The sequence below is a fragment of the Protomyctophum parallelum genome, assembly GCF_964188405.1.
Source record: "Protomyctophum parallelum genome assembly, chromosome: 1".
NCBI lineage: Eukaryota > Metazoa > Chordata > Actinopteri > Myctophiformes > Myctophidae > Protomyctophum > Protomyctophum parallelum.
This window is the reverse complement of record NC_139697.1, coordinates 42,188,665-42,332,843: the sequence shown is the minus strand read 5'-3', so window position 1 is coordinate 42,332,843 and position 144,179 is coordinate 42,188,665. Positions and strand designations below refer to the sequence as shown.

The 144,179-nt window shown below is 40.3% G+C and overlaps 3 protein-coding genes across 6 annotated transcripts in view; 2 read left to right on the top strand and 1 right to left on the bottom strand.

The window, feature by feature from the left end:
* The window catches only part of syt11a (synaptotagmin XIa), a 20,022-nt gene extending 10,445 nt beyond the window's left edge, over positions 1-9,577 (top strand). Inside the window, exons 6-8 of the mRNA XM_083788459.1 lie at positions 1,030-1,257; positions 4,473-4,593; positions 6,719-9,577. Coding sequence (XP_083644585.1) covers positions 1,030-1,257; positions 4,473-4,593; positions 6,719-7,029 — 660 coding nt within the window. The 3' untranslated portion in view covers positions 7,030-9,577. The remainder of the gene's footprint in view (positions 1-1,029; positions 1,258-4,472; positions 4,594-6,718) is intronic.
* A 6,260-nt stretch (positions 9,578-15,837) lies between these two features.
* rit1 (Ras-like without CAAX 1) lies at positions 15,838-32,060 on the top strand. 3 transcript variants are annotated; one of them, XR_014569132.1, is made up of 7 exons: positions 15,838-15,990; positions 23,984-24,074; positions 26,382-26,438; positions 27,510-27,583; positions 29,918-30,109; positions 30,421-31,657; positions 31,701-32,060. XR_014569132.1 is itself a non-coding variant. In XM_083762977.1 (6 exons), exons 2-6 carry the CDS (start codon positions 23,993-23,995, stop codon positions 30,649-30,651), a joined length of 636 nt encoding a protein of 211 aa, XP_083619103.1. In that variant the 5' UTR covers positions 15,838-15,990; positions 23,984-23,992; the 3' UTR covers positions 30,652-32,060. The 3 variants fall into 3 exon arrangements, 2 of the variants coding, with proteins under 2 accessions (XP_083619103.1, XP_083619104.1); XM_083762977.1 differs by having other exon boundaries at positions 30,421-32,060; XM_083762978.1 differs by lacking the exon at positions 23,984-24,074 and having other exon boundaries at positions 30,421-32,060.
* A 13,416-nt stretch (positions 32,061-45,476) lies between these two features.
* LOC310875887 (death-associated protein kinase 2-like) lies at positions 45,477-81,135 on the bottom strand. 2 transcript variants are annotated; one of them, XM_083789313.1, is made up of 12 exons: positions 81,031-81,135; positions 69,500-69,665; positions 67,571-67,792; positions 65,091-65,229; positions 63,801-63,930; positions 60,433-60,481; positions 59,495-59,521; positions 58,338-58,490; positions 55,113-55,158; positions 53,252-53,341; positions 50,992-51,072; positions 45,477-46,524 (listed from the first exon to the last, which is right to left on the bottom strand). In XM_083789313.1, the coding sequence occupies exons 2-12, from the start codon at positions 69,559-69,561 to the stop codon at positions 46,444-46,446; spliced, it is 1,080 nt and encodes a 359-aa protein (XP_083645439.1). In that variant the 5' UTR covers positions 69,562-69,665; positions 81,031-81,135; the 3' UTR covers positions 45,477-46,443. The 2 variants fall into 2 exon arrangements, with proteins under 2 accessions (XP_083645439.1, XP_083645440.1); XM_083789314.1 differs by lacking the exon at positions 45,477-46,524 and adding an exon at positions 49,753-49,847.
* Between the last annotated feature and the right edge of the window lie 63,044 nt (positions 81,136-144,179).

Below are 144,179 nucleotides of genomic sequence, written 5' to 3'. Positions count from 1 at the left end.
TTTTCAGAAATGTCACATGCACTGGAGTGACATTTTGAGCACATGTGTCTCTCTGAAGAAGTCAAGACGGAGCGAGAAGAATATTTTTTATTTAGGCACACCCAATTCTACGAAGATAAGGTTGAAAATGGGTGCAGTGCTCCTTAAGACTTAAGACCACTTAAGCCCTATTTTTTTTTAAATAGCCGATTTACAGGCTCAGAAGGCGTTGCTGTTTTCATGATTTCTTAAAATGTGTCATTAATGATTAATTAATTCGTTCATTCATCCTACTGTATATTAAAGTTGCCTAATGGGTGGGTGAGTTTTCACCTACAAGGCTACAACCCTTGGGGCTGCTATCAAATGCACAGAATATGGAGATCAACATGCACTGATGTCAGACACAACATAAATCTCAAGCTTTAGAATGCAAGATCCAAGGGCCAGTAAAGCCGCTGAGAACAGGCAAGACCGGGCTTTGACTTTGACCTCTTTAATAAACATTATCAAACGGATAAAACGCAAAACAAATGATTGTGAAAAGCAAATGACACTGAGGGAATAACCTAGCAGCGACATGCCCAAAGTAGAGGTGTGCATTGACGCTGCCCTCAGGTAACGATTCTATTCGATTCACACTTTTCTATATTTGCACAACACGGCAAAAGTTTCATCAGTCAATACAAGCAGTCAGATACTGAACAACATATGTTATTTATAATTATATTATATATAATTAAGGCTGTCCCCGAACATTCATGTTCATGTTGTGTTTACATGTTACATGTTTAGATGTTATTAATAATCAGGGGGGCATTTCAGTTGTAAGCAAGCTACTTTGACACTTTCCTGCCGAAGTTCGAGTCCTAAAAACAGGGCTAGGGTACAGCCTTATATATAATATTATTATAATTATATATTATATTTAGGCTTTGATTATTGATTATGTGACGTTGCTGGATGGATGCAGAACCGCGCATGGCCGCATCGCGATACATTGCTGAATGGATTCTTTTTGACTAACTCATGTGTGTCCTTCATCTTCAGACCCGCGTGCTGAGGAAGACGCTGGAGCCGGTGTTCGACGAGACGTTCACCTTCTACGGCGTGGCGTACAGCTCGCTGTCCGAGCTCACGCTGCACTTCCTGGTGCTCAGCTTCGACCGCTTCGCCCGCGACGACGTCATCGGCGAGGTGGCCGTGCCGCTGGCCGGCGTGGACCCCAGCACGGGGCGCGTCCACATCAGCCAGCAGATCACCAAGAGACACATCCAGGTACAACAACACACACACTCACGTCTGTCACAGCGTGGGCCGAGGACATGAATCACTTATAGGAGTGGTCCACCCCAGAAGATCAATTATCAATTACACACCCAATGAAGCCTTGAATTCATGGAGGTCTTTCAGTTTTTGTCACATTCCGAAGCCAATAATTTGATGCTTGGTGGAGTCTCCTGCTGACCGATGACCCCGCTTAGGATGAGGTGACAAGAACCCCAACTTCATGGGGTGTGTAATTGACAGAAAATACTACTACTCAAACCCCTTATGGTTGACCATAGTCCTCAGGGCTCTATAGAGCGTCGCAGTCCCACCCCCTTTCAGAACGACGAGTGGCCCAGGAAATGAATCCCAATGCATTTTGCCCATAGGTTTTTCTTAAAGTATTTATTTAAAGACGGTTACGCCGCGGACAAAGCCAACTCGGATCGTGACAAATCATGACAATGAACACTATGTTTTGGGCCGATCAAATAATTTATAAGAAGAAAAACTAAACAAATAGTGTTGTCTCCTGCCTTTATTTTCTTCTTTCTAATGATTTGATCGGCCCAAAACATTGTGTTCATTGTCATGATTTGTCACGATCCGATTTGGCTTTGTCCGCGGCGTAACCGTCTTTCGATAAATACTTTAAGAAAAGCCTATGGGCAAAATGCATTGGGATTCATTTCCTGGGCCACTCGTCGTTCTGAAAGGGGGTGGGACTGCGACGCTCTGTAGTGTATTTTAAGTTTCCTGTTATTGTGGGGTAGGCTTGTGTTCCAATGTGTTCCAACAACAAACACATTCTAAGAAGAAGGATGACGAATCAGACTATATTTGTGGAACGCTGACAGTTTTTATGACCCTTTTGTTGCTGGGGTTTTTTCATCACTTTTCAAATGGATTTGGATATGAGTCACATACAGCATTTGCATGTGTGCGGACTGCGGAGTGCAGACATATACATGGCACGCACATGCACATGCACACACACACACACACACACACACACACACACACACACACACACACACACACACACACACACACACACACACACACACACACACACACACACACACACACACACATTTCTCGCCTGCATTGTGAGGTTCAGTGAGAGCTCTGCTTCAAAGTGTTTCTATGGAGACAACAGGGAGCTGAGGAGGAATGACAGCTCTTTAAGGATGAGAGAGAGACAGACAGACAGACAGACAGACAGACAGACAGACAGACAGACAGACAGACAGACAGACAGACAGACAGACAGACAGACTTGTTTTTTTATCATTATTTACACTTGAGAATGTACAGGAGACTGGCGTCTTCAACTTAACTCATTATTAAAGCATCTGTTGTCATTTTGTTCAATGGTTGCTTCTGGGGGTTCCTGGAACAACATAATTTTGAGATGGCAGTCTGCTGCCAAATATAATTGCCTATAATTGTGGGGGTCCTTGACATGAAAAGGTTTGAGCAGCACTGATATGGCAACATACGTTTTTGCAGAAAACCGTTCAAATCAGCCTCAGGTCTTAATTGGTTAAAGAACAACTTGACACTTAATCCACCTGTGGTAGACTTGGTGCTCAACAGCACAACACACTTTGTTTCCTAGTTTGTAAATGACGTATCACTGTGGTTCCCATGCATGCACCACTTAACCCTTTTCTGACCTGAGATCAGATTCATACGAGGTTTCCACTGGACACACACTGGTCTGATTAACCCATTCTGACCTGAGATCTGATTCTAAAAAATGTCAGTCGTTCTTCGATTTTTCAAAAAATAGCAGATCTACAAGCTCGTATCGCGCCACTCGGTGGCGCGATATGAGCTTGTAGATCTGCTATTTTTAAATAGCTAAAGCAGGGGTATTCAACTGGCGGACCGCGGTCCGCGACCGGACCGCGGACCACCTCTTTGCGGACCACCCAAAAAAAAAAAAAAAAAAAAAAAAAAAACATTTTTTTTTTCTTTTTTTTTTTTTAAGTTAATAATATAAATAACATCAGATGGTACATTTCTCATGTGAAATTGCTGCAAAGGCCCCCAAAATGTCCCCCAAGGGCCCCCAAAATGTCCCCCAAGGGCCCCCAAAATCCAAATCACACTGCGCGCGCGCGTGTGATTTGGATTTGGAGTTCCACTCCGGGCCTGCACTCTGCACCCCATTATTGGTTGGTTGGAAGGGGATCTGATTTGTATAAGCTTGGCTTGACCATACTAAATGGGCATAGAGCCCCGCTCTCCGATGGACGCCGCGCATGGGACCGGACCTCGGTCTTATTCAAAAAAATATTTGTGGACCTTCATCATTTCTAGTTGAGGACCCCTGAGCTAAAGCATAACATGCTGACACCAAAATGGATGCCCGTTCAGAATGTGTTAATACACATAACAAATGTATACAGAATGGTGGACATTTGTTATGATTAGCTATGATTTTGTGCAACGTGTCTAAAGTTCCTCGCTACATCAACACACACCAAGCATCACACTCCCCACCCTGTGATTTGGAAACCCATAAAGCATCATTTATACTCTGTGTGTACCATCCTCTGTGAGCCAGGACTTTTTCTTTTTTTGCTCACTGACATTATTTGGATTGTCTTCCTGGCGGTGAGACACTTGGCTCATACCTACTGACATTTATAGCACCTCATACCGACCCACCATTGTCTACACGGTCTGTGTGTCCTAGGAGGCCTGTGGACACTTCATAAACCGGCCTACACATGGGCTTTTTAGGGGTACAAATGTTTAAAAAAAATTACCATATTATAATGAGCATTAGTGAGGACCAAGTATATGAAGATAGGTTGACACTGGGAGAAAAATATTGAAATAACCACTTTGTGTGTATTTGGGGGATTACTCGCACGTGCACAAGCCAGCTTGTCTATCACAGTAAGTTAGGCTTAAGTGGAGCATGGAAGAACCGATGTAGCCTATTATTCAGGGCCATTTTATAACGATAAGAAATGATTCAGGGCCATCTCCAGTATAGATATCCTGTGTAATAGCAGTCATCCTGCCCTTTATATGGTAGGTTGTAAATATTACACTGTTTACTGTTTTGTTTGAATAGTGAAGCTCATCAAAACGCATCGCGTCACTTTTCAATACTAGTTTCGCGTTTTTTGTTACAAAATTGGTGTGTGTGTGTGTGTGTGTGTGTGTGTGTGTGTGTGTGTGTGTGCGTGTGCGTGCGTGCGCAGTGTGTCAGTCGAGGGGAGCTGCTGGTGTCGGTGTCCTACCAGCCTGTCACTCAGAGGCTCAATGTGATGGTGATGAAGGCCAAACACCTGCCCAACATGGACATCTCTGGACTCTGTGGGAGTGAGTCACACACACACACACACACACACACACACACACACACACACACACACACACACACACACACACACACACACACACACACACACACACATCCAGGGCCGTTCAATAATTCATTGATGATGATTTACAAATAACCTGTGACAAGTTGTGAGCTTGTGGATTGTCTGTTTTTTCGGTGTGTGACACATCTAAGTAGAAATCTGGTGTAGCTCAGGTCGTAACCCCTACAAGCACAACCTGACCTCTGAACTACTAATCCTAATGTTGACCCCAATCTGAATCTTTTCCTAATTGTAAACCTCTCTAAGAATCATGTTTAACCATAACATAATAGCCTACTTCACCACAGTGCATCGGGTAGGCCGTCTATATGAACACAAATATCCTTGTTCGGGGAAGGACGGAAAGTAGCCTAGGGCGGAGGCACTATGTCCTCACTGGCAGTTGAGCCAGTATAGAGGGTATGCGCATGCTTAAAGTGAATGGCACATTGAGTGGCAAAGCAACATGCAAAGTGAGTTTAACATTGTTTAAAGTCGTTTAATGCAATCAGATAGGACTTTTCTGTTTGGATGCATGGGCTGTCAAGGCCAGAAAGTAGTTTTTGCCACTCAGTAGGCATTCCTGCATAACTTCCGGGTTTGGTGATGATGTCACGCGCATACCCTCTATAGAGAGCATTGGCAACACAGAAATGTGTGGGGAGGAATTAATTGGCATAATAAGTAAATTGGGAGAAAAAATTAGTAAATGTATTTAGCTACTCTAAGTTAAACATTTTATGGTCAACGTCCTAGTCATGATTTCAAGATTTTCATGAATGTACCATAAAACTCTAAGAGCAGTTTGGTTTCCTGCAGAGGGTTGTATTAGTTAAAGCTATAACCTAGCTACACGTTATCTGCAGGTTTTACAGTCTTTGTCTCCCTCTCCTGAAGAAGAGAAGTCATTGCAATAATGTCCAAGCTACAATATAGATCACAGCATCTATGTGCCATGATCTGCTTAGCCTCGGTACCAGGCTTTCATTTCTGTTGGTGCAAAAATTGAAAGCCTGGAGGAACGCATTGGCCGCTCTGGTCTAAAGTTGGGAGTCAACCCTTCCGGTTGTGCGTCGCTCCAAATGATGTGACTGCACTAGGGGGGAGAGGAGGGGCCGGGGGTGACGGACAGATCGATGAGATCCAATCAGGGCGTGCGCAAATCTGAGCCGCGACCCGCCCCTCTAGACCAGAAACCTAACACGTTAGCTCAGGCTATGATCTGCTCAACTTAATTGACATTAGCAACAACATTAGCAAATCATTTTGTTTTATACTTGTAATGAATAAAAGGTTATTTTAAGCAATCTGTATGGTAAAGTATGTTATTGCAATGTAACTAGTACATGTGCAGTGGTTGGAGGTGGTCTGTCTACTCTTCCATTGAGACATTTAGGTTAAGTAATAAGACCTGGAACTTAAGACACGCAAAATACAGCTCTTAGACTCCTGGTTGATTGACATTAGAGTCATGTCCAGGGGGTTGTACTTCACAGAAACAGGATATAGGCTCCTGCCCTATAATCATGGGCCACATGGCTCGGGAAACAAGAAGGCTCTGAAAATGCATGCAGCATTGAGTCCAAATGACCGGAGGAGTAGTTCACCCCAGAAATGACTTGTTTTCTATCAATTACACACCCCTGCATGCAAGCCTTGAATTCATGAAGATTATTTTGTCTTTGTCGCATTCCAAAGCCAATAATTAGATGACCGGGTAGGAGACTCAAAGAGTGACCCGGTAGGAGACTCAAAGAGTGACCCGGTAGGAGACTCAAAGATTGACCCGGTAGGAGACTCAAAGAGTGACCCGGTAGGAGACTCAAAGAGTGACCTGGTAGGAGATTCAAAGAGTGACCCGGTCATCAAATTATTGACTCAGGAATGCAACAAAGACAAAACAATCTCGATGAATTCAAGGCTTCATGGGGTGTGCAATTGATAGAAAATAAGTAATTTCTTCGGGTGAACTACTCAGATGGGTGGGCCGCAAACGCTTTCGAGATTTCCAGGCGGGCCCTGATCCTCGAGAGGCCGGGAATCCCGCTGCTCTAACGCATGCTCTCCACCTCTCCCCGCAGACCCATATGTGAAGGTGAACGTCTACTACGGCCGCAAGCGCATCGCCAAGAAGAAGACGCACGTGAAGAAGTGCACGCTCAACCCCGTGTTCAACGAGTCCTTCATCTACGAGGTGCCCGCCGAGCTGCTGGCCGACATCTCCGTGGAGTTCCTGGTGGTCGACTTCGACCGGACCACCAAGAACGAGGTCATGGGCCGCCTGGTGCTGGGCGGCCAGAGCCCCATGCCCTCGGGCGTCACCCACTGGCGGGAGGTGTGCGACAACCCGCGGCGGCAGATCGCCAAGTGGCACAACATGGACGAATATTGAGGAGGCCCGGCGGGGTCCAGAGAGGATACGCCACAAGCCTCAAAGTTGTCTAATCTGATTGAGTGTTTGTCTAACTCTGGGAGGGCGCAAACGGAACCAAGCGGACCCTTGTGGCCAGGGGTGTCATTTGTGATCCCACTGGATGGCAATTGTCACCCCCAAGTATTTGAATTTAACCTAAAATTCATTTATTTTGTGGACATTAAGTGCATCTCAATCCGCACCTGTCCATCTGCTGTATATGTGACGTGTGATAATAGACATGTTTTCTTGTCTGCAACCATACATTCATGGACCACTATCAACCTGGGGAAAAAAACTTTTTAAAACATTTATTCTTTTCTAAAGTACTTTTTCCCTGAAATGACGCCTCTGCCACATGGGGCAATTTGGTTCTCTTTGCACCCTCTTGGAATTATACACCATACCATGTTGGAAGGAACCCCCATGCGGAATGCACAGATCAACCTTAGCATCAAAGTCCAGGAAATCATCCCAAATATACAAACCATTCCCAAACTCAAACAAACAAGACGAGACTTTCTGAAATTAATGACTAGCGACTGACTACCAGTATAACCATTTAAAACATGAGTATTAACATGCAATTTTATATTACGTAATGTAGACACGGTATCCACGGGTAATTCCCGCCCTTTACAGTTGCACATTCACAGGCTGTTTAGACAACGGCAACAATCCACACACCTGTAATATCATACATACTATATATTGCATGATTAAACCATTGAAGGATAAAAGAAAAGAAAAGAAGAAGAAGAAAAAAACACTTTGAGAACACTATGGTACCATAAAATATGACATGTGCTACTCTTATCTCTTTGTATTTTCGATTTTGAGGGAAACGGTACTTAAGAAATGGTTCACCCTCGTCCTATAGGGGGCGCTGCAGGCCGAGACCAAAGGGACATATTCACGCCAGTCACATATGCTACACCCCGGACACATAAATGTGCACTCCAGGAGCATATACGCCCCAGGCACAGAATTAATGATATTTAGCTCCATAGGATCGGAGCTTAGCACACAGTGACACCAGAAGAATAAGCAGGGGCTATAAGTTCTCAATTTGACCTATGTAGTACAAAAAGATAACATTTATATTGACATATATATTGACATATTCCAAGGTGGGAATACTAATATATTTAGAAATTGAACATAATTTAGTACTTGACACTCATATGTTGTCGACAACGCTCACATCTAGTATTGTTGATAAGAAACATATTTCTGCCCCTGAATTTAATTAAGAAACCTTTGACTGCAATGTTGGGATGAAAAGCTGCTTTCTGTTTTCAATTCATTTCACATTGTATGAATCAATATTGAGCAACTGCGTCGCCTATTTCTCATCTGAAATGTTATCGCAAACTCTTCTGATAACAACACAGACGTCATATAGGCAGTGTGAGGACTGGGGGTGAAACTGTGTGGTTGTGTAAGTGCCTGGAGGGTGCCATGTGCCTGTGTTCTCCAGGTTTGTAGCCTCCTCCTTCCTGTCATCATGCGTTCAAGATGTTGGTTTGTTAGAAAATTTGGGGGCGGCAGGCAGCATGCCTGTTTTTGACAAGCGCTGTAAAGTTCAGCACGGGGTGCTTGTCAAAGCGATGCCAGCTTCCTGTGCCGAGTGGGTGTCCAGTCTAATTTTAGCAACTTGTCTGTTGCCTCAAAGACTATAGTACTATAAAGGAAACTACACTCTAAAGTTGAATTACATTTCAGATTTGTTGTCTGATTTGGTGGAATTTAACCCTGCGTTAACACTCGTGTGCCGGCGTGCGCACCGGAGAATGATGTGGAGAACACAACATGCTTTGTGAGCTTGTAGATCGGCTATTATAGTATACTATAGAGCGGGTTCCTTTGGGAACTGGCCTACTTGGAACGATGCAAGTTGGAAATGAATGCCCCACCCAGTTATTATGTCTGTGTCCCTATTATGCCCATATATGGAGTTCTTTGTCAGGCATGCACGAATATGGAGTCTATGCAGCTGTCAGAACATATTGTGATGTCAGAACAGGCCAGCTCCATATATGGAGATCTAGGGGTGATCAGGTGTGGTCAATTGGCTAATTTGGGGCCTGGGCAGGGGCCTTGTCCAGAGCCTGGGCAGAGGCTTCAGTGCTGGTTCTGGACAAAAGGCCAGGCCTGTGGTGGTGTGGAACGTGTGTGTCAAATTTTAATTCGGTGGGGCAAACGGTTCTCGAGTTACGTGGATTACAGACGTACATACATACTGTGCACACGTACAGAGATGGTGCATTTATAGATACTGTAGAATATATAAACCAGGCTTTATGACTCGGAAGGAATAACATAGTATATGTTGAATTTCAGGATGATGGAATCGATCTGGGTCATGGAAAAAAAGAACAACAAAGTATTGTGCTACTGAGGCTGACAGCAATCAGTCTCACTATCAATGGAGTTCAGAACTGGCTCTGGAACAATAGATTTGGTGTGTGGAGAACTGGAGATAGAGCTTTTTATTGTCTGGAGCTGAGCTGAAGCAAGCTCTCCCTCCTAACATGGATTTTATTGGACATCCAGAGTGTTAACTGAACAAAGTGTTTATTTGTTTTAGCATTACATCTTATATACAATTTACATAAAAACTAAAATTAAATGGTAAGTAAGAACGGTTAGTGATACATTTATAGGGTGCCTTTATCCCAGAAGGCTTTACGGTGTCTATTCGATTCACCCATTCTATTCACACATTGAAGGCATGCACCAACCTGCTCATTGGGAGCAGTTCAGTGTTGCTCAAGGACACTCCAGGGGAGCCACTGGTGATCAAACTGGCAACCTTCCGATTGAGCCACAGCTCCTCTTTGGCTTAGGTTCCTCAATAATAATAATAAATAAATTTTTTACGATTTTTCAAAAATAGCAGATCCACAAGTTCATAGCGCGCCACTCATTGGCACGCTATGAGCTTGTAGATCTGCTATTTTTCAATAGCTAAAGTATACCATAATGCTTAGTTAAAACACCAAAAGGGGTTCCCGCCCAAAGTGGGTTAAATTGAGAATCCGGATTTTGCTCTGTAGGGACAAAGGATTTGGTAGTAGCACCTATATACGATATAACCTCATTGTATTCATCTTAAATCTGAACACATTATCTTACATCATCATCCAGAATGGTGGTCCCTTATTGGCCAAGGGTTCCCACCGACATACATATGCCGATTTGCTCAGACACATATGACGTAAATTCTCCATTCATTGTCAATGGCATTTTTAATGTTTGTTCAGACAACACAAACATTAAAGCTGTATATAGAAGGGGCTAGAGCCCTTCAACAAAATAAAAAGGGCCTAATCACCCTAATGCATATCAAACTGGGGGTCCTTGAAATTCTAACATTTGAGAATCACTGATCTCTGATGATGTCACCTCAATCAATTCCTTTCCCTGAATTGGTTTTGCTTGCTGTTTTGACATTTCACCGGTCTAATATTTGCACCCGACTCAGTGTGTGGGTGTCAGGTTTTAGACAGTTATAGGAACCTGTGTCTGTTATGAGGACTCTGGTGCCCTTATTGCTTTGCCCAAAGCCCTTCACCTTCAACTTGTCCTTGACCCCCGACTCTGGCTTGGTCAGCAGCGAAGGTAACCAATAAAACCAATTAAAAAAAATAATAAAAAGGCTTAGTGGGCACACTGTTAGGTATTTTATTGTATTTTCTTTGCTGTAACTTACTGGTAACACTGTTGCCAGTAAGTAACTGTAATTATCAGTTTACGGTACCCTTACTGTTAGAAACAGCTTTACTCTGAATTTGACGGTAACCGTGAGTTACCGTGAGTGTGCTTTGTTTCAGTATAGCTGCATTACTGTAAATGTGCTTTTATAACAAGTGGTTCTCAAAGTGAACCTCTCAGAGTTACCTCTGTAACTCTGAGAGTGCACAAATGGAATGAAATGGAGGTTACATTTGGTTGCATTTATGCACTCTCGTGAGTTAGGATTTTACAGCATGGGGGCCCAAAATTAGAAAATCGTATGAAATGGGGTTGGGTCCATTTGGCCCGATACATATAAAACCGGGGGTCCTTGAAATGAAGAGGTTTGAGAACCACTGGTTTATTAGTATAATGCTGTAATTATGTTTCACGGTGCAGCCGCATGCACCATTTCACCTTCAGCCGTCACTCGTAACGCTGTCAAACTTGTTTTCACTTGCCAACAACAAGGCCATAAAAGTGACGTTTTGGTTTGGACTGTACACACTGTTAAGTCATTGAAGATCCACATCTCGCTTTGTCTGCGTATGAGCTGCCCAGCTTCATGGATGCATGCCTGTGTTTGAGGTACAAACAGACCCTTGACTCCACTTTTCAAGTGAAGTTAAAAAACAAAGACAAAAAAAAAAGGTTCTAGCTATAAACCACGCTAATAATCAGCGTTCCGTGTCCGAGCTATCACAAAACAATCATGTCAGGTATGCATAATATGATGTGAATAAGAAGCTTTGGTGTGCATTTCATGTACTTGACTTCATGAACCTTATAGCGGCCCTCTTCTGGGGGGCCAACGTTCGACAAGAATAGCGGACCTGTAAGATAGTCCTTGGAATGAAAAAGGTTGAAAATTGCTGGTATATAGGGGAACAGGAGGGGCCTAGTATAGAGCTGAGGGGTTCTCTAGTCAACAAAGTATATGTACTATAGGGTTTAAGTGGTTAAGGGGTGAAGTGCATAAGTATTCTTTATCATTATAAATAACTGTGCTTCACGTTCATGTATGCTGCACTTAATAGGAGTGGCTTTATTTATGCAAAAAAAAGAAGGAAAATGAAAGAAATTTCTGATTCTTTTGGTGAAGTCTGCTGCTGTTGATTTGTGCAATGTTTATTTTTTATTTGGGCAAATATTACACAGAATTTAGAGATGCATATTCCCATGAGCTGTTGAGAAGTTAATTTGACTTGTAGATGTAAAAAATGTTTTTCCAACTTTCTGCTGTCTTCAATTTCAACTCAAATATTTAAATAGCCCAATGATCGTAGATGAGAACTTCATAACTTTCTTTGGTATGGAGTTTCATTACCGCTGATGTTTTTGAACATGACAAAAACATCAGTCTTGCAATGGAATAAAGGCTAAGCGTTAACATTTATTACAACCTGTGCTGGTCTTTTGAGTCTTTCCTTTTTTCACCTTGAATGAATTAAAGTCTTAAGCCTGCCAGGTCAAGTGTCAAGTCAATTAAAAGAAAAAAGGACCAACCAATGTTTTACCATGTTTTACCCAAACCTATTAGAAATAATCAGAATCCTCTTTATTGTCTACTCTAGTAATGAAACGGGTGAATTTTTTTGTGGGTGTGCTCCACCATTTTGTAATTTCTGTGAGAAGAGAGAGGCTAAAGATTAAGGTATGAGCAGGAGAGGAAAAATAATCATCTAATACGTTTTCTGCTGATCATTTTCCAAAGCATACATTTCTTCATATTTTTACTTCCTTGCCTTACTGTGCACAATAACTTTGCTGATAGGTAAAGTGGTTTGCATGAGGTGTAAACACCAGCAGAACTGCAGGTTCTCCACCGCACCAAACCGCACCATGCTCAAAATCTTATGGTCATAGTGGAAAGGCCCTAATACAGACACATGCACAAACTGAAAACACGTCTCCCAACCTCCTGCCTTGGGCCTGGTGGAGATGTAAGCAAAGACAGATGATTTGAAGTATTTTGGTGCAGGTCCCGGTTCAAGTCCTGAGCCTGTCATAGCAAGACTCTCTGACAGACATGTGGACTCAAGTCCAAGAGTCTTGTCTATACAGCTCTGGCCTGCTGTCTGTCTACTGTCAGCACAGTGCATTTGGCTACTTTCACCATATTCATCAGTGGAACCGCGGTCATGGTCAGACTAAATGCAATGCTTTTACAATGCTAAGTGCTTGTGAGGGTGGGAGGTCCAGTTCAAATACAAATCGCGGCCTGGAAAGTTTGGGAAACCTTGCTCTAAAGGTCTAGGACTCTAGGTCATCCTCAAACACGCTCTAACAACTGGATTATTGTGTAAATTAATTGTGTCTTTAATCCACTGTATCAATTAGTTGTGTGGTAACAATGCTTTAACGAAACATGCAAAGCATTAAGGAACAATTATCTCAGCTTGTAGAGCTATTTCATCAGAGCAGGCTCCAAGCATGCATGCTGCCTTTTGAAACAGCTTCATAGTTATTGTTGTTTGAATCAGACAGATCAAGACACAAAGGTGGGGAGTGTCTGTCTGATTGAAACAACAACTCTGTCTGTCTGTCTGTCTGTCTGTCTGTCTGTCTGTCTGTCTGTCTGTCTGTCTGTCTGTCTGTCTGTAGCCTGCATAGGCTATAGTAATATAGGCTAAATTCATAGTGAATCAGCAAAATAAAATAAAGAATACATTTCACACTGCTTTACATTCCACTATACTAGGCTACTCTTATCTCCCCCCTCTCTAGGGCATACACGTGCACACAACACATGCACGCACGCACGCGCACACACACACACACACACACACACACACACACACACACACACACACACACACACACACACACACACACACACACACACACTCAGCGTTTTGCAAGGGGAAAATATGCGCAGAGAAGTGAGCTGTCACAAGATCAGTAGCCCTGCACTCTGTTAAACTCTTCTGAGAGTGTACACATTATATGGTACCAGACAGTGTTGGGCAAGTTACTTTGAAAGCGTAGCTTGTAAAGCTACAAGTAGCTCACCATGGCAGTAGCTTGATCAAGCTACATAGCTACCCCTGGAGAGATGTAGCTTGTAAAGCTACAGCTACATGGAAAAAGTAGCTCAAAGTAGCTCAGCTACTTTTTATTTTTCAGCGTTAAATTGAGAATGTACATGCGGGAGACCCCTCCTCCCCTCTGGGAGACCCCTCCTCCCCTCTGGGAGACCCCTCCTCCCCTCTTTGAGACCCCTCCTCCCCTCTGGGAGACCCCCCCACCCTGCTCCCCTCTGGGAGACCCCTCCTCACCCTGCTCCCCTCTGGGAGACCCACCCACCCTGCTCCCCTCTGGGAGACCCCTCCTCACCCTGCTCCCCTCTGGGAGACCCCTCCCACCCTGCTCCCCTCTGGGAGACCCCTCCTCACCCTGCTCCCCTCTGGGAGACCCCTCCCACCCTGCTCCCCTCTGGGAGACCCCTCCTCACCCTGCTCCCCTCTGGGAGACCCCTCCCACCCTGCTCCCCTCTGGGAGACCCCTCCTCACCCTGCTCCCCTATGGGAGACCCACCCACCCTGCTCCCCTCTGGGAGACCCCTCCTCACCCTGCTCCCCTCTGGGAGACCCCTCCCACCCTGCTCCCCTCTGGGAGACCCCTCCTCACCCTGCTCCCCTATGGGAGACCCACCCACCCTGCTCCCCTCTGGGAGACCCCTCCTCACCCTGCTCCCCTCTGGGAGACCCCTCCTCACCCTGCTCCCCTCTGGGAGACCCACCCACCCTGCTCCCCTCTGGGAGACCCCTCCTCACCCTGCTCCCCTCTGGGAGACCCACCCACCCTGCTCCCCTCTGGGAGACCCACCCACCCTGCTCCCCTCTGGGAGACCCCTCCTCACCCTGCTCCCCTCTGGGAGACCCCTCCTCACCCTGCTCCCCTCTGGGAGACCCCTCCTCACCCTGCTCCCCTCTGGGAGACCCCCCCACCCTGCTCCCCTCTGGGAGACCCCTCCTCCCCCTGCTCCCCTCTGGGAGACCCCTCCTCCCCTCTAGGAGACCCCTGCTCCCCCCTGGGAGACCCCTCCCACCCTGTGATACCAGGGCCAATCAGAGGCCAATTAGAGGCAGCTGTCAAGTGCTGATATGCCCTCAAAGCAATCAGAAAAAGGAACAGTCCTTGATTTTTCAAAGGGGGTTCTAGTACAAGAATTAACACAGCAACCAATGGTCAAAATTAATATATTTCTTTCATGTTATTGCCCAAAATTGTAGCTTGTAACTTGAGTAGCTAAGCTACAAAAAATGACCCAAAAGGTAGCTGAGCTACTTGACGAGGTACACAAATATGAATGTAGCTAAAATACCACAAGCTACAGCAAAATGTAGCTCAGCTACGTAGCTCAGCTACATGTAGCTTAATACTCCCCAACACTGGTACCAGATGCATCCGTACGGGTGCAAATTGTGTACTGTGCAGCCTACATTCTCAGTGGTGGGCAGCTCTACTTACTGTAACAGTATCAGCCTATAAGTAAATGTACTTAACTGAATTTACTTATTATACTTTGCCAGTAAGTACTTTTATTATATTTATTTTGTACAAGCTCATATAGATTTCACGTATTCACTACATTTCAAATATTGTCTATATTTACTCTTAACTGGGACATAAATGTAGTCTACAAAAGTCTTACAGCCTTATTTCAAGGAGTGAAATGGCATATAGATCTACAAGTTCTGCTATTTTCACTATTTTTGAACATTTCTGAAAATGTCTGATTTGTTATTATTAATTATATTTAAAAACAATTCAATACACCAAAACATTAATAAAGGAAAATGTACCTCATAATTTGCACTTTTTAATTATTGAGTATCTAGTGCTTTCCCGGATCTATCTAACATAAGTACTTCTTTGTCCACCATTCCGACTTAGAGTATTTTTAGTTTTTGACAGTTGCCAAGAAGAGTAGCTTTAACATAACGGGCGGAGGGACCCTGCGTGGGGCCTGCGGGGCTGGTCCCTCCTGTCCTGTGCATGCACATACTGCTGCTGTACTACTTGCACTGTCTGTGTGTGTGTGTGCGTGCGTGCGTGTGTGTACATGTTGTGTTTATAGTGTTTATGGATGTTTTTGTCTCGTAGAACAGACTCCATGCAGCGATCAGAGGCACAGAAAGGCCAGAGGACCGTGTACAGTGCAGTGCAGATATGAGGCGATACATTTAGCGACCGGAGGTGAGTGAACGTGTTTATTCAGCAACTTTGTGTCGTTTTGTAGTGTCACTGTCTGACTGCAAGGCCATGCGTTTCTATTGCTATGGGAGCTATTTCGTGCTATCGAGCTAAAACATTATGAATGATCAGCTCTCCAAATGAAGCAGACATGAGCGTTATTGTTGAATTAACTGTAGCAGTGCTAAACCGCGATGGCGGGTCGGGTTTTTTTTTGCAGTGCCTCCACTGGTTTTACTGGGAGCTGTAATAAAGAAAGTGGGGGAAAGGTTGAGTTCATGTTCTCTTCAACTCTCTTTGACCGTCCGTGTCGAACAGTGTGGTGGCAGAAAGTAATCTGTTGTTATTTTTTACTTAAGTAATATTTGCAATAGCCTACCACCATATCAAGTACTTTGTCAAAGGTAAAAGGTCTTTATAGCTGTGTTCAAAATGTTGCTTGAGTGAAAAGTGCAACATATAATTGCCATCAACATATACTTGAAGTACAAAAGTAAATATACTCACATTTCTTTTAAGTATACTTCTCTACAGTAAGCCAATTACTATTTAAATGTCATGGACATCACCTTGGAGATTTAAATCTCCAAAGTGACTAACTAAAGTTGTCAAATAATTGCAGTGGAGTAGTAGCCTACTGAAAAATAAATATTTGAATCTGTGATGTAGTGGAGTAGAGTAAGTAGAAAGTACTGTATCATAAAATAGAAATACTCAAGGATTTTACTTCACTTAAGTACTTCACTTATGTTATGTACTGTGCTTAATGTACTGTATTGTTACTTATTACTTTACACCACTTTTTGACAACTGAGATACATTTGGAATACAAATAAGTGTGATTATTCTTGGGTGTGTTCGTCTGCCAGGCAGCAAGAAGGGCTACTGTTTGTTGTGGTGGTTAATATCAAGTGTTTAAAAAGGGAAAATCTTACGAATAAATCCAAAGCAATTTTATCCCCCTACCTCCCCCAAACTGCTGAAATTAAACTGCTTGGGTGAGTGTCCAAAAGTGTGAGTGTGTGTGAGAGAGAGAGAGAGAAAGAAAGAGAGACACTGCCGTATACTATGTACTCTGTAGTACTGTATTGTAAATTAATATGCATTTGGCTTTGGCTGCAAAGTGCAAACCCTCCATCTGAAAAGATATAGTGCCAGGAACCCACATACAATATTTGTGCTGTTAAAATGTAGGCGTATATTTATATGTTTGTAGATCTTGTAGATCTGCTTTTTTCCCCTAATAAATACAGTAGCTGATGCATATAGGGTTAAAGTGGTTCAACTGATTGTGATGCTGTATTGACTCATTTTGACTCCTGGCACCTTGAGAGCCATTGGCCTATATTATGATGCTGTAGTTGCTGTTTAAGGCTTGGATGGAGGGTGGGCATAGGGCCTAGTGTGGGCTTCAAGCACCCCCCTGCCCCACCAAAAAAACACCATCATACCAAGAAGGTATGTCTGATGGTAGGGTTGCTGGGTATGGGATATGATTATGGACCTGTCATCATAATGGTCATGTTTTCTATCTATGTCCTCATCACTAAATCGGGAATCCGCTTGGAATTCCGACAACGTGGCTTTTTTGTAATGGGGCGAGTCGGAATACTAATCAGAGCTACTACCTGGATTTTCAATGCCTTGTACTTAATGATACTATGTTGATTCTTGATTGAAACAGAAACAAGAGTTTTATAGACACATGATTTGGTTAATTATTTGTTTATGTTGTTGATTAAGTTTATCATACAAGTGGATAACTTAATCGATGTAGGCCTACTACAGTGTAAACAACCTCCATTTTGAATAGAGTGAATCACATTCTTTGAGTTTTCGCTGTAAGATAATTAGATGTTAGATGCTAGATTAGATGCTTAGATGTTAGTTTCTCCATTTGTAACTGAGCGTACGGATGGAACCAAACAGACGGGTCTCAGAGTTGAATTCAACCATCCAGTGGGGTTATGCTGTCTGTGTACTAGACTGTTGGCCACTGTGTTGCCCTATGAAATCACATGATTGCCTGTCAAGCCAATATGAGTCAGTTCCTCTTTTGTGTGTGTGTGTGTGTGTGTGTGTGCTCATTTGATAAGTCATTTGATGGTAGACCGATGTGACCAGGCACATACACGCACAGCAACTCATTACAGACTGGAAAAGGGACTTTTACTTAGTAACTAGTTACTAGGTAATAACATTACTGTGATATTATGACATTCCTCGGTAACTAGCCCATTTAGACCGGAACAGTTTTCTGCAAAACTTGTCACTGTTCACTAAGGGAATTATTTCACAGACTCATAGTAGATAAAACATGAAATGACACAGATTCTTTCCCTGATTCAAAGTATAAAGTAGGTCACAACAGGTCGTAAAACGGGCTAGTAGTGTAACTTATTACAATTGCCAAAACTGTAATATTACATTTATTAATCCAAGCAATTTACTGTCATGTTTGTTACAATGAATAGTCGTGTACTGAGTGTATATATTAAGTACCGTAAGTATCTAATAATAATATAAGTACATTTACTTAAGTAGGCTACTGTAACTTAAGTACAATTGTGAGTTATTTGTACTTGAGTAATTCAAATTTCCAATACTTTTCCTTCTACTACACAACATCTCAGAGGGAAATATTGTACTCCCTGTATCTACAACCTGGCAACGTGTTGTGATGTGATGCATTGTTTGCTTGTAGATCTGTTCTTTTATAGCATGTGCCCTCTCTCAAAGCTGCTATTATTATTACCGGTATTATGATTATTATTATTATAAAAAGTAATTTCATATGACTGGTAATGCAACCAGTTACTCTTGATCACAAGTAATGCAACAACTTGCAAAGGACTAATAAGTAATTTAGTAACATTCCTGGTTAACAACGCACAGGACCCTTCAAAGGTTATTTTTCGCGACCCAACTCAACGTAGATGCAGATGAAATAAGTCTGCTGAGAACATGGGTATATGTGTCCATTCTGTCTGCAAAGTCAGAGGTCAAGTGTCTTGCTCAGGGACACATTGCCGCAGAGGCCTGGAATCAAACCTGGGACCTTCTATTTCAATGCTATTGAGTTGAGTGAAAAAGATACATATGCTACATTAAAAATGTAAAAAATGTCCACATAGCTACCTTCTTAAAATAATAATCTGAAGTCCTATTTTTTGAGTGGTGCAACCACTCCCTTACAGAGCTATGTGTGTGGCTGGCTGGGTAGCTGGGTAGTTGGCTGGGTATGAGCACGAAAATAACATGGTTGTTTTTCACCACCTGTGCCCAACCTAACACACAAACACAGACGCACATATTAACTGTATGTATGATGATTTCGGGTGTGCCAGTACAGTACAGTTACTGTACACTACAGTACAGTAGAGGGACCCCCACACGGTAACTCTGTAATTTCTCAACCGTTTCGGACGTGGGGCGGCTTGCCGGAATCGGCCAGGGCACCTGGGCATGTTTATGGGGGTCTGGATGTTCCGGGGACCCCCAGAGACCCCCACATTTCTCTACCGTTTCGGACGTGGGGCGGCTCGCCAGAACCGGGCCGGCACCCTGGCTGTGGTCCTGTGGGTCTGGAACTTCCGGGGACCCCACATGGAGTTGCACCACTCACTTCACACGGGTGTGATTTTTCAAGTTCTTTCTAAAAGGATAAAAAGCATTATGAAAAAGACTCCAGCCATTGTTTTAAGAAGGTGCCGATTATGCGGTGGAGAACATGGCTGTTTGTAGAGTCCATTCTGCCGTGAGGTGCAAAAGCCCACTCAGCAGCAGTGTTGCCATGTCCGCTTATAAGAAGTGTTGCTCATTTGGGCTTGTTTCTAATCTTAACTTCTTAAGTGTAGTTACTTTAATACTGTTTTTTCACACTTTGGGCTTGTTTCTAAAGTAACTTTGTTTATTTGGGCTTGTTATAAATGTTATAATGTTGTTTAAACCAGTGGTCCTGAAACATTTTCATTTCAATGACCCACAAATTAATATGTAATTGTCCACAGACAGTTATGACAAGATTGTTTTTCAAAATAGCAGATATACAAGCTCACAAAGCGTGGCGATGCGACATATTCACATTGTAAGCTCATACTGTTATATAGGTGTAAAGTGCTCATGTTTTCATAGACGTGGTTGCTTATTTCTCTGGCGGCACAGTGAGGCCTGCACGCATGAGGTCTTTGAGCCAAGAATGTAGGTTAGGCCGCCGTGTCGTGTCGTGTCACGGTTAAAGATTATGGCTCAGGAGGAATGAATGAATGCACTGAATGACTGAAGTGGACGTTACGCATGTGTTTTTCTGTGGACGGGATTTGAAGCAGCACAGCCCTAATGCAGACGCATACAGTTATTACAGTAGTAATTCTCCACCTTTATGCAATGCATCATCAGACCTTTTATCATCTCTGGGACGCCAATCTGTGGCTCTGTGCTGTAGATTAATTTAACTCTGAGAGCTTACCAATGGAACCAAATGGACCATTGTTTCCATTCTCTCAGAGTTACAAATGAGATATTAACACCTAGGTTCTCTCTCGTAGCTAAAACTCAAATTATGACAAATAAACTAAGAACATAAGTTACATTGGACTAATAGAGGATATGATAGATACTATGGGTATAATAGAGACTATTATAGAGAGGGTATAATAGAGACTATAGAGAGGGTATAATGGAGACTATAGAGAGGGTATAATGGAGACTATGCGCATGCATAAAGCCAGTGGCAAAGTGAGTTTAACGTTGTTTAGCGTCTTTTAATGCAATCGGATGTATGGGCTGTCCCTATTAACCTAACCCAGAGTTAGGCCCCTGTTGGCCCTTGTACCTGATGTGGACAACGCCTGGCATACAAGCTTCAAGCTTGCTTCCGTTCCAGAAATATGAATAGCACGTTTTTGTTTGTCATGCGAGTTGATGTCACACTGTGTGTGTGTGTGTGTGTGTGTGTGTGTGTGTGTGTGTGTGTGTGTGTGTGTGTGTGTGTGTGTGTGTGTGTGTGTGTGTGTGTGTGTGTGTGTGTGTGTGTGTGTGTGTGTGTGTGTGTGTGTGTGTGTGTGTGTGTGTGTGTGTGTGTGTGTGTGTGTGTGTGTGCGCGCGCGCGCAATACAAGCCCTTTTAATGTGCGCTAACGCCTTCAGCCAACTTGCCTGCCACACCGCAAGCAGTTGGAACGACATCTTGTGATTGCATGACGTTTTGGCTGCAATTAAATTATTTCAGTCAAAAGATGTGTTGTTCCATGGAGATGAATATAGTTTATGAAACACTGGGAATTTGTTTAGGCTACTGAAAGGAAATGCTTTTGCTGTTTTCTGTCGTATGATATTTTAAACTTAAATACTTCACCCGCCCCCCCCCCCCCCCAATAAAAATATGTTTTGTCCTATCAATTACTCTACGTGAACTTCACTCATAAACCCTTGAATTCAGGGAGATTTGTTTTTTGTTAATGTTGCATTCCTGAAACAATAATAGGATATTTGACGAATTGGAGACCGTTTTAACAACAGCAAAACCATATTTAAAACATTCTCTTTGAACCTGAGCCATCATCAGCAGGCTCGGTGAGAGTTGTCTTATATAGTTATATAGTTTTATGTTGTTCTCAAGTCTGTGAGCTTGTAACTCTGGAATAATAGATTTAGATTTAATACAAAGTTTTAGGAACTACTGATGTAGAAGGCATTTGTAGAATCGTGTGTTATTTGGAATGATGTCTTTGTTTTGTAGACCAACCCTTACCACGTTCCTAGTTCGACAGACTGGGAATTGACTGTCAGGCTTTAGCGCCCATGTGGTACAACCCATAACTAGGGCTGTCACAAATTATGACATACTTGTCGATTAATGTCTCAAATAATTGCAATTAAGGATTTTATTGTGTTTCTGACATTGAACATTATGAATAAAAAATACATTTCTCTTTGGCTTTTAGGCTTTGTAAACAAAACTTGCATGGGGCAGATAATGATAAATTACATATTACCGTAGTCAAGTGTATATTTAAATAAAAACATGAATAAATGAAATGGCTGATCTACAAGCTCAAAACAAGTCGCGGCAGTGCGGCACGCTTTGGGCTTGTAGATCTGCTATTTCCAGTATTTTTTAAACAAGGAAGTAATTATGATGATGCCCATGATATGTTTTTTATTCAAATAAGTGTAAATGGCTCTATGTTCTGATAACAATCATTGCTTATAGAGTGTTTATTCAGTCTCTCTAGTGCTCTAGTTCCAGGTCACCAATTTCATCCAATCAGGAGAGAGTACCATTCGTCAGCTTAATTTGTATAGTGCTCCACTTCCTATTTTGTCTTCTCATTTATTTATTTAATCACTTCCAATTTCACTTGTTTATCACTTGTATGATACTTGTATCCTGTATGAGTTCTTCCTCTTGATTGGCATAAATTGATATCCTGACCTGAAATTGTATTTCCTGTTTACTGAAGGGACAGGGAGACTACCGTTACTGACTGAACTGAACAAAGAGACCACTATTCAATCTCTGAAGGCTCTATAGAGTCTGGAACTACACCTCCCTAAATATATAGAGTCTGGAACTACACCTCCTGAAGGCTCTAGTCTATAGAGTCTGGAACTACACCTCCCTAAATATATAGAGTCTGGAACTACACCTCCCTAAATATATAGAGTCTGGAACTACACCTCCCTAAATATATAGAGTCTGGAACTACACCTCCCTAAATATATAGAGTCTGGAACTACACCTCCTGAAGGCTCTAGTCTATAGAGTCTGGAACTACACCTCCCTAAATATATAGAGTCTGGAACTACACCTCCCTAAATATATAGAGTCTGGAACTACACCTCCCTAAATATATAGAGTCTGGAACTACACCTCCTGAAGGCTCTAGTCTATAGAGTCTGGAACTACACCTCCCTAAATATATAGAGTCTGGAACTACACCTCCTGAAGGCTCTAGTCTATAGAGTCTGGAACTACACCTCCCCAGATATATAGAGTCTGGAACTACACCTCCTGAAGGCTCTATAGAGTCTGGAACTACACCTACCCAAATATATAGAGTCTGGAACTACACCTCCCTAAATATATAGAGTCTGGAACTACACCTCCCTAAATATATATAGAGTCAGGAACTACACCTCCTGAAGGCTCTATAGAGTCTGGAACTACACCTACCCAAATATATAGAGTCTGGAACTACACCTCCCCAAATCTTTACCTTTTCTTTTTTTAACCCATTTTGACCTGAGATCAGATTCTAAAAATGTCTTCTACATCCTGACAGTTTTCTGAAAAAGCTATGTTTCTATGTCAGTCGTTCTTAAAGCTATGTTTCTATGTCAGTCGTTCTTAAAGCTATGTTTCTATGTCAGTCGTTCTTAAAGCTATGTTTCTATGTCAGTCGTTCTTAAAGCTATGTTTCTATGTCAGTCGTTCTTAAAGCTATGTTTCTATGTCAGTCGTTCTTCCATTTTTCAAAAATAGCAGACCTACAAGCTCGTAGAACGCCACTCGGGTTCCCGCCCAAAATGGGTTAATTTCTATTTCTGCTAAGCAGACAAGCTATATATGTTTTGATGATTTCGATTTATATTAGGATATATTTGTGCGACTGTAAAGACGGAAGGAGGCGTCACATCTTCTTTATATTTTACTCATTATGAGAGCTTCCGCGTCCCAGAATGTATGACCGGAAGCATTTGAAAAACAATTGTGGGAGGCAACACTCTGGCCATGCGAGACAGCGCAACAACTCAGGAATGGAACCAAATGGATCCGTAAGGGTCTGCACACATTTTGTATCTGAGTTACAAATGGAGATATTGGTGTGTGTGTGTGTGTGTGTGTGTGTGTGTGTGTGTGTGTGTGTGTGTGTGTGTGTGTGTGTGTGTGTGTGTGTGTGTGTGTGTGTGTGTGTGTGTGTGTGTGTGTGTGTGTGTGTGTGTGTGTGTGTGTGTGTGTGTGTGTGTGTGTGTGTGTGTGTTTCCTCATCCAGGCTGAATGAATGGAGACTTCGGGGGGCTCTGGCGGGCTCTCCCGTGAATACAAGCTGGTCATGCTGGGTGAAGGAGGGGTGGGGAAGAGTGGTAAGTTTACCCATGAGCATCCCGTTCAATCACTAAACCTAACAACCCTAAGGGTAGGGATGGGCAATTAACCCAAAAACCCACAGGTTTACACTCCTTGTACTATTCAGAGATGCTGAAAGGTCTGCGCCCGACGCATATTATGAAGAAAGGACACATTCAACTCACAAACAGTACTGTATCCTATGCAGGCCTATGTAAGGCTATCCAACGTTGAAGCTGCCACCACCTACTGGCGAAAAGAGGAACTGCAGCACTTTCATAGAGATGGACTGTACAGTATGATGATACGTTTGGGGTCCGGGGGCTTAACTTCCACTCGCTGGAGCCATTGAGTTATAATTATACTTCCGGCAGTCTTCTGGGGGCTTCAAAACGCCACTGAGCAACTTCATCGAAATGAATAGCTTGGGGGCGGGGCTAGCGCTCCGGTTCGGTCTCTATCCTCCTATGTTAACAAATTCCATGTTAAAAAAACATTCCACGGACACTGCCATTTTGCATGGAATCTTACTTTATTCTACATTATGAAGGAACAAAAAAGTTGAGCTGACCTGATTGTGTGGGTCACACGTTTTAGTAGAACAACCGGCCTGCCCAAACGTGACGTCTCTGTGCCGTGAGGAGCCGTCCACATCCACATTTCTTGTTCATTAAAAACATTGATCGTTTTGACGGCAACAGAAAATTGCAAGCACATTTTCTAAGTCAAAGTGTACTGCTGCTGACGAGCACATCTCTACCTCAGCCTGTGCTCGGGTCTACCACGACTACAGCGTCTGTCTCAATTTACCCGGGCTACTACTTCATCCCAAGGTTGTTCTAGTTGAGACCGTGGGTCTTCAACCTTCAAGCCAAGGACCCAAGGCCACCGGTCTGAATGTCTATTGAGGGATGCCTGGTTAATGATTTCTTTCTTTTTCCCCGACCGGCGCTGGTGCATGCCATGGTCTAGCACCGTTTCCATTTTGCTGTGTAATAGTCGTTGCTTATTGGCTGCATACGTGCAGTAACTTCAGATGCTCTTAGTCTCAACTCAATCAAGGTGTCAGATGGGCAACGATGACAAATAATGTCCCTGCACTGACCCCCACTACATATTAAAACTGTGTTGCAGATCAAACCTTTCCATAGATTTCATAGAGGGCTTCATAGACTTGTTTGACATGCATTATCTATTCTATTAATATGTTGGGATTTTTTAAACACTCAATGCTTGGTCTGCTCTTTGTCCCTACACACGGAGAGTTGGTGTAGAGTCTACACCAACTCTCCGAAAATAACATTTGCGAGGCGTTGTGAGCTTGTAGATAGTCTATTTTTAGATTTGACAGACCCCCCTGTAGTTACTCTTGAGGACCCCCTTGTGCACCCGGAGCCCCTGTTAAAGACCCCTGGTTGGATTGTTTAATTTGTTTTTATTTGCATGTATTGTGTGAAAATAGACAATCTAAAGATTTATTAAAAGTTAAAACTGGTACAGCTAAAACAAATAATTGCAATATAGATTTAATGTAACCAAACCTTTCATTTGTCAAAAAACTATGTTCAATTAATTAATCTAATCTTTTATTGGGGCTTGTAAAATCTCCCTGGGACCACCCTTGGGCCATTACATTGAAAACCTATTATGTTTTTTAACACATGTACAAGACAGGTACACCAAAAAGCAGTGGTTCTCAACCTGGTCTGGATCAGGATCCCGTCCACTTGAAAATCTTGAAAACGTTCGCCGCCCAGCCATCTGACCACATGTTAAGCCATCTGACCTGTGTGTTCTGGGTTGGATCAATGGAATGAACCTAGTGCACTTTACAGGGATAGTTCACCCCAAAAATGATATTGATTACCCACCCCATGGAGACTTGAATTCATGGATATTGTTTTGTTTTTGTCACATTCCTAGCCAATATGTTGATGGCCAGCAGTGGTCCCCTATGGAGACACAGAGTCTCCCTTGTGTCTCCACACGGAACCACTGCCGGAATTACAAAGAAGACTTAGGGCTATATCTTGCGCCTCCCCCTTAACCCTAAACTAATTTGCCATTTTTTACTATTAAAAAAAACCTTTTAAAATAGCCGATCTACAAGCAATCTACATGGCAAATATGTTTAGGTATAAGGGTGGCGCAAGATGAGACACACACACATACACCTGCACACACACTATTTTGGTGCCCACTTGCAATACCACCACCACCACCACCAGTGGTCCCGGCCTACAGGTTACTTGAGAAGCACTGCCAATGCCATAGAGAAATGTCCTCATCATGTCATGTCTTGTCATTCTGTGTCTGTCTCTCAGCGATCATCATGCAGTTCATCAGTCACCGGTTCCCAGAGGACCACGACCCCACCATAGGTGAGACAGAGACCTCCTTCTCATCCTTCTGTTTTGTTATGTCCGGTGGGGGATATATGTTTTATCCCTGCTTCTGGTCAGAAGCATGCTTTTCCTTCTTTATATTGTTGCTGTTGGGTCTAACGTTTTGTGTTTGTAATGCCCTACTTCAGTGGTTCTCAAACCTTTTAGCCCGTGACCCAAAAGAGACACGTGTTGTCTCCTAGTGGAAATGGCACATCTACAAGCTTCGCACCGCATTGTGAGCTGGTAGATGGCCTATTTTGACTACTTCTTAAACATTCATTTTCAAATGTATGGAATTTCTTAATTTTTTCTATGAACAAAATCATTGTATTTGTTTTTAATTCGTGCAAAACGTTGCTTTTTGGGGGGAATGTTTTTTGAAAAAGTGCATCTTCAACACTACCAGGGCGCCCTGGTAGTGCCCTACCGACAACCCATGCACATCAGTATACTGTAGTGTAGGGCTTAAGTAGTAGTGTAGGGCATTATGTTGAATTCTTTATGTAGCACACACGGCACATCATTTATACCAGAATTCTGTCCCAGAGATAACTGTTAATACAAGTTTTTATTTGTAAGTAAGTGTGAGTGGTAAGATTGAATCCTCCAGTCAGATATAGAAAGGTCTAATGTGAACTGGTGTGAGTTGTTGGACGTGGATGACTGCAGACCAGATGTGGGATGGTTTGACACTTGGCTACAGTTTATTAAACAGAAATGTATTTCGTATTACCGCGGTCCATAAATACTACGAGACACAGTCAAGCTGTCACAGGCCAGCTCAGCTCTTTCTTTGACCACGTAAGCCCTATTTTTAATATATAACCCATTAAGACCATAGGCTTTTTCTAAAAAATATCTCAATCCTAACCCTTTTCTGAATGTTGTTATACTGTATGACTGGTTCTCCAAACGTTAAAAATGTATTTGGCCGTGGACCATCCATCTCAAAATATTTCGTTCCAGGGACCCCCAGAAGCAAAGTGGTGCTTATTAAAAGTGTTATGTAGTATTTTAGGAATGGAAAATAACTTTAGAGAACATAACGTGGTATGTTGTGTTCAGAGGATGCTTACAAGACCCAGATCCGCATCGATGACGAGCCTGCCAACTTGGACATTCTAGACACCGCAGGACAGGTAAACAATCCATGCATCCATTTCTGTTATCTCTTTTTAAACTTGGTGTGTTTGTTTAGAATCTACTGTCGAGTAGCAAACAGCTGCGCTCTGTTGCTGCTGATTATAACATCCTGCAGTGCGCTCTGATTAAAGTGTTACCCGCCCGCGTTACAGTTCAGTACCGCTCCGCCCGCGTTACAGTTCAGTACCGCTCCGCCCGCGTTACAGTTCAGTACTGCTCCGCCCGCGTTACAGTTCAGTACTGCTCCGCCCGCGTTACAGTTCAGTACCGCTCCGCCCGCGTTACAGTTCAGTACCGCTCCGCCCGCGTTACAGTTCAGTACTGCTCCGCCCGCGTTACAGTTCAGTACCGCTCCGCCCGCGTTACAGTTCAGTACTGCTCCGCCCGCGTTACAGTTCAGTACTGCTCCGCCCGCGTTACAGTTCAGTACTGCTCCGCCCGCGTTACAGTTCAGTACTGCTCCGCCCGCGTTACAGTTCAGTACTGCTCCGCCCGCGTTACAGTTCAGTACTGCTCCGCCCGCGTTACAGTTCAGTACTGCTCCGCCCGCGTTACAGTTCAGTACTGCTCCGCCCGCGTTACAGTTCAGTACCGCTCCGCCCGCGTTACAGTTCAGTACCGCTCCGCCCGCGTTACAGTTCAGTACTGCTCCGCCCGTGTTACAGTTCAGTACTGCTCCGCCCGCGTTACAGTTCAGTACCGCTCCGCCCGCGTTACAGTTCAGTACTGCTCCGCCCGCATTACAGTTCAGTACTGCTCCGCCCGCGTTACAGTTCAGTACTGCTCCGCCCGCGTTACAGTTCAGTACTGCTCCGCCCGCGTTACAGTTCAGTATTGCTCCGCCCGCGTTACAGTTCAGTACTGCTCCGCCCGCGTTACAGTTCAGTACCGCTCCGCCCGCGTTACAGTTCAGTACTGCTCCGCCCGCGTTACAGTTCAGTACCGCTCCGCCCGCGTTACAGTTCAGTACTGCTCCGCCCGCGTTACAGTTCAGTACTGCTCCGCCCGCGTTACAGTTCAGTACCGCTCCGCCCGCGTTACAGTTCAGTACCGCTCCGCCCGCGTTACAGTTCAGTACTGCTCCGCCCGCGTTACAGTTCAGTACCGCTCCGCCCGCGTTACAGTTCAGTACTGCTCCGCCCGCGTTACAGTTCAGTACTGCTCCGCCCGCGTTACAGTTCAGTACTGCTCCGCCCGCGTTACAGTTCAGTACCGCTCCGCCCGCGTTACAGTTCAGTACCGCTCCGCCCGCGTTACAGTTCAGTACCGCTCCGCCCGCGTTACAGTTCAGTACCGCTCCGCCCGCGTTACAGTTCAGTACTGCTCCGCCCGCGTTACAGTTCAGTACTGCTCCGCCCGCGTTACAGTTCAGTACTGCTCCGCCCGCGTTACAGTTCAGTACCGCTCCGCCCGCGTTACAGTTCAGTACTGCTCCGCCCGCGTTACAGTTCAGTACTGCTCCGCCCGCGTTACAGTTCAGTACTGCTCCGCCCGCGTTACAGTTCAGTACTGCTCCGCCCGCGTTACAGTTCAGTACCGCTCCGCCCGCGTTACAGTTCAGTACTGCTCCGCCCGCGTTACAGTTCAGTACCGCTCCGCCCGCGTTACAGTTCAGTACTGCTCCGCCCGCGGTACAGTTCAGTAGCGCCTGTCCCCGTACTCGTGAACTTATATACCGTAAGTATATTTTTCACTGGCCAAACTCGGGCACCCCACAGGGTATCCGCAGATACCCGGCCCGTTGCAGGACTCTGCCTCCACCATCTGTGTGTGAATCCAAAGCAAGCACTTTGGATATACTGTAGGTTCTCTATATCGGTGGTTCCCAAACGTTTCTGGTCCAGACCCAAAAGAGAGATTAGACCGGGGACCCAAACTATGAAAGAACCAAAATAGCCCATCAACAAGATCGCAATGTGGCGCGTTGTGCACTTGTAGATCTGCTATTTTCACTACTTCTTAAACACATTATTATTATTTTTCTTTAATTCCTTCTTGAAATTACCGAAACATTTTTATTCATGAATTTATTTTGTATTTTTTTTTTTATTTTTTTTTTATGTTTTTAAATAATAATAATGCAAAATTGTGTGCGTGACCCACAAATGTCTCCCGACCCAGTGTTTGGGAACCAGTAAATAAGTATGCCTTGCCGAGCCATGAGGCCCACAGGGCAGGAGCCCATCTCCTGTTTCTGTAGCGTGAGGCAGCTTGATTTACAAGTACACCCCCTGGACATGACGCTAGTATGTATGTCGCAGGGAACCAGCAGCTCTATGTAAAATGTGCCATTTCCACGTACGGTTTCTTGGCGTGTGTGCGTCCACTAGGCGGAGTTCACCGCCATGAGGGACCAGTATATGCGAGCAGGCGAGGGCTTCATCATCTCCTACTCCATCACTGACCGGAGGAGCTTCCAGGAGGCGCGGCACTTCAAGCAGCTCATCGACCGCGTGCGGCGCACCGCCGACACCCCCGTCGTACTGGTGGGCAACAAGTCTGACCTGGCCCACCTGCGGCAGGTGAGCACCATGCATACACCTGGTATTAACCCATTCTGACCTGAGATCAGATTCATACGAGGTTTCCACTGGACACGCACTGGTCTGATTAACCCATTCTGACCCGAGATCAGATTCAAAAAATGTCAGTCGGATGTCAGAGGAAAAAAACCCCCAAAAAGCTACGGTGACTAAAAGTAAAGCCCAAACCACACCAACTCAACTCCTTGCGTTGACCTTTTTTTATTCTGTGAATCAAACACAATTCCACTCAGACTTCCTGATCTCACCAGTTTTCTCCTGTGCTCGTCCCGCCTTGTGACCAAACCCAGGTGGCGGTGGAGGAGGGCCGCGAGCTGGCCCGCGAGTTCCAGTGTCCGTTCTTCGAGACGTCGGCGGCGTTCCGCTACTACATCGACGAGGTGTTCACGGCGCTGGTGCGGCAGATCCGCCAGCGCGAGGCCAAGTCGGTGCGCAGCGGCGACCGCAAGGCCCGGCGCAGCCGCTCATTCTGGGGACGCATCCGCCTCACCTTCCACAAGAAGCACGACACGCAGCACTGAGGGACGCTGTCCACACACACACACACACACACACACACACACACGCTACATGCGCACACAAGCACACAGGGGTGCACTACTTTTTGGAGCTGGCATGTCGGAGACGAGAGAGACAGACGGGCAATCATGAAAGACGGTGAGACTATTCGTCTCACGCTATAGTGGAACGCAAGACACACTCCTTGTACACTAGGGAACCTGTTTTTTAGCTGAATAGAAACGGGTGTTAATTGCACTTATCAGAGCTGTTCTGATGTGTGCGAGTGACGTGTGGTGCACCTGACATCTTTAAAATTCAGCCCTGCTAGCTCAAAAAGTCCCTGCACACACACACACACACACACACACACACACACACACACACACACACACACACACACACACACACACACAACTCTACCATGGATATGCATCTGGTGTGGGAGGAACTGAAGAAATGTCCTGCCCAGACCACACGTGGTGATACCGACCTGTCGGTGGGCTCAGATCACAGCAGAGGGTATAGACATCATAACCAATTGAACCCCAACGTCAATATTCTTTGGGGAACATGACCAAAAATAGCCGATCTACAAGCTTTGATCTCGTTGATCCGCTATTTTGGCGTGAAGAGATTTGGTGTAGAAGAAATTCAAGTCAAGTTCTCTAAGACTACATCCGTTTAAGTGGTTAAAATACATTCAAAGTGACCCAAGCGATTTTAAACGTGACCAATCTGCTGACCTTTTGGGGGCTGGTGTCCGACCTAGGATTCCGTTCTTTGCTTAAACCCATCCCAACGGTCAAGTACTGCTGTTCCTTCCGACCACTGAGAAGGAGGTTCGTCGTGAGCCGTTTTTTTGGGCCAACATCACAGAGGTGGAAGAAGCTCACGGAGAGACCCCAACCACTGTCATCTCACTAGAGACAAACTAATACGGTCTGGTCTGCAATCCACACAAACTGCAACCTAAGCACGCTAGGTTTGCAAAGAATATACAGTACATGAATTTACACAAATATGGTAGTATTTTGAGCTGTAGCAGCAGCACCACCTTCTGGTGAAAGAGGAATTGTGAACGTCAAGGCTCTTCTGCGTGGTGCACTTGAGCCACGGTTCTCCTTTATTCCATTTCCCATGTCGGCATGCTGGGCTGTGGGCAGTGCCCGCAGGAGTGCTGTTTTCTGGTTTGTAATTCATTTGACTTCCGTTGGCGAGAAAGAAAACTTCAAAGAAAATGGATGCCAACGGCGGTGGATGCACGGCGCTTATTTCCTATTATTGGTTGGCGCCCGGTCGATGTTCACCAGCGTTGAACTGAACACTTCACGAGCGTCCGCCACTTTTAGTTTGCCCGAGCCTTAATGGCAAATGTATGCGTTGTCAACAATAACATTTTGAACTGAACTTTTATTTTCTGTATTTAACGGGGGGGGGGGGGGGCTTTGACTTTGCGTTTGCAGGTGAAAACGCAGCATTGTTTGGGGGGGTGGGGGGCTGACACGGCTTCTCAACCAAGTATGAGTTAGCCTCACATGAAAGAGAGAGACTCGTAGAGAGAAATAGGGCTTGGGCCTGTCACATCGTTGCTGTTGGGTGGAAACCTTGTATGTTCAAAACGGTTCCTTTTTTTTTGTTCTTTTTTTAACGTTTTAAAATAGTGAAAAAGGCTGATGCGACACGGCACTCTTGAACGAGAAAAATCTTATCTCCAGAGAAATCTGGAGATAAGGGGTTTCTGCCTGACGGCAACGGTAGACTGTATTCAAATTGGTCTTATTCAGCAGGGCAACGAGGGCGTGACGTGACACTCCGATGTTTCTAGATATTCACTTCCATTTCACAGCGCGACGCCTTATTAGCACTGTGTCGTTTTCATTTCTTTTTTTGTTTGTTTTGCAAGAGAAATGAACCTTGTTTATGACTTGTGTTGGATCGCGTACTGTCCAGTTGTGCCATCGCTGCACTGTAGACAATGAATTGTTAATGTGGATGTGTGGTTCACAGTGTTGGGCCGTAGATAAGCTACTAGCTGAACTACATTTCCCAGTGGCTTAGGGGGTAACCTCACTATTATTCAGAAGCTTCCATGGTTTCTTTACCATGTAGCCGGGTAGCTTTGGCAAAAGCTACATCACTACATTTTCAGTGACACATCAACGTAACAAAACATTTCCGGATGGGTTTTGAGTGCAGTTTTTTCTTCATATCAAAGCTAATTCTCCATCCACTTTAGCTTTTAAAGTTGTATGTTTTATTCAATAACTGTGTCATAACATGACCGACTACATTAGGTACAAAGTAGCTTCAATGTAGCCACATACTTTTACTAAGTAAACTGTATTGTAGATAGTTCATTGTACTAAGTATCCTGAATTGTAGTTATCTACTTATTTCTTCAAGAGATCTTGTCATGTTACTTCTCTTCATGAAGAGTAACCAGTAGCTTAGCTGGCTACATGTTGAAAGTAGCTCACCCAACACTGGTGGTTTGGTCTGATTTTCAAGGTAGCGCTTTATTGGAAGTTGACGCTGTCGTTCACACTGGAACTAAATCCATACACACATAGATCAGAGTTATATGGGGCTCAAGCATGGATTCAATAAGACGGAATGCGGATGTGCCCAGATTATACATGTAGACATGTGTTTCACCAAGTATTTAATTTCAAGGACCCTCATTTTGATATGCATTAAGACCCCCTTAATTCTGAGTACAAATAACTCTAAGAGCGTACACTCTTCAGTTACAGATCTGTAACGGTCCATTTGATTCCTAACAAACAATGACAAGCGAGGGCTCACACTCTGAAATACAAGGTATTTTTTTTTCTTTATTTCTCCATTACGCATTAAGTTACAAACGTTTCGGCTATCCAGGCTTCATCAGCGGATCGGGATCTTTATATATATATATATATAATTTTTATCCCACAATTTTGCAACCCATTTTTTTCACCCAGTGTCAATTATCTAATGTAATCCTGGGCGCTACACTTCCTCTGCCAACTTGAGGTGGCAGTGGACTGACCTCATGCGCCCATCTATGCATGAGGAGTCCAAGCTGCTTCTTTTCACCTGGCAGGGGGGAATTTCCCCGGCCGGACATAGCGCTTGGAAGGAAGACGTTATTCTGACCAGTTCCTTTCCCCTCCATCAGGCTGGCGGATCGGGATCTGACACGAATTTTGACCTGATGGGCTAGATTAAATTTATCCCCTGAGCAACAGGCAGGTTCTATAGAGGTTATGCGGGAATGCCTACTCAGTGGCAAAAAACTACTTTCTGGCCTTGACAGCCCATACATCCAAACAGAAAAGTCCTATTTGATTGCATTCATTCCCAGGACGTCTGGAGATGTCTTGAGCACAAATTTAGTTTTTAAATGACTTTAAACAACATTAAATTCACTTTGCCACTAGATTTGCCATTCACTTCATGCATGCACATACCCTCTATTAGCTCAATGGTAAACATTTCAGCACTTGCACACGGGTTCAAATCTGGGGTAGAAGAGGTTACATAGTGCAGCTTTAAAGGTATATTCAGTGATTTCACTCAATCACCTTAGGTTTCGTTTTTGGCTGTGGGACCCAGCCTTTCGTCCAATCAGGATAGAGAGCCAAAAACGAAACCTACGGTTTTTTGACCCCCAGGGGTTAACTGGGGACAGGGAGGAACTCCTTATATGGCCAGCACACTCTATAGTAGGGAGGATTATCACAACTAAACAAAAAAATAAGTGATATTTGAATTAAGTGAAATCACTGAATATACCTTTAAGGCATGGAGAATTAAAATAAAAATGATGTCATTGTTTGTTTTATGAGGATAACAGCAGAAGTTGACAAGTTGTTCCTAACTATCAATAATTTCACCGGGGACCCCTTGGAACGTCCCTCGAGGACCCCCTGAGGGTCCCTAGGCCCGTCGCAGTGCTTACATAAATGTCTAGTTGCAATTATTTGAGATTATCACAATTATCTTTGCATTATCTGCAATTTTTTAAGCAGAAATAGCAGATCTGTAAGCTTGTAGATCAGCTATTTCTGTTATGTTTTTTTATTTGAAAGTATAAAATTATTAAATGTCAGTAGGCTAATTTAAGTTATATCTGCCCTGTGCAATTTGTTTTTATTACAACGCCTAAAAGGCAAGTAGAAAAATCTATTCTTATTCATATGTTCAATGCCAGAAACGCAATTAAATCATTAATGACAATTTATTTGTATGACAATTAATCATTGAGAACCAATGGTGTAGACTTAACACGTCCAACAGAATGTGGAGCATTGAAGGACACCGGGGAAAAAACAGGAAAGCAACTTGCAGAGAGCTGTGGCATGCTGTAATTAACTAGTTTTATACTTGATTCTGTCTGTGAGCTTATGGATCTGCCATTTCTATAGGCGTGTGACACCGGTGTGCTACTATTGTCTTGTTCAGACCCAAACAAGGCCCTTGATTTCCTATCCGGATCAAAGTTGAGCTGGTTTTGAACAAGGTAAGGGATGTGATTCATATTGTGATGATACAATTCCATGTGTTTTTTTCTGCTGTTCAGACTTGACAAAATCTGATTCCAATCTGGATAGGCCAATTTGGGACATATTTTTTTACTATTTTTAATAGTTGACAAGCAATAAGCTCACAAGATGTTGATGTAGATCGGCTATTTTCACTATATTAAAAGGTTTTTTTTAATTGTAAAGATTTCCAAAATCATTTAAGCATGAGGTGTAAGGTGGTGTTTTACTTTAAAACATGCACTTCTGGGATCAGTTTTCCGTCTACTTAGGCTTTTATGTACATTACATAAATTGCTTTATTCAGTAGATATATGATAATAGAAGATATTCAACTTCAAACTACATGTTAACCATGTTAGACTAGTTGAAAACACACGTCCCTGCTTCTGGTGACTGATATTGTCCTAATGAATGTTTCGATTATTTCATTAAGTTAATGTCTTCTGAAATGCCAATGTTGCATCAAGGAGCCCTGTATCTCCACGCATGTAATCCAGGAAGTCCATGCATGAAATAACAAATATAAATATTGAATCAAGCACGCCTAAGTAGACGAAAGACCACATTGACCGCAGAAGTGTTTTAAAGTTCCCTTTTAAGGTCCTCGTTCAATGTAGCACAGCAGATTTGGGCTCCTCGGGTCCAAAAAGTCTACCGCCTTTTTCATTTGATTTAATTTCTGTTCATATTATTTTATATTGTTCTTGTGATCACAAAATACTGTCACGTTCAAAATAACAACATGAACTGGAACATAAAATAGTTGTTTTGATCCTGTGTATTTTGATGAAAATATTTGGGAGAAAGCTGTACATTTAAGAGCCAAAATATGATCTGTGATCTTTGTATATTTTCAAATATGAAGGCAATGTCTCCCAAATTTAAATGTATTGTACTATGAAAAAATAATGTTGGGCCAGGGACCCTGCATTGTCTTAAAATAGCTCTCATATACAATATATATATATGTGTGTGTGTATGTTGTTTTTTTCTCTCTTCTGGGGGCCTCTGGCACAAAATCTTTTCAGATTGGGGTCACATCGATTGTGACATGGAAATGTTTGAGGACCAGTGTAATACTACCGGTAGTTCTATTGTATTAACATACAGATTGGTTCAAATAGCATTTAATTCTTTGAAACAAGTTCTGGATTGCAGCTTTGAAAGTTCCCATGTTTATTAGTTTTTATTACTACCAGCATAATATGTTTTGACATTTCTGTTTGTAATGAAAGTTCCCTGTAGATGCTATTTCAATGTTCTGTAGACATTTTCCTCCTCTGCAATCACCCTAATTTATTTTCTGTTAACACTCCTAAATAAAATGGATAACCCTCAAATGGTGAGAGATTCATCAATGTTGTTGAGTGTTTGTATAAGTAATTACATTTTGGCTTGTTATACATATGCTAATGATGTACAGAGAATGTAACCCAAATTCTACAAAGAAACCTACATTTCCACTTCAAAAAATGTTGTTAAATGGAGGACAAGTTGAACTAAATAAATGGAATGCATTTATATAATGCTTTTCTCTGTATCATAATGCTCTACTAGTATCAATGTAAAACATTTCACCCCTTAAATGCCAGTTCCTGTCACAGACAATTGTGTTAGAATGGTTTCCTAATTAATTTCTTTGATACAAATAATTCCTTTAGGCCTACATGATATGGCTGTACCACAGCCACTTGGGCCAAACACCAAAGAAAGAGGCTGCCCCTCCCCCTTTCAGTGCTAGTTGTTTTAGCCTGATATGAGTTGGCTGCAGCAGGTGTTCCACTCACAAAGCAGGTGAGAACTAACCTGATGCTGCCAGATCCAAGAAGACCCAATACCGCCCCCATCTGGCAGAGTCAGGTTAGGTGAGAACCACACCCACTATCTTTCAATTCAATTCAAAGGGCTTTATTGGCATGAGAAAACATACGTTTACATTGCCAAAGCAGAAAGAACAGTACAACAATACAGCAATACAATCAAAACAAAAACAAAAATTATGTACTTTGTCAGATTCTTCAATAGATCAACTTCTATGTTCAAGATCACTCGATGCAGGTATAGTGCAGGCATATACACAATGATTAGTCTTTACGGTGGTTGTGTTCCATTTGATATCCTTCTCCTATCACAGCAACTCACAAATCTTGCTGCTGTGTTTGCACATTGTTGTACTTCGCCCAGCAGATATGGGAGTTTTTTGTCATTGGTCATGTTTTCAAAATCTCCGTGTGTGGTTGTAATCTGTGGGAAGTATGTGTCTCTGATGTCTTGGTACAATGGACAGATGGTTAGGAAGTGTAGCTCGGTTTCCACTTCATTTAGTGTGCAGTGGGTGCATAGTCTGTCTTCTCTCGGGATACAGGTCTGCCTATGACGGCCTTTCTCGATCGCGAGACTGTGCTCACTGAGTCTGTACCTAGTTAAGATTTTTCTTTGTTTTGGGTCGGTCACAGTGCTCAGGTATTCTGCCACTGTGTATTCTCTGTTTAGGGCCAGATAGCATTCTAGTTTACTCTGCTTTTGTGTTGCCACTTTCCAGTGTGTCAGATAGTTTTCCTTTTGCTGTTTTATAATTTGGTTTAGTCCAATGGGTTTTCTATCTCGTGGCTCTGTTTGTGTTTGTGCCCGGAGTTCCAGGGCCAGCTGGCTGAGGGGGCATCTCTCTAGAGTTTCACTGTGTGTGAGTGCCTTGTTATGGAGTGCATCTAGGTCACTTTCTTTTAGGTGGTTGTACTAGAACTTAAGTGCTCTCTTTTTTATTTTGATTATGAGTGGGTATCGTCCTAATTCTGCCCTGCATGCATTATTTGGTGTTTTTCGCTGGGTACGGAGAATGGATTTGCAGAATTCTGTGTGTAGGGTCTCGGTTTGGTGTTTATCCCATTTTTCAAGGTCATGGTTTGCTAATGGTCCCCAGATCTCGCAACCATAGAGGGAAATTGGTTCTATCACAGAGTCCAGTATTTTAAGCCATGTTTTAATTGGGATGTCTATTTTGATGTTTCTTTTGATGGCATAGAATGCCCTTCTTGCCTTGTCTCTCAGGTCCTTTACAGCTTGGTTGTAGTTCCCTGTGCTGCTGATGTTTAGGCCAAGGTAGGTATAGTTTTTAGTTTGTTCTAGTGGGATGCTGTGACGACCCTCTCCTACCCTGCCTAACATGGCTTCGGTCCCAGGCTTACTTATCTGAGAAAAGGGTAATTATTTACACCTGGTGTTTTCAGAAAATAATTGTTATTTTGAACAATGTTTGCCTGTTGTCTCTCCTATGGTTATGGTACCAACATCAATACAGCAAGGAATGGAATTGTGGACAAAATATTATCCACAACGTGGATTTGGGTCTGAGTCGAGGCTAAATCTCAATCTCATCTCATGAATTAATACATAATGGACCTTGATATGAAAAAGGTTGAAAACCACTGGCCTACTAATAATGCATATCAAACTGTGTGTCCTTGAAATGCTAAAGGCTGAGAATCACTGCATTAGTACTGATGTCCTGTTTGCTATTCCATTAAAAATGGCCATGCATAATTATGTAATCAGTGTGACTGAGGATACCTGTGTTTCGTTAGCACCACCCCCTCAGCTCAGCATATTACGTAGCTAGTCAGGCATAGGGTGAAGCTGCGTATTGCCCAGGATGCCCACTTCCGGCGTCAGTTCAAGTTGTCTGGCGCCGCTTCATGTTTGTGTCCACGTCTCGTAGTGTAGAGGTAAGCCGTGGTTTTAATTAATAGCCTATAGTGCTGTCTGCCGTCTGGTTTCTAGGTTGACTTATGTAGACAACCTCCCAAGTACTTACGTTTTAATATATCTTCTCTTGTTAGACGTTGGTGGAGCTCTGACTTAGAGCGGACAGCCCTGTCAGTATACGTGTTGGTATACAGGCTGCTAGAAACAAAGGTAGGCTTGCCTCGTACGGCGACAGCACAAACAATCCGTTGAATCTAAGAAATGGTGTTCCAGTTATTTATGTCAATGCTCATCTCGTTGGTAGACGCTGTGAACGAGAGCCCTGCTGTGCGTGTGTGTGTGTGTGTGTGTGTGTGTGCGCGCGTGGTACACACACGAGCTGGTCTGGAACGAGAGGCTGCTAGTGTGTGTGTGTGTGTGTGTGTGTGTGTGTGTGTGTGTGTGTGTGTGTGTGTGTGTGTGTGTGTGTGTGTGTGTGTGTGTGACATGAGTCTAGGGGTAGGCTTAACGTCTGTATTGCGACAGCATAAGCATTACGTCTTTTTATAATGTATAAAATGTGAGTTCTCATGATGCATTTATATTACACAGATGGTGTTCTGAACGAGCAAACACACCGTACAATTACAAACAACCTAGCTGGGATGCCCTGACACCTGTTAACAGGGTAGGCCTATGTGTGCTAACCTGCATACTAAATACTGCATAAATACTTTGAATGCACTTCATAGTACTAGTGTAATGCTAATGATGGCTATGCCCTCAAGTACAACTAGGACAAGCACTTTAGACCCAGGATAAATTGTGAGGCTAATTCAATGTTTGCTCTATTACAGGACTGTGTACTGTTGAACCGCTGTTCTTTTTTACCTTTTGTTTTGGTTTTTAAACTCTGCTGCTACAGTTTTTTATTTTATTTTATATATATATATATATATATATATATATATAATAACTGAAATAGCCCAGGTGGCTTTTAACGAGTCCTTCATGCTGTCTTGACCAACTGCTGTAATCGGCTAACCTCAAAGACAGACATATACTTGGTTAACGGTTATGCTGCAGACTGGCGCTTGATTACTGCCCCTTTTGCTGTGTTTATGGCCTTTTGATATTATTTTGCAGTGATCTTTGCTGTGTTTGAGGCGTTTATGCCAATTACATCTGGCTCAGAGTGGTTTCTATTTGCTGTGTTAACTGTGTGTTTGGAATTAATCAAAGAGTACATCTCAGTACAGCTATTTACCCAAGTTATGATCTGACTAATTAAGCCTTTTGCAATCTATATTGGTGACGTTTGGAAATGTTTTATTAAATGCCAATACTGTGTACTTTTCTAAATAAAGTTCTATGTACATGAACAACCGACCATCATTGTTCACTCAACTGAACACTTACCTTTTCAGGTCTCCCACCCTGTAATTGGGAGTGGCGTAGTAACTGTGATACTAGGAGTACTGGGTGACTCCATCTTGTTACACATGGTAACAAAAATAATAAAACAACTAAACACAATGTATCTGTGCCCACAGGCCGATGATGAGATTGAGAAGATCCTTTTTCATAAATGTATGCGCTTCATGATGATGAAAGCAGAGAACTTCTTCATCCTAAGAAGGAAACCAGTGGAGGTAAATAAATTAAATAGTCACGGTTCGCACACTGTGTTAATGCTCTCAAAAGAATAATATTAATTTATTTGGCAGCATTAAGATGGTGTGTAGACAGTCTATTTTTTACAGTTTATTTCACACAATTATTTTGATCCAGCACCCGTCGAAATGTTTCTCCGCCTGTCTCCCATTCACAAGTGGTCACAAATAGTCAACTAATAATAGTCAACCAATCATGTAATACTATGCAGCTAAAGACAATATATTTAATAATAGCTCCCTTAAATCATTCCATACATCCGTTTCATAATTTACAATTTAGGCAATTCGCAGACGCTCTTACCCCAGAGTGGGTGCATACTTAGTTTAGACTAGTCATTGGTTAGACATGGGTGAAGGTTAGGTTTAGGTGTGCTGCCCTGTGGGAGGTTAGGTTTAGGGTGAGGGTTTGAGATAGGTTGTAGTTGTAGGACTAATGGCTGGTCTAACCAATGACTAGTCTAAACCAAAAACTGTCTAAACTATGTACTGCATGAATTTAAGTTGGCAAAAGACAGGATAAATGATAAAAGAAAAGAAACAATGTATTGCTACAAAGTAACTACAGTAGGATACCAGGTAAATATCAAACCTAGAATCTGTCTAAACCAGTGGTTCTCAACCTTTTCAGGCTGTGATCCCCTAATCATATTTCAACTGGGGACCCCCCCACCCTGACAAACACCGAATTGTAGAAGTTGAGGCATTACATTTTAGTTTGACTCGATTCCACAGATAAATATTGTAAAAATAGCAGATCTACAACCTTGTAGATCAGCTATTTTCACAATTCTTGCCTCTTTTCTTATATTATTTGGCCAATGTTTGACCAGTTTTGTAGTGGTGGATCATGCCCTGAACGTTATGGGGTGGCATGCCCTTGGTTTCCTTGTAGGTGATCATCACCAGTGTTTCTGTTACAGGGCTACAGGGCTACATCAGCCTCCTGATCACAAACTTCCACAACGAGCAGATGTACAGTACAAGCACAAGCTGGTGGACTTCGTCATAAGAGTTCCTAAAGAATGTGAGTCTTTATTAAACATAAACATTTATTTTTAAATGCCATTCAGACCAAGCACGATAACTATGCATAAGTTATTTATGTGTGTGTGTGTGTGTGTATATATATATATATACACCTGTGTGTGTGTGTGTATATGTTTAGGCCTGTTCTAAAGTTGAAAAATAATATTATACTATATATCTGATTGACATTTATACCACTTAAATGGTGTAAATTAAAAGATCGTTTTCTCCAGATAGGGTAAATTGCCGATCACAGATAGGGTAAATTGACGATTCCGAATAGGTGGCCGATTATCGGAGCATTCCTAATTATTATTGCAATTCTGGCATCCGGGACAATTTCATAGTGAACTAGATAAAGTCTCCACCAGGGCAGGTCAGGTTGTGGCCTCCTGGTGGCGCTATAATAGGCCAATGTGAAAAGGGTGCCATTTCTTCTTATGCCTTGGATAGCAATTGGATTTCAGGTATTTTGTTTTGCAAAAATCCACCTGTTGGTGGTGCTATAACAGGCCAATGTGAAAAGGGTGGGATATATTCCTCAGCCTAGTAGGAAAGTCTGTGAAAGATTTCACGTAAATTGCACGCTGCACTCGTGATTTGAGGCTTTTTGTTCAAAAAGGGCCAATCCTGCAAACTTTAAAAGCCAATGTTAGCCAATTGGGATTGAATATAATATATATCGGACAAATCCGTCTTGAACACATAGAGATAGTGTAACGATTTGCGTAATTTTTGGACAGAATCTGGAGGATGGCGCTATAACAGGCCGTTCTTGAAAGTTTGGGGCAGAGGTTCATCTTTGGCACCGACCGGGTTAACGGTGCCAGATATTAGCTGTTAATAGACGGGCGCGCGCACACACACACACACACTCACACGGACGGAGTGCAAAACATATTGGTGTTTTGTCTGGACTCGGGACACCCAGCTTGAAACCGGGATAATTCCGGCCAAACTGGGAAGTCTGGTCACCCTAGTCTTTCAGCAGCACAGAGGTGTAGATCTCTCTCGCTCTCTCTCTCCATGTGGGCTCTGCCGCTGACACAGCTGGACTGTGCAGTGTGTGTTTCCACTGTTCATCAGTGTGGACATCATGATCCTTAAGTTATAGTTATCGTGATCGTTGTGAACAGACCTTTTGTTTAGAAGACATAATTTTACTAGTGGTGGTAAGAATGGTTAACTCCATTAAGACATGAGCCCCATCCTACAAATGCCTCCTAAATCAGCAGTTCTCAAACTTTCTTTTGTGCAAAGGACCCCAACATTGATAGATATTTTGTGGCAGACCCCCCCATCTCAAAATGTTTTGTGCCAATTTTCGTTTTATTTGATATAACGACCGAAAGAATTGAAGCAGAAAATATCACTCCTTTCAAAATAAAACAAATTGATCAGAAGCATTCGGTTGCATATCAGAAATATATTTTAGTCACATTCCATACAGTGTGTACATCATGCCACTGTGACCTGGCTTACAATGCAGGTATTGCAATTTTGTAAAAACAAACATAATATAAACATTAATTCAATCATTTAGCCATATACTGTAGAATAGATCATGCAGCAGATTACACAATACATGCGGGATGCAAGATTGCATATTGAGACCGCATGCTCCAACAAACACCCAAAAACCTTCCTTATGCTGGGGCAAACATAGCCGATCTACAAGCTCTCAACGCACTGAAGCGTTGAGCTTGTAATCTGCTATTTTAGTGTAGAGTGAAATGCAAGAAGACCCAGTCGACCCCGGTCAACGTAGCAAAACCATGACGAAAAATGTTCGGCGACTATAACTAAGAGTAAATATATGAACACATTAGGGAGGGACTAGTGGAGAAGAGATCCAATTCGTACTAAAAGGCAAGTCATTTTATGTTTGGTTGCTCTCTGAAAATAGTAGAACTACTTGTAAGTGATCGGCTATTTTCAGCATGCAACCAAGCCATTTCAGCCATTTCAACGCCATCAAGGCCTGCCAAAGTTATATTTTTGTCAAAATCAACTGTAGTAATTCGGAATTCGACACAAAAAAATGTCATGAATTCAAAGCTTCGCGGGGTGTGTAATTGATATAAAATACGTCATTCTTTGGGTGAACTGCCCCTTTAAACCTAATTATATTTAGATGACCGAGGTCCCCCAGGGGTCTGTACTAGGCCCATTACCTTTGTCCATCTCTACAGCAGATCTCTTTGCCGAATATCTACAAGCGTGTAGATCAAGTTCGGCTGTTTTCCAAATGTTCGCCCCCAGAATGGGGATGCTAGGGTTCATGTGGTTAATTATACTGTGTACCCTGCCTTGTTCAATTTTAATAAATGAATCCTGGAAGCTGCCACCCATCTCCTGAATAATTCGTTTTTACTGTGGTAATATACTTGGCTATCTTTTGAATATAATGGAAGACTGAGGCAGTGAGTGAGTTTGACTTATTTTCCAGTTGTGCTCTTGAGCTTTGGTCTACCTGTAGTGCACATCATCAACAACTAGAGTTGGGATCTGGAACCGGAGGAATCCGTTCCATCACATTTTGGAGACGTTTTCCACTAACCGGGTTTTATCCCACTGTCAGATAAGAGCTGGTGTGTGGACGTCTGCGATACAATTACCGGTGGTTCTCAAACCTTTTAATTTCAAGGACCACCATTACTCAGTGTACAAATGGAACCAAATGGACCCTTATGGGTACATTTGTACACTTTCAAGGGTTACAGACGTAAGTGTCCATTATAGGAATCGTTAAAGGGAAGGGAAGGAATCAGACCGCTAAGAAACCCATCCCAACCCCATCAACAACATGAATCACTCTAATGACCTCCACCTGGCCTGTTCAATCCGTCTAGCACTTGTACTCTAAGGTCTAGCACCCTAGAACACACTACTAACACCGTTTCATTCTTCTATTAGCTTCAATCCGTCTAGCACCATAGAACACACTACTAACACTGTTTCATTCTTATAGCTGCATTATAAAGGACCATACCACTGTCCCTAAAATGTCCACTATCAATATCAAACTTTGAAATCCTTCCCAAATTCCCCTAAGGTTGCTTTAGATTTTTTTAGATGCTTTTGGAGATGTCCTGTTTGTATGTCCATATTCAATAAGCAGAATGTACTTGCATGTTTTTTATACAATTTTATTCAAACCCACACTGTATTGTTAAAAGCCTCTAAAATGTCAAATGTGTGTTTGAAATGAAGCATTTTGTGTAATGAACACTTTTTCCAGGTGTATTGATATCACTGTGCAACTTTTAAATAGTTTGTATTAGAGTAATAGTAATTTCATATAAAAATAAATGGCATAGTGGTTTTGTTTTACTCATGGAGTGTTTTCCAACACCGTTTCAACATGAATGGCAGTGAATGACATTTAAAAATGTGCTTTGAGATCTACTCTGCCTTTTTTGTTCTATTTCTATTTTAAAATGGGGGAAATCTCTGCTAATGGCTTATTCTTTTTAAACTTATTTTGTTAAAGCTCTATATTCTGATTATTGTGTGTGTCCAGTATCGGGGGTCTCCCCAGCTGTTTTATACAATACATTTTCAGGTGGGTTTCATCTAGTCCGGAGGAAGAACCCATTCATCAACTTCAATTTGATAGTGTTCCAGATACAAATTTCACTTGTTTATTCTGTATGATTGGATGACATTCTTATCAGGACCTGGAAATGTCTTTTCTTTTTTTTTCTTTTTAAGATATTCTTTTGCGGCTTACGCCTTTTATTGATTTTTGAAGGGACAGACAGTAGGCTGACAGGAAACGGGAGAGAGATGGGGGGATGACATGCAGTAAAGGCCGTGTCGGGTCCGGGAGTCGAACCCGCGGCACACTGCGACTGGATTACCAGTCCGGTGCCCAGACCGTTACGCTACGGCCTGGGCCGGAAATGTCTTTTCTGACATGCTATCTTACTAAAGATCTGGAGAGACGGGGGAGACCCCTGTTACGCTACACAGCAATAAGTACTATCACAATACAGAGCTATTTAACACATGGGAAAGAAATGAAATCAAAATTAGACCAGTATGGTCCTTTTTAAGGAATGTGCAATAATCACTCATAACACCACCACCACCCCATCCTACTAGAAGTGCACCAAGCATGTAGTCAGACACTCTGACATATATGCCAACAATACGCTGAAGTCCATTCCACCTCAACAGTTTAAGTCCCAAAACACTTAGGCTCAGAGTCCAGTCTTCATTACTGTGGAGCCCAACACCAGGTCTTGCACGACCTAACTGTCCGTCACTGTCGGCCAGAAACCTCATATCTCCATGTTTCAACTTTTCTTGTTTTCTAAATTGGTGTCCTACTTAACCCATTCTGACCTGAGATCAGATTCATACGAGGTTTCCACTGGACACACACTGGTCTGATGAACCCATTCTGACCTGAGATCAGATTCTAAAAATGTCAGTCGTTTTTCAAAAATAGCAGACCTACAATCTCATATCGCGCCACTCGGTGGCGCGATATGAGCTTGTAGATCTTTTTCTTTTTTTTTAAACAAAATAATAGTGAAAGTGGGTTTGTAATTGAACCAATGAAAAGTATTAACAAGAGCTTGATCCATTGGAAAACGGTTTCCGTTTCCTGAAATGTAACGGTTTTGGTCAAGCACGGTTTCCACTCGACGGCCGCGACTGCCCGTTAGAGAACTGGTGTAATGAATAATGTACCGGTCCTCTTTTCTTCATCGTCTGCGACCCTTTGCCGGTCAGAACTTCTTGCTTTTGTATCCCGACTCACCCAGTTCATAAACACCCTGGTAGTGATGCTGGTAAACAACTATCCACTATCCACCACTAATAAAAGGGCCACAGCCGTTCTCTCTGCACAGCCATGTGTGAGCTCTTCAGTGCCCCCTGCTGCTCACTTCTATGAGCTGCTGCTGAGTCTCCGTCGGAGGAGAGAGGCGGGCTTGGTTTCACTGTCCTCCAGGTCACTCTCACATTGTCTCTGATACATTTTTTTTTTAAACAAGAAAACATGAGATCAGTCAGTGTATGAGTCAACTCCATGGGCGTCCCAGTCATTTCAAAGTAGTGGGGAAATGATCTGTGCACACGCAACGCACACCAATTTGTATTTTGGGGCATTTGAGATTTGGGGCAGCTTTACTGTTAAGGTGAGACATGGTAGGTGAATAGGGAAAAAAGTTAACTAATAGCTATCACAATGAAACTTCTCCAGTTGATTATTTATATTAAAACTAAGATTTTTTTTGTATTACAAGTTTTCTGAAAAAAAACGCAAATTAGGCATATGTGCTAATTTGCATACATTTCGGGGAAGATAAATCTGAAGATCGGATAAAGCCAGGTTCAAAATGATTGTTTTCTTTTGTTGACATATTAGACAAAGAAAATTAGGGGATTAGGGGATCTCTAATTATCAGAATTGTTGGCATGTTTTTAGGTATAACATTAGATGTAAATCAGGCTGTCAACAAACCCCACTGTAAATTCCTGCAGAATATAGTTATGAATAAGACTGGAACGTTTGGTGTATGTGAGTGCAACTGAAGTGGAGATTCTTTGTCCCAGGTATGAGGGGGCGCTGCTCTTCTGGCGACCAGCAGCAGGTTTTAGTTTAAGGAGTGTCTGTGCATCGTTTTAACAGTTTGTTTGTCTTGTAAGAACAGGCCCTGAGTTTGAGTATTTATTAAAGCGCAAATAACATGCATTTTAAAACTGCTTTTAATATTTAATATATTGTCTATGTCCCTCAAAGTTATTTCTAATGGTTTGATCCTCAATCACCACTCTGATATAACCAGTCCTTGTCATTTCTTTCTGGACTTCGAAAGCAGTTTTAGCTGCAGTACCACAATGGTGGTGGGGGTGCTGATATGCAGATTATTTAATATTTGAGTCATTATAATACTGATGCTAGATAAAACCAGGCTTGTTTCCATTCCATGCCAGCTTGGAAAATCAACAATGGTGGACATTTTAAACAAAGTGGAAATGCAAATTTGGAACTGAAGACTGAAGAAGAGGAGGAATTATACAAAGTGGGGTGACATTGATGACATCACGATGAGACCAAAATCAGTTGAGCTGTTCCTGAGAGCAATTTCCATTAAAGCACCAATATGATATGAAAGCCTGACTGTTCAAAATTGGTTATTTATGGGAATAGAAAACACATATGGGAGCACCAAAAACACAAAAGAAATTGAAAAAGTTAAATTTTATGTTGTAGGTCCTTTAAGTCCTACTTGTAGCTCATGAGGCTGTTTCTAAGAATACTACTTTTGATGCTTTTAATGGTTTTTGCATGGAGTTACCAACACTCACAAACATTTCAGTACTCGCAGGAGTTTCTCCTAAATCTACAGTGGAATCGTCAGAGCCTCGATGCGACACTTTCTTCACAGACTTCCAACTTTAATCCAGGAATAGTCGGAGACTCTGTGAACGTAAGAGATGACTTCAAGAAATCGGCTTACATCAGGAAAAGAGGAAAGAAGGGTGGCGTGCGTCAACGTTTAAGGAAACAGACGCAAAACAACCGCGTCCCACTACCCTCCATAATCCTGGGCCAACGTCCAATCTTTAAGGAACAAAATGGATGAATTACATGGGAATATCAGTCATCTGCGCGAATACAGGGATGTCTGTTTGATGGCATTCACTGAAACTTGGCTTACTGACTCTGACACGTCATTTGACATCAGCGGCTTCGGATCGCCTATACGGCTGGACCGGGACAGTGAGGTAACACACAAAACACAGGGAGGAGGTGTGTGCCTATATATTAATCGGAGATGGTGTAATAACTTCACCGTGCGTGAACAGTTATGCACGCCCCTATATAGTGTCGGTGCGGCCCTTTTATCTCCCAAGGGAATTTCCCCAAGTGTTTATCACCGTTGTTTACATTCATCCAAAAGCCAACGCGGACATCGCAGCGAACACCGTCTTTAGAGTGACACAGTCATTGCAATCTATCTCCCCTGACGCGCCCAACATCATTCTGGGAGACTTTAATCATTGCAACTTGAAGAAAACTTTAAACAGTTTTTATCAATATGTCAACTGTCACACACGGCGCAACAAGACTCTGGATCTATGTCGTGGCTCCATTAAAGGAGCATATAAATCGGAGGCGGGCCCTGCTCTCGGATCTTCTGATCAATAACATTGGACACCTTCTACCCGTTTACAAGACTGTTAAGGAGGGAGAAGATGCGAAAAAGACAGGTGAAGATTTGGAACGAGGATTCCGCTCTTGCCCTGCAGGGGTGCTTTGACTGCACAGATTGGTCTGTGTTCACAGATTCATCTGATAACATTGATGAAATTACAGACGCTGTGTGCAGCTATATATCGTTCTGTGAAGAAAATGTTAAGGTTTTTCCCAATAACAAACCCTGGGCACTTAAAACCTTTTAAACCCCACGGGGGTCCGGGAGGGAAAATCTAAAATATCGGAGTTGGAACCTGAGACCTTGACCAGCCCCATTTACCCGCTGAGAGCTGTTCATGAGGTGGACATAATCTAGCCCCCGCCGCTGGGGGATTGGGGCTCAGGAGGTAAAGGCTTAATCCACAATAGGAAAATTGCTTTCAATGAGGGTGATCTACCCAAGGTCAGGGAATTAAATAGGGAAAAAAAAAATTAAAAAAGCTAAACTAAGGTACAAAGACAAAATCGAAGCTGAGCTGAGCAGTAACAACCTTAGGGAAGCATGGAACGGCATGAAATCTATGACGGGGTCAGATGATAAAGGCCATAAGCACATCTCCGTGCCTGGGTTTAACTCAGACGTACAGCTGGCCAATGAGCTAAATAACTTTTACCTAAGATTTGAGAATCAGGACTTTGCTGAAAAAATTACTCTATTAAAGAACGAGACTAGAGCCCCTCCAGCCCTAGTTATTGACAAAAAAAGTGTGGAAAAACACCTCAGACACACCAAGTCAAAAAGTCCAGGGCCGGATAACATATGCGGCAAGGTTCTCTCAACATGTGCTGAACAGCTCTGCAGCATTTTTCATTTTATTTTTAACTTATCTCTTCAACAACAGCGGGTCCCTAAGTTATGGAAACAGTCCACAATTGTCCCAGTTGCCAAAATTAGGACCCCAAAGTCATTCAATGACTTCAGGCCTGTTGCTTTGACTTCATTAGTAATGAAATGTCTGGAAAAGCTAGTCAAAGATAATATCCTAAAGCAGGTGGAGAAATCTCTAGATCCCCTGCAGTTTGCATACAGGTCTGGAAGAGGTGTAGATGATGCCACTATCACCCTACTGCATTTCCTGTACCGCCACCTTGAGGGGAAAAAAACACAGGCCAGATTGTTGTTTGTTGATTTTTCCTCTGCTTTTAACACGATCCAGCCACATCTCCTAGCCCAGAAGCGAATCAGTTATTTTAAACTGGATCCTAACCTTGTTGGCTGGATCTTAGACTTCCTAACTATTAGGTCTCAGTGTGTGAGGGTAAATGAGGTCATGTCTTCTCTGCTGCTCTCCTCCACTGGTTCTCCCCAAGGCTGTTGTCTCTCTTCATTACTGTATATATTCTGTATACCAACGACTGTTGTAGCCATCACCCTAACAGGTATATTGTCAAATTTGCCGATGACTCTGTAATTGTTAGCCTTCTTGAAAATAATGAAGTACAGCATGGGCCAGTTGTCGATGACTTCATATCCTGGTGTGACAAGTCATTTTTACAACTAAATGTGACCAAAACTAAAGACATGATCATCAGCTTTAGATGGACTCCTCCCAGTCCTGCTCCTACACTTATTAAGGGCACAGAAATTGAAGTCGTAGAGAGCTACAAATACTTGGGTGTCGTTCTGGACAACAAACTCTCCTTTGACTCTCATGTTGCCTCTACTTCAAAAAAAAGTCCAGCAGCGTATTTTTTTTCTGAGGAAAATGCGTTCTTTTAATGTCTCATCTGTAATGATGACTCTTTTTATAGAAGTTTGGCAACCTTGGCAACAACATAATATCATTGGAAAGGTCTGGACCTCGAGCTGACTGTGGTTTGATCCAAATATGGTCACTTCCTTTAATTGTACCAACAACCAATCATGAATATAGAGGGTGGATTTTCACCCAGCATTGGCTAAAATAAACTAATAAAATAAACATCTAAATCTGTATTTTGAATGTTTATTTTGCTTTAGTTTGAAAGAAAACCTGTTTAGGAAGCAAAATAGCAAAAAGAAAAATCATGATTTCACCTGCCATGTCTCGCCTTAAGTGAAAAGGTTTTAAGGTCAATCAAATGGTCAACCTTTATTATTATTTCAGAGGGAAGAGACATTACATTATATCACTACGCTTGGACAAACAATTCCAGTTCTTGAAATAATGTGCCGATTTGGCGTATGCTGCAGCCTTCATTTTATACATTTCAAACACGAGAATGTTTTTCCAGTGAGAGAGATTGTCTTACCTCATCAGCATCTTCACGGCTCTTACCCAGCAACTTCAACCGACACAGACGATTACACACCCACACCATGTTATAGGACATCTGTAATCATACGGAAATGCAGCATTATTATCATCATACAATCCACACCATGATATAGGACATCTGAAGTACAGCATTATTATTATTAAACCCACACCATTGTTATAAGACATCTGTAAACGTACAGAAATGCAGCCTTACATCAGTAGTGGACAGTAACGAACATGCATTTGAGTATTTTGCTTTCTATTTTCATTTTTCACTACTTTCATATTTTCTAAATTGTTATCCCACGATTTTGCAACCCATTTTTTCACCCAGTGTCAATTATCTAATGTAATCCTGGGGGGGCAGCTCCTTTTCACCTGACAGGAGAGGGTTTCACAGGCCGGACGTAGCGTGTCGAAGGAACACGTTATTCTGGCCAGTTCCTTCCACCCCCATCAGGCGCCCTGGCTGGCCAGGGTGCCTGATACCTCCCCCTGGCCAGCCAGGGGGAGGTATAGTTTAGAGACCAGGATTACTGCATGTTTTTTGTGAGGGTACCTACCTACCCTAGGGGACATGGGGAGAACATGACAAAGTCCCTTTCGCCAATACAATACTACTTTTGTAAACATTTTGTGAGGCTGCATGTGAGCTTGTAGATTTGTAATTTTCACAATTATTGTGTGTGAATTTCTGAACTTTTCAACACAGCATTGCATCAATATCAAAAAATAAAATGTGCTTTAGAATTAGTACTTTGAATACTTGCCCAATTGGCCTGAATATAAAATCGAGGTCATATTCTAATCGGGGACTAGACTATTTGACATTCAATGTTATTTTTCCACAAATGAGTCTTGGAAAAATGGGGCTTGTCTTATAATCAGAGTCGTCTGATTCGGGACAATACGGGTAAGTATTTTTTAAAGCTTGTACTTTAAAACAGACCCTTTTAAAAGCGAGTACTTGGGTAAAAATTTGACAACTAATGGAGTAATATTAGACAAGGAATATCTATACTTGGACTCAAATACTGGAGTTGAATACTTTGTCCACCACTGGTAGTTTTCGAGCAAGACACTATGAGGCACCCTCTTAGTTTACGGCAGTGGTTCTCAACCTGTGGGCCAGCCAAATTACAGTGAAATTACAATTTAAGGACTTTTAAGACCCTTTTAAGAAAAGAATAGTATTACTGCATCAAAGGTAATTAACAAACTATACTATACAAATTGTCAAATATTGGCTAAATTGTCATAATATAAGAGGCAAAAATTAAAGAGGCAAAAACTACAAGCTCACAACACTCTATTTTCACATTTTTATTTATTTATGGAACTTAGTCAGATAAAATGTAATGCCTCAACACCTACAATTCCAAGTGCTTATCATGGTCGGGGAATCCCCAGTTCAAATATGATTATTTTGGGGGTTGGGGCCTTGGCTAGGTTGAGAACCACTGGTTTAGGGGCCCCAGAAATCTTGGGCCAGCACTGTAAAACGATACTGTACATCTGCCCAGTGTGGAGGAAAAAAACAAAAAGATATTTTTTAAAACAAGTGCATTAGAAAGGCTGTACTTGGTGTAATGCTACATAAGGCCAGCAGGTAGCACCAGAGTAACAGTTAGTTTTCCTAGTGAGTCAGTATTGTTTGTTTCATAATACAAGTCTGTACCCTGTAGTTTGAACTGAAGTGACTGACTTCAGAATTACTAAGCACTTTCTCCATGGTTGTCGCATAAAACATTACTCGGCATGTTATCAATGAATCATATTAATTAATAACAATAATAATAATTACCTACATGCTCCTCAATTGAGCTGATCGCTGCCCACAAGGGGTGCGGAGCAAGTAGCGGTGTCTTGCTCAAAGACACTTCGACCAGTTATATAATGTACGTGAGACCAATGTATGACTAATCACAGTAGTCACAACATCTCGGAGGGAACACAAATGGCCGACATGCATCCTTATCCCGCCCACTGGAATCTCTGAATGACGTCATATTGTAGTTTTGGACTATCCTCGTATTCAATTTCATGCTGGCGTTGACTGATTGCCGCTTCACCTCCCAAAGTATGAACACCAGCATCATCAATTTCATTTTTATTCAATTTCATTTTCATTCAATTGAATTCTGCGACAGGGAGGGTTTACCAGGCTAGTTTTGGACCAGCCGAACCGAAACCGACGGTTCAAGATAATAAGACCTTGTTAGTTTGTTCTCAGGAGTACGACCGACACTCACCTTCCATTTGCGTCGGGCGTTGAACTTCTTGAAGCTCTTCATGTTGATGGAGGAGCGGTTTCTTTTGTCCGTTTGCTGCCGCGTGATTGGCTGAAAGAGAGCACCAGTATTCAAACCATAGACTGTAAAAAATATGGACAAAGCGTTCGCCGGGTCTAACATGGACGTAAAATGAAGCCTGTTATTCCTGCACTGTAAGTCGCCATCTTTCTAGATCCGTTTGGTACCAGCTGGCCATTGGCTGGCTCCGTTTTGGACCAGCTGGCCATTGGCTGCCCAGACAACGAGGCGGGACTTCCCCCCTTCTTCTCCGTTGGTTTTTATTTTGACTCGAGTGGGAGGGGAATCCCGATCATAGACTGTAACGGTAGCCACGCCCCTCAGAACATACGCGATGTTTTTTTTTCTTTATGGTCATTTTTTTAATTAATGGGACCATAATTTTCCAAAAAGAATATTATGACATTAGAAATGAGACTTTAAACTAGTGACTGGAAGAAGAAAGTATTCATGACCATGTTTATTAAGGTAATACAGTCTAGGTGAAGTTGGGCCAAAATACATGGGCCTCTATGGAGCTATGGGGCTTTTTGGGTCCAGTCCAGCGCCACAACAGGCCATTAATATGAACTACCGATTTCAAATGAGGCTTCACGAAATATCTGGCTGACTGCCCCCCTGATTCAAACACAGACGCCGCTCAACATTATTGCTGCATTGTTTTAGTTAGACCTATGTGCAGTGTAGAATCGTTCGTAAAGAAGAAGTTCCAGGATGCGTTGTATATTACTCAGCAAGAATCTTTATTAGTTGCTAAGGAGTCGCATTTAGAGTTCAATAAAAGTAACAGAGTTGGACAGCTTTACTTCCATGAGATGACAAGTACTCCAGACATGACACTCCAGATATGACCCCAGATACGACTGCAGATCGTTGCAAGCATTGTCATTATATAGTTGTGTGCATGTGTGTGTGTGTGTGTGTGTGTGTGTGTGTGGGGGGGGGGGGGGGTGTGGGGGTGTGGGGGTGTGGGTGTGTGTGTGTGTGTGTGTGCAATTAGTCCGACATATGTTTATAACAATGTGCATCCTATGCAATGTGCATAGAATGACACAGACAGTGTCCCATGGCGCGTGCTTTATCACCAGACACACGCCCCACAAGTCCCAAATACCACAGAGTACACAGAATATATTCTGCATAGGCCTATCCTATAGCAGTCAGAGGCTGACATAACAATTGGCAGTTGTGGTATATCCATTATTTTATTATGAATACTTTTATATTGCTACATCTCAGAGACAAAATGTTGTACTTTGTACTCCACTTGAATTTATTGATTTATTGAGCTACACAGCAGCACAAAGTCGTTAAAATCAGTCCCACCTTGCAGATGCAACAATAAAGTGATTATACTAAATAGTAACTGCACAATGAATACTTTTACTTTGGTATTGTAATTACAGTACATCTTGATGACAATACCTTTCCACTTTTACTCTGAAGTTTTGAATACAGGATTTTTACTCGTAACGGAGTACTCTGTTGCAATGCTACTTTTAAGAGGGAAGAAAAATCTGAGTACATCTTCCACCACTGACAACTGGGAGGGAAATGCAATTTGAACAGAGTGTTACATTAGCATTTCACTGAGTCACAGCCCTGTGCAGCTCCTTGTAGGTGGAATGGAAAATATGTAAATGACAGTCTGCAATATGTACTGGACCTGTGCTCGTTTGAATGGTGGAGGTGTGTGTGTGTGTGTGTGTGTGTGTGTGTGTGTGTGTGTGAGAAACTAAAGTGAACGAAGAGCAACACATTGGACAATTGACATCACTCCTGTATGTTATGCAAGACTCACCTTGATCCAGGGATGTCTGAGACTTTCCTCTGCAGTCATTCTTTCACTGCGAAGACAGACAGACAGACACAATTAGATAGAATCGATTAGAATCTACTTTATTAAAAAAAAGAATTATCTATGGAAAAATTTTTTTTTTGTTATTTACTTGTGAATTAAATGTCTTTCAAATGTTGCACATTTTTGTACTTTTTTTTTTTTTTTAGATATTTTTTTGCGGCTTACGCCTTTCACAGATTTCTGAAGGGACAGACAGTAGGCTGACAGGAAACGGGAGAGAGACGGGGGGACGACATGCAGTAAAGGCCGTGCCGGGTCCGGGAGTCGAACCCGCGGCACACTGCGACTGGATCACCAGTCCGGTGCCCAGACCGTTACGCTACGGCCTGGGCCAGGCTATTTTTGCTGTGCTACATACTTCGATAAAATACATGCTGGCTTCATGGAATCCAAATGACTGAGATCTGACGATTGAGAACTTTAATCCATGTGAATGTCAACCCTCCTCCCAAAGGAGAGGAGAGGACTCTGAATAACCCTATGGGCTTCTTTCTTTCCTTCCTTCCTTCCTTCCTTCCTCCACTTCGTAGACCTAGACTGTACTTTTCACATTTAATTGGGCAAATTTACAAAAAAGTTTGAGGCTGCATCTCCCTTTGTCGCTGTCAGCCAAACCACCAGACTCTGTGTGTGTGTGTGTGTCTCTGTGTCTGTCTGCATACAAATTCAACTCCCATGCGCCCCACACACAAGATGCTAATGAAGAGCTGATGCCTGCCGCACACTGTATTCTGAGTGTCGCCCACTGTGTGCTGTGTGACAGTCATACCAGCCAGATTATTTGCAGGAACATTAGGTTAAATATTTTATTCTAAAAGCCAGTGGACATTCAGCTGTCAGATCTATCCAGGATCAACATGGAGCGGTACAGATAGTCTGGCAGCCCCTGAAAGGTGACGTGTCTATTTTAGAACAACGGCAGCTATGATTACTTCTAACACGACAAACGACGGGACCGCGATGGGCCGTCAAAAACACAATCTTTTTTTCAAGAATTGGAAGCATTGATTTACTGTAGATTACTGTAGATATTCACGTTTTAATATTTTCGATCTCATCCACTATAATGGAGGGGGACCACTTTGGATGACATCCTAACCGGAAATGACATTGAAGGTTGCCCAACAGGCGCTCCCAGCCTGTAGGAGCAGTGCGCTCGGTTATGAAATGATGAATGTTCCGTTTTTTGATTAATCACCGTCCTGGGTGCTGAGCGTAACTATTTGATAGAGACCTCAGTTTATGCCGTTCAGGGTGTTAACTAGGGGTTAAAGTGGTTTTAACTGATTTAGCTGGGAACCCCCTGGAACTCATTCAAGGACCCCCGGGGGGTCCCCGGTCCCCACTTTGAGAACCATTGGCTTAGCAGCCAGTATATGTGTGTGTGTGGTGATGTTTGAACAAACAAAGGCCTGTTTTGAGATCCTTTCCATTTCACAAGCCTTGAAGCCTTCATACTGTATCGTCCCGGGGTGTGTGCGCCAATTTAGCTGTCAGTCATTTTAATATTGCCGTTGCCGGGTGTAAGCCTTGTATGTCCAAGACTGTTACTTTTCAGGAAATAAATAAAAAGAGAACTCGTCCAATTGATCCGTTATTATTTAGTCACAAGCTCTTTTTAATACTTTGGTTCAACATTTCCAAAACCCACAGACACACTTAATGTTTTTTTAAATGGCAAAAGTAGCAGATCTACAAGCTCACAATGCATCGCATGGTGATGCGTTGTGAGCTAACCGATCCATGTGCTCTATAACCACTACACTAGGGCGGCCCTATTGCAGTGAGCGGGAAAAGGTGATAAAAGTTTGAAATGTGGAGATACTAGGTTTCTGGCCTGACAAGGGCGATATGTGTTTCATTGTGGATGGGTTTGATTGTGAAACCATAGCGATAGGAGTGGTGGTTGTGGTTGTTATGGGATTGAGCTTAGTTGGAGCCACTTTAATTAGGAAAGCTGCAATGAAACAGTTGCAACATTAAAGTGATGAACATATTAATGTGTTACTAATTACAATCCAGTTGTGAAATGGACCATTATATAAATGAAGTTTAAGTTCAAGCTGATTTTGAATACAGGACTTTTACTCGTTACAGTGGTGGTAAAGTGTCTGCCCAACATCGTGGGGGTTGTGGGTTCGAATTAGGGATGTCCCGATACACTTTTTTCGTTCCCGATACCACAATTTCTGAGTTAGCCGATACCGAATACCGAATACCGAATACCGATACCAGTGTTGTGATCTCGTGTTGTTTATAGCTACCTCGCTATATATCTCGTGTTGTGCAAACTCCACATGCCCCAACATTTTATTTACCTGCCATAGTGTCAACCCCTTACCCCTGTGTCAAATCAGTGGTTAGACTGGCATATTCACTGATACCGATATGACCCGATATGACAAAAAAGGGCCGATACCGATACAGCATCGGGACATCTCTAGTTCGAATCAAACGCGGTGCATCCGCCTTGTCGAGGGTCTATAGTCTATAGTCTATTTTTCGTGGCACATTATGTTTAATCACAACAACGTCACGTTTACTTTACGTGTTTGGGTCGGGACATGTAGCCTAGGACTGTGTCTGCTGTCTACGTGCATCCAGTCTTTCTAGAGGGAGCGAAATGTAGCGTCTTCTGCATGCATCTAAGCATTAACATTTCAATGGCCGAGGGTCGTTAGAGTCTATTGTTCCGTGTTGTTGTTATCGACAACGCAACAATAAGAATCCTGCAGCCCAGTAGCTATAATATTGCTTTCGGGGGAGAGTTAGTGTGCCGCCTGATTTGACAGAAAGTAACACTATAACTTAATTTCGGTCAAATTACGCGGAGCACTTGGACACATCAAACGGAGCACCAAAGCTCTGCGACACACAGGTTGGGAAACACTGGTCTATAGTATAGATGTTCGTATCGAGTCTATACAAACATACCCATGTTTGAGGGAGGGAAACCAGGGCAGGAAGGGTGATATTTGTCACTGCATGTACTCTTTTTGGCTGGAGCGGCACCTGTCAGCAGGGAGTGTAAGCGGGAGGTGTGTAATGAATTGGCATAACAACTAAATTGGGGAGAATAATGGGTAAAAAACCAAAGCGCTGCTCAACAAAAATAACTTACACTAAAAGAACACATCTCGCCATAAAATCTGACTTCTGGCTCACCTCGGGTCTTTGACCAGCAGTTTCTGGATGAAGTCTATGGCCATGTCGCTGGTTAGACCAAAGTAGTGTTTGGGAAACTCGTACTTCATGGCGATGATGTTTCTGAGCGTCTTCTCGTCTGTCTCATCTTGGAACGGTGACAGTCCACTGAGACTGAGGACACACACACACACACACACACACACACACACACACACACACACACACCGAAGTAAATAAGTACCCAGAACGTCATTATGATTGTGTTAATAACATACTGTAAAGTGTAAGTGGTTGAGCTACAGCATCAGTGGCTGAATCATAAACACTTTCAGCCCGGCATCCCTATTTAGGTCATGACATGTGAAAACATTTAGACATTTTCAGAAACATTCACAACACCACCGTGACACTGAGAGGTACAATTCTCACAGCCCTGGGCTCCTGTCTCCCTGTTTTCTTGCATTTCTTTAGTTATAGTTAGGGCTTTACGTTACAGTTGTGTGTTCCTTTCATTTGTAATGAGTGACATGCAGCCATGTCCTGTATTCCATAGTTTAAATACAGGTCACCTGCCGTGACCTACTAGTCCTGTCATTAGCAAATTATGTTCACCTTTTTCCATTCATTCCCCCAGCCTATCCCTGTGTTGATTGTCAGTAGTGTTCACCTGTGTCTGGTTATCCTGTGTGTTCTTAGATTATCACGGTGGTCTGTTTGACTACTAGTTTACTACTGTAGTGCTCTAGTATAGTGTATACCAAGAGTTCTCTAACTCCTCATGCTCCTTAGGTTGGTCATTACATTCTTGAGCATTGCTCTGCCTCAGCCACTATGCCTCTGGGTCGACCATGTCCTGCCTTGCATAGTGACAAGGTTTTATAGTTTGATACGTGGTAGCCTGGAAATGACTCATTTCCAAGATCACAAGGCGTTACAATGAGCTTGTAGGCTGTTTTCGGAGCATAAATCTGGTTTAAGTCTACCCTGAAACAAAGCAGAAATACTGCTGTTTAAACCCGAACCCTAGCATGCATACAGAGTATTATATATGAGGCTAAATCCACCCCAGGCACAACACATCTGTTGTGCGACTTGTGTACAAAATGTCAACCATTTTGTTTAAACGGGAAATATAAGGGGAACATTAAAGTTCTTTGCAAACTTTGGCAACTTACAGTATGTATGTGATGACTCCAGTACTCCTGGAAAGATAAAACAGGATAAGCACGTTATTTAACTTCAGAAGATATGAGACGATAAACTTGATTGATGACAATCACACAATTCAACATAAAACATGCACACACCCAGTGGAGCCCATCTTTTTGGCAAATCCAAAATATAAAAAAGGTACTTTTATTGGATACAAAGATGAATGATATTCTCCAGCATTAGCCAATTTGATAATGGATGGGAAGTCAAAATGAAGTAAAAAAGTGAAATCTAGGTCAGTGTGTCTGTATTTGTTACTCTTTCACCAATTACAGATTATAATTCAGATGTATTGTGGTGTCTGTCACTGTCAGTAACATTACATCATTTGCGATTCACCCTGCAGTGTCTACTGAGCATAAAGCATGTGTTGAGAGCAGAGCAGGTCCTCACATGTCAGGGAAACAGCCTGAAGCAACACTCTGTCCCAGTGGAATTGACATCTGTTGAGCATTTAGCAACAGACCGTTTTCCAACTGTTCCTCCCCTCTGGAATGCACACTGTAGTGCAGTGTAGTGATTCGCAAACATTTTCATGTGAAGGATCCCCACATTGATATGTGGCCACAGACCCCCATGATATGAAAATATGGGGGTCCCACATGAAAATCTTTTGTGACATTTTTCTTGAAATGTTTCACAAATACTCAAACATTCTCAAATGTTGTCAATCTTCTTATTTTTTTAATTAGCCCATCTACAAGCTCACAAAGCATTGTGCGAGAGGTTAAAGTGATTATTAACCCCTTTTGTTGGGGGGCCCCCTTGATCCCTCTTTAGTGTGGTGTAGTGTAGTCTATACTGTACTGTACAATAGTTTTAGTACAGTATAGTGTAGTGTACTAGTTAATGAAATTGCTGATATTGTGTACAGTTTGAGTATTGAGTGGAACACACTTACCACATGTCTACTGCTACACTAAGAGGTTCATAGTTGATCACCTCGGGAGCTGAGAGAGGGAGGGAGAGTGAGAGAGATTACTTTAAAAGCAACAGCACTATCTTTGAAAAGTCTGGTCCCTTTACTGGGTTCACACTCCCTTTACTGGAGTGTTCATTAAGTACACTTTCAGAATTGAACTAACACGTGGGCATAGTTTGTGAGAACAGGTAGAGGTGAATGACAAGCCATCAGGCAGCGTAATTAAACTTCGCTAGGCTTTGCTTGGCTAGTACCATACACTGTACTTCTAGGCAACAGACTTTGTGTTCTGCACCAGGCGGGATGATTGTATAGGGTGCATACAGTATGTCTGTATATACCTCTGTTAATATTTTTGTTTACTGTACTTCTATGCCCCGTATCTGTAACTTTGACTGCTGTGCTGTCTCTGCTGCCTGAATTTCCCCCAAGGGATCAGTAATAAAGGCATCTGTATAACAAACCATTCCCCATCACATCTATACAAGTTACAGGACAATAAGGTATTTGTTGGCTTCTAGTTTAGGGTGGCAAATGTTTACTTTTAGCTGAAGAGCAATGGGTTCAGAAGTTTAACACACAGCAGTGGAATCACTACAGCTGGTGTGGTTTTAAGTGATATTTCAGAATAAATTGTTTTCTGTGAGAGCTGGGGAGACCTTGGTTACTGAAGAAACACCCTATACCAATGATTAATAGCACAACATAGAGCCAAAATATTTCCCTTAGGCCTACAACACTCTGGCGCCTGGCATTTTTCTTGACCATTTTGTTATCTGCATGTCCTTTCCAGTCTTATCCAAATAACAGGAAAGGGGGGTGTAACATTCATGTGTGCTGTTTAACCCATTCTGACCGGGCACCCATTTTGGTGTCAGCATCATGTTATGCTTTAGCTATTGAAAAATAGCAGATCTACAAGCTCATATCGCGCCACCGAGTGTCGCGATACGAGCTTGTAGGTCTGCTATTTTTGAAAAATCGAAGAACGACTGACATTTTTTTAAATCTGATCTCGGGTCAGAATGGGTTAATCACGGCTGTCATCCAACTGGCACCTTGTCAGTGGACTCTATAGACTAGCGGCGCAGTCCCGCCCCCTTTCATGACGATGCCAGGCCCAGGAAATGAATCCCAATGCATTTTTCCCATAGACATTTCATAAAGTAGTTATTTAAAGACCTTTTTAAGCGTCGTACGAAGCCAACTCGAGTCGTGACAAATCATTTTCATCTTTGTAAAATAATTACAAAGAAGAAAAACAACAAAAATGTGTTGTAACCTGTAACTTGTCATGATTTGTTACGACAAGAGTTGGCTTTGTCCGCGGCGTAAACGTCTTTAAATAAATACTTTCTGAAAAGTATATGAGGAAAATGAACGGGATTTATTCTCCGGGTCTCTCGAGGGGGTGGGACTGCGACACTCTATATTACGCCCCCTCCTGTTTGCGCTCTAGCACCATCTAATGCGGCGTCGGAATTAGAGCGGATCACAAATGGCCGATCTAAGCTCATGACGCGTCACATCGAGGTTGAACATCTACTACTTTCGGCATGCATGCACGTCGTGTGACGGCGTATTTATCAAGCATGCATTTGTGTTTGACAGACTTCAATAACCTTTTGATAAGGTTATTAGCACAATTATGATAAGGCATAACGCAACATAACCCACGTGGTAAGACAGGTTGATGAAGATTTTTTTATAAGGCCTTGTGTGGCAAGCTTACCATTGTATTTATCTTTGCTTTTACATTCTACGGGCACACAGACACACATTAGATCTATCATTCCTCGTCTCAATAGCAGTGATGGATGAAGTACTCACATGTTTTACTAAAACTACAGTGAAGTAAAAGTATCAATACTGTAATGTAGATATACTGTACCTACTCTGTTTACAAGTAGAAGTCCCATGTTAAAAATGTACCATATTAAAAATGTATTTTCAAATGGCCGAAATATAGGGCTGAACTTAAGTGGTTAGTGTGTCTAGTAATTAAAGTTTTCATATAATTGCCTAATAATTTGCCTTTGAGTTCTGGAGTAGAAGTAAAATGATTGAAAAATGGAAATACTCCTCTAAAGTAAAAAAAAAAAATACCTCAACATTGTACTTTACACCACTGCTCAATAGAAACATTTAGGGTACTACTTAAGGATGCGTACCTGTGTTTTTAAAGGCTTGTTTTTCGTTACATGTGTTGCACTTTAAATTACGTACTTTTACGTGATCCTTAAAAAGAGAGCATGCTCTCACCGGTCTTCCCTGAATATATAAAGGGCAATAAATATGTAAGAAATGAATTGTCTAAGACTGCGTTTTTACGTATGAATAGTTATAAAGTCTATTATTAGTATTATTATACAAATGTAAGCTAAAGGCATTGCCTGTGGCCAGCGCTGTTCCCACTACTAAACAAAATGTCATGAGAGTTTGAGCACACAGCACACAACAACATACAGGCAGGGCGACTTTAAGAAAATGCTGTGTCAGGCTGAAATCTGTCAATGTGTTCCCAGCCTTACCACTGTTAAATTAAACTCTGAGAGGAAGAATGATCATTTCCAGTGGTTTTTTAACACTGAAAAAGCCTGCAGATGGCATAGCTTGTGTTTGAACTATGCATAAATAGTTTTCCTTTAGTGAAATGAAATCGCCCCATTTCAGGGAGAACATTCTGCAAAAGATGTGGCTTAGAGATTTGGTATACTGTAGAGGGGAAAATGAGGGGGTCTAGTATAGAGCCCTGTGGTACTCCAATCAGTAACCAAGTATATACAGTCTAAGTCACTGGTTCTCAAACCTTTTCATGTCCCCCGAATTGATAGATTGGCTAGGTTTTGTAATAATAATCAAAATCTACAAAGTAACTGGTAACTAAAGTTTTCAAATAAATGTAGTAGAGAAAAAAGCACTATTTGGATCCAATATGTAGTGGAATAGTACTTACAGTAAGTACAGTACTTATGTAAATGTGCTTAGTTACTTTAGACCACTGCTGTAACCCCACTTTGAGAAGCACTTACAAGTAGGTGAGTTTCTGTTCTCCAGCCCTTCCAGACACAATGACACTTTGCTCTGGTCTCCATGGAAACAGGCCTGAGGACCACTTACAGAGACTATAGCAGGTGCGTGAGCACAGAGACTTGCACACCTCGACGACCTGCACAAGTCAAGCTCTGCTACTGTATCGCTCACTCAAACGCACGCACGCCCACACTCACGCACTCGCATACAGTCACGCACGCGCACACGCACACACATCTGTGCTTTTTTGCTTCATTTTTCTCTCTGAAATCGGGGTCAGCATGGTCCAGAGCAGTATGGGTAATATTACGTACGGATGTACTGCGGTGTGCCGCCCGTGCTCTTGTACTCTTCCCCCTGTTGGAAGTGGTGGGCCAGGCCGAAGTCTATGAGCTTAATGCTCGGATGAGGAGCCTCCTTCTCTGATATCATGATGTTCTCTGGCTGCACAGAGAGAGAGAGAGAGAGAGAGAGTTTAGCTCTAGTCAATAAACTAAGCTTATCATTAAGCTATCATCTGTCTAAATTATATTGTCTCTGTCAGGTGGAAGTCCAAAACTGTTACTTTTAAGGATTCAAATTCAAAAAAAAAAAAGCAGCAGATCTCCAAGCTCAACATTCGTTTCACACTGCGTTTCGAGCTTTTCATGATACTTTGAATACTTGTGTGTGACGCTAGTATGATCAAGTAGGATATTCATTTATGAATACCATAAATAAAAGATTTTTGCCCTACCGCAAAGACATGATATATGGCAAAATAGAGTATCGTTTGCACAGTGTTTTCAGGGGTTGAAAACGCAGCAAAGTGAAAACACCTTCCAGAGTGGAAATCTTTGAAAACGCTCCGCCTCCTGTCTCCATATAAACGGGGAAAAACGATGAATCCGCAAAATGTGTGACATCATGGCTGAGGCTAACGTTGCTTCTCTTTATTACATTGGTGCAGAGCCGTAGGCGCTCGTCCGTAGCGAGCAGCGAAACCACGCTGCATTGGTGAATGTAAACCATAGATGTAAACAAACAGCCTTGTGAGGAAGTAGAACGGAAGTGGTTCTACTCATATAAACGTAGACGCCTCTTCTGGCTCTGGGGGCTGTGTCAATTTTCCTGAGATTCCGCATGCGTAACACAAATCCTGGAAAAGACGCGCTGTGATTGGCCAGTAGTCACTTGAGTGACAGCGAGAGACATGGAGGAGTCGCATGAGTAACGTCACTTAGGCAGCAACGCAGCGTGCCTTCAGCGCTTCCCTATGGCACTTCCGCTTGACTTCCTGCCTTCATTGGAGACACGTCGCTCCAGTGAAAGCATCTATTTAATATGTATGGTTCTACTACATTGTGTGCCTGATCTATCTGGCAGTGTGCAACCTGGCATGCACACTACAGCGTGTTCAATCAAGGTTGCGTCTCTGAATAAAAAGTGAGAACACAATGGGACTTTGCCATTTTCTGTAGATAGGGCAGTAATTCTCGAACCGTTTTAATTTCAAGGATCCCCGGAAATTAGATTATGCATTACCATGGGTTGTGGGTGGACCTGCACATCCCCATGGCCCGGCATGTGGCCCTACGTGGGCGTGAGAAAGCGGGTGGGTTTACCTTGAGGTCGAAGTGAGCGATCTGCTTGCTGTGCATGAAGGCCACGGCCTCCAGGATCTGCTTGAGGAACTGGATGGCCTCGCTCTCTGTCACGTTCTCCTTCTCCGCGATGAAGTCAAACAGCTCCCCTCCGCTGATCCTAGCAACGCAGTGCAAAAGGGTGAAGTCAGCCCTCAGTGGTTTCTGACAGGAATATGGGGAGGGAATTTCTTTCTTTTGACACGAGTCATCCTCTACTACGTACGCGGTGAAACCCCAACTTTCTGTCTCGTAGCGTAGCAGTCTAGTGACTCGACTTTCAATCAACACCTCCCAAGTTTGATATAAATAGTTGCTTGCACCACTATTTTTGTGTCAATCGCAAACAAATTTATTTTTCCGAATAAAGTAAAGTTTGGGTTGGGTTTGGTTCTGTCAGAAAGGCAGTTGCTATTTCTTTCAGAAATACATTTATCACAATGTATTTCTATCAGAAATGCATTAATCAGATGTTAATTCTGTCAGCAAGCCACCTGTACAAGCACTCACAACGTCTCGTCGCGTGTTGGGAGCTTGTAGAACAACGTTATTTTCTCAAGTAAAGTAAAAGTACTGTACCTCAACATTGTAAAATAAGTACAGTAAATGTACTTCATGTACTTACTTTCCCCCAATGACTGAGAACAACACAGCACAATGCATGGATCACCACAGCACGTTGAATTACACCACTGTCAAGGCAATAGTCCAACGTTTCATTTTCTTGCATAACAATGCATTAACCCACAACAGATTTGCATACACGTAGGCGCTTCGCTGTTTAGAATGCCATCTTGTTTATTTAATAACTGCCACTAACCTTGCTCAGGCAACAGAAGTTATGCATTTTGTTGTAGGGTAGAAACCTTGTATCTCCATATTTAAACTTTCTTTTTTGGATTTTATATTTTTTGCAAATCAATGCCCTACTTAAAGCGGCACTATGCAACTTTTTCTTTTATTCATAAAATTTAATTTTGTCCAACGTATACTTATACATTTGGGGTGGTTTGTTGTATTTTGTCTCCTTGCTCTTCTATTGAGACATTTAGATCGTGTCAAAGGAATATAATGATATTGACCAAATCCGGAGTGGAAGAGGAAAGTCAAGACTCAATGTATAACCTTCGTAAGCATGCAGGCCCTATTAGCTCAATAGTAAATAATAATAATAATAATAATAATAATAATAACCTTCGTAAGCATGCAGGCCCTATTAGCTCAATAGTAAATAATAATAATAATAATAATAACCTTCGTAAGCATGCAGGCCCTATTAGCTCAATAGTAAATAATAATAATAATAATAACCTTCGTAAGCATGCAGGCCCTATTAGCTCAATAGTTAATAATAATAATAATAATAATAACCTTCGTAAGCATGCAGGCCCTATTAGCTCAATAGTTAATAATAATAATAATAATAATAATAACCTTCGTAAGCATGCTTAGCACATTAGTAAGAATCTCAGCACCAACCGGCTTCAAATCCGGGGTAGAAGAGGAAAGTTACATATAGTGCAGCTTTAAGTAGTAGAATTTACATTTACTGAAGTAACACCTTTGGACATACTATGTTTTCACCCGGCCGACAGTGGCAATTTTCTTTCTTTTTTGTTGTTGTTAGACTTTTCGCCTACAATCAGCATGACAGCATGAATGGCTGAAGCCCAAATATATTGAGTGCCTAGAAACACTGTCCACATTACTGAGTGACTAAACACCTGCCAATGACATCTTCATCTTGGTCGGGTGGAAACTGTTCAAAACTGTTACCTTTCAGGAATTGATGAGAGCTTTCTGGCCGACAGCATGCATAATAATTATATAAAATACTATTCTCATCGTTGCTGTGAATTCCTGTGTGGTGTACTTTGAATCATATAGCATGTATCATAACTATTTGTTTAGTCATAATTGTTAATTAGCAAGCCGCTTCTCCCTTCATCCCATCACAGTGCCTTAACTATTTGCATATCAATTGTTCACAGGCAGGAAGCCTTGTAGCTTCACCTTTTGACTTCTCAAGATAATTCTTGGAGAGAGAGATGAGAGAGATGTACTGTGTAAAGGGATGGTTTTGGGAGACTGCGGGGGAGGTTGGTTGGTTGGTTGGTTGGAAACGGAGGAGGCCATGCAGGACAGGTCTTGACCTGGTCTGAATGTGCTATACGATGGAGAGATGATTTTATATGCTTGTAACTTGATGTATAACTATGGGAGATGCCTCATTGATTGAATAAAGAAGGACTTTGCCTGGGGAAAACGGAGCTCATTTCTCGTTCTTGATACAGTAGGAAAATAAGGTGATAATCTACAGACTCCTGGAAGACATTACACGACGCCTGCACCAGATAAAACACAGGATTTAAATTAGGAAAGATAACAAATTATGATCTGAATGTCTGATCTCTCCCTCCACCCTTCTCTCTCTCTCTCTCTCTCTCTGTCTGTGTACTCACAGCTCTACGATGAGCACCACCTGGGCCCTGCTCTCGAACACGTCTCTGATGTGCATGACGTTGGGGTGCGTCAGCGCACTGAGGATCTCCACTTCCCGCTCCACGCTGCGGCGCTCCATCCCCAGGCGGCTGCACGAGCCTTTCCGGATCATCAGGAACTTCCCCGCCCAGCTGGTCCCCGTGGCACGCTCCTTCATCATCCTCACCTGGCCAAAGTGACCGCTGGAACGGGGGGGGAGGAACAGCAATTTAGCATTTCTTCGAGTACGATGGCCTCGACTCACCTAAAAGGTGAGTTGCTTATCACCTAAAACTGGTGTATGAATGAGCCTTTACACAGTGCAACATGGGAATAAGCAGAGTAAGCATGAACTCTGGGCCAGTGGGACTCCCAAAATGATATACATTTGGCCAGGGACCCCATCTCAAAATGTTTTGTGCCGGGGTCCCCCGGAAGCAAAGATTTGCCAAAATGTCAAAAATTGCAGATCAAAATATAAATATTTGGTCTAACATTGCAGATATAATCAAGGATATGATTTGTTTTTTTTTGTTTTTTTTCTTCTATTGCACAGTGGTGGGAATGTGCATTCTGTCGCGCCGTTGGTCCTGGGAGGGAGGGGTGGGTGGGTTTGTTTGTTTTTGTGTTCCTTTGCTTTTGCTGTGTGTATGCGGATTGCATGTGTCCTGTTTTTTTATTTTTTTATTCATTCATGATGTCAGCATGTTTGGTTGTGCTGTTTTATATAATATGATGACCCGGTCCCCGGACCCCATTTGAGTACGACTGCTCTAGGCATCTTGATTGTCCATACATCTTAACCCTTGGCCTACAATTCACGGAAAAAACGGAATTAATCGAAAAATCTAAACCTCCCGTTAACGGAAAAAACGGAATGACAATCAATATCAGTTATCGCGGGGTCAAAAGAGCAAAAAAAAATAGCTAATATCACTAATGTTGGATGTAATTTACCAAAAAACGGCCGAAATCCGCGTGATCGTGCGCTATCGTGCACGCGCGCCGTCTCTATGTGCGTCGCTGTAAAAAATGTGATATTTTGCGATCTTTTGGGGTTGATTTGAGGTTAATTTGACTTAGTTATGAAAAATATAGCATTAGCTTAGCAATCCGGACCAGCCAAGCTATTGACTAGGGTCAAAATACTACAGGATGTTGTTGATCGTTGAACCGGAAGTGACTTAGGAAGATCCGTCTATTTTAGCCAACATCAGCATAATGGTGCTTTCCCGCCATCTGGTGGTGAATCGAGAGAATACATTTGCAATGAATGAAAAAAAAAAAAACATCTCTTCAATCCACCAGATCTTTCTTGTATGTTAAAACGATGAATTAAAAATATGCCAATTTGTTACCCAAACAAAAAAATTGGGACTGGTAGTCCAAGGGTTAAGACACCTCGTTTGTGCTTTTGGCACCAACATCTTTCTTTCCTTGGCACTTCCCCATATAATAGGCAGCCGTGGCCCTGTGGGATGTCCTTCTGCTCGATAGTTCCCACAGTACAGGCTCGCTGGCAGGGAGTCCCCGGTTTCAACACCAGTGACCGGCTCGTCTCATTCTCCTGATTGCTATCTTCTTTCTTAGGGGGACGTGCACAGGATGCATGATGTCCTTGGTCTGATACCGCACCGATTTCTGTCACTCAGGCGTCTTTGTAATCTTCCAAGTCTGATAATTCCTTGTGGCAGTTTCGTTTTTTTATGATCTCTCTCTCTCTCTCTCTCTCTCTCAAAGCTGTGTTCTCTGTTTAGATGAACCAGGAAATGATACGGAAACATAACTCGACACACAAGTCAGAGATACTGCACTGCAGGGGTGTCTGCCAAGTTCTTGTGTGATTTTGCACACTCTGAGAGTGCAATTAACACCCAAAGACATTACAGATTAGTATAGAAACCCGTTACCTTCCAAGGACATCTCCGATCTCATACAGGTCTTCCACGTTGTCCAGCTTAAAGGCAGCCATGTTTGCTCTTCTCCCCCAGACCAGCGTCTCCCCGGCGGATCCACTCTGCTCGTGTGATCGCTCCTCTGCTACCGGTGCATGGTGCTCCAGAACACGCCTCTAACCTGGAGCGCACATGAGGCAAGGAAGACAGATCAACACAACACAACACAACGAACGCACTCACTCACGCACGCACAGCCACGCACGCACAGCCACGCACGCACAGCCACGCACGCAGGCAGGCAGGCAGCACAGGAGGGTTTTCGACTGTGCCAGTTCCCTGTGGCATGTACATTTCATCAATGCCATTTTAAATGCTTTTGCTTTGCTATCAGATCGTCTATTTTCGGTGCACACCACCGCCGGCACGCAACTACGTTTCTTTAATTCAGACATGTTTGGACCAGGAAAAACTGTTCTCAGTGTTTATTTATCAAGTTGTGCTGTACTTGTGGCCTGTGGGGGATGTCCCTCACAACAAGTACAGTAATAAAAGTACAAGTACACACGTGATCGCGCGCGTACAAACACACACAGACACACACAAGTTTTTTCCTACTCCAACATACCAGTTCCCCGTAGTGTGTACATGCACACGGAACTGAAAAACAAGCAAGTGACATGACACAATGGTGTCATGTCACTGGGTTTGAGCTGAAATACAGCTCATCAAGATACACTATTTTGCTTTGGATTTTGCCTTCAATCATAATGAAAGCAAAATTACATTTTGGTAAAGGGTTGTATAATACTTAACTTGCCACAATGTAACTACAAATATTGGAGTTATACTGTAACGTTTGCATTAGTTTATGTGCTAAAAGAGCTCTTTCACTGTTGGAATGCAAGTTAATAACAATAATATTTTAGGTCAATGGAGCGAGGATAATATTTCCAGTCAGCGGAGCAACTGTTGAAGATCACCAGTATTTGGAGTTACATCATGGCAAGGTAATTCCAAAATGCAAACCTCTACCAAAGTGCCATTGTCCTATTTAAGGAGCGTCCACACCCAGCACTATAACTGTAACTGTATAACTATAATGATAACTATAATTTAACTATGAAGACGTACGGTAGGTAAAGTAAGTGGAGCTTTAACTGCTGTAGTAGTCATACAGTCACACCATAAATTGAGGGGTCAGAAAACAGCACTCAAAGGGCGACGCAAATATCAGCAATTGTAGGCATGTGTGCAACTGTTTTAAAGTATTCTGACCTGAGATCAGATTCATACGAGGTTTCCACTGGACACACACTGGTCTGATTAACCCATTCTGACCTGAGATCAGATTCTAGAAATGTCAGTCGCTCTTCGATTTTTCAAAAATAGCAGACCTACAAGCTCGTATCGCGCCACTCAGTGGCGCGATATGAGCTTGTAGATCTGCTATTTTTCAATAGCTAAAGCATAACATGATGCTGACACCAAAATGGGTGCCCGTTCAGAATGGGTTAAAGTATTCCACAGTGACAACTAAAGTATCTGTAATGTTTATGTTGTACTATTACTATGCCTGAGTGCAGTGCATTCTACCAACTTGCGATACTGGACTTGTCACTCTTCGCCTAGCACTTCGCCAATTGAAGTCTATGTAGAAGAGCCGCCATCGAACTGGCCCCATGAAGCGAACGGAGTTCGTACTCTGTTGTATTTCAATGGCTCTGCCACTGTTGTACTATTTAACACCAAACTAATTGGTTAAAATTGTATTGTTTTATTCATTACATAAGTTCTGAATTGCAATAACTAATAACTTAATAACTTTTTTTTTTTTTTAAAGGCATTAAGCAGCTCCTGCCTCTATAACGTTGCCTGGCAGAGCGTTCCAAAACCTCAGGGCATTAGAGCTAAAAGTCGTCTCACCACTTCTCCTCTTTTGGCACAATCTAATAAATCTACTATAGCTACAGCTGTATAAGTGTTCTCCTGAACGCGCTCACCTCAGTATATTGCTGCAAAGCCTTTTACGGTTTTAAAAAGCTGAACAAGAACCGTCAAACCCATGTATACTAAAAAGGAAATGTTCTGACTGCATAAACACGTACTTAAGATGTTTTATTTTTTTTTAAACACATACACATCACCCACGCTAATCATGTAAGTAACCGCCTAAAACGGAGACATTTGAAAACACTGTTGACCCCATTTTCTTTATTGAAACTGCATCACTGGACAGTGTGGACGTCATTTTAAAACTCGTTTTTTTTTTCAGTAAGAACGTGCAGCACCTTCAGGCCCCTTAAGCACTAGGACAATGGTCAAACTGCTTTCATCTTAATTATTCTGTTTTTAATCTTCTTGTTGTGTATACTGTATATATGTTTACCATTATTATTATTATTAAGGCTGTCCCAATCCGATCACATGATTGGAAATCGGGGGCAGATCGTGTCATTTTCAAATGATCGGATGGTGAGCAAAAACAAACGTGATTGGGACATCCCTAGTATCAATATTATATCCATATCATTATATTAGACTGGATATCGTCTGTGATTTTGGATATTGTACTATTGTGATAGGTGTTCTAATATCGGATCGGGACAAATCGGTATCAGCAGATACTCAAAATCAAAATAATGATCGGAATCGGATCGGGAGCAAATAAACGTGATAAGGACATCCTTCATTATTATTACTACTACTACTAAATGCTTCTACAATGTCTGATAAACCAAACCATTTTTTCTTTGACTCTCATGTAACTGTACACACAATGGAACGATAAAGATCAATATACAGTAAATGCTCAGCGACAGGAAACCATGATGTAAGATTCTAAACAGAAGCCATGTTTGAAGTGGTAGAGCGACTGCATCATGCAGTCCTGTCCTGGTATACTGCACGAGTACTTCCTCATTTCTATGACGCTAGTACCTGTCCTGCACTTCTACACTCTTTTGTACTCCTCTATAAATTTACACACAGCAAGATTTTATAATAATGGGGCGGCCAGAGGATATTATAGGTGAAGCAATGCAGCAAACAAAAGAGCTGATTAAAATTGGCAATGGCACCGGACGAATGGTTTGGATAATGTCTAGGGACGAAACGTAATATAGTAGCCGCATTCTTGCCACATATCAACCATGGACCAACATGTCCAACACGACCAGTTTGTTTTCACCGGTCGACAACATCCAGATCACTATCAAATCCTTGCTGTCTGGCAGAAACCTCCTATCTCCATATTTTAACTTCTTGTGTTTTTCATAAATGAACCCATTCTGACCTGAGATCAGATTCATACGAGGTTTCCACTGGACACACACTGGTCTGATTAACCCATTCTGACCTGAGATCAGATTCTAAAAATGTCAGTCGTTCTTCGATTATTCAAAAATAGCAGACCTACAAGCTCGTATGAGCTTGTAGATCTGCTATTTTTCAATAGCTAAAGCATAACATGATGATAACACCAAAATGGGTGCCCGTTCAGAATGGGTTAATGCCCTACTTGATCATAGTGTCACACAAAATCAGCTACTTTTGCTACTTTTGAATTTGAGTCCTGAAAAGTAGGCCTATCCTTTTGGACATATGAGGTTTCCACCCGACAGAGACCAAATATATTAGAAAATGATCGGGTGGTCGGGTGGCCCTGATCGTCTGTGAGCAATACGGTCGTATCTTTAAACCCCACACGGTCGGGTCTGGGGACCAGTAGGGGACAAATGGTCTGTAACTCTGAGAGCAAAATGAACTCAAATATAATAGTGGTTCCCTTGAAGACACAAAGAGTCTCCTTTGTGTCTCCATAGGGAACCACTGCTGGTCATCAAATTATTGGTTTAGGAATATGACAAACTAAGAAATATTATCAATATAATTATCAATTTGGGGGATTTAAGCCCTATTTCAAATATAAGTGAATATAGCTGATCTACAAGCTCAGAATGTGGTGTGAGCTTGTAGATCGGCTATATACTGTACTTGTACTGTACTTGTACTTGCAGTATACAAGTTTTTGTATTACATTTCTGACCATTTTGAAAATCTACTTCATGATACATGATTCAAGTACTTTTGAATACTTGAGTGTTTACTTGAGTATACTTATGTGCACCACTGAACGCTAACTGAGGATTTCACAGTGTAGATTCAAGACACAAGGATTAAAAAAGATCCTATCAAATGGTGGTGGCCTAATGCATGTCAAACTGGGGGTTGTTGAAATGAAAAAAAAAAAAAAAGTTGAGAATCAACGGCACAACACAGGATAATCTGGTCATATAATCACCCCCGATCAGGCTCGGAACGTGAAAGCCCCTCCCTTCCTGACCCCAAGACGTCCCTGATTTATCCTGTGTTGTTGTTAGCGGAGGTTGCTGGGTTTTAGTCCACAGTTGTTGGAGTGAACCAACCATCCAGCCTGCGGTGTGTGTGACAGACAGGGCAAATGAGGATGTTGATGTGAGTCAACACTGCTGTGGCCACAAGACTCCGCCGACTGTGACAATGCACTGTTGTGTTGTGTTATGCTGTGTTATGCTGTGCTCTGGCCTGTCACAATTGGTTCATAATCGCCTAATCGCAATTATTTGCGATAATTGCAATTGTTTCGTAATATAATCGTCATTTTTGTATGTTTGAAAACTTGAAATGGGACATTCTGCACAATGAGTACTTTTACTTTTGGTAGGCTATAAGTACATTTTGATGCCAATACTTTTGAACTTTTACTAAAGTATTTTTTTTATTTTACTATTTACTAGAATTTCTATATTGTAGTATTTTTTTTAAGTAAAACATTTGAGTACTTTTTGAGTACCACCACTGCCAGTAGCACAGAACCACGGCACCCAGTCAGCTGCTCATTAGATTAGACTTTCACATTGTGCCCAGTCTAACAAGACATTTCTGACCACAGTGATCAACAGTTTTAACCACAAGTAACATGGAGGTTACTTTAGTAACCATGGTTCTTTAGGTAAGTGACAATATTTCACTCTATGGGAGGTTTTCCTTTCAAAACTGAGGTGCAGAACTTCATTTTAATGAACTCATCACAGGACAATGGGACATGAAGAATTATGTCCTGTGGGTTTAAGAGAGGTGCCGTCAGACGCCAAGACCCGGGGGCTTAAAAGGGGCGCCTACGTCACAGCCTCTCATTCGAACACTTTCCTTCTGCCAAGAGCAAGACAGAAGAGTGTTCAGTGAAATATTTCGCTCACTTAAAGTAACGTCCATGTTCTTTTAAGTTGTGTTCGCGAAATATTTCGCTCTATGGGACCTTATGAACTCCCGTATCCTGAACTAGCCAAGTGAGTCCCAGGACTTGAGGATAATTGAAGGGATAGTACCCCGGTAGCCCAGTCCCTACGGGGGAAAGGTGACAGTCCTTAGATTGTCAGCACCTTTCAAGAGTAGCTGTATAGGGCAGACGGGAGTGTGCCCTGGGCAGCTTGGGTTTTATAGAGGGAGCTGGCAGGAAGGGCGCTGCCTCATGTGCCACTGCCAAGCCTTGAGCTGTCGCTTGTAAGTGTAGGCGAAGTGTGTATGTGTGCTTGTGACATGGACCTATTTGGGGTCCATTAAGGTGCAGCGGGTCCTAAGACCGCATGCGCCAACGAGGGCGCTGCCACGTCTAAGTTGTTGTATGTGGCAAAGGTCGAAGAGGAGGACTAGCTTGCTGCCGTGCAGACATCCTGGATTGAGTCACCCTTGTGGACTGGAGTGCCCAGGATGCTGCCATACCTCTTGTGGAATGAGCCCTTAGCGTTTGCGGGGGCTCCACTCCCTGACTAGTGTAGGCCAGACGAATGGCCTGCACAATCCAGTTTGAGATAGTAACCTTTGTGACAGGCTTTCCCATGGTCCTGCCACCCCAGGATACGAACAGCTGCTATCCTGAAGGGGTCCGTTCTGTCCACGTAAGTGCGCAGAGCTCTCACTGGACAGAGGCAGTTCAGCCTCCTGTCTTCGTCGGAAGCGAAGGGAGGGTGGTGGAAAGCCTGCAAATCCACTGGCACACACACAGAGAAAGCGTTCTTTGATAAGAAGGCTGGGTTCGCTTTGATGGTGACCTTGGTTGACCTTTCGTCAAATCTCATGCACTCTGGAGAGGTCGAGAGCGAGTGTAGATTGCTGACCCTCTTAGCAGTCGTTAGTGTGACTAGGAGGGCTGTCTTTAGTGTTAGACACTACAGATCTGCTGTCTGCAGTGGTTCGAAGGGTACCATGGTTAAAGCCTTCAGAACCAGAGACATATCCCACGAACTGTTTTACCAGAGGATGTTTCCATACTGTCTGGTTGTTAATGCCCACATGGCAAGCTGAGATTGCTGCCAAGGGGGTCTTGACTGAGGAAAGGCCTAGACCTCTGTCTAGGAATTCCTGCAGGAACGTTAGGACGTCGACTACTGAAGCTTGAAATGGAACCACCTGGTCGGGCCGTTCTGAGCACCACTGCTCGAAGATATGCCACGCCGTTTCGTAGCGGTCATTGTTGACTGGGCTCTGGCCTTTTGAATTGTTGCAACAACTTTCGGGGGGAGGCCAGCCACAGTCAGCATCAGCCTCTCACGGGCCAGACCCACAGGTCTAGGTCCCTGGGGCAAGATCTCCCGTCCCGCCTGCGTGAGGAGATCTGCTCGTAGAGGGAGCTGCCATGGTTGGCTGTAGAGGAGGGGGGCTATCTCTGACCTCCAGACCCCCCAGGCTGGTGCTACTAAGACCATCGTCAGACCCCGAGTTTTCACTCTGTGAAAAGTGTAGAGGAGGGTCCTGGGCCATCAGTGTGCTAGACCATCTAGTCCCAACGTTGATGGTCCCCCCCATCGAGAAGAAGAGAGGACACTTCGTGTTCTGTTCTGAAGCGAACAGATCCGCCTTGGGTTGGGTGTCCCAAACCTGTCCCAGATATGGGTTTCCAACTTGCCACCTGGGGATGTAGAGACCAGTCTGCATAGCAGAGGGGTCCTCTGGACAGCAGTTCCGCTCCTGTGTTCAGAAGACCCGGGACATGGCATGCCGTTATGGATAGAAGACGAGCGTCGCACCACATGGTGAGTCTCTGAGCCAATTGATGCAAACGAGGGGACCTGAGTCCCCCTTGCTTGTTGATGTAGCACATAGCTGTCGTGTCCGTCCTGACCAGAACGTGACAACCTCGGATGCACGGTTCGAAGTCCCTCAGTGCGAGGAACACCATCAGCTCCAGATAGTTGATGTGGTAGGAATGCAATTGTTCTGTCCACATTGGCCTATTATAGGCCAATACGTGAAGCGTCAAAAAGTCAGACAGACCAACAGTTTCACACTCACAGGGGTCAAAAACACATTAAATGAAATAGCATAAAGCATTAATAGTTTAAATAGTATGTCACAGCGTGATGCGTTGTGAGCTTTGATCTGCTATCACCACTCTGTTTGAAAAACCTGCCCCCCACCTCAAATGATAACAGAAAACTTCTCTGCATCATGTTCAGTTGACAAAAGGGGTGAAATATTCACCTTTCTTGTGCATTTGGTTTATGTGGAAGGCTTAAAGTCCTGCATACTTGCACTTTCCCATGTGCTGTCAGTATCTATAAATGTCAACAAGTTTGTCCTAATATGAACCTTCTTCCCAACACCCCCCCCCCCACACACACACACACACACACACACACACACACACACACACACACACACACACACACACACACACACACACACACACATAAATTCAATGACCACCGCCTCCACAATAACAAAGAAACCCCTCCCTTTCCCTCTCAAATAAAGTGCAGAGAACAGAACAATGCAGTGTCCTCTGTGGAAATTGGGTGTTTATTATTCCACACCATAAAAACTTCATGTATTGACCAAAGTACAGTGAACCCCATTTCCAATTTAGTTTCTATTTAGGCTTTATAATTTGTGCCCCTTGTTCCAGTGAACTTTACAACCAATTCTTTGCGGAAGGTCTCATCCTTCTTCAGAATAACAATACAAACCCGCCCCTGTGCTGTGCCATAATGTGATGTTATAACCCGAGACCGGCAAGCTAACGAAGCACATGCACACGTTCAACTTCCTTCAACTGTGTGTGCATTGTGCAACTCATGCTGGTACATGTAGGCATCATCGTCTCCAACTCACATTCTCACACACAATGGATTTCATAAATGCATCAAATGTAAGAAATAGAAATGTTTCGAACATACTTTGTTGTGCACTCTGCACACTGCAATACAAGGTCACAATGCATCTATTTTGTTGCATGATATTGCTGTGGAAATAGGGTACAATGTTGTACAACTTATGCATGTACCCGGTACTCCAAAACTGTTACTTTTTAGGAAATAGAAAAACAAACCTGTGTTCCAATTGATCCAATGTAGTTATGAATTAGTCACAAGCTCTTGTCAATACTTTTCATTGTTTCAATATTTTTTAAACCGACACACACGATTAATGACTTTCACTTTCACTTCAAGAATAGAAAAAACATTGCCAATAATACAGTCTCACAACACATTGAGAGCTTGTAGATCACTATACTGTGTGACACTGTTGTATGATGGATATTGTAGATGTGCGAATATGTATTTGATGTACACCGCCCCCTTCCATGTACACCGCCCCCTTCCCCCACACACACATTGGATGGCAGGTACACCGGCACACATCCACTCAGAGACACATTAGCACATCATTGAACTCTATACATTGCATGCACTCAACAGCACCACACACTACATGACATCATACAGGGACCACAATGGAAACAAGCTAGGATTTATTTTTTTAAGTCTGGAATTATGGAGAATTTTTTTAGATACAATGGCTCTGCCCGACAGCAACGATAGGCCTATTGTACACACTGTGTGTACAGTATAGTTGTTGGGTGGTGGGGTGGGGTGGACCCTGAGGATTGTTTGGAATTTGACTGTGGTCCAGAGATTAAAAATGATTGAGAACCAATGGATTACACCATGATAAATTGCAGGTCTCTCCACTGTAATGCTTGCCGTCCAGTTGGGACACTAAACCCATTTGTCATTTTGAAAAGTGCCCACAATCTCCCTGAGCCCAATGCCATTCTGTACGTCTATCATGCATCACACCTCCCTGAGCCCAATGCCATTCTGTACGTCTATCATGCATCACACCGCATAAGCAGGCCGGCCTCCAGCATAGTAGGCTCACCAGTGCTGGAAGTGGTACTCACATTTTGTACTCAAGTAAAGTATCAATAAGTTATTGATACTTTTACTTGAGTACAAAATGTGAATATTGCGTTATTGACAATAACGCAATATAGAAATACTAAAAGTGAAATATTTACCTCTGAGATGTAATGGAGTAGAAGAATAAAGTATGTCGTTTATTGTTTCTACATATCGGTTTTGGTATGTTTTTGGTTAATTGCCCAGCCCCAGGCCTGTCAGTCTATTCATCCCCTCTGTCACCTGCCACACCCTCAAGATAAGAGCTGATCCCCTGCTGACCTCCGCAGAGCTGCCAACCTGCACACATTTTGTGTACCAACCACACAATTCTAGGCGTATAGACACCTAGAATTGCGTGGTTGGTACACAAAATGTGTGCAGGTTGGTAGCTCTGCCTCCCCACCACCCCACCCCAACCTTCGAACAAGTTTGTTGAGATTGGATGAAAAGTACATTCCACTGCAGTCTTCCAGTGTCTTGTCTTTTGCTGGATTTGCATTTGTTTCTTAAAGTACACTCGCAGCCTGAGGTCAATGATTGTATTACACATTTACACTCAAAGGACCGCAATGGAAATAAGCTCTTGAGCTCTCTTGTGTTTTAATCTTATGATAGATATACAAATAATTGTATATCTGGTCAATGTTATGGTCAATCAGTCTGTACTGGAGAAATGCCATAGCGTTCATCTGTATGGCTGAATGACTAATACAACTATTGAAATGCCTTAGTTTATGTCAACATTTCCTGGTTATAATGTTATCCAGTGTGTATTCAGTTCGCCCAGGGCTCTATCCTTGCCCACCTGCTTTTGTCCCTTTGGTCATCACTCTACACAAATCTCTTTGGCAATATTTTTGTCTACAAAGGTGAAACTGCTCCCACCTCTTCTCTGACATGTTTTGTAAATATTATTTCAAGTAGGATGCTGATGTATTTAACTGCAAATGCATCATCTTTAATAAATGTTGAATTTATTTACGGTCAACAGTTCAACATGCTTTTGCGAAGCAACGGAAAGCACACTGCAGCAGACGTCTTGTTAGTTCATTGCAATGAACTAATGCACTGTTTATTTAAGAATGAAACCCTATACTTTGTTGACCTAGGTTCAGTACTATGACGGCCCCCCTTCTCAGTCCACACAATGAAACAATGAAAAAAAGTCCCGTCGGGACCGTTTTGTGTTATCCTGTTGTCTGACTGTAGGCCATGTGCTGTTTACATTTTTGACTAATAAAGTATTCATCAATCAAGATTTGTGTCGGGGACAGGGACCCCCATATAAGATAATATTTTAGTTAGATTAGATTTAGTACTACATAATTACAGTATATAGGCTACTGGTGCAGTGTGAAACCTATGATCTGATTATTCTCTCAGTAAGTGCACTTCTAGCTATTGAAATCATTTAACTGTCCTTCACATGGGACAACCTGGAACCCCCTCCACAAGGACCCCTGGGGGTCCCCTGACCCCCTCACTGCTATAGACTCCTGTTTGTTAGTGACAGTTTGGCCCACAGACCCCCATCTGTGAAGATTGTTGTTGGAACTTGGAACCCATATACAAGTCTATAAACTCAATGTGTTAAAATGTTTCAAATATAGTCCAATCAAAAAGCTTAGTGCAGTTCTACCTAAAAAATAAAACTTAAAAACAAATGTTGATGCTATTTTAACTAATTTAGATGGGGACCCCCTGGACACCCGAACCCCACTTTGAGAACCACTACACTATGCACCTACACACCAAATAATTTTACTCCATAGTAGACTACTGTTGTGTAATAATATAATAGGCCTAGGCTATGTTTTATTAGCAAGGCTATAACTGAAAATGACAAACTGGAACTTCTATAGGCCTATAATATGATAAACTAGTAAAGCTAATTTTATTTGCATATAGGCTACGTTTGTCAAAATATTTCTCTAGGTCAGTGGGTCTCCATAATCTTCACCCAAACGAACGTAGGTCTAGCAAAAAATGAAAAGAAAAAAGAGCGCAACTAATGACGCTTCTTTTGCTCTGCAGTTTGCATTCAGAGATTTCTTTATTTTCCATTCTTTAGAGTAGCCAGCATGTCTGTCTCTGACAGTGATTTCCCTAAGGACAGTGCTATTTCTCGTTTTATAATGCCCGTAGCTTATAGGCTTCTCCATAAATGTAGGCTACACATTCAAAATATAAAGCGCTTGTTGTCAGAGTGAGAGAAACTAAAATAATGTCATGACATGAATCGAAAAAGACCTCCGACTGGCACACTAGCTACTATTTATTTTATATAGGTTATCACTTGCGGTATATGGATGACTACTGTACCTGTAGGCCTATCTTATGCAGTCTGCTCAGTCCGTCCGATGTATAAACTCCACGGTTGTAAACTGGTGTGTGGCTGTGTGACGTGAGTGACTGAGTCAGTCTGAGTGTGAGTAAAGGATAGAGAGTGCATGATGTTTTCAAACCGTCATCCCCAACCACAGCCACGAGGAATGCGGAACACGCGCACACTAAAGACCTCCTCCACAGTTAAAGCCGCACTCCGCAGTATACGGCAAAGTGTGTCGCCTCATCAAAAACCGAACAGATCAAAGCAGCTAACAACTGTTGCCGTTGGTCACCAGTCACGACACGAGTCACGACTATCTATCTGTTCTTTTTGATGCGCACTATGCATATATGAACTGATTGTTCGTAGCAATAACATAGGCCTACTCGTAGGCTACCCATTCATATTCATTTATGATTCATTCGTTTGTTCGTCCGTCCCTTTATCCATTCATTCATTTATTAAAAAGATTACGACCATGCAATCCACTTACCCATTTGAACTGTCAGCAGAATATGCTACGTTTAATATGCTACTCGTGCGCACGCCAATGTGCCTGTCCTGCATGCACGCATAATAATAATAATTGTAGCCTAATTAAGCAGTTGCAGTCTGGTGTAATGGTGCCAATTGCCATTAGCCTATAATACATCATACATGGCATAATCTGGCGAAGTTAGAAAGATGCACAGGCGTGCGTTGCAGAAGCTGCACGCCACATAGCCTCATATAATAATCAGGAACGCGAACGCATTATATGTGAATGTGACACACGTGCCATAGCCTATCGCTTCGCTCATCTTACCTGATCGAGGCTGTGTTGGAAATGCAAATGAGCGCGGTAGATGACTGCGGTAACTGCGAGGGGAAAGCCACCATTCGATCGTGACATTGGTGACAAATGACAATCCATTCACAGTTTCACACACAGCCGCACATGTCACCAGAGAACAATACACATGTAGCCTAACCTGCATGCAGTTAGGTGACTAATACTGACTATGATGAATTGAACAAGGTGGACCCTCTTGTAAACAAGTGTAATGCTTTATTGGGTGGTCCACTCACAGTTGACAGTTTTTATATTGAATTGTGCTTGAAATGTAGGCCTACTGTAATTCTGCAAACTGTTAATAAATACTTCAATCAATCAATCAATCAATCAGGTCTACAAATAAAGCAGACCTTGTTCTAATGTGGTAGGCCTAAGCTTATAGTATTAATTGTTGCTATGTGTAGCCTATAAAGGCTATATGCCCTATATATGTTCAGGACAGGAATGAATAATGAAGATACAGCTCGACTCACGAGAGTTTTGTTTTATCCACAGGTTATAATCAGGCTTCCATCCATGCCTGAGCTGGAAGCGGACATCCAAGCGGAACCTTCGTGCTCATTATGTTGTCCTGAGGCGCCATCTTGTGGTGTTATTGCGTGACTGCGGCTTAGATGTTGTAGGTCCATTCAAATCAGGCCTACAACATAACACAGACAATATTGGTTGACGATCTGACACATGGTCGATCATGGCAATACGATACGATTCAATGATTTAAATTTGATGCAGTAAGTAGTAACTATTTAGCAAATAAATTAAACCTGTGTGAAACATGTGGACAGTGCAGTTTTTTTAAGGGAAAATGTACGCTAACACTTGGCCTTTGTTCTCCAGGTGTTTTTTGAAGGAGTGTCCTGTCCAGTGTAACTCCAAGTTACATGGGGTGGGTATGGTTGGAGAGTTTGTGACCATCCCAAGTGATGCGCAGTTCTTTTTTCGTGTCTGTTTCCTCAGGTCATTTATACTAGTCAAGGTCATTTATACTTGTCAAGGTCATTTATATTGGTCAAGGTCATTGAGCGGCGAGCTATAGTGTGCGATTCTTCATCATTGAGGATTTGAAAAAAGGTGAAAATCGCAGAAAAGCGAAAGGCTATAATCCATGGTCACAGACCGCATACTGGTCAAGGCCATTTATACTGGTCAAGGTCATTTATACTGGTCAAGGTCATTTATACTGGTCAAGGTCATTTATACTTGTCAAGGTCATTTATACTGGTCAAGGTCATTTACTAGTCTTATGAAGGTCATTTATACTGCTCAAGGTCATTGATATTGGTCAAGGTCATTGAGCAGCGCGCTATAGTCCTTTTTCCAGACAGAAGGGATGGTTTTCTGTGCCATGCATGTGTTCAGCATCCCCACAAGCCAGGTCTTTGCGTTAGGTCCCAGGTGCTGTATCATTTCTGCCAGTATGTCATCAATCCCTGCTGCTTTTCCGGGTTTCAACTTTCCCATTGCAGTTTCGAGTTCTTCTAGGTCGAAGGGTTTGGTTTGAGGGCTGGCTGATTGTGGTTGGTCTGATACCACTGTGCGATGGTATTCTCCTGTGGGTCGGCGGCGGTGTTGGTTTACGACAGTTGTGATGCAACGGAGTTCGCTGTGACCGTTGTGAATTATGGGTGGCTCCCTGAGGTCCTTGATCCCCATGGGGTCCAACAGTGGTCATTGAAGCGTGCACACACACATGCATACATGCACCTACACACGCACAGGCGCACATGCGTATGCACACCTGGACCTGTAAATGAACAACAACACAAAAACGAAGTCACTGGTGTCGGACTTCTGGTTTACCGGAACGGGGTTCAACTCCCTGCAGTGCCCTGCTCAATGTGTTGTATTTACATGGTTCATTGGTCCATGGTCTCAGAGGTCATTGAGCGGCGCGCTATAGTGTGCGATTCTTCATCATTGTTGAGGATTAAAAAAAAAGGTGAAAATCAAGGAAAAGCGAAAGGCTATAGTCCATGGTCACAGACCGCATACTGGTCAAGGTCATTTATACTGGTGAAGATCATTTACTAGTCTTATGAAGGTCATTTATACTGGTCACGGTCATTTACTAGTCTCATGAAGGTAATTTATACTGGTCACAGTCATATACTGGTCACGGTCATTTATACTGGTGAAGGTCATTTATACTGGTCAAGGTCATTTGTACTTGTCAAGGTCATTTATACTGGTCAAGGTCATTTACTAGTCTTATTGAAGGTCATTTATACTGCTCAAGGTCATTGATATTGGTCAAGGTCATTAAGTGGCATGCTATAGTGCGCGATTCTTCATTGAAAAAAGGTGAAATTGCGGAAAAGTGAAAGGCTATAGTCCATGGTCACGGAGGGCATACTATAGTATGTTTTTCACGATTTCGGAGGATTTGAAAAAAAGGTGAAAATCACGGAAAAGCGAAAGGCTATATATAGTCCATAGTCTCGGAGGGCATACAAAAATGTGTGGTGTTATACAGGCCGTCCTGGAAATTTTGGGGCAGAGGTTCATGTTGGCATCCAGGGAGTGTGTGTGCAAAATTTGGCATCGACCGGGTTAATGGTGCTGGAGATTAGCTGTTAACAAACTGACGGACACACACACACACACACACACACACACACACTCTCACACACACACACACACACACACACACACACACACACACACACACACACACACACACACACACACACACACACACACACACACACACTAAGAGTGCAAAACATACTCTACAATGTCAATTGTGAAATTACTTTACTGTTGAAATGCAAAATTTACATTTCAACGAATGGACCTCGTAAAACAAAACAAAAACCAAGGCACTGTTGTGGTACTTCTGGTTTACCTGCAGTGCTCTGCTCAATTTGTTGTATTTACATGGTTCATTTTTATTTACTGCTCATTGTGTTGGCTTTTCATAGATGATAACCCCCAGGTTCTTTACTGTGTTTGCACTCCCTACAGTTAGGTTACCAAGTCTATTTATTTATTATTTCTGTTCACTAGAACTAGAACCAATTGATGAGATGCACACGGCTGCCATCTTGCCAACAAGGTGCTACCTAGTCAACGAGCACTTCCGAACTCCAACTGTTGTGAATTATCTGCTTGCTATCCAAATGGCTGCCTCTGGTGGACAAAACCCTTCACAACTCCCCTTCCACCACTGCACCAATCACCCACAGGTGTCTGCCATCAGCACTCTGGGTTGATTGCCATTGTCAGCTCAGGTGTGCTCCACTACAAACACTCACACTCACTCCACACACAGTTCACTCACACCGCTCTCCACTCCAGACCAGCCATGTGTCACTGATAAAATGTAAGCTCTTGTTTATTGATTGTATTATTTACTTACTATTGATATAGTATTATTATATTATATTTATTATTATATAATGTATTATTATTATTATATTTAGTATTGATATGCTCCATTTTTTTCTCCTGTTTTGTCAGAACCATGGTGTCTGGAAATGTGGAAAATAAATACACTGAATACCAACTGGAAACAAGTCAATGTCAAGTGTCTTTGATTTGAACATTTTTGGGTGGTCAGCAATTTCACTGAACAACAAACTTTAATATGGTCCTTCTATCCGGATGCTGACTGCCCAAATAAGACATTGACTTGATTGATACTACACTAAAAACATTGAAATTGCATTGAAAATATGCTGCAAGAGGAAAGTGGAGGAACAGTGCCCAAGACCTACCCTGGCAGGGATAGACAGAAACCACAGAGGTATGGGACGGCACAGCTCCCCGCACAAAAGGCCACACCGACCATGGAGTCCCTGGCCAACATGGCCGGAACTCTAAAAAGAGCAGAGATGGAGGGGAAGGAAGAAATGGAGGCCATGAGGAAGAAAATGGAGGAGCTATGCAGGCAAGGGAGAGAGAGGTCCAACCTGCTAGCTCACATTAGCACCTTGCTAATGAGTGGCAACCAACAAATGGAGGAGCCAGATGACCACCATCTTGGAGCAGTAGGGGGAGCACTTCCCACCGGTCTCCTCCTTGGAGCACAGGGAGGTGCACTGGAGTTGGGGGAAGGTGCTCCTTCCCTCAACTCCAAAGCAGAGGACTACCCCGACGAGGTGGTAGTGCATTCAAATGAATACCTTGAATCCCTCACTCATCAGATGAGCCCAACACGGCCTGAAGAGGGGGTTGAGACACCAGGAGGAGCCCTGCTACCCCTAGGAGACCAATACAGGCTCACTGGCCGGCAGGGGTCAGAAGCCCCACAGAGCAACAAGCCTCAGCATGTGGGGACATCCACACCGGAGGATAGACGGTTGGTCGTCAGGAAGGAGAAGTCTGTCAGAATTCAACACACATCAACTACTAATGAGGACAATTCTGCAGAGGAGCACTTCACCAACTACCAACTCTACGGCTCAATCCCAATTCCTCCCTTCGTCCTGGCCCTTAGCCCTTGCCCTTGCTTATGCGCGTTCACGTGAGGGGGAAGGGTTATCTCAATTGTCTTTGGAGCGAGGGGTAGGGATGAGGGCGAGGGGTAGAATCCCCTTCGTTTGAAGGGATATCGCGACCCGACTTAAAAGCAAGGGATATCCCACAATGCCATGCGAATGGAAATCAAAACGTAAACATTCAAGCATGTCAAACGTTCAAGCACCATCGGGAGAGTCGGGACTGGGAGCAGGAGGCGGAAGAAAGGCGCCACACAAATGTAAGCTATATCTTATTTTGTTGTTATTATGGGAAAATATGATAATAATAATCAATATTATTCATTATTATTGCAATCTCAAGCTAAGGTTAACCAACCTAACGTTCTATAACGATATGCTACGGTGTTGCATTCATACATAACGTTATAGCCTTGAAACATGACAGTCATAATACGACCATGAAATTAAAAACCATGGCTAACGTAACGTTACCCATTCATTTGGCTAGCTATACAGCTTTATTCATTATCAAAATGACTGGTGGAACAATCAGTCCGACCTCTCAGTGTCAACATCTGGCTTGGCTACTCGGTGCAGTGATAGTAGCCCTGTGGTATGGTTTTATGGGGTACCACTTGCATCAAACTAACGTTATGCTCCATATATCCTCTGGCATGCTTGCAGGGACCCCTGACCAAACAAGAGCTCTAATAAAGTACAGGAGTGAAAACGAGCTGAAGTTCGAGCGGTCGAAAAGTGCCGTCAAACCTCTTTGGGAGTGAGGAAAAGTTTATATATTTTATTTTTTAGAGGATACCCATTAGCTGACAGCACTGCTGGCATCTAGTGGCCATTATTCTTGGTTGATTTCGCTTGACCACATTGTTGGTTTTATTAGCTTGTCTATATAGGCCTACCATAAAAATGTTTATCATTTTGTCTAATACAGAAAACTCCTCGAAGAATTGGGGCTGGGCGGACAGCTCACATCCCAGCAGGCTGGCAAAAAATGGGAAAACCTCAAAAAGAAATACAGGGTAGGTAATGATATTTGTGTGTGTGTGTGTGTGTGTGTGTGTGTGTGTGTGTGTGTGTGTGTGTGTGTGTGTGTGTGTGTGTGTGTGTGTGTGTGTTCCCTATACATGTATGCTATTATACCTTTATAAAGTAAAGAAATAGTTAAAGTAACTACAATCACAATGTATTTCTTAAATACAGATACATTTATTTTAAATAAAAAATAAAATAAAACACTGGGCATGAAAACACCCTGGGTTTCAAATATTGTGAGGTTGCTTATTACAAAGCATTTTCACAACTTATTTTCTCTGGAAATTGTCTGTCTTTCAGGACATCAGAACTCCCAAAACGGGATCAGGGACAGATGGGGGCGAGGACACGGCGGCAACATGGCAATTTTACGGAGACATGCACGAGGTGCTTGGAGGCAGGCCCTATGTAGATCCTCCCTTGGTGGTTGCCTCATTTTCACCCGTGGTAATTTTCTGATTAATTGAAAATGGTGGACCCTGTTGTAAACAAGTCTAATGCAGAGGTTGTGTAAAAGCAGAACATACTGTAATTCCTTTCCTTTTTAATACTTTCTTTCAGGAGATGGAAGAGCCCTCGGCATCCAGCTCCAGCACGTCCGATGCCTCAGCCTCAGCCACAACCCCTACCCCTGAAATGCCCCCCCCAAATACACCTGGTCCTGCTCACACATCACACATCCACAAGAAGCAGAAGACCAGCAGTGGCACTGGTACTGCCATAGTGGAGTTCCTGAGGCAGGAGAGTGCAAAGGAACAAAAGCGATTCGAGGAGAGTGAGGCGAAGACAGACCGTTTTTTGGGCCTATTTGAAAAAATGTTGGATAAGCTGTGAGCAAATGTGATGTGAATCACATCACATTTGCTCACAGCTTATCCAACATCATATGATGTGATGTATGTTTTATTTTGTTTTGTTATTTTGTTGTTTGCTGCTATTTGTTTACAAATTTAACTCAGGGCGTTTTTTCTTTATTTATTATAAGGTCTATTTTTTTAATACTGTACTTATGTACATGTTTTTTTTTTAAATACTGTACAATGTACATGTTTTTTTTTTAAATACTGTACAATGTACAATGTACATTGGGATGGGTTCCCGCCCAGAATGGGTTAATAACTTAATATATTCATTAAATGAATGTTTAAGAAACCAATTGTTGTGATTGTATAGTTACTTTAACTATTTATTTACTTTATACACTACCTGCCTTTATCCAACCTTTCTTGTACCTGCAAGTTAATTCAAACATATTTATTCCTGTTTTCAAAGGTGGTATACCTTTGTCTCTTGAACTGGAAACGCACACAACACATTCATGTTTCCTGTTCAAATGTGATGCTGATGCTGAACCAATCAAACAAAGCCATGGGAAAATGGAACAGGAAACAAACTTCTGGGACTACAGTAATGTACAGATCAGTGTATAGTTCCTAGAGAAGTTGTTGTCCAAGCATTGTTATTGATATTCATCAGGCCTCCTGTGCGATTGAAAAAAAATACTTTAGTCACTTTAGCCAAGCATGTCAGTTTATTTTTCAATTTCAATTTCCCATTAAAACACCTTGGGATAAAGTAGTAATAAACAAAAAAGGCCTCATTGGTAATGGAATAATCTAAATAATATATTATTTGGCTTTGGCTTTATTAAACTGAAATAATAAATGTGGTGACTGACCGAAAACATAATAATAATTATATATATTATATTATATATATATTATATTATATTATATATATATTATATATTATATATATTATATATATATATTATAATAAAATATAATGTATTAGACACCGTCTGCATGGGCTGTAACCAGAGCGGCTAGCCTGTCTCTTATGTCGTTCCCTGAGGTTTCACCATTGGCCAGGCCCTCAGGGGGAGCACGGGGTTCCAGAAGGTCTGCAGCCACATCGTCGTCTGGCTCCAGTGTGTCTCCATTGTCCATACAGACATTGTGCAGAAAGGCACAGGTGGCAATGACCATGGGTGAGAAGGTGGGCTTCACCTCCAGGGCCTTGAAAAGTGTCGACCTCCATCTGGTCTTCATCATGCCGAAAGCCCTTTCAATGATCCCACGCCCCCTTCGATGACAGGTGTTAAATTTTCTGGCTGCGATAGCATCAATTGGTTCTCTGTAGGGTGTGATGAGACAGACAGGTGTTTGCAAACAGGGGTAGCCTCCATCACCTATAAGGATGTAGCCGGGAGGGGGGGTACTGTCTGGCCCTGAAAAACGTGCTGTTCTTCAAGATCCGGGTGTCATGAACTGCCCCCGGATAACCCACAAAGATGTCCAAGAACCTCCCCTCCGAATCACAAATGGCCTGCATGGTGATTGAATAAAAGTTCTTGTAATTGAGGTAGTCCAGGTGGTGCGTCTTGGGGGGTTTGATCCTCACATGGCTGCCGTCTATCGCACCAACTACATTATTGAAAGCAGGGGTTTTGGATAAGTGGGCAAATCCTTGGCCAACAGCATGGAGCTCATCTGCCTGAGGGAACCGGATGGCGAGGCTCTGGTGGCGACAAATGTGCTTGGCCACTCTGTGGATAATCCGATGACAGGTGGAGATGGGGATGCTGAATGTGTTACACACACACCGGTATGAGAGACCATGACCCAGCCAGTAGATGTAAACCAGGACTTCCATTTGATGACCCCAGCCATGGTCCTGGTCTCTCTGCAGTAGCCTCATGACAGCATTCATTGACCTTCTGGTGAGACGGAAGTCAGCTCTCAGCTCCCTCTCAACATCAAACCATACACGCAGGACAGGCACAGTGGTGTTTAACTGGCAGTAAACTGCACGTCGACCTCTCTGAAATTGAAAAAAAGCTTGTTTAGTTTGTCATTTATATGTTGTAGGCTACCAGGTGTAATGATAATACATTTAATACGGTTAAAACAGCATACTAACAATAAATAACAGAATAAACAGCAAAAAAATACTAATCTTATAACAAAAGCAGAAACCACTTTCAGAAGTGATTTGAAAGAATACACTGATTCTGCTTGCTAGCCTCAGCTACACAGGTAGAAGACAGGGGTGTAACATCAGGTTGAATATCTCTGAGCAAAAATAAATTGCCTACAGCAAAGGATTCCCACCTCCCCCAACCTAATAAAGGCAATAATGTGTAGGATAGCATTACTCAGTTCAATTCAGTTTTAGTTTATTTTGGTCATAGAATGAACATTAAATGCATTAATTCCATTTGATCATAACTTTGCACTATAAAGAGTCGACAAATGGTTTATGTTAAGCCAGTTGCTTGTTTTGCCTATACTTTTTACACCAAGCAGACTTGAAAGGAAATAAATAATAATATATGCATCTAACACACACACACACAGGGGGGGGGGGGGGGGGGCAGTAAACAAACGGGAAAACAAACAAACACACAATCAACGTGCGTATTTCACAAATGGCTATCAACGTTACATCAACCAACAGGTTACTAGTTAAACAAATACAAATCAATCGTTGGTTAACGTTAGTTCGAAACTGTAACGTTCTAAGTTACAACATTGCCAAGCTCGAGGGCTTATGAGCTTATTATTACATTGCTAGTGCTACGGGTCTACATACCTCTAACTGCGCCACCAATACTCCCACATTTCGGATGAACCTTCGTCTTCTTGCTCCCGCTTGTTTCTCCGCCCTCAGCCGCCAAAAAATAGTCATTGCCCACGCCAAGGACACAATAATAGCCGGAGAAGGCATTATACCTGTTGCGCTTGTTGCTAAATTTAACTTGCACTGTCTCACTCTCAGTGTCTGTCTGAGAATCACTCTTGTACAGTAGGTGACGGTATGCACTTTTATGTTGGTGCGATCCGCCATAAAACGCAGAGAAGAAGAAGAAACCGGTTGCTAAGTTACCCAATAAACACTGAAACGGGATGTTTACGTCCAAGGGTTTCCGTCGCACAATTGCGTCGCACAGCGATGACGTAGCAATCTATAAGGGACATTCTAATTCCTAGGGGGATGATTCATCTCCCTACCCCTTGACACTCATTATGTAGGGACAAGGGGAAGGGGCAAGGGCTGAGGGGTAGGGTTAAAAAATGAATTGGGAAAGGGCCTACAACCTCCCTCCAAGTACAGTTAAGAAGAACCGGTCAGCTCCACCTCCCCCCACTCAATCACGAAAGCCTCCTTCAGCCATACACCCAGATCAGCAGATCATCTGCTCCCCAGTCCAAGTGGTCCATTCCCACTCTACCCCCTCTCGACTGCATCCTGCCTATTCCCAGCCACTTCTGTCACCAAACCTTCAAACCTTCCACCACGCTCTGGTTCTCTCTGCTGGCCGTCTCCAGTCACTGCCTCCTTCCCAGCCAGACAGACCTGGGAATTCATGTCCCACACCTCCGCCTATTCACTATGCTGGGCCCCAACTTCGGCCACCTCTTTCAGGTCAGGTGCCTCCTGTACAGGTACCATGCCAACCACCAGCTCATCATCCCTATGGGCCAGCCGTGTATGGCATCCCAAAGCCTTCAATCCTTGACTTCATTCAAGACAATGAAAAAGACTTTGCCAACCTGAAGCTGGCACTCGACAACCTGCTCGATCCTCATGTTCAATTGAGTGAAAAATATAAATATCATGTCCTTCTTGAGCACCTCAAATTCCCTGAGGCTCAGATGATCGCCCAGTCTTGCCGCCATCAGGTGGAGCCCTACACTGCGGCGATGCAGGCCCTGCAGCTGCAGTACGGTCAACCCCACCAGCTGGCTCAGAGTGAGATTGCAGCGATCCTTACAGCCCCGGACGTCAAATCCAATGACCCCCAAGCTGTCCAGCACTTCTCACTTCAGGTTCACCTGCTTGTCAGCATGCTCGAATCTCTTGAGGGTCGTACCGGCTACGAGCTCAACTGCTGCTCACATGTTGACCGCCTGCTGAGCAAACTGCCAAAATACCTGAGGGAGAGCTTCATCGAGTTCCTACATCTACAAGGCAAACTCACTGTCGCCACACTTAACCCCTACAACCTGAGGGACTTGGCCGGATGGCTGCAATCCAAGGCTCAACAGCAGAGGCTCTCTAACCGTCTCGTTCAGCGGTACCACGGTGGCCAACAGCAGGAGCAACCCAATACCAGGCCACCTAAGACAACCAAGAACAAGAGCCAAGCAGCTGTCTATCATGGCTCGGAACCAGATGCCCCTCAGACCCAGTCCTTTCAGAAATCCAAATCCCCAGGGAAATCCTATAACAAGCCTAACATTCACTGCCTGTTCTGCCGGGCCAACGACCACTACATCACCAGATGTTCCAAGATCGAGTCTCAGACTAAGGAGGAACTGCGATCATGGATACTGAAGGACAAGAGATGCTGGAAGTGCGGCCGTACCTCTCACTTGGCTAGTGATTGCACCTTGAAAAAGCCCTGTCCTGACTGCGGTCAACTTCATCTCCGGGTCTTGCACCCTGTGGCCGACTCAGAGCCAAGGTCGGATCATTCCCGCCCACAAAGCAAGATCTACTCCCCTCATACCAATCCTTCAGACCGTGTACTTCTTAAAGTTGTCCCCGTACTTCTATGGCACAACAACGTTTCACTCAGTACACATGCAGTTCTGGATGATGGCTCAGTCCGGTCCATGATTCTCCCGGCTGCAGTCAAACATCTCCAGTTGAAGGGGAAGAGGGAGGTATTGGCTCTTCGCACCATCCGATCAGAGCTTACCCACCTTGAAGGGAAAAGTGTGCAGTTTGAGATATCTCCCATACTCACACCATCAGTCAGATACCCTCTCAAGCAAGCTTTCACAGCCGAAGGTATTGACCTCATCGACCAAACCTACCCCATCCAGTCCCTCAAGCGGCACTATCCATACCTGAGGGATATCCCCCTTCGATCCTTCCGAAAGGTCCAGCCTCTGATCTTGATTGGATCCGACAACTCCCACTTGATCTCACCTATAGAGCCGGTGAGAAGAGGCCCCCAGGGAGGCCCCCTGGCAGTGCACACACAGCTGGGATGGACCCTCCAAGGCCGATATGTGGATTCCCACAACAATCCTGCTGGCGACATTGCCAGAGGAAAAACCCTTGCTGACCTATCCCAGCCAAGTCGTTGGAAAAATGGACCTGCTTCCCTTAAGCAACCACACGACCGTTGGCCCGTCCGGCCTGCAAGCACAACCCAACCAGATCTTTCGGAAGTTAAAGGTCTCACCCTTTGCAACTTGACCACCATCCAAACTCTGGGTCAGGTGCCCCCCAACTCCACTCAGTACCCCTCATGGAAGGACTTGGTACAACTCACCTCCGATGAGCTCCACAGTCAAACTCCTGGGAGTTCACCAGCCCCAACCTATATGGATGCCGAGCTCCAACTCATCAAACGATGCCAAACTGAGAGCTTCCCCATGGAGCTGAAAGCCCTACGGGCCAACAAACCTCTGCGCCTCAACAGCAGGCTCAGAACCCTTGCCCCCGAACTTGATGGGCAGACAGGCCTCATAAGGGTTGGCGGGAGGCTCCGGAATGTTCAGGGCCCCCTCCAGTCTCCTTTGCACCCTGTTGTGCTGGATCCCGTACATCCTATCACTAAACTGCTCATCAAGGACTTTGATGAGAGGCTGCTCCACTCTGGTCCGGAGCGAGCTTTTGCAGAACTCCGTAGGCACTACTGGATCCTCCGTGGGAGGCAGGCAGGGAAACGCCATCAGTCTTCACGCCCAGACTGCCATCGTTGGCGTTCCAAGCCTAAAGCCCCCTACAGTGGTCGTCCGCCAGAGCGGTCGTGTCGACGGCCTTGGTCCCCTGGGTCCAAACCTCCTGGCCACCCTCCGTACCTGCCCCATCCTTCATTCCTGACTGGGGCGGCCAGTTCCACTCCTACCCAGCCTCCGGGCCGTCCGCCCGAGGTAACCCCCTGTCACTAGCCCAAGATCTGGTCAACACGGGCGGCTGAACGCCTCTCCTCACCAGCCCCAAGTTTGCGTCCCATTGGGCGGCTGAATGTCTCCCTCTTCACAGACAAAGTCCGACCCCGAACTGACAACTGAACATTTTGTGTCCATCCCGGTACACTACACCGTTTGTCCCTGCACTACACTCACTGACACCTCGACAGCAAAGACAATTCCCTTTATGTTCACAGTAGCTGAGCTACCGTGGGGGCAGCTGTTGTGAATTATCTGCTTGCTATCCAAATGGCAGCCTCTGGTGGACAAAACCCTTCACAACTCCCCTTCCACCACTGCACCAATCACCCACAGGTGTCTGCCATCAGCACTCTGGGTTGATTGCCATTGTCAGCTCAGGTGTGCTCCACTACAAACACTCACACTCACTCCACACACAGTTCACTCACACCGCTCTCCACTCCAGACCAGCCATGCGTCACTGACAAAATGTAAGCTCTTGTTTATTGATTGTATTATTTACTTACTATATTTATGCTTTGAGTTATAGGTTTTCGAGCTAATTGATGTATTGCAATACCCCACTTTACCGTTTGAATTCTGAGTATTGATATGCTCAATGTTTTTCTCCTGTTTTGTCAGAACCATGGTGTCTGGAAATGTGGAAAATAAATACACTGAATACCAACTGGAAACAAGTCAATGTCAAGTGTCTTTGATTTGAACATTTTTGGGTGGTCAGCAATTTCACTGAACAACAAACTTTAATACCAACAGTTAGGAAAAAATCATCTGCAAGGATTTTCTTGTCGGAGAGTAGCTCATAACATGTCTACAGGATTTTTATTAAACAAATACATTGTAGATATAGAGGATAATTCAAGCTTTCTGTACAGCTGCAATGTTGGTGAGTTTGACATTATTTAATACAATTCGATGGGACTGTTCTGTTTGGATGAATAGGCTGTCCACGGTAAGTTGCACCATTTTCTTGGATTCGAAAAGCGAAAAGTCCATGACCTTTGGCCTGGTGGAGACAATAATTCAAAAATGTTAGTTTTGTGCTCCTTTTTTTTTTTCTTCTTTATATACCGTTATTAATTATTGAGTAGGCCTAAAATGTAAATTGTGAAATTAATTTACTGTTGAAACGAATGGACCTGTACAAAAAATGAAAACCAAGGCACTGGTTGTGGTACTTCTGGTTTACCGGAATGGGGTTCAACTCCCTGCAGTGCTCTGCTCAATTTGTTGTATTTACATGGTTACATTTATTTTCCTGTTCATTGTGTTGCCTTTTCATATATAGCGGTAGCCCCAGGTTCTTTACTGTGTTTGCACTCCCTACAGTTGGGTTACCAACTATTTATTATTTCTGTTCACTAGAACTAGAACCAATTGATGGAACCTTACAGGTCTGTAAGTACGTATGGTGGCCGACGGGCATGTACAGGACTTTTACACGGCTGCCATCTTGCCAGCAAGGTGCTACCTAGGTGCAACTCCCAAGGTTACTGTGGAGACACATGCTGGAAAGTTTTACTTTTAAATGTTTTATAGTTATTGTGGGCTCGCCACAGCGAGCACACACTAGTTACTCTCAGTTTATATTTGTGGGCTCGCCACAGCGAGCACACAATAGTTATTGCCAGTCTATATTTATTCCGCCGCTTCTTCTTCTTTATTCCGCCGCTTTTTTTGGCACCTAACTACTTCCGCATACTTTATACTAGAAATTTAGTTCAAACTTCAAACTGTTCAGCTCTTTGCAGTTATTTATGCTAACATTTGAATTTATATATATTTTTATACTTTTTATACTTTTTAACTTTTTAACTTTTTTTTACATTCTTTATAATGAGAGTCGATGGAAGAAAGGTCCCATTTTTCACAGTTAACTTTTTTGAGCTCTTATTACTCCGTCATACTTTCACTTTGAAACTTCATTAAAACTTTATAATGTTCATCTATCTTTGAACTTTCATTGGTGAAAAAGTTGTTTTGAAAAGGTTTATACCTTTTAAAATATTTAACTTTATTTATAGTTTTTTCCTCCCATTGACTATGTATGGGATTTATCTCTAAATCAACCTCACTTTTGCAGCCTCATTACTCTGGCATACTTTGTCGTAGAAACGTAGAAACTTTAGAAAGCTCACACGACTCTGGACTTTTTCGTGGTTCAAACCGTATTCGAATACGTTTAACGGTTTCTCCGAAATCGCAGTTCAATCGCAGGCCGTTTCGCCTAATTAGTGCCAACTTAGAGTGCGGGGCTTCTTTCACTAGAGTGCGGAAGACAGAAAATCTTTCCTTGAAAATTTACCAAACTAATTGTCGTCCCGGCCAAAATATTCATTTTACACGCATGTTCTTTGGTCATTTTGTAGCCACACATGTCCTCTTTCACACAATGTGACCACCAAAGCACAGAGACATACAGAATGTGAACTACGGCCTTTTAAGTGACACAAATACAGTCAAGCTGCTCATTGACCTCCATTGTAAAATCCTTACGAGGAAATTATCGCGATGACAATTCTTAACTCGCTCTTATAACCACATTTTCACAGCGAAAAAAATATTTGCATTCGACTTTTACTTTTTGCGATAGAGCAATTTGTTCGGGCATAGTTTCCCCCCATTCAGGACCATTGTAAAATAGCAGACCTTCAAGTTGCGCGCCACTCATAGTGCTGGCAGTCTTTTACACTTCCACAGCTGAGACATATAAGGGCTTAATTACAGGGCTGAAATTAAAGTTACAAGATCTCAATGAGTTGCTCTGCGATACCTTGTGGGCTTGTAGGTCTGCTATTTGTGCAATTGGATGGCCTTTACACAGCTCTCGCAAGAGCACGCACGCACGCACGCACACACACACCCTGTCTTCCTATTGGCTGGCCTTTACACAGCTCTCGCAAGCGCACGCACGCACGCACGCACGCACACACACACGCACACACGTTTATAAATAAATACTTTCAGAAAAAAATTATTTTTTTTAAATAAAATGAAAAATAAATGAAAAAAATAAATAAATAAATAAAAACATTTAAAAATTAAAAACTTTAACTTTTATTTTTAAACTTAAAAAGAAAAAACTTTTAATAAAGAACTTAATATATATATTTTTTTACATTTAAAGAAAAATCTTAGACCATTATCAATAATCATTGTGTTTATGCTTTTAAAGATAGGCCTATATGCTATTTGAACCTATGTATGCTATGTAAAAGCATGCTATTTCTGTTAAGCTCATGAATGCTTTTATATGTATACTCCATTGGATTTACTATTTTTTTTCTTTTTCTTTTTTACCTTTTCTTAATTCATCAAGAATACATTGTAAATCATTATTCATACATTACAAATCATTAGTAGACAGTAATACTTTACTTACTTTATTCTGCCACTTTTTGGGCATCGTACTACTTCCACATACTTTATTCCGCTTTATGCAGTTATTTATGCTTATTCTTTTTACCAATTTTTATACATTCTTTTTTAAACTTTTCCTTCAGCTTTAATACATTTTCTACTGTACATTATATACATTGCGTCTTTTGGCGAGCCCACGCAGTTTCTGCAGGGAACTGCTTTCTAGTTTAACTTAAACGCCCAATGCATTCTCTATGGCAATAGCACAAAATGTGACATGCTACTAGTCCTACATACTTACACCTAGCAACCCCATTCTAGCCTACTTAGGTTCATCTTACGGTGGACATGTTTGCCTGAAAAGGAATCTTTGAAATGTTTCATAGTTTTAGAAATATAGTGCTTTCAAATTTGAGACATTTAACATGGGGCTCAATGGCAGCTCTATAGGCACGTCAAAAGTCACTTTCACCTAGAAACTCCATTCACACTTTTTATTATTCAGCTTACTGTGGAGACACATGCTGGAACTTTTTTTTATTTTTATGTTTTGTAGTTTATGAGTTATTTAACTTAAACACCCAATGCATTCTCTATGGCAATAGCACAAAATCTGGCATGCTACTAGTCCTACATACTTACACCTAGCAACCCCATTCTAGCCTACTTAGGTTCATCTTACGGTGGACATGTTTGCCTGAAAAGGAATCTTTGAAATGTTTCATAGTTTTAGAAATATAGTGCTTTCAAATTTGAGACATTTAACATGGGGCTCAATGACAGCTCTATAGGCACGTCAAAAGTCACTTTCACCTAGAAACTCCATTCACACTTTTTATTATTCAGCTTACTGTGGAGACACATGCTGGAACTTTATTTTATTTTTATGTTTTGTAGTTTATGAGTTATTTAACTTAAACGCCCAATGCATTCTCTATGGCAATAGCACAAAATTTGGCATGCTACTAGTCCTACATACTTACACCTAGCAACCCCATTCTAGCCTACTTAGGTTCATCTTACGGTGGACATGTTTGCCTGAAAAGGAATCTTTGAAATGTTTCATAGTTTTAGAAATATAGTGCTTTCAAATTTGAAACATTTAACATGGGGCTCAATGACAGCTCTATAGGCACGTCAAAAGTCACTTTCACCTAGAAACTCCATTCACACTTTTTATTATTCAGCTTACTGTGGAGACACATGCTGGAACTTTTTTTTATTTTTATGTTTTGTAGTTTATGAGTTATTTAACTTAAACGCCCAATGCATTCTCTATGGCAATAGCACAAACTTTGGCATGCTACTAGTCCTACATACTTACACCTAGCAACCCCATTCTAGCCTACTTAGGTTCATCTTACGGTGGACATGTTTGCCTGAAAAGGAATCTTTGAAATGTTTCATAGCTTTAGAAATATAGTGCTTTCAAATTTGAGACATTTAACATGGGGCTCAATGGCAGCTCTATAGGCACGTCAAAAGTCACTTTCACCTAGAAACTCCATTCACACTTTTTATTATTCAGCTTACTGTGGAGACACATGCTGGAACTTTTTTATATTTTTATGTTTTGTAGTTTATGAGTTATTTAACTTAAACGCCCAATGCATTCTCTATGGCAATAGCACAAACTTTGGCATGCTACTAGTCCTACATACTTACACCTAGCAACCCCATTCTAGCCTACTTAGGTTCATCTTACGGTCGACATGTTTGCCTGAAAAGGAATCTTTGAAATGTTTCATAGTTTTAGAAATATAGTGCTTTCAAATTTGAGACATTTAACATGGGGCTCAATGACAGCTCTATAGGCACGTCAAAAGTCACTTTCACCTAGAAACTCCATTCACACTTTTTATTATTCAGCTTACTGTGGAGACACATGCTGGAACTTTTTTTTATTTTTATGTTTTGTAGTTTATGAGTTATTTAACTTAAACGCCCAATGCATTCTCTATGGCAATAGCACAAAATTTGGCATGCTACTAGTCCTACATACTTACACCTAGCAACCCCATTCTAGCCTACTTAGGTTCATCTTATGGTGGACATGTTTGCCTGAAAAGGAATCTTTGAAATGTTTCATAGTTTTAGAAATATAGTGCTTTCAAATTTGAAACATTTAACATGGGGCTCAATGACAGCTCTATAGGCACGTCAAAAGTCACTTTCACCTAGAAACTCCATTCACACTTTTTATTATTCAGCTTACTGTGGAGACACATGCGGTTACTTTTTTTTATTTTTATGTTTTGTAGTTTATGAGTTATTTAACTTAAACGCCCAATGCATTCTCTATGGCAATAGCACAAACTTTGGCATGCTACTAGTCCTACATACTTACACCTAGCAACCCCATTCTAGCCTACTTAGGTTCATCTTACGGTGGACATGTTTGCCTGAAAAGGAATCTTTGAAATGTTTCATAGTTTTAGAAATAATGGGCCTGATTCTTCAACGTGTTTCCGCTGATATATTGCCGTGACGCTGGCGGAAAGGCATTTACGTGGATTTCCCACATTAATTTGGAATTCATGGAAATGGCCGTGAACTTGACTCTGACTTTGGTTCGTCGGAAACTCCGCTAAATCCTCCGCCACCTCTTTAGGTGGCGGAGAAATTTGCGGAAGCATACACTTGCATATAGATTTATTCAGAAGGCTTTAGTCTTCATGCTGAATCAATAAATAGTCCCCAAATCTCAGATAAAATATGTAGGCATGTGCCCCCAACATATTGGTCGATCAGCACAAAAAATCAGCACAAAAAACGATATAAATATATATATATAAAAGCCGAGTGCACTTGTATGCCTAAATGCATGCATTATAGGCAAGTTAGCCTATAGAGTCCCATATACAGAAACTGCCCCGCAAGCCGACACCTTTTTATTTATTTATTAGGATATTTATATCATGCGCGATTGGGGATGCTCACTCGGCAGCCTTCTACTCGTCTCGAAGTGCAACGGTTGTGAGCTTGTAGATCGGATCTCGCGGACTCGCGCTGCATGTTAAAAAACAAATTCACAGTTATAATAAGAACATAGGCTTATCTGCATTCTGCACTGTACGAATCCAACATAGTTTAGTGTAGACAGTAATGCCTGCAGTAGGCGGCGGCAGGCCTAATGAAATTGTTTTGTTACGGAGATCCTTGTCGGTGTGTGTGTGTGTGTGTGTGTGTGGGGGGGGGGGGGGGGGGGGGGTATATAAAAAAATAGAAGACCAATATTAGCCTAATGAATGCAGCGTGTTTGAAAGTCGGCCAGTCATATCAGTTTTAAACCAGCTCACCTCCACTCGTGAACATGACGGACACACAGACAGAATTTATAATAATGTATATTGATATTGATCACATGGATGCCACACACAGAATAGTTTAACTCACTGGATAAACTCACTGGATTATAATTTCTTCAGACAAGAGGATCCCAGGCCTACGAGGTAGGCCTATAATATATTTACTTATGAATGTATGGGCTACTGTTCTTTATCGCGCAACAGTGTCGAGGGCCCATGCAGCCCCCCTCCCTCTCTCGTCTCTCTCTCTCTCTCGCTCTCTCTGAAAAGACGACTTTTGCATTGACATATCCGATATTTTAAATGTCGGATATGTTTTACCTCTGCAAAGGTGTGAGTGAACACCCGCCTTGGTCCCGAACTTAATTAAATAAATTATAATTATATTGCTTCAGCGGAGCACGCACCATTGTAAGCTTGGATATAGCAGTGACCGCGGCTGTGATCTCAGACAAACTGCTGTCTGCTGAGTCATGCTTGAAGCCTTTTATGGTCGATATGGGGCGTGGATCAATGCAGATGAGGTTGTCGGTTGCTTTTCCGATCACTTTGCACCCGCTGCTTTCAGTATGACATACACCTGCGATACGCCAGTGCACCTGTGGTACACACCACTCTCTGAATAACACGTCATCTCAACGTAGCTTGATCGGACGGATAAATACGATATCTGTTTCCGTCACCGTTACACTCTGGCGCATTTAGTTTTTGAAGAATCAGGACCATAGTGCTTTCAAATTTGAGACATTTAACACGGGGCTCAATGGCAGCTCTATAGGCACGTCAAAAGTCACGTTCACCTAGAAACTCCATTCACACTTTTTATTATTCAGCTTACTGTGGAGACACATGCTGGAACTTTTTTTTTATTTTTATGTTTTGTAGTTTATGAGTTATTTAACTTAAACACCCAATGCATTCTCTATGGCAATAGCACAAAATTTGGCATGCTACTAGTCCTACATACTTACACCTAGCAACCCCATTCTAGCCTACTTAGGTTCATCTTACGGTGGACATGTTTGCCTGAAAAGGAATCTTTGAAATGTTTCATAGTTTTAGAAATATAGTGCTTTCAAATTTGAGACATTTAACATGGGGCTCAATGACAGCTCTATAGGCACGTCAAAAGTCACTTTCACCTAGAAACTCCATTCACACTTTTTATTATTCAGCTTACTGTGGAGACACATGCTGGAACTTTTTTTAATTTTTATGTTTTGTAGTTTATGAGTTATTTAACTTAAACGCCCAATGCATTCTCTATGGCAATAGCACAAACTTTGGCATGCTACTAGTCCTACATACTTACACCTAGCAACCCCATTCTAGCCTACTTAGGTTCATCTTACGGTGGACATGTTTGCCTGAAAAGGAATCTTTGAAATGTTTCATAGTTTTAGAAATATAGTGCTTTCAAATTTGAGACATTTAACATGGGGCTCAATGACAGCTCTATAGGCACGTCAAAAGTCACTTTCACCTAGAAACTCCATTCACACTTTTTATTATTCAGCTTACTGTGGAGACACATGCTGGAACTTTTTTTTATTTTTATGTTTTGTAGTTTATGAGTTATTTAACTTAAACGCCCAATGCATTCTCTATGGCAATAGCACAAAATTTGGCATGCTACTAGTCCTACATACTTACACCTAGCAACCCCATTCTAGCCTACTTAGGTTCATCTTACGGTGGACATGTTTGCCTGAAAAGGAATCTTTGAAATGTTTCATAGTTTTAGAAATATAGTGCTTTCAAATTTGAAACATTTAACATGGGGCTCAATGACAGCTCTATAGGCACGTCAAAAGTCACTTTCACCTAGAAACTCCATTCACACTTTTTATTATTCAGCTTACTGTGGAGACACATGCTGGAACTTTTTTTTATTTTTATGTTTTGTAGTTTATGAGTTATTTAACTTAAACGCCCAATGCATTCTCTATGGCAATAGCACAAACTTTGGCATGCTACTAGTCCTACATACTTACACCTAGCAACCCCATTCTAGCCTACTTAGGTTCATCTTACGGTGGACATGTTTGCCTGAAAAGGAATCTTTGAAATGTTTCATAGCTTTAGAAATATAGTGCTTTCAAATTTGAGACATTTAACATGGGGCTCAATGGCAGCTCTATAGGCACGTCAAAAGTCACTTTCACCTAGAAACTCCATTCACACTTTTTATTATTCAGCTTACTGTGGAGACACATGCTGGAACTTTTTTATATTTTTATGTTTTGTAGTTTATGAGTTATTTAACTTAAACGCCCAATGCATTCTCTATGGCAATAGCACAAACTTTGGCATGCTACTAGTCCTACATACTTACACCTAGCAACCCCATTCTAGCCTACTTAGGTTCATCTTACGGTGGACATGTTTGCCTGAAAAGGAATCTTTGAAATGTTTCATAGTTTTAGAAATATAGTGCTTTCAAATTTGAGACATTTAACATGGGGCTCAATGACAGCTCTATAGGCACGTCAAAAGTCACTTTCACCTAGAAACTCCATTCACACTTTTTATTATTCAGCTTACTGTGGAGACACATGCTGGAACTTTTTTTTATTTTTATGTTTTGTAGTTTATGAGTTATTTAACTTAAACGCCCAATGCATTCTCTATGGCAATAGCACAAACTTTGGCATGCTACTAGTCCTACATACTTACACCTAGCAACCCCATTCTAGCCTACTTAGGTTCATCTTACGGTGGACATGTTTGCCTGAAAAGGAATCTTTGAAATGTTTCATAGTTTTAGAAATATAGTGCTTTCAAATTTGAGACATTTAACATGGGGCTCAATGACAGCTCTATAGGCACGTCAAAAGTCACTTTCACCTAGAAACTCCATTCACACTTTTTATTATTCAGCTTACTGTGGAGACACATGCTGGAACTTTTTTTTATTTTTATGTTTTGTAGTTTATGAGTTATTTAACTTAAACGCCCAATGCATTCTCTATGGCAATAGCACAAAATTTGGCATGCTACTAGTCCTACATACTTACACCTAGCAACCCCATTCTAGCCTACTTAGGTTCATCTTACGGTGGACATGTTTGCCTGAAAAGGAATCTTTGAAATGTTTCATAGTTTTAGAAATATAGTGCTTTCAAATTTGAAACATTTAACATGGGGCTCAATGACAGCTCTATAGGCACGTCAAAAGTCACTTTCACCTAGAAACTCCATTCACACTTTTTATTATTCAGCTTACTGTGGAGACACATGCTGGAACTTTTTTTTATTTTTATGTTTTGTAGTTTATGAGTTATTTAACTTAAACGCCCAATGCATTCTCTATGGCAATAGCACAAACTTTGGCATGCTACTAGTCCTACATACTTACACCTAGCAACCCCATTCTAGCCTACTTAGGTTCATCTTACGGTGGACATGTTTGCCTGAAAAGGAATCTTTGAAATGTTTCATAGCTTTAGAAATATAGTGCTTTCAAATTTGAGACATTTAACATGGGGCTCAATGGCAGCTCTATAGGCACGTCAAAAGTCACTTTCACCTAGAAACTCCATTCACACTTTTTATTATTCAGCTTACTGTGGAGACACATGCTGGAACTTTTTTATATTTTTATGTTTTGTAGTTTATGAGTTATTTAACTTAAACGCCCAATGCATTCTCTATGGCAATAGCACAAACTTTGGCATGCTACTAGTCCTACATACTTACACCTAGCAACCCCATTCTAGCCTACTTAGGTTCATCTTACGGTCGACATGTTTGCCTGAAAAGGAATCTTTGAAATGTTTCATAGTTTTAGAAATATAGTGCTTTCAAATTTGAGACATTTAACATGGGGCTCAATGACAGCTCTATAGGCACGTCAAAAGTCACTTTCACCTAGAAACTCCATTCACACTTTTTATTATTCAGCTTACTGTGGAGACACATGCTGGAACTTTTTTTTATTTTTATGTTTTGTAGTTTATGAGTTATTTAACTTAAACGCCCAATGCATTCTCTATGGCAATAGCACAAAATTTGGCATGCTACTAGTCCTACATACTTACACCTAGCAACCCCATTCTAGCCTACTTAGGTTCATCTTACGGTGGACATGTTTGCCTGAAAAGGAATCTTTGAAATGTTTCATAGTTTTAGAAATATAGTGCTTTCAAATTTGAAACATTTAACATGGGGCTCAATGACAGCTCTATAGGCACGTCAAAAGTCACTTTCACCTAGAAACTCCATTCACACTTTTTATTATTCAGCTTACTGTGGAGACACATGCTGGAACTTTTTTTTATTTTTATGTTTTGTAGTTTATGAGTTATTTAACTTAAACGCCCAATGCATTCTCTATGGCAATAGCACAAACTTTGGCATGCTACTAGTCCTACATACTTACACCTAGCAACCCCATTCTAGCCTACTTAGGTTCATCTTACGGTGGACATGTTTGTCTGAAAAGGAATCTTTGAAATGTTTCATAGTTTTAGAAATATAGTGCTTTCAAATTTGAGACATTTAACATGGGGCTCAATGACAGCTTTATAGGCACGTCAAAAGTCACTTTCACCTAGAAACTCCATTCACACTTTTTATTATTCAGCTTACTGTGGAGACACATGCTGGAACTTTTTTTTATTTTTATGTTTTGTAGTTTATGAGTTATTTAACTTAAACGCCCAATGCATTCTCTATGGCAATAGCACAAACTTTGGCATGCTACTAGTCCTACATACTTACACCTAGCAACCCCATTCTAGCCTACTTAGGTTCATCTTACGGTGGACATGTTTGTCTGAAAAGGAATCTTTGAAATGTTTCATAGTTTTAGAAATATAGTGCTTTCAAATTTGAGACATTTAACATGGGGCTCAATGACAGCTTTATAGGCACGTCAAAAGTCACTTTCACCTAGAAACTCCATTCACACTTTTTATTATTCAGCTTACTGTGGAGACACATGCTGGAACTTTTTTTTATTTTTATGTTTTGTAGTTTATGAGTTATTTAACTTAAACGCCCAATGCATTCTCTATGGCAATAGCACAAACTTTGGCATGCTACTAGTCCTACATACTTACACCTAGCAACCCCATTCTAGCCTACTTAGGTTCATCTTACGGTGGACATGTTTGTCTGAAAAGGAATCTTTGAAATGTTTCATAGTTTTAGAAATATAGTGCTTTCAAATTTGAGACATTTAACATGGGGCTCAATGACAGCTTTATAGGCACGTCAAAAGTCACTTTCACCTAGAAACTCCATTCACACTTTTTATTATTCAGCTTACTGTGGAGACACATGCTGGAACTTTTTTTTATTTTTATGTTTTGTAGTTTATGAGTTATTTAACTTAAACGCCCAATGCATTCTCTATGGCAATAGCACAAACTTTGGCATGCTACTAGTCCTACATACTTACACCTAGCAACCCCATTCTAGCCTACTTAGGTTCATCTTACGGTGGACATGTTTGTCTGAAAAGGAATCTTTGAAATGTTTCACAGTTTTAGAAATACTGTATAGTGCTTTCAAATTTGAGACATTTAACATGGGGCTCAATGACAGCTTTATAGGCACGTCAAAAGTCACTTTCACCTAGAAACTCCATTCACACTTTTTATTATTCAGCTTACTGTGGAGACACATGCTGGAACTTTTTTTTATTTTTATGTTTTGTAGTTTATGAGTTATTTAACTTAAACGCCCAATGCATTCTCTATGGCAATAGCACAAACTTTGGCATGCTACTAGTCCTACATACTTACACCTAGCAACCCCATTCTAGCCTACTTAGGTTCATCTTACGGTGGACATGTTTGTCTGAAAAGGAATCTTTGAAATGTTTCACAGTTTTAGAAATATAGTGCTTTCAAATTTGAGACATTTAACATGGGGCTCAATGACAGCTTTATAGGCACGTCAAAAGTCACTTTCACCTAGAAACTCCATTCACACTTTTTATTATTCAGCTTACTGTGGAGACACATGCTGGAACTTTTTTTTATTTTTATGTTTTGTAGTTTATGAGTTATTTAACTTAAACGCCCAATGCATTCTCTATGGCAATAGCACAAACTTTGGCATGCTACTAGTCCTACATACTTACACCTAGCAACCCCATTCTAGCCTACTTAGGTTCATCTTACGGTGGACATGTTTGTCTGAAAAGGAATCTTTGAAATGTTTCATAGTTTTAGAAATATAGTGCTTTCATATTTGAGACATTTAACATGGGGCTCAATGACAGCTTTATAGGCACGTCAAAAGTCACTTTCACCTAGAAACTCCATTCACACTTTTTATTATTCAGCTTACTGTGGAGACACATGCTGGAACTTTTTTTTATTTTTATGTTTTGTAGTTTATGAGTTATTTAACTTAAACGCCCAATGCATTCTCTATGGCAATAGCACAAACTTTGGCATGCTACTAGTCCTACATACTTACACCTAGCAACCCCATTCTAGCCTACTTAGGTTCATCTTACGGTGGACATGTTTGTCTGAAAAGGAATCTTTGAAATGTTTCACAGTTTTAGAAATACTGTATAGTGCTTTCAAATTTGAGACATTTAACATGGGGCTCAATGACAGCTTTATAGGCACGTCAAAAGTCACTTTCACCTAGAAACTCCATTCACACTTTTTATTATTCAGCTTACTGTGGAGACACATGCTGGAACTTTTTTTTATTTTTATGTTTTGTAGTTTATGAGTTATTTAACTTAAACGCCCAATGCATTCTCTATGGCAATAGCACAAACTTTGGCATGCTACTAGTCCTACATACTTACACCTAGCAAACCCATTCTAGCCTACTTAGGTTCATCTTACGGTGGACATGTTTGTCTGAAAAGGAATCTTTGAAATGTTTCACAGTTTTAGAAATATAGTGCTTTCAAATTTGAGACATTTAACATGGGGCTCAATGACAGCTTTATAGGCACGTCAAAAGTCACTTTCACCTAGAAACTCCATTCACACTTTTTATTATTCAGCTTACTGTGGAGACACATGCTGGAACTTTTTTTTATTTTTATGTTTTGTAGTTTATGAGTTATTTAACTTAAACGCCCAATGCATTCTCTATGGCAATAGCACAAACTTTGGCATGCTACTAGTCCTACATACTTACACCTAGCAACCCCATTCTAGCCTACTTAGGTTCATCTTACGGTGGACATGTTTGTCTGAAAAGGAATCTTTGAAATGTTTCATAGTTTTAGAAATATAGTGCTTTCAAATTTGAGACATTTAACATGGGGCTCAATGACAGCTTTATAGGCACGTCAAAAGTCACTTTCACCTAGAAACTCCATTCACACTTTTTATTATTCAGCTTACTGTGGAGACACATGCTGGAACTTTATTTTATTTTTATGTTTTGTAGTTTATGAGTTATTTAACTTAAACGCCCAATGCATTCTCTATGGCAATAGCACAAACTTTGGCATGCTACTAGTCCTACATACTTACACCTAGCAACCCCATTCTAGTCTACTTAGGTTCATCTTACGGTGGACATGTTTGTCTGAAAAGGAATCTTTGAAATGTTTCACAGTTTTAGAAATATAGTGCTTTCAAATTTGAGACATTTAACATGGGGCTCAATGACAGCTTTATAGGCACGTCAAAAGTCACTTTCACCTAGAAACTCCATTCACACTTTTTATTATTCAGCTTACTGTGGAGACACATGCTGGAACTTTTTTTTATTTTTATGTTTTGTAGTTTATGAGTTATTTAACTTAAACGCCCAATGCATTCTCTATGGCAATAGCACTAACTTTGGCATGCTACTAGTCCTACATACTTACACCTAGCAACCCCATTCTAGCCTACTTAGGTTCATCTTACAGTGGACATGTTTGTCTGAAAAGGAATCTTTGAAATGTTTCATAGTTTTAGAAATATAGTGCTTTCAAATTTGAGACATTTAACATGGGGCTCAATGACAGCTTTATAGGCACGTCAAAAGTCACTTTCACCTAGAAACTCCATTCACACTTTTTATTATTCAGCTTACTGTGGCGACACATGCTGGAACTTTTTTTTATTTTTATGTTTTGTAGTTTATGAGTTATTTAACTTAAACGCCCAATGCATTCTCTATGGCAATAGCACAAACTTTGGCATGCTACTAGTCCTACATACTTACACCTAGCAACCCCATTCTAGCCTACTTAGGTTCATCTTACGGTGGACATGTTTGTCTGAAAAGGAATCTTTGAAATGTTTCACAGTTTTAGAAATACTGTATAGTGCTTTCAAATTTGAGACATTTAACATGGGGCTCAATGACAGCTTTATAGGCACGTCAAAAGTCACTTTCACCTAGAAACTCCATTCACACTTTTTATTATTCAGCTTACTGTGGAGACACATGCTGGAACTTTTTTTTATTTTTATGTTTTGTAGTTTATGAGTTATTTAACTTAAACGCCCAATGCATTCTCTATGGCAATAGCACAAACTTTGGCATGCTACTAGTCCTACATACTTACACCTAGCAAACCCATTCTAGCCTACTTAGGTTCATCTTACGGTGGACATGTTTGTCTGAAAAGGAATCTTTGAAATGTTTCACAGTTTTAGAAATATAGTGCTTTCAAATTTGAGACATTTAACATGGGGCTCAATGACAGCTTTATAGGCACGTCAAAAGTCACTTTCACCTAGAAACTCCATTCACACTTTTTATTATTCAGCTTACTGTGGAGACACATGCTGGAACTTTTTTTTATTTTTATGTTTTGTAGTTTATGAGTTATTTAACTTAAACGCCCAATGCATTCTCTATGGCAATAGCACAAACTTTGGCATGCTACTAGTCCTACATACTTACACCTAGCAACCCCATTCTAGCCTACTTAGGTTCATCTTACGGTGGACATGTTTGTCTGAAAAGGAATCTTTGAAATGTTTCATAGTTTTAGAAATATAGTGCTTTCAAATTTGAGACATTTAACATGGGGCTCAATGACAGCTTTATAGGCACGTCAAAAGTCACTTTCACCTAGAAACTCCATTCACACTTTTTATTATTCAGCTTACTGTGGAGACACATGCTGGAACTTTATTTTATTTTTATGTTTTGTAGTTTATGAGTTATTTAACTTAAACGCCCAATGCATTCTCTATGGCAATAGCACAAACTTTGGCATGCTACTAGTCCTACATACTTACACCTAGCAACCCCATTCTAGTCTACTTAGGTTCATCTTACGGTGGACATGTTTGTCTGAAAAGGAATCTTTGAAATGTTTCACAGTTTTAGAAATATAGTGCTTTCAAATTTGAGACATTTAACATGGGGCTCAATGACAGCTTTATAGGCACGTCAAAAGTCACTTTCACCTAGAAACTCCATTCACACTTTTTATTATTCAGCTTACTGTGGAGACACATGCTGGAACTTTTTTTTATTTTTATGTTTTGTAGTTTATGAGTTATTTAACTTAAACGCCCAATGCATTCTCTATGGCAATAGCACTAACTTTGGCATGCTACTAGTCCTACATACTTACACCTAGCAACCCCATTCTAGCCTACTTAGGTTCATCTTACAGTGGACATGTTTGTCTGAAAAGGAATCTTTGAAATGTTTCATAGTTTTAGAAATATAGTGCTTTCAAATTTGAGACATTTAACATGGGGCTCAATGACAGCTTTATAGGCACGTCAAAAGTCACTTTCACCTAGAAACTCCATTCACACTTTTTATTATTCAGCTTACTGTGGCGACACATGCTGGAACTTTTTTTTATTTTTATGTTTTGTAGTTTATGAGTTATTTAACTTAAACGCCCAATGCATTCTCTATGGCAATAGCACAAACTTTGGCATGCTACTAGTCCTACATACTTACACCTAGCAACCCCATTCTAGCCTACTTAGGTTCATCTTACGGTGGACATGTTTGTCTGAAAAGGAATCTTTGAAATGTTTCATAGTTTTAGAAATATAGTGCTTTCAAATTTGAGACATTTAACATGGGGCTCAATGACAGCTTTATAGGCACGTCAAAAGTCACTTTCACCTAGAAACTCCATTCACACTTTTTATTATTCAGCTTACTGTGGAGACACATGCTGGAACTTTTTTTTATTTTTATGTTTTGTAGTTTATGAGTTATTTAACTTAAACGCCCAATGCATTCTCTATGGCAATAGCACAAACTTTGGCATGCTACTAGTCCTACATACTTACACCTAGCAACCCCATTCTAGCCTACTTAGGTTCATCTTACGGTGGACATGTTTGTCTGAAAAGGAATCTTTGAAATGTTTCACAGTTTTAGAAATATAGTGCTTTCAAATTTGAGACATTTAACATGGGGCTCAATGACAGCTTTATAGGCACGTCAAAAGTCACTTTCACCTAGAAACTCCATTCACACTTTTTATTATTCAGCTTACTGTGGAGACACATGCTGGAACTTTTTTTTATTTTTATGTTTTGTAGTTTATGAGTTATTTAACTTAAACGCCCAATGCATTCTCTATGGCAATAGCACAAACTTTGGCATGCTACTAGTCCTACATACTTACACCTAGCAACCCCGTTCATTTTTTTAAAAACCTCAAAAATGATGAAAAACGGCGTGCTATAGTATGCCGTACGGTATGGGCTATAGCCCATGTTAAAAAATGATGAAAAACGAGGTTAAAAAAATTAATTAAATTTCAAAAAACGATGGGCTATAACCCATGTTTTTTTTTTTTTTTTTTTTTTTTTAAACCTCAAAAATGATGAAAAACGGCGTGCTATAGTATGCCGTACGGTATGGGCTATAGCCCATGTTCAAAAATGATGAAAAACGAGGTTAAAAAAATATATAAAATTTTCAAAAAACGATGGGCTATAACCCATGTTTTTTTTGTTTTTTTTTTCAAAACCTCAAAAATGATGAAAAACGGCGTGCTATAGTATGCCGTACGGTATGGGCTATAGCCCATGTTCAAAAATGATGAAAAACGAGGTTAAAAAAATAAATCAAAATTTCAAAAAACGATGGGCTATAACCCATGTTTTTTTTGTTTTTTTTTTTTTAACCTCAAAAATGATGAAAAACGGCGTGCTATAGTATGCCGTACGGTATGGGCTATAGCCCATGTTCAAAAATGATGAAAAATGAGGTTAAAAAAAATATCAAAATTTCAAAAAACGATGGGCTATAACCCATGTTTTTTTTTTTTTTTATTATTTTCAAAACCTCAAAAATGATGAAAAACGGCGTGCTATAGTATGCCGTACGGTATGGGCTATAGCCCATGTTCAAAAATGATGAAAAACGAGGTTAAAAAAATTATTCAAATTTTCAAAAAACGATGGGCTATAACCCATGTTTTGTTTTTTTTTCATTTTTTTCAAAACCTCAAAAATGATGAAAAACGGCGTGCTATAGTATGCCGTACGGTATGGGCTATAGCCCATGTTCAAAAATGATGAAAAACGAGGTTAAAAAAATAAATCAAAATTTCAAAAAACGATGGGCTATAACCCATGTTTCTTTTTTTTAAACCTCAAAAATGATGAAAAACGGCGTGCTATAGTATGCCGTACGGTATGGGCTATAGCCCATGTTCAAAAATGATGAAAAATGAGGTTAAAAAAAATATCAAAATTTCAAAAAACGATGGGCTATAACCCATGTTTTTTTTTTTAAATTATTTTCAAAACCTCAAAAATGATGAAAAACGGCGTGCTATAGTATGCCGTACGGTATGGGCTATAGCCCATGTTCAAAAATGATGAAAAACGAGGTTAAAAAAATTATTCAAATTTTCAAAAAACGATGGGCTATAACCCATGTTTTGTTTTTTTTTCATTTTTTTCAAAACCTCAAAAATGATGAAAAACGGCGTGCTATAGTATGCCGTACGGTATGGGCTATAGCCCATGTTCAAAAATGATGAAAAACGAGGTTAAAAAAATAAATCAAAATTTCAAAAAACGATGGGCTATAACCCATGTTTCTTTTTTTTAAACCTCAAAAATGATGAAAAACGGCGTGCTATAGTATGCCGTACGGTATGGGCTATAGCCCATGTTCAAAAATGATGAAAAATGAGGTTAAAAAAAATATCAAAATTTCAAAAAACGATGGGCTATAACCCATGTTTTTTTTTTTTTTTATTATTTTCAAAACCTCAAAAATGATGAAAAACGGCGTGCTATAGTATGCCGTACGGTATGGGCTATAGCCCATGTTCAAAAATGATGAAAAACGAGGTTAAAAAAATTATTCAAATTTTCAAAAAACGATGGGCTATAACCCATGTTTTGTTTTTTTTTCATTTTTTTCAAAACCTCAAAAATGATGAAAAACGGCGTGCTATAGTATGCCGTACGGTATGGGCTATAGCCCATGTTCAAAAATGATGAAAAACGAGGTTAAAAAAATAAATCAAAATTTCAAAAAACGATGGGCTATAACCCATGTTTCTTTTTTTTAAACCTCAAAAATGATGAAAAACGGCGTGCTATAGTATGCCGTACGGTATGGGCTATAGCCCATGTTCAAAAATGATGAAAAATGAGGTTAAAAGAAATATCAAAATTTCAAAAAACGATGGGCTATAACCCATGTTTTTTTTTTTTTTCATTTTTTTCAAAACCTCAAAAATGATGAAAAACGGCGTGCTATAGTATGCCGTACGGTATGGGCTATAGCCCATGTTCAAAAATGATGAAAAACGAGGTTAAAAAAATTATTCAAATTTTCAAAAAACGATGGGCTATAACCCATGTTTGTTTTTTTTTTTCATTTTTTTCAAAACCTCAAAAATGATGAAAAACGGCGTGCTATAGTATGCCGTACGGTATGGGCTATAGCCCATGTTCAAAAAATCAAAAAACGAGGTTAAAAAAAAAAAAAAAAAAATCAAAAAACGATGGGCTATAACCCATGTTTTTTTTGTTTTCTTTTTTTTTTTTTTTTTTTTCAAAACATTTCACATTTAACATGGGGCTCAATGGCAGCTCTATAGGCACGTCAAAAGTCACTTTCACCTAGAAACTCCATTCACACTTTTTATTATTCAGCTTACTGTGGAGACACATGCTGGAACTTTTTTTTATTTTTATGTTTTGTAGTTTATGAGTTATTTAACTTAAACGCCCAATGCATTCTCTATGGCAATAGCACAAACTTTGGCATGCTACTAGTCCTACATACTTACACCTAGCAACCCCATTCTAGCCTACTTAGGTTCATCTTACGGTGGACATGTTTGTCTGAAAAGGAATCTTTGAAATGTTTCACAGTTTTAGAAATATAGTGCTTTCAAATTTGAGACATTTAACATGGGGCTCAATGACAGCTTTATAGGCACGTCAAAAGTCACTTTCACCTAGAAACTCCATTCACACTTTTTATTATTCAGCTTACTGTGGAGACACATGCTGGAACTTTTTTTTATTTTTATGTTTTGTAGTTTATGAGTTATTTAACTTAAACGCCCAATGCATTCTCTATGGCAATAGCACAAACTTTGGCATGCTACTAGTCCTACATACTTACACCTAGCAACCCCATTCTAGCCTACTTAGGTTCATCTTACGGTGGACATGTTTGTCTGAAAAGGAATCTTTGAAATGTTTCACAGTTTTAGAAATATAGTGCTTTCAAATTTGAGACATTTAACATGGGGCTCAATGACAGCTTTATAGGCACGTCAAAAGTCACTTTCACCTAGAAACTCCATTCACACTTTTTATTATTCAGCTTACTGTGGAGACACATGCTGGAACTTTTTTTTATTTTTATGTTTTGTAGTTTATGAGTTATTTAACTTAAACGCCCAATGCATTCTCTATGGCAATAGCACAAACTTTGGCATGCTACTAGTCCTACATACTTATACCTAGCAACCCCATTCTAGCCTACTTAGGTTCATCTTACGGTGGACATGTTTGTCTGAAAAGGAATCTTTGAAATGTTTCACAGTTTTAGAAATATAGTGCTTTCAAATTTGAGACATTTAACATGGGGCTCAATGACAGCTTTATAGGCACGTCAAAAGTCACTTTCACCTAGAAACTCCATTCACACTTTTTATTATTCAGCTTACTGTGGAGACACATGCTGGAACTTTTTTTTATTTTTATGTTTTGTAGTTTATGAGTTATTTAACTTAAACGCCCAATGCATTCTCTATGGCAATAGCACAAACTTTGGCATGCTACTAGTCCTACATACTTACACCTAGCAACCCCATTCTAGCCTACTTAGGTTCATCTTACGGTGGACATGTTTGTCTGAAAAGGAATCTTTGAAATGTTTCACAGTTTTAGAAATATAGTGCTTTCAAATTTGAGACATTTAACATGGGGCTCAATGACAGCTTTATAGGCACGTAAGTCACTTTCACCTAGAAACTCCATTCACACTTTTTATTATTCAGCTTACTGTGGAGACACATGCTGGAACTTTTTTTTATTTTTATGTTTTGTAGTTTATGAGTTATTTAACTTAAACGCCCAATGCATTCTCTATGGCAATAGCACAAACTTTGGCATGCTACTAGTCCTACATACTTACACCTAGCAACCCCATTCTAGCCTACTTAGGTTCATCTTACGGTGGACATGTTTGTCTGAAAAGGAATCTTTGAAATGTTTCACAGTTTTAGAAATATAGTGCTTTCAAATTTGAGACATTTAACATGGGGCTCAATGACAGCTTTATAGGCACGTCAAAAGTCACTTTCACCTAGAAACTCCATTCACACTTTTTATTATTCAGCTTACTGTGGAGACACATGCTGGAACTTTTTTTTTTTTTTATGTTTTGTAGTTTATGAGTTATTTAACTTAAACGCCCAATGCATTCTCTATGGCAATAGCACAAACTTTGGCATGCTACTAGTCCTACATACTTACACCTAGCAACCCCATTCTAGCCTACTTAGGTTCATCTTACGGTGGACATGTTTGTCTGAAAAGGAATCTTTGAAATGTTTCACAGTTTTAGAAATATAGTGCTTTCAAATTTGAGACATTTAACATGGGCTCAATGACAGCTTTATAGGCACGTCAAAAGTCACTTTCACCTAGAAACTCCATTCACACTTTTTATTATTCAGCTTACTGTGGAGACACATGCTGGAACTTTTTTTTATTTTTATGTTTTGTAGTTTATGAGTTATTTAACTTAAACGCCCAATGCATTCTCTATGGCAATAGCACAAACTTTGGCATGCTACTAGTCCTACATACTTACACCTAGCAACCCCATTCTAGCCTACTTAGGTTCATCTTACGGTGGACATGTTTGTCTGAAAAGGAATCTTTGAAATGTTTCATAGTTTTAGAAATATAGTGCTTTCAAATTTGAGACATTTAACATGGGGCTCAATGACAGCTTTATAGGCACGTCAAAAGTCACTTTCACCTAGAAACTCCATTCACACTTTTTATTATTCAGCTTACTGTGGAGACACATGCTGGAACTTTTTTTTATTTTTATGTTTTGTAGTTTATGAGTTATTTAACTTAAACGCCCAATGCATTCTCTATGGCAATAGCACAAACTTTGGCATGCTACTAGTCCTACATACTTACACCTAGCAACCCCATTCTAGCCTACTTAGGTTCATCTTACGGTGGACATGTTTGTCTGAAAAGGAATCTTTGAAATGTTTCATAGTTTTAGAAATATAGTGCTTTCAAATTTGAGACATTTAACATGGGGCTCAATGACAGCTTTATAGGCACGTCAAAAGTCACTTTCACCTAGAAACTCCATTCACACTTTTTATTATTCAGCTTACTGTGGAGACACATGCTGGAACTTTTCTTTATTTTTATGTTTTGTAGTTTATGAGTTATTTAACTTAAACGCCCAATGCATTCTCTATGGCAATAGCACAAACTTTGGCATGCTACTAGTCCTACATACTTACACCTAGCAACCCCATTCTAGCCTACTTAGGTTCATCTTACGGTGGACATGTTTGTCTGAAAAGGAATCTTTGAAATGTTTCATAGTTTTAGAAATATAGTGCTTTCAAATTTGAGACATTTAACATGGGGCTCAATGACAGCTTTATAGGCACGTCAAAAGTCACTTTCATCTAGAAACTCCATTCACACTTTTTATTATTCAGCTTACTGTGGAGACACATGCTGGAACTTTTTTTTATTTTTATGTTTTGTAGTTTATGAGTTATTTAACTTAAACGCCCAATGCATTCTCTATGGCAATAGCACAAACTTTGGCATGCTACTAGTCCTACATACTTACACCTAGCAACCCCATTCTAGCCTACTTAGGTTCATCTTACGGTGGACATGTTTGTCTGAAAAGGAATCTTTGAAATGTTTCACAGTTTTAGAAATATAGTGCTTTCAAATTTGAGACATTTAACATGGGGCTCAATGACAGCTGTATAGGCACGTCAAAAGTCACTTTCACCTAGAAACTCCATTCACACTTTTTATTATTCAGCTTACTGTGGAGACACATGCTGGAACTTTTTTTTATTTTTATGTTTTGTAGTTTATGAGTTATTTAACTTAAACGCCCAATGCATTCTCTATGGCAATAGCACAAACTTTGGCATGCTACTAGTCCTACATACTTACACCTAGCAACCCCGTTCATTTTTTTCAAAACCTCAAAAATGATGAAAAACGGCGTGCTATAGTATGCCGTACGGTATGGGCTATAGCCCATGTTCAAAAATGATGAAAAACGAGGTTAAAAAAATATATAAAATTTTCAAAAAACGATGGGCTATAACCCATGTTTTTTTTTTTTTTTCATTTTTTTCAAAACCTAAAAAATGATGAAAAACGGCGTGCTATAGTATGCCGTACGGTATGGGCTATAGCCCATGTTCAAAAATGATGAAAAACGAGGTTAAAAAAAAAAAAAAAAATCAAAAAACGATGGGCTATAACCCATGTTTTTTTATTTATTATTATTTTTTTTTCCCAAACATTTCACATTTAACATGGGGCTCAATGGCAGCTCTATAGGCACGTCAAAAGTCACTTTCACCTAGAAACTCCATTCACACTTTTTATTATTCAGCTTACTGTGGAGACACATGCTGGAACTTTTTTTTATTTTTATGTTTTGTAGTTTATGAGTTATTTAACTTAAACGCCCAATGCATTCTCTATGGCAATAGCACAAACTTTGGCATGCTACTAGTCCTACATACTTACACCTAGCAACCCCATTCTAGCCTACTTAGGTTCATCTTACGGTGGACATGTTTGTCTGAAAAGGAATCTTTGAAATGTTTCACAGTTTTAGAAATATAGTGCTTTCAAATTTGAGACATTTAACATGGGGCTCAATGACAGCTTTATAGGCACGTCAAAAGTCACTTTCACCTAGAAACTCCATTCACACTTTTTATTATTCAGCTTACTGTGGAGACACATGCTGGAACTTTTTTTTATTTTTATGTTTTGTAGTTTATGAGTTATTTAACTTAAACGCCCAATGCATTCTCTATGGCAATAGCACAAACTTTGGCATGCTACTAGTCCTACATACTTACACCTAGCAACCCCATTCTAGCCTACTTAGGTTCATCTTACGGTGGACATGTTTGTCTGAAAAGGAATCTTTGAAATGTTTCATAGTTTTAGAAATATAGTGCTTTCAAATTTGAGACATTTAACATGGGGCTCAATGACAGCTTTATAGGCACGTCAAAAGTCACTTTCACCTAGAAACTCCATTCACACTTTTTATTATTCAGCTTACTGTGGAGACACATGCTGGAACTTTTCTTTATTTTTATGTTTTGTAGTTTATGAGTTATTTAACTTAAACGCCCAATGCATTCTCTATGGCAATAGCACAAACTTTGGCATGCTACTAGTCCTACATACTTACACCTAGCAACCCCATTCTAGCCTACTTAGGTTCATCTTACGGTGGACATGTTTGTCTGAAAAGGAATCTTTGAAATGTTTCATAGTTTTAGAAATATAGTGCTTTAAAATTTGAGACATTTAACATGGGGCTCAATGACAGCTTTATAGGCACGTCAAAAGTCACTTTCACCTAGAAACTCCATTCACACTTTTTATTATTCAGCTTACTGTGGAGACACATGCTGGAACTTTTTTTTATTTTTATGTTTTGTAGTTTATGAGTTATTTAACTTAAACGCCCAATGCATTCTCTATGGCAATAGCACAAACTTTGGCATGCTACTAGTCCTACATACTTACACCTAGCAACCCCATTCTAGCCTACTTAGGTTCATCTTACGGTGGACATGTTTGTCTGAAAAGGAATCTTTGAAATGTTTCACAGTTTTAGAAATATAGTGCTTTCAAATTTGAGACATTTAACATGGGGCTCAATGACAGCTGTATAGGCACGTCAAAAGTCACTTTCACCTAGAAACTCCATTCACACTTTTTATTGTTCAGCTTACTGTGGAGACACATGCTGGAACTTTTTTTTATTTTTATGTTTTGTAGTTTATGAGTTATTTAACTTAAACGCCCAATGCATTCTCTATGGCAATAGCACAAACTTTGGCATGCTACTAGTCCTACATACTTACACCTAGCAACCCCGTTCATTTTTTTCAAAACCTCAAAAATGATGAAAAACGGCGTGCTATAGTATGCCGTACGGTATGGGCTATAGCCCATGTTCAAAAATGATGAAAAACGAGGTTAAAAAAATATATAACATTTTCAAAAAACGATGGGCTATAACCCATGTTTTTTTTGTTTTTTTTTCAAAACCTCAAAAATGATGAAAAACGGCGTGCTATAGTATGCCGTACGGTATGGGCTATAGCCCATGTTCAAAAATGATGAAAAACGAGGTTAAAAAAATAAATCAAAATTTAAAAAAACGATGGGCTATAACCCATGTTTTTTTTTTTTTTTTTTTTTTTAAACCTCAAAAATGATGAAAAACGGCGTGCTATAGTATGCCGTACGGTATGGGCTATAGCCCATGTTCAAAAATGATGAAAAATGAGGTTAAAAAAAATATCAAAATTTCAAAAAACGATGGGCTATAACCCATGTTTTTTTTTTTTTTCATTTTTTTCAAAACCTCAAAAATGATGAAAAACGGCGTGCTATAGTATGCCGTACGGTATGGGCTATAGCCCATGTTCAAAAATGATGAAAAACGAGGTTAAAAAAATTATTCAAATTTTCAAAAAACGATGGGCTATAACCCATGTTTGTTTTTTTTTTCATTTTTTTCAAAACCTAAAAAATGATGAAAAACGGCGTGCTATAGTATGCAGTACGGTATGGGCTATAGCCCATGTTCAAAAATGATGAAAAACGAGGTTAAAAAAAAAGAATAATAATAAAAAAACGATGGGCTATAACCCATGTTTGTTTTTTGTTTTTGTTTTTTTTTCAAAACATTTCACATTTAACATGGGGCTCAATGGCAGCTCTATAGGCACGTCAAAAGTCACTTTCACCTAGAAACTCCATTCACACTTTTTATTATTCAGCTTACTGTGGAGACACATCCTGGAACTTTTTTTTATTTTTATGTTTTGTAGTTTATGAGTTATTTAACTTAAACGCCCAATGCATTCTCTATGGCAATAGCACAAACTTTGGCATGCTACTAGTCCTACATACTTACACCTAGCAACCCCATTCTAGCCTACTTAGGTTCATCTTACGGTGGACATGTTTGTCTGAAAAGGAATCTTTGAAATGTTTCATAGTTTTAGAAATATAGTGCTTTCAAATTTGAGACATTTAACATGGGGCTCAATGGCAGCTCTATAGGCACGTCAAAAGTCACTTTCACCTAGAAACTCCATTCACACTTTTTATTATTCAGCTTACTGTGGAGACACATCCTGGAACTTTTTTTTATTTTTATGTTTTGTAGTTTATGAGTTATTTAACTTAAACGCCCAATGCATTCTCTATGGCAATAGCACAAACTTTGGCATGCTACTAGTCCTACATACTTACACCTAGCAACCCCATTCTAGCCTACTTAGGTTCATCTTACGGTGGACATGTTTGTCTGAAAAGGAATCTTTGAAATGTTTCATAGTTTTAGAAATATAGTGCTTTCAAATTTGAGACATTTAACATGGGGCTCAATGACAGCTTTATAGGCACGTCAAAAGTCACTTTCACCTAGAAACTCCATTCACACTTTTTATTTTTCAGCTTACTGTGGAGACACATGCTGGAACTTTTTTTTATTTTTATGTTTTGTAGTTTATGAGTTATTTAACTTAAACGCCCAATGCATTCTCTATGGCAATAGCACAAACTTTGGCATGCTACTAGTCCTACATACTTACACCTAGCAACCCCATTCTAGCCTACTTAGGTTCATCTTACGGTGGACATGTTTGTCTGAAAAGGAATCTTTGAAATGTTTCATAGTTTTAGAAATATAGTGCTTTCAAATTTGAGACATTTAACATGGGGCTCAATGACAGCTTTATAGGCACGTCAAAAGTCACTTTCACCTAGAAACTCCATTCACACTTTTTATTATTCAGCTTACTGTGGAGACACATGCTGGAACTTTTTTTTATTTTTATGTTTTGTAGTTTATGAGTTATTTAACTTAAACGCCCAATGCATTCTCTATGGCAATAGCACAAACTTTGGCATGCTACTAGTCCTACATACTTACACCTAGCAACCCCATTCTAGCCTACTTAGGTTCATCTTACAGTGGACATGTTTGTCTGAAAAGGAATCTTTGAAATGTTTCATAGTTTTAGAAATATAGTGCTTTCAAATTTGAGACATTTAACATGGGGCTCAATGACAGCTTTATAGGCACGTCAAAAGTCACTTTCACCTAGAAACTCCATTCACACTTTTTATTATTCAGCTTACTGTGGAGACACATGCTGGAACTTTTTTTTATTTTTATGTTTTGTAGTTTATGAGTTATTTAACTTAAACGCCCAATGCATTCTCTATGGCAATAGCACAAACTTTGGCATGCTACTAGTCCTACATACTTACACCTAGCAACCCCATTCTAGCCTACTTAGGTTCATCTTACGGTGGACATGTTTGTCTGAAAAGGAATCTTTGAAATGTTTCACAGTTTTAGAAATATAGTGCTTTCAAATTTGAGACATTTAACATGGGGCTCAATGACAGCTGTATAGGCACGTCAAAAGTCACTTTCACCTAGAAACTCCATTCACACTTTTTATTGTTCAGCTTACTGTGGAGACACATGCTGGAACTTTTTTTTATTTTTATGTTTTGTAGTTTATGAGTTATTTAACTTAAACGCCCAATGCATTCTCTATGGCAATAGCACAAACTTTGGCATGCTACTAGTCCTACATACTTACACCTAGCAACCCCGTTCATTTTTTTCAAAACCTCAAAAATGATGAAAAACGGCGTGCTATAGTATGCCGTACGGTATGGGCTATAGCCCATGTTCAAAAATGATGAAAAACGAGGTTAAAAAAATATATAACATTTTCAAAAAACGATGGGCTATAACCCATGTTTTTTTTGTTTTTTTTTCAAAACCTCAAAAATGATGAAAAACGGCGTGCTATAGTATGCCGTACGGTATGGGCTATAGCCCATGTTCAAAAATGATGAAAAACGAGGTTAAAAAAATAAATCAAAATTTCAAAAAACGATGGGCTATAACCCATGTTTTTTTTTTTTTTTTTTTTTTTTAAACCTCAAAAATGATGAAAAACGGCGTGCTATAGTATGCCGTACGGTATGGGCTATAGCCCATGTTCAAAAATGATGAAAAATGAGGTTAAAAAAAATATCAAAATTTCAAAAAACGATGGGCTATAACCCATGTTTTTTTTTTTTTTCATTTTTTTCAAAACCTCAAAAATGATGAAAAACGAGGTTAAAAAAATTATTCAAATTTTCAAAAAACGATGGGCTATAACCCATGTTTGTTTTTTTTTTCATTTTTTTCAAAACCTAAAAAATGATGAAAAACGGCGTGCTATAGTATGCAGTACGGTATGGGCTATAGCCCATGTTCAAAAATGATGAAAAACGAGGTTAAAAAAAAAGAATAATAATAAAAAAACGATGGGCTATAACCCATGTTTGTTTTTTGTTTTTGTTTTTTTTTCAAAACATTTCACATTTAACATGGGGCTCAATGGCAGCTCTATAGGCACGTCAAAAGTCACTTTCACCTAGAAACTCCATTCACACTTTTTATTATTCAGCTTACTGTGGAGACACATCCTGGAACTTTTTTTTATTTTTATGTTTTGTAGTTTATGAGTTATTTAACTTAAACGCCCAATGCATTCTCTATGGCAATAGCACAAACTTTGGCATGCTACTAGTCCTACATACTTACACCTAGCAACCCCATTCTAGCCTACTTAGGTTCATCTTACGGTGGACATGTTTGTCTGAAAAGGAATCTTTGAAATGTTTCACAGTTTTAGAAATATAGTGCTTTCAAATTTGAGACATTTAACATGGGGCTCAATGACAGCTGTATAGGCACGTCAAAAGTCACTTTCACCTAGAAACTCCATTCACACTTTTTATTGTTCAGCTTACTGTGGAGACACATGCTGGAACTTTTTTTTATTTTTATGTTTTGTAGTTTATGAGTTATTTAACTTAAACGCCCAATGCATTCTCTATGGCAATAGCACAAACTTTGGCATGCTACTAGTCCTACATACTTACACCTAGCAACCCCGTTCATTTTTTTCAAAACCTCAAAAATGATGAAAAACGGCGTGCTATAGTATGCCGTACGGTATGGGCTATAGCCCATGTTCAAAAATGATGAAAAACGAGGTTAAAAAAATATATAACATTTTCAAAAAACGATGGGCTATAACCCATGTTTTTTTTGTTTTTTTTTCAAAACCTCAAAAATGATGAAAAACGGAGTGCTATAGTATGCCGTACGGTATGGGCTATAGCCCATGTTCAAAAATGATGAAAAACGAGGTTAAAAAAATAAATCAAAATTTCAAAAAACGATGGGCTATAACCCATGTTTTTTTTTTTTTTTTTTTTTTTTAAACCTCAAAAATGATGAAAAACGGCGTGCTATAGTATGCCGTACGGTATGGGCTATAGCCCATGTTCAAAAATGATGAAAAATGAGGTTAAAAAAAATATCAAAATTTCAAAAAACGATGGGCTATAACCCATGTTTTTTTTTTTTTTCATTTTTTTCAAAACCTCAAAAATGATGAAAAACGGCGTGCTATAGTATGCCGTACGGTATGGGCTATAGCCCATGTTCAAAAATGATGAAAAACGAGGTTAAAAAAATTATTCAAATTTTCAAAAAACGATGGGCTATAACCCATGTTTGTTTTTTTTTTCATTTTTTTCAAAACCTAAAAAATGATGAAAAACGGCGTGCTATAGTATGCAGTACGGTATGGGCTATAGCCCATGTTCAAAAATGATGAAAAACGAGGTTAAAAAAAAAGAATAATAATAAAAAAACGATGGGCTATAACCCATGTTTGTTTTTTGTTTTTGTTTTTTTTTCAAAACATTTCACATTTAACATGGGGCTCAATGGCAGCTCTATAGGCACGTCAAAAGTCACTTTCACCTAGAAACTCCATTCACACTTTTTATTATTCAGCTTACTGTGGAGACACATCCTGGAACTTTTTTTTATTTTTATGTTTTGTAGTTTATGAGTTATTTAACTTAAACGCCCAATGCATTCTCTATGGCAATAGCACAAACTTTGGCATGCTACTCGTCCTACATACTTACACCTAGCAACCCCATTCTAGCCTACTTAGGTTCATATTACGGTGGACATGTTTGTCTGAAAAGGAATCTTTGAAATGTTTCATAGTTTTAGAAATATAGTGCTTTCAAATTTGAGACATTTAACATGGGGCTCAATGGCAGCTCTATAGGCACGTCAAAAGTCACTTTCACCTAGAAACTCCATTCACACTTTTTATTATTCAGCTTACTGTGGAGACACATCCTGGAACTTTTTTTTATTTTTATGTTTTGTAGTTTATGAGTTATTTAACTTAAACGCCCAATGCATTCTCTATGGCAATAGCACAAACTTTGGCATGCTACTAGTCCTACATACTTACACCTAGCAACCCCATTCTAGCCTACTTAGGTTCATCTTACGGTGGACATGTTTGTCTGAAAAGGAATCTTTGAAATGTTTCATAGTTTTAGAAATATAGTGCTTTCAAATTTGAGACATTTAACATGGGGCTCAATGACAGCTTTATAGGCACGTCAAAAGTCACTTTCACCTAGAAACTCCATTCACACTTTTTATTTTTCAGCTTACTGTGGAGACACATGCTGGAACTTTTTTTTATTTTTATGTTTTGTAGTTTATGAGTTATTTAACTTAAACGCCCAATGCATTCTCTATGGCAATAGCACAAACTTTGGCATGCTACTAGTCCTACATACTTACACCTAGCAACCCCATTCTAGCCTACTTAGGTTCATCTTACGGTGGACATGTTTGTCTGAAAAGGAATCTTTGAAATGTTTCATAGTTTTAGAAATATAGTGCTTTCAAATTTGAGACATTTAACATGGGGCTCAATGACAGCTTTATAGGCACGTCAAAAGTCACTTTCACCTAGAAACTCCATTCACACTTTTTATTATTCAGCTTACTGTGGAGACACATGCTGGAACTTTTTTTTATTTTTATGTTTTGTAGTTTATGAGTTATTTAACTTAAACGCCCAATGCATTCTCTATGGCAATAGCACAAACTTTGGCATGCTACTAGTCCTACATACTTACACCTAGCAACCCCATTCTAGCCTACTTAGGTTCATCTTACAGTGGACATGTTTGTCTGAAAAGGAATCTTTGAAATGTTTCATAGTTTTAGAAATATAGTGCTTTCAAATTTGAGACATTTAACATGGGGCTCAATGACAGCTTTATAGGCACGTCAAAAGTCACTTTCACCTAGAAACTCCATTCACACTTTTTATTATTCAGCTTACTGTGGAGACACATGCTGGAACTTTTTTTTATTTTTATGTTTTGTAGTTTATGAGTTATTTAACTTAAACGCCCAATGCATTCTCTATGGCAATAGCACAAACTTTGGCATGCTACTAGTCCTACATACTTACACCTAGCAACCCCATTCTAGCCTACTTAGGTTCATCTTACGGTGGACATGTTTGTCTGAAAAGGAATCTTTGAAATGTTTCATAGTTTTAGAAATATAGTGCTTTCAAATTTGAGACATTTAACATGGGGCTCAATGACAGCTTTATAGGCACGTCAAAAGTCACTTTCACCTAGAAACTCCATTCACACTTTTTATTATTCAGCTTACTGTGGAGACACATGCTGGAACTTTTTTTTATTTTTATGTTTTGTAGTTTATGAGTTATTTAACTTAAACGCCCAATGCATTCTCTATGGCAATAGCACAAACTTTGGCATGCTACTAGTCCTACATACTTACACCTAGCAACCCCATTCTAGCCTACTTAGGTTCATCTTACGGTGGACATGTTTGTCTGAAAAGGAATCTTTGAAATGTTTCACAGTTTTAGAAATATAGTGCTTTCAAATTTGAGACATTTAACATGGGGCTCAATGACAGCTTTATAGGCACGTCAAAAGTCACTTTCACCTAGAAACTCCATTCACACTTTTTATTATTCAGCTTACTGTGGAGACACATGCTGGAACTTTTTTTTATTTTTATGTTTTGTAGTTTATGAGTTATTTAACTTAAACGCCCAATGCATTCTCTATGGCAATAGCACAAACTTTGGCATGCTACTAGTCCTACATACTTACACCTAGCAACCCCATTCTAGCCTACTTAGGTTCATCTTACGGTGGACATGTTTGTCTGAAAAGGAATCTTTGAAATGTTTCATAGTTTTAGAAATATAGTGCTTTCAAATTTGAGACATTTAACATGGGGCTCAATGACAGCTTTATAGGCACGTCAAAAGTCACTTTCATCTAGAAACTCCATTCACACTTTTTATTATTCAGCTTACTGTGGAGACACATGCTGGAACTTTTTTTTATTTTTATGTTTTGTAGTTTATGAGTTATTTAACTTAAACGCCCAATGCATTCTCTATGGCAATAGCACAAACTTTGGCATGCTACTAGTCCTACATACTTACACCTAGCAACCCCATTCTAGCCTACTTAGGTTCATCTTACGGTGGACATGTTTGTCTGAAAAGGAATCTTTGAAATGTTTCACAGTTTTAGAAATATAGTGCTTTCAAATTTGAGACATTTAACATGGGGCTCAATGACAGCTGTATAGGCACGTCAAAAGTCACTTTCACCTAGAAACTCCATTCACACTTTTTATTATTCAGCTTACTGTGGAGACACATGCTGGAACTTTTTTTTATTTTTATGTTTTGTAGTTTATGAGTTATTTAACTTAAACGCCCAATGCATTCTCTATGGCAATAGCACAAACTTTGGCATGCTACTAGTCCTACATACTTACACCTAGCAACCCCGTTCATTTTTTTCAAAACCTCAAAAATGATGAAAAACGGCGTGCTATAGTATGCCGTACGGTATGGGCTATAGCCCATGTTCAAAAATGATGAAAAACGAGGTTAAAAAAATATATAAAATTTTCAAAAAACGATGGGCTATAACCCATGTTTTTTTTGTTTTTTTTTCAAAACCTCAAAAATGATGAAAAACGGCGTGCTATAGTATGCCGTACGGTATGGGCTATAGCCCATGTTCAAAAATGATGAAAAACGAGGTTAAAAAAATTAATCAAAATTTCAAAAAACGATGGGCTATAACCCATGTTTTTTTTTTTTTTTTTTTTTTTTTAACCTAAAAAATGATGAAAAACGGCGTGCTATAGTATGCCGTACGGTATGGGCTATAGCCCATGTTCAAAAATGATGAAAAATGAGGTTAAAAAAAATATCAAAATTTCAAAAAAACGATGGGCTATAACCCATGTTTTTTTTTTTTTTTCATTTCTTTCAAAACCTAAAAAATGATGAAAAACGGCGTGCTATAGTATGCCGTACGGTATGGGCTATAGCCCATGTTCAAAAATGATGAAAAACGAGGTTAAAAAAATATATAAAATTTTCAAAAAACGATGGGCTATAACCCATGTTTTTTTTGTTTTTTTTTCAAAACCTCAAAAATGATGAAAAACGGCGTGCTATAGTATGCCGTACGGTATGGGCTATAGCCCATGTTCAAAAATGATGAAAAACGAGGTTAAAAAAATTAATCAAAATTTCAAAAAACGATGGGCTATAACCCATGTTTTTTTTGTTTTTTTTTTTTTTTTAAACCTCAAAAATGATGAAAAACGGCGTGCTATAGTATGCCGTACGGTATGGGCTATAGCCCATGTTCAAAAATGATGAAAAATGAGGTTAAAAAAAATATCAAAATTTCAAAAAAACGATGGGCTATAACCCATGTTTTTTTTTTTTTTTCATTTTTTTCAAAACCTAAAAAATGATGAAAAACGGCGTGCTATAGTATGCCGTACGGTATGGGCTATAGCCCATGTTCAAAAATGATGAAAAACGAGGTTAAAAAAAAAAAAAAAAATCAAAAAACGATGGGCTATAACCCATGTTTTTTTATTTATTATTATTTTTTTTTTCAAAACATTTCACATTTAACATGGGGCTCAATGGCAGCTCTATAGGCACGTCAAAAGTCACTTTCACCTAGAAACTCCATTCACACTTTTTATTATTCAGCTTACTGTGGAGACACATGCTGGAACTTTTTTTTATTTTTATGTTTTGTAGTTTATGAGTTATTTAACTTAAACGCCCAATGCATTCTCTATGGCAATAGCACAAACTTTGGCATGCTACTAGTCCTACATACTTACACCTAGCAACCCCATTCTAGCCTACTTAGGTTCATCTTACGGTGGACATGTTTGTCTGAAAAGGAATCTTTGAAATGTTTCACAGTTTTAGAAATATAGTGCTTTCAAATTTGAGACATTTAACATGGGGCTCAATGACAGCTTTATAGGCACGTCAAAAGTCACTTTCACCTAGAAACTCCATTCACACTTTTTATTATTCAGCTTACTGTGGAGACACATGCTGGAACTTTTTTTTATTTTTATGTTTTGTAGTTTATGAGTTATTTAACTTAAACGCCCAATGCATTCTCTATGGCAATAGCACAAACTTTGGCATGCTACTAGTCCTACATACTTACACCTAGCAACCCCATTCTAGCCTACTTAGGTTCATCTTACGGTGGACATGTTTGTCTGAAAAGGAATCTTTGAAATGTTTCACAGTTTTAGAAATATAGTGCTTTCAAATTTGAGACATTTAACATGGGGCTCAATGACAGCTGTATAGGCACGTCAAAAGTCACTTTCACCTAGAAACTCCATTCACACTTTTTATTATTCAGCTTACTGTGGAGACACATGCTGGAACTTTTTTTTATTTTTATGTTTTGTAGTTTATGAGTTATTTAACTTAAACGCCCAATGCATTCTCTATGGCAATAGCACAAACTTTGGCATGCTACTAGTCCTACATACTTACACCTAGCAACCCCGTTCATTTTTTTCAAAACCTCAAAAATGATGAAAAACGGCGTGCTATAGTATGCCGTACGGTATGGGCTATAGCCCATGTTCAAAAATGATGAAAAACGAGGTTAAAAAAATATATAACATTTTCAAAAAACGATGGGCTATAACCCATGTTTTTTTTGTTTTTTTTTCAAAACCTCAAAAATGATGAAAAACGGCGTGCTATAGTATGCCGTACGGTATGGGCTATAGCCCATGTTCAAAAATGATGAAAAACAAGGTTAAAAAAATTAATCAAAATTTCAAAAAACGATGGGCTATAACCCATGTTTTTTTTTTTTTTTTTTTTTTTTAAACCTCAAAAATGATGAAAAACGGCGTGCTATAGTATGCCGTACGGTATGGGCTATAGCCCATGTTCAAAAATGATGAAAAATGAGGTTAAAAAATATATCAAAATTTCAAAAAACGATGGGCTATAACCCATGTTTTTTTTTTTTTTCATTTTTTTCAAAACCTCAAAAATGATGAAAAACGGCGTGCTATAGTATGCCGTACGGTATGGGCTATAGCCCATGTTCAAAAATGATGAAAAACGAGGTTAAAAAAATTATTCAAATTTTCAAAAAACGATGGGCTATAACCCATGTTTGTTTTTTTTTTCATTTTTTTCAAAACCTAAAAAATGATGAAAAACGGCGTGCTATAGTATGCAGTACGGTATGGGCTATAGCCCATGTTCAAAAATGATGAAAAACGAGGTTAAAAAAAAAGAATAATAATAAAAAAACGATGGGCTATAACCCATGTTTGTTTTTTGTTTTTGTTTTTTTTTCAAAACATTTCACATTTAACATGGGGCTCAATGGCAGCTCTATAGGCACGTCAAAAGTCACTTTCACCTAGAAACTCCATTCACACTTTTTATTATTCAGCTTACTGTGGAGACACATCCTGGAACTTTTTTTTATTTTTATGTTTTGTAGTTTATGAGTTATTTAACTTAAACGCCCAATGCATTCTCTATGGCAATAGCACAAACTTTGGCATGCTACTAGTCCTACATACTTACACCTAGCAACCCCATTCTAGCCTACTTAGGTTCATCTTACGGTGGACATGTTTGTCTGAAAAGGAATCTTTGAAATGTTTCATAGTTTTAGAAATATAGTGCTTTCAAATTTGAGACATTTAACATGGGGCTCAATGGCAGCTCTATAGGCACGTCAAAAGTCACTTTCACCTAGAAACTCCATTCACACTTTTTATTATTCAGCTTACTGTGGAGACACATCCTGGAACTTTTTTTTATTTTTATGTTTTGTAGTTTATGAGTTATTTAACTTAAACGCCCAATGCATTCTCTATGGCAATAGCACAAACTTTGGCATGCTACTAGTCCTACATACTTACACCTAGCAACCCCATTCTAGCCTACTTAGGTTCATCTTACGGTGGACATGTTTGTCTGAAAAGGAATCTTTGAAATGTTTCATAGTTTTAGAAATATAGTGCTTTCAAATTTGAGACATTTAACATGGGGCTCAATGACAGCTTTATAGGCACGTCAAAAGTCACTTTCACCTAGAAACTCCATTCACACTTTTTATTATTCAGCTTACTGTGGAGACACATGCTGGAACTTTTTTTTATTTTTATGTTTTGTAGTTTATGAGTTATTTAACTTAAACGCCCAATGCATTCTCTATGGCAATAGCACAAACTTTGGCATGCTACTAGTCCTACATACTTACACCTAGCAACCCCATTCTAGCCTACTTAGGTTCATCTTACGGTGGACATGTTTGTCTGAAAAGGAATCTTTGAAATGTTTCACAGTTTTAGAAATATAGTGCTTTCAAATTTGAGACATTTAACATGGGGCTCAATGACAGCTTTATAGGCACGTCAAAAGTCACTTTCACCTAGAAACTCCATTCACACTTTTTATTATTCAGCTTACTGTGGAGACACATGCTGGAACTTTTTTTTATTTTTATGTTTTGTAGTTTATGAGTTATTTAACTTAAACGCCCAATGCATTCTCTATGGCAATAGCACAAACTTTGGCATGCTACTAGTCCTACATACTTACACCTAGCAACCCCATTCTAGCCTACTTAGGTTCATCTTACGGTGGACATGTTTGTCTGAAAAGGAATCTTTGAAATGTTTCACAGTTTTAGAAATATAGTGCTTTCAAATTTGAGACATTTAACATGGGGCTCAATGACAGCTTTATAGGCACGTCAAAAGTCACTTTCACCTAGAAACTCCATTCACACTTTTTATTATTAGCTTACTGTGGAGACACATGCTGGAACTTTTTTTTATTTTTATGTTTTGTAGTTTATGAGTTATTTAACTTAAACGCCCAATGCATTCTCTATGGCAATAGCACAAACTTTGGCATGCTACTAGTCCTACATACTTACACCTAGCAACCCCGTTCATTTTTTTCAAAACCTCAAAAATGATGAAAAACGGCGTGCTATAGTATGCCGTACGGTATGGGCTATAGCCCATGTTCAAAAATGATGAAAAACGAGGTTAAAAAAATATATAACATTTTCAAAAAACGATGGGCTATAACCCATGTTTTTTTTGTTTTTTTTTCAAAACCTCAAAAATGATGAAAAACGGCGTGCTATAGTATGCCGTACGGTATGGGCTATAGCCCATGTTCAAAAATGATGAAAAACGAGGTTAAAAAAAAAAATCAAAATTTCAAAAAACGATGGGCTATAACCCATGTTTTTTTTTTTGTTTTTTTTTTTTAAACCTCAAAAATGATGAAAAACGGCGTGCTATAGTATGCCGTACGGTATGGGCTATAGCCCATGTTCAAAAATGATGAAAAACGAGGTTAAAAAAAAAGAATAATAATAAAAAAACGATGGGCTATAACCCATGTTTGTTTTTTGTTTTTGTTTTTTTTTCAAAACATTTCACATTTAACATGGGGCTCAATGGCAGCTCTATAGGCACGTCAAAAGTCACTTTCACCTAGAAACTCCATTCACACTTTTTATTATTCAGCTTACTGTGGAGACACATCCTGGAACTTTTTTTTATTTTAATGTTTTGTAGTTTATGAGTTATTTAACTTAAACGCCCAATGCATTCTCTATGGCAATAGCACAAACTTTGGCATGCTACTAGTCCTACATACTTACACCTAGCAACCCCATTCTAGCCTACTTAGGTTCATCTTACGGTGGACATGTTTGTCTGAAAAGGAATCTTTGAAATGTTTCATAGTTTTAGAAATATAGTGCTTTCAAATTTGAGACATTTAACATGGGGCTCAATGACAGCTTTATAGGCACGTCAAAAGTCACTTTCACCTAGAAACTCCATTCACACTTTTTATTATTCAGCTTACTGTGGAGACACATGCTGGAACTTTTTTTTATTTTTATGTTTTGTAGTTTATGAGTTATTTAACTTAAACGCCCAATGCATTCTCTATGGCAATAGCACAAACTTTGGCATGCTACTAGTCCTACATACTTACACCTAGCAACCCCATTCTAGCCTACTTAGGTTCATCTTACGGTGGACATGTTTGTCTGAAAAGGAATCTTTGAAATGTTTCACAGTTTTAGAAATATAGTGCTTTCAAATTTGAGACATTTAACATGGGGCTCAATGACAGCTTTATAGGCACGTCAAAAGTCACTTTCACCTAGAAACTCCATTCACACTTTTTATTATTAGCTTACTGTGGAGACACATGCTGGAACTTTTTTTTATTTTTATGTTTTGTAGTTTATGAGTTATTTAACTTAAACGCCCAATGCATTCTCTATGGCAATAGCACAAACTTTGGCATGCTACTAGTCCTACATACTTACACCTAGCAACCCCGTTCATTTTTTTCAAAACCTCAAAAATGATGAAAAACGGCGTGCTATAGTATGCCGTACGGTATGGGCTATAGCCCATGTTCAAAAATGATGAAAAACGAGGTTAAAAAAATATATAAAATTTTCAAAAAGCGATGGGCTATAACCCATGTTTTTTTTTTTTTTTTTTTTTTTAAACCTCAAAAATGATGAAAAACGGCGTGCTATAGTATGCCGTACGGTATGGGCTATAGCCCATGTTCAAAAATGATGAAAAACGAGGTTAAAAAAATTATTCAAATTTTCAAAAAACGATGGGCTATAACCCATGTTTTTTTTTTTTTTCATTTTTTTCAAAACCTAAAAAATGATGAAAAACGGCGTGCTATAGTATGCCGTACGGTATGGGCTATAGCCCATGTTCAAAAATGATGAAAAACGAGGTTAAAAAAAAAGAATAATAATAAAAAAACGATGGGCTATAACCCATGTTTTTTTTTTTTTCAAAACATTTCACATTTAACATGGGGCTCAATGGCAGCTCTATAGGCACGTCAAAAGTCACTTTCACCTAGAAACTCCATTCACACTTTTTATTATTCAGCTTACTGTGGAGACACATGCTGGAACTTTTTTTTATTTTTATGTTTTGTAGTTTATGAGTTATTTAACTTAAACGCCCAATGCATTCTGTATGACAATAGCACAAACTTTGGCATGCTACTAGTCCTACATACTTACACCTAGCAACCCCATTCTAGCCTACTTAGGTTCATCTTACGGTGGACATGTTTGTCTGAAAAGGAATCTTTGAAATGTTTCACAGTTTTAGAAATATAGTGCTTTCAAATTTGAGACATTTAACATGGGGCTCAATGACAGCTTTATAGGCACGTCAAAAGTCACTTTCACCTAGAAACTCCATTCACACTTTTTATTATTCAGCTTACTGTGGAGACACATGCTGGAACTTTTTTTTATTTTTATGTTTTGTAGTTTATGAGTTATTTAACTTAAACGCCCAATGCATTCTCTATGGCAATAGCACAAACTTTGGCATGCTACTAGTCCTACATACTTACACCTAGCAACCCCATTCTAGCCTACTTAGGTTCATCTTACGGTGGACATGTTTGTCTGAAAAGGAATCTTTGAAATGTTTCATAGTTTTAGAAATATAGTGCTTTCAAATTTGAGACATTTAACATGGGGCTCAATGACAGCTTTATAGGCACGTCAAAAGTCACTTTCACCTAGAAACTCCATTCACACTTTTTATTATTCAGCTTACTGTGGAGACACATGCTGGAACTTTTTTTTATTTTTATGTTTTGTAGTTTATGAGTTATTTAACTTAAACGCCCAATGCATTCTCTATGGCAATAGCACAAACTTTGGCATGCTACTAGTCCTACATACTTACACCTAGCAACCCCATTCTAGCCTACTTAGGTTCATCTTACGGTGGACATGTTTGTCTGAAAAGGAATCTTTGAAATGTTTCATAGTTTTAGAAATATAGTGCTTTCAAATTTGAGACATTTAACATGGGGCTCAATGACAGCTTTATAGGCACGTCAAAAGTCACTTTCACCTAGAAACTCCATTCACACTTTTTATTATTCAGCTTACTGTGGAGACACATGCTGGAACTTTTTTTTATTTTTATGTTTTGTAGTTTATGAGTTATTTAACTTAAACGCCCAATGCATTCTCTATGGCAATAGCACAAACTTTGGCATGCTACTAGTCCTACATACTTACACCTAGCAACCCCATTCTAGCCTACTTAGGTTCATCTTACGGTGGACATGTTTGTCTGAAAAGGAATCTTTGAAATGTTTCACAGTTTTAGAAATATAGTGCTTTCAAATTTGAGACATTTAACATGGGGCTCAATGACAGCTTTATAGGCACGTCAAAAGTCACTTTCACCTAGAAACTCCATTCACACTTTTTATTATTCAGCTTACTGTGGAGACACATGCTGGAACTTTTTTTTATTTTTATGTTTTGTAGTTTATGAGTTATTTAACTTAAACGCCCAATGCATTCTCTATGGCAATAGCACAAACTTTGGCATGCTACTAGTCCTACATACTTACACCTAGCAACCCCATTCTAGCCTACTTAGGTTCATCTTACGGTGGACATGTTTGTCTGAAAAGGAATCTTTGAAATGTTTCATAGTTTTAGAAATATAGTGCTTTCAAATTTGAGACATTTAACATGGGGCTCAATGACAGCTTTATAGGCACGTCAAAAGTCACTTTCACCTAGAAACTCCATTCACACTTTTTATTATTCAGCTTACTGTGGAGACACATGCTGGAACTTTTTTTTATTTTTATGTTTTGTAGTTTATGAGTTATTTAACTTAAACGCCCAATGCATTCTCTATGGCAATAGCACAAACTTTGGCATGCTACTAGTCCTACATACTTACACCTAGCAACCCCATTCTAGCCTACTTAGGTTCATCTTACGGTGGACATGTTTGTCTGAAAAGGAATCTTTGAAATGTTTCACAGTTTTAGAAATATAGTGCTTTCAAATTTGAGACATTTAACATGGGGCTCAATGACAGCTTTATAGGCACGTCAAAAGTCACTTTCACCTAGAAACTCCATTCACACTTTTTATTATTCAGCTTACTGTGGAGACACATGCTGGAACTTTTTTTTATTTTTATGTTTTGTAGTTTATGAGTTATTTAACTTAAACGCCCAATGCATTCTCTATGGCAATAGCACAAACTTTGGCATGCTACTAGTCCTACATACTTACACCTAGCAACCCCATTCTAGCCTACTTAGGTTCATCTTACGGTGGACATGTTTGTCTGAAAAGGAATCTTTGAAATGTTTCACAGTTTTAGAAATATAGTGCTTTCAAATTTGAGACATTTAACATGGGGCTCAATGACAGCTTTATAGGCACGTCAAAAGTCACTTTCACCTAGAAACTCCATTCACACTTTTTATTATTCAGCTTACTGTGGAGACACATGCTGGAACTTTTTTTATTTTTATGTTTTGTAGTTTATGAGTTATTTAACTTAAACGCCCAATGCATTGTCTATGGCAATAGCACAAACTTTGGCATGCTACTAGTCCTACATACTTACACCTAGCAACCCCGTTCATTTTTTTCAAAACCTCAAAAATGATGAAAAACGGCGTGCTATAGTATGCCGTACGGTATGGGCTATAGCCCATGTTCAAAAATGATGAAAAATGAGGTTAAAAAAAATATCAAAATTTCAAAAAACGATGGGCTATAACCCATGTTTTTTTTTTTTTTTTTTTTTTTTCAAAACCTCAAAAATGATGAAAAACGGCGTGCTATAGTATGCCGTACGGTATGGGCTATAGCCCATGTTCAAAAATGATGAAAAACGAGGTTAAAAAAAGTATTCAAATTTTCAAAAAACGATGGGCTATAACCCATGTTTTTTTTTTTTTTCATTTTTTTCAAAACCTCAAAAATGATGAAAAACGGCGTGCTATAGTATGCCGTACGGTATGGGCTATAGCCCATGTTCAAAAATGATGAAAAACGAGGTTAAAAAAATTAATCAAAATTTCAAAAAACGATGGGCTATAACCCATGTTTTTTTTTTTTTTTTTTTTTTTTAAACCTCAAAAATGATGAAAAACGGCGTGCTATAGTATGCCGTACGGTATGGGCTATAGCCCATGTTCAAAAATGATGAAAAACGAGGTTAAAAAAATTATTCAAATTTTCAAAAAACGATGGGCTATAACCCATGTTTTTTTTTTTTTTTCATTTTTTTCAAAACCTCAAAAATGATGAAAAACGGCGTGCTATAGTATGCCGTACGGTATGGGCTATAGCCCATGTTCAAAAATGATGAAAAACGAGGTTAAAAAAATTAATCAAAATTTCAAAAAACGATGGGCTATAACCCATGTTTTTTTTTTTTTTTTTTTTTTTTAAACCTCAAAAATGATGAAAAACGGCGTGCTATAGTATGCCGTACGGTATGGGCTATAGCCCATGTTCAAAAATGATGAAAAATGAGGTTAAAAAAAATATCAAAATTTCAAAAAACGATGGGCTATAACCCATGTTTTTTTTTTTTTTTTTTTTTTTCAAAACCTCAAAAATGATGAAAAACGGCGTGCTATAGTATGCCGTACGGTATGGGCTATAGCCCATGTTCAAAAATGATGAAAAACGAGGTTAAAAAAATTATTCAAATTTTCAAAAAACGATGGGCTATAACCCATGTTTTTTTTTTTTTTCCTTTTTTTCAAAACCTCAAAAATGATGAAAAACGGCGTGCTATAGTATGCCGTACGGTATGGGCTATAGCCCATGTTCAAAAATGATGAAAAACGAGGTTAAAAAAAAAAAAAAAAATCAAAAAACGATGGGCTATAACCCATGTTTTTTTTGTTTTTTTTTTCAAAACATTTCACATTTAACATGGGGCTCAATGGCAGCTCTATAGGCACGTCAAAAGTCACTTTCACCTAGAAACTCCATTCACACTTTTTATTATTCAGCTTACTGTGGAGACACATGCTGGAACTTTTTTTTATTTTTATGTTTTGTAGTTTATGAGTTATTTAACTTAAACGCCCAATGCATTCTCTATGGCAATAGCACAAACTTTGGCATGCTACTAGTCCTACATACTTACACCTAGCAACCCCATTCTAGCCTACTTAGGTTCATCTTACGGTGGACATGTTTGTCTGAAAAGGAATCTTTGAAATGTTTCATAGTTTTAGAAATATAGTGCTTTCAAATTTGAGACATTTAACATGGGGCTCAATGACAGCTTTATAGGCATGTCAAAAGTCACTTTCACCTAGAAACTCCATTCACACTTTTTATTATTCAGCTTACTGTGGAGACACATGCTGGAACTTTTTTTTATTTTTATGTTTTGTAGTTTATGAGTTATTTAACTTAAACGCCCAATGCATTCTCTATGGCAATAGCACAAACTTTGGCATGCTACTAGTCCTACATACTTACACCTAGCAACCCCATTCTAGCCTACTTAGGTTCATCTTACGGTGGACATGTTTGTCTGAAAAGGAATCTTTGAAATGTTTCATAGTTTTAGAAATATAGTGCTTTCAAATTTGAGACATTTAACATGGGGCTCAATGACAGCTTTATAGGCACGTCAAAAGTCACTTTCACCTAGAAACTCCGTTCACACTTTTTATTATTCAGCTTACTGTGGAGACACATGCTGGAACTTTTTTTTATTTTTATGTTTTGTAGTTTATGAGTTATTTAACTTAAACGCCCAATGCATTCTCTATGGCAATAGCACAAACTTTGGCATGCTACTAGTCCTACATACTTACACCTAGCAACCCCGTTCATTTTTTTCAAAACCTCAAAAATGATGAAAAACGGCGTGCTATAGTATGCCGTACGGTATGGGCTATAGCCCATGTTCAAAAATGATGAAAAATGAGGTTAAAAAAAATATCAAAATTTCAAAAAACGATGGGCTATAACCCATGTTTTTTTTTTTTTTTTTTTTTTTCAAAACCTCAAAAATGATGAAAAACGGCGTGCTATAGTATGCCGTACGGTATGGGCTATAGCCCATGTTCAAAAATGATGAAAAACGAGGTTAAAAAATGTATTCAAATTTTCAAAAAACGATGGGCTATAACCCATGTTTTTTTTTTTTTCATTTTTTTCAAAACCTCAAAAATGATGAAAAACGGCGTGCTATAGTATGCCGTACGGTATGGGCTATAGCCCATGTTCAAAAATGATGAAAAACGAGGTTAAAAAAATTAATCAAAATTTCAAAAAACGATGGGCTATAACCCATGTTTTTTTTTTGTTTTTTTTTTTTTTAACCTCAAAAATGATGAAAAACGGCGTGCTATAGTATGCCGTACGGTATGGGCTATAGCCCATGTTCAAAAATGATGAAAAATGAGGTTAAAATAAATATCAAAATTTCAAAAAACGATGGGCTATAACCCATGTTTTTTTTTTTTTTTTTTTTTTTAACCTCAAAAATGGTGAAAAACGGCGTGCTATAGTATGCCGTACGGTATGGGCTATAGCCCATGTTCAAAAATGATGAAAAATGAGGTTAAAAAAAATATCAAAATTTCAAAAAACGATGGGCTATAACCCATGTTTTTTTTTTTTTTTTTTTTTTTTCAAAACCTCAAAAATGATGAAAAACGGCGTGCTATAGTATGCCGTACGGTATGGGCTATAGCCCATGTTCAAAAATGATGAAAAACGAGGTTAAAAAGATTATTCAAATTTTCAAAAAACGATGGGCTATAACCCATGTTTTTTTTTTTTTTCATTTTTTTCAAAACCTCAAAAATGATGAAAAACGGCGTGCTATAGTATGCCGTACGGTATGGGCTATAGCCCATGTTCAAAAATGATGAAAAACGAGGTTAAAAAAAATAAAAAAAAATAAAAAAACGATGGGCTATAACCCATGTTTTTTTTTTTTTTTTTTTTTCAAAACATTTCACATTTAACATGGGGCTCAATGGCAGCTCTATAGGCACGTCAAAAGTCACTTTCACCTAGAAACTCCATTCACACTTTTTATTATTCAGCTTACTGTGGAGACACATGCTGGAACTTTTTTTTATTTTTATGTTTTGTAGTTTATGAGTTATTTAACTTAAACGCCCAATGCATTCTCTATGGCAATAGCACAAACTTTGGCATGCTACTAGTCCTACATACTTACACCTAGCAACCCCATTCTAGCCTACTTAGGTTCATCTTACGGTGGACATGTTTGTCTGAAAAGGAATCTTTGAAATGTTTCATAGTTTTAGAAATATAGTGCTTTCAAATTTGAGACATTTAACATGGGGCTCAATGACAGCTTTATAGGCACGTCAAAAGTCACTTTCACCTAGAAACTCCATTCACACTTTTTATTATTCAGCTTACTGTGGAGACACATGCTGGAACTTTTTTTTATTTTTATGTTTTGTAGTTTATGAGTTATTTAACTTAAACGCCCAATGCATTCTCTATGGCAATAGCACAAACTTTGGCATGCTACTAGTCCTACATACTTACACCTAGCAACCCCATTCTAGCCTACTTAGGTTCATCTTACGGTGGACATGTTTGTCTGAAAAGGAATCTTTGAAATGTTTCACAGTTTTAGAAATATAGTGCTTTCAAATTTGAGACATTTAACATGGGGCTCAATGACAGCTTTATAGGCACGTCAAAAGTCACTTTCACCTAGAAACTCCATTCACACTTTTTATTATTCAGCTTACTGTGGAGACACATGCTGGAACTTTTTTTTATTTTTATGTTTTGTAGTTTATGAGTTATTTAACTTAAACGCCCAATGCATTCTCTATGGCAATAGCACAAACTTTGGCATGCTACTAGTCCTACATACTTACACCTAGCAACCCCATTCTAGCCTACTTAGGTTCATCTTACGGTGGACATGTTTGTCTGAAAAGGAATCTTTGAAATGTTTCACAGTTTTAGAAATATAGTGCTTTCAAATTTGAGACATTTAACATGGGGCTCAATGACAGCTTTATAGGCACGTCAAAAGTCACTTTCACCTAGAAACTCCATTCACACTTTTTATTATTCAGCTTACTGTGGAGACACATGCTGGAACTTTTTTTTATTTTTATGTTTTGTAGTTTATGAGTTATTTAACTTAAACGCCCAATGCATTCTCTATGGCAATAGCACAAACTTTGGCATGCTACTAGTCCTACATACTTACACCTAGCAACCCCATTCTAGCCTACTTAGGTTCATCTTACGGTGGACATGTTTGTCTGAAAAGGAATCTTTGAAATGTTTCATAGTTTTAGAAATATAGTGCTTTCAAATTTGAGACATTTAACATGGGGCTCAATGGCAGCTCTATAGGCACGTCAAAAGTCACTTTCACCTAGAAACTCCATTCACACTTTTTATTATTCAGCTTACTGTGGAGACACATGCTGGAACTTTTTTTTATTTTTATGTTTTGTAGTTTATGAGTTATTTAACTTAAACGCCCAATGCATTCTCTATGGCAATAGCACAAACTTTGGCATGCTACTAGTCCTACATACTTACACCTAGCAACCCCATTCTAGCCTACTTAGGTTCATCTTACGGTGGACATGTTTGTCTGAAAAGGAATCTTTGAAATGTTTCATAGTTTTAGAAATATAGTGCTTTCAAATTTGAGACATTTAACATGGGGCTCAATGACAGCTTTATAGGCACGTCAAAAGTCACTTTCACCTAGAAACTCCATTCACACTTTTTATTATTCAGCTTACTGTGGAGACACATGCTGGAACTTTTTTTTATTTTTATGTTTTGTAGTTTATGAGTTATTTAACTTAAACGCCCAATGCATTCTCTATGGCAATAGCACAAACTTTGGCATGCTACTAGTCCTACATACTTACACCTAGCAACCCCATTCTAGCCTACTTAGGTTCATCTTACGGTGGACATGTTTGTCTGAAAAGGAATCTTTGAAATGTTTCACAGTTTTAGAAATATAGTGCTTTCAAATTTGAGACATTTAACATGGGGCTCAATGACAGCTTTATAGGCACGTCAAAAGTCACTTTCACCTAGAAACTCCATTCACACTTTTTATTATTCAGCTTACTGTGGAGACACATGCTGGAACTTTTTTTTATTTTTATGTTTTGTAGTTTATGAGTTATTTAACTTAAACGCCCAATGCATTCTCTATGGCAATAGCACAAACTTTGGCATGCTACTAGTACTACATACTTACACCTAGCAACCCCATTCTAGCCTACTTAGGTTCATCTTACGGTGGACATGTTTGTCTGAAAAGGAATCTTTGAAATGTTTCACAGTTTTAGAAATATAGTGCTTTCAAATTTGAGACATTTAACATGGGGCTCAATGACAGCTTTATAGGCACGTCAAAAGTCACTTTCACCTAGAAACTCCATTCACACTTTTTATTATTCAGCTTACTGTGGAGACACATGCTGGAACTTTTTTTTATTTTTATGTTTTGTAGTTTATGAGTTATTTAACTTAAACGCCCAATGCATTCTCTATGGCAATAGCACAAACTTTGGCATGCTACTAGTCCTACATACTTACACCTAGCAACCCCATTCTAGCCTACTTAGGTTCATCTTACGGTGGACATGTTTGTCTGAAAAGGAATCTTTGAAATGTTTCATAGTTTTAGAAATATAGTGCTTTCAAATTTGAGACATTTAACATGGGGCTCAATGACAGCTTTATAGGCACGTCAAAAGTCACTTTCACCTAGAAACTCCATTCACACTTTTTATTATTCAGCTTACTGTGGAGACACATGCTGGAACTTTTTTTTATTTTTATGTTTTGTAGTTTATGAGTTATTTAACTTAAACGCCCAATGCATTCTCTATGGCAATAGCACAAACTTTGGCATGCTACTAGTCCTACATACTTACACCTAGCAACCCCATTCTAGCCTACTTAGGTTCATCTTACGGTGGACATGTTTGTCTGAAAAGGAATCTTTGAAATGTTTCATAGTTTTAGAAATATAGTGCTTTCAAATTTGAGACATTTAACATGGGGCTCAATGACAGCTTTATAGGCACGTCAAAAGTCACTTTCACCTAGAAACTCCATTCACACTTTTTATTATTCAGCTTACTGTGGAGACACATGCTGGAACTTTTTTTTATTTTTATGTTTTGTAGTTTATGAGTTATTTAACTTAAACGCCCAATGCATTCTCTATGGCAATAGCACAAACTTTGGCATGCTACTAGTCCTACATACTTACACCTAGCAACCCCATTCTAGCCTACTTAGGTTCATCTTACGGTGGACATGTTTGTCTGAAAAGGAATCTTTGAAATGTTTCACAGTTTTAGAAATATAGTGCTTTCAAATTTGAGACATTTAACATGGGGCTCAATGACAGCTTTATAGGCACGTCAAAAGTCACTTTCACCTAGAAACTCCATTCACACTTTTTATTATTCAGCTTACTGTGGAGACACATGCTGGAATTTTTTTTATTTTTATGTTTTGTAGTTTATGAGTTATTTAACTTAAACGCCCAATGCATTCTCTATGGCAATAGCACAAACTTTGGCATGCTACTAGTCCTACATACTTACACCTAGCAACCCCATTCTAGCCTACTTAGGTTCATCTTACGGTGGACATGTTTGTCTGAAAAGGAATCTTTGAAATGTTTCATAGTTTTAGAAATATAGTGCTTTCAAATTTGAGACATTTAACATGGGGCTCAATGACAGCTTTATAGGCACGTCAAAAGTCACTTTCACCTAGAAACTCCATTCACACTTTTTATTATTCAGCTTACTGTGGAGACACATGCTGGAACTTTTTTTTATTTTTATGTTTTGTAGTTTATGAGTTATTTAACTTAAACGCCCAATGCATTCTCTATGGCAATAGCACAAACTTTGGCATGCTACTAGTCCTACATACTTACACCTAGCAACCCCATTCTAGCCTACTTAGGTTCATCTTACGGTGGACATGTTTGTCTGAAAAGGAATCTTTGAAATGTTTCACAGTTTTAGAAATATAGTGCTTTCAAATTTGAGACATTTAACATGGGGCTCAATGACAGCTTTATAGGCACGTCAAAAGTCACTTTCACCTAGAAACTCCATTCACACTTTTTATTATTCAGCTTACTGTGGAGACACATGCTGGAACTTTTTTTTATTTTTATGTTTTGTAGTTTATGAGTTATTTAACTTAAACGCCCAATGCATTCTCTATGGCAATAGCACAAACTTTGGCATGCTACTAGTCCTACATACTTACACCTAGCAACCCCATTCTAGCCTACTTAGGTTCATCTTACGGTGGACATGTTTGCCTGAAAAGGAATCTTTGAAATGTTTCATAGTTTTAGAAATATAGTGCTTTC

What these genes read in the sequence shown, in the direction of transcription:
- rit1 (XM_083762977.1), top strand. Translation starts at nt 23,993, where the DNA reads ATGGAGACTTCGGGGGGCTCTGGCGGGCTCTCCCGTGAATACAAGCTG. An exon ending in AGGAGGGGTGGGGAAGAGTG is followed by an intron (nt 24,075 to 26,381) that starts GTAAGTTTACCC and finishes TCTGTCTCTCAG; the next exon opens with CGATCATCATGCAGTTCATC. An exon ending in ACCTGGCCCACCTGCGGCAG is followed by an intron (nt 30,110 to 30,420) that starts GTGAGCACCATG and finishes GACCAAACCCAG; the next exon opens with GTGGCGGTGGAGGAGGGCCG.
- LOC310875887 (XM_083789313.1), bottom strand. Translation starts at nt 69,561, where the DNA reads ATGGCTGCCTTTAAGCTGGACAACGTGGAAGACCTGTATGAGATCGGA. An exon ending in ATCGGAGATGTCCTTGGAAG is followed by an intron (nt 67,793 to 69,499) that starts GTAACGGGTTTC and finishes CCCCCGTTCCAG; the next exon opens with CGGTCACTTTGGCCAGGTGA. An exon ending in TCGCTCACTTCGACCTCAAG is followed by an intron (nt 63,931 to 65,090) that starts GTAAACCCACCC and finishes CTCTCTGTGCAG; the next exon opens with CCAGAGAACATCATGATATC.